The 144,179-nt window shown below is 31.5% G+C and overlaps 1 protein-coding gene across 1 annotated transcript; it reads left to right on the top strand.

Annotated features, from left to right (window-relative positions):
- The first annotated feature begins 27,177 nt into the window (after window positions 1-27,177).
- Window positions 27,178-118,666, top strand: TECRL (trans-2,3-enoyl-CoA reductase like). Its single transcript, XM_081303239.1, has 12 exons — window positions 27,178-27,479; window positions 47,158-47,209; window positions 81,607-81,651; window positions 88,205-88,308; window positions 99,671-99,786; window positions 103,398-103,503; window positions 104,774-104,846; window positions 106,524-106,567; window positions 110,322-110,379; window positions 115,211-115,296; window positions 115,858-115,903; window positions 116,780-118,666. The coding sequence occupies exons 1-12, from the start codon at window positions 27,246-27,248 to the stop codon at window positions 116,905-116,907; spliced, it is 1,092 nt and encodes a 363-aa protein (XP_081159365.1). The 5' UTR covers window positions 27,178-27,245; the 3' UTR covers window positions 116,908-118,666.
- The last annotated feature ends 25,513 nt before the right edge of the window (window positions 118,667-144,179 follow it).

The following is a 144,179-nucleotide window of genomic DNA, read 5'->3' as shown; positions in this document are numbered from 1 at the left end:
CAGCCAAGAAGTAGAGAACACTCTGGGGATACGTAATATTCAAACATTAATACAAGATATACTTTTTATATGGGAAGAAATATTTTGTGGAAATCATGATTATCTGATTATTATATATTACATTATCTGACCCACAGTAATCATTTCATCGAATTTGATTTTCTACTCAAACTACTATCTATCTATCTATCTATCTATATATATTATTTTGAGATATGTGACATATATCTCAAAATAAGAATATAAGAATGAATGACTAACTATTGAAAAAATACAGTATGGATCAAATAATCTAAATAAAATAGCTTACAAAAAATCAAAATCACTTTTCAAAGATATTTATTCTAGCATGCCTCAGTTATTTTTGTTGTAGGTAACTTTATAGTTACATCTGCATTTATAATAATATGCTGATACTCCTACCTCTAAATAATCATTTTGAGTCATTATATATTCATTTTTTTCTATAATGCATACTAACTTTTACTTGGCTCATATTTCAAATTTTGATAGTAATGCCAAGGTTTTAATTCTTTTTTGTTTTGTTTTTCTTGTAATAAAGAAAGATCAAATTATAGAAACCATAACCTGATGTCATCTCATTGGCTGCATTCCATCCTTGTTTAACATTTTTTTTCTTTCAGGAATGTTAGTTTGCTGTAATTGTGGCAAAATACCTGACATAATAAACTTTAAAAGTGAAAATATTTATTTTGACTCTCAGTTTCAAAGGTTCAGTACACAATCACTTGGCTCCATTGTTTTTGAGCCTATGGTGAGGTACAAGATCATGGCAGAGAATATAAAATGGTTTACCTCATATGTCAGGAAACAAAAAAAAAGAGAGAGACAGAGAGAGAGAGAGAGAGAGAGAGAGAGAGAGAGAGAGAGAGAGAGAGAGAGAGAGAGAGAAGTGTGCAAGAATGCAAATATTCTCTTTGAAGGAAGCTTCCAATGTCCTAATTTCCTTACTCTAAGTCCCATCTCCTAACAAGTTCCACCAGTTCCCCAAGATGGCCCAAGCTTAAGATTAAATCTTGTGGATATGGGCCTTCCTTTGATGGATATTTATATCCAAATCATAACAAGAGCAACACAATTTTGTGATATGATTAATTATGCACTAGTGAACTTATCAGTTTAAGTGGCTGAAGAAAATATTTCTTCAGAGTATATGCAATGCTTTCACCAAGCACAATTCTAAAAATGCAAATATTATGACCCCATTAAAATTCTAGGCAACAACAATGTATAAGAACAATTTTGAGACTAACCAAATATCCTAGTCTATCTAAATCTTACTTACTAGTAAAGAACACAACTCTAGCTGAAGTAAGCAAAATGGAGGATACTTCTAAAATATGGAGTATAGAAAAGTGTCTTTAAAACCTGGAGAAGTTTGGGAGTCCTGGGTTGGCAGTATATAAAGATGAAAGAGTGCTCCAGCAGCTGTGACACTGGCTCCCTGCCAAGAGAAATCAGAGAGAGACTGAGTCCCAGCAAACTCCATCAATATGAATGCCAGCAGTATAAGTTACTTAAAATTTGGCATTTGGGACAGGTTTGTAACCTAGTTTTAGGTTGCAACTTGGAGTCTGCACAGTAGCCTTGATTTGGAAAAGGAATTCACATTTTCTTCCTGCCAACTTCTTACAGCACAGGTGGCTGGAGCTAGGTGGAATCTTGAGAAGGGCCAAAATATGTTGTTCAAATTCCTTCTAGGTTAGGAACCAGAAAGCTCTATACCTCCCCATCTCTGGAATCCCATAAACTTTTTATTACACCAATACAGGGGCTGCAGCCTCATGAACCCAACTTGACCCATCATAGGAACTCCTGCAGGATTCCTTGAGTCTTAGGAGATGGATGTTTCCACACAATAGAGACTCCAAAGTGCAGCATACAGTTTAAGATTATGACTAATGGTCATGAAAGATAGCATATTAAAAAGTTGATTTATTTTTTCAAACTGACTTTTTTTCTTCAACTAAAGTACATGATTACTATGTGAAACATCAAAAATTTATATATTTCAGTATTTTAAAATATAGTCTGAATGAGAAAGAATGTACATCTGAGTATGATGAGTATGATGATTAAACAATATTGTAAAATAATAGCATAACTTTTTCTTAATTAAAGTTTTTGAACTAGAAGAACAAAATTCTTTGACTTTAAATGGTCTTTCTTGAAATTTTTTATGACAGAATTTATGAACTTATCAAATGAAATATAAGCCATTATTAAATTCTCTAGTAATCTAAATAACATATCTTAAAATTACCAGCTTTTATAATGTTGAATTAAAAAAAACAATGTATAAGGAATATGTCATTTTACTTATTTGAAACTATTTTGTGTAGCATAATATCAATATATGTCATAAAACTAGCGGAGTCTAGCACAAAAGGGAATAAAAATTTAAAATGAAACCTCAAATCTGTCTTTTGAAACAGCCATCATTAATGGTGTTTTACTCTAAAACTGTAATACTACTACTCTACAAAATATAGGCAGTCAACTTTTAGTGTAAAAGGAATTAATGTCCTCATATTTCCCGTATGATACCAGGTAATATATTTAGTTTCTTTTTTTTAAAATTTTATTGTTGGTTGTTCAAAACATTACATAGTTCTTGACATATCATATTTCACACTTTGATTCAAGTGGGTTATGGACTCCCATTTTCACCCCGTATACAGATTGCAGCATCACATCGGTTACACATCCACTGTTTTACATATTTCTATACTAGTGTCTTTTGTATTCTGCTGCCTTTTGTTGTATTCTGCTGCCTTTAGTTTCTATTCTATATAAATACTATATTTTTCTGTCAATATTTATTCAGCACTGTTCTCTATCAGAATAACTGAATAAGTAAGTCATGTAGCTTTGTCAACCCAATAAGTATCAAAGTCAATGACATGATGTACTGAAGAATGACAGATATTATTTTAATTAGAGAAGAAAATTAATATTTAGAAATTTGAGAAAAGTACCTCTATATAATTATGATTTATATTAGTGAAGAATAGGAGAAGCCATGAGAGATAGAGCACTAAATAAAGTATGCAAAGTTTATTTAGAAAAACTGTAGTATAATTACTATACCTTTTTAAAATGATAAAGTGTAAGTTTTTGAAAATATAAGCATTTGATGAATGTGTTACTGGTTGCAGGGAGCACATATGTTACTGTGTCTCTTAAATTAACCATTTTTATTTGATTCTGATAGTTGTAAGATAACTAAGCCTGAGACTCTTTTAATTTATGATGACATGTCACACATTTAAACTATCTGCTTTGCTTCATATCCAATTAATTCAGGGTGCATTTAATGAATATATCTCATATACCTATAATAAACCAAGTGCCAAAGATTTAATAGTAAACAAAAGATACTAATTCCTACTCTCTAGGACTTATATTCTAATGAATTTGGGAGGAAAAACTCTAAAAAAATCAAGCTTAATGTGTCAAAGTTGATATGTAGTAAGTGGAAATAAAGGAGAAATAGAACAAGACTTGTGGGGATATGTCCTTTGAGATGGAGTGGGTCAGAACTTTCTCCTTGATATGGTCATAATTTAGCAAACATCTGAAAGAACTGAAACCAATTTAGTCTTTCATAATATAATTAAGTCTTTCATAATATAAATAACTACACTCCAGTAAGGATGAAAATAGTGAAATCCCGAATAGAGACATGTGTAAAGTGTTCTAAATACAGCTAGGCTAGTGAAGGAGCAGAATGTGTGGAAACAGCAGCACAAAAGTAACCAGACAATCAGGATTGCAGAAAAAAAGATCTTGACTATACCACATTAACTTTTGTCTTTTCTTGTGGAGAGATGAAAGAGTAATTTGATTTCTGTGCAAATTGTCTTTTTGGAAGCAAGAGTAAAGCAAAAGACAGCAATTTGGAGTTTATTAACATATTCAAATGAGAGACAATAGTGTCTTAGGTACCAGTGGCTTCCATGGAGATTGTAAAATGGCCCAGATTCTAGATATTTTTAAATTATAAAGCAAATAGCATTTATATATGGTTTGGTGGTGATTATTAGAAAGGGAATAGGTAACATTGTCTATACAAATTTTTGCCAGAACAATTGGCCAAATATGATCAACTATAGTCCTTAGTTCAATGTGAAGAAAATTCAATGGTTGAGAAAGAGGTGGTGAAAGGTGTTGAAAGTACAATGAAAAAGAGAAATCCTCAGACTTTCATATAATTCACCTAATACACATGTGTGTAGTATAAAATTTAGCTTTGCCAAGATTTTTTCTATACATATTAGGTAGAAGGAAAATTATTGTTATAACAAACAGATAACGATTTTCTTTTAATTTTTACATTTTTTCTATCTATAGCTTGATAAATGTGAATATTTTCACATATGTATATACTAATATGTACATATTGATTTTTATCATCATTTAAACTTCAATAGTCTTAAATTTTAATAATATGTATTAGGTTAAGAAAATTAAGATTAATAGGAATAATAATAAGATTAAAAGGTATAATAATAATAACACAATACTTGACATGTTATTTGTTTGGTAAAACCACTTAAATAGAGTTAAAAAATACTAAAAGAAATAGGCATGTTATAGGAAATATACTAAATTGTTTTATATGGATCAGAAGTTAAATGACAAGTACATTAATATTTATCACATAGCAAATGATCTACCATATGTGCAATCAAATTTTATGGTGTTCATAAAATCATCCTGCAGGTAACTAAAAGTTAGAGACAAAAAAAAGTCATAGGAATATGATAATTCTTATCATATTTTCTCAGAGTTTCTAGTATCAGGGAGATGCTACAATGCAAATTACTACAAAATTTGCTTTGATTATTAATTTTCAAACTTCCCTTTTTATATAGATTACTGAGATGACATTATATCATATAATGCCATGAAAGTAAAACTCACAAGTCAAGAAGCTAAGCTATTGCTGTAGTTGGTAACATAATGAGGTATTGTGGATTTCTGAAGAAAAATTCTAGGTCCTTACATTTATTTTGTATATGATTTTATTGCAAACTGCTGACAAATGAGTTACAATAATAATAACAGAAAGCACATTTTTAGTTTATGTTTAGCATTTTTGACATTTATGAATATATTTTATTTTCTAAATTATTTTTTTAGTTCATCATGACTCATTCCCCTAAATGACTTAGCATGTGTTTCATAAGAAAAACATTCTCTTACATAACTATAATTAAATGACCCAACTCATCATATTTAATTTTTCACAATATTATTATTTATTTATATAGATAATTTCTGCTTCAATCTTTTCAAATTGTCTCTATAAGATAACAAAAATTTTGATCTCATCCTAGATCCAACTGTAACCTAAACAATAATTAAGGTTCAGGATTCTTTATTTTTCCATAATGTGGAATAGTTAATTACTTTATTTTGCATTGTAACGTTTGAGAAATTTAGTACATGTGTCATATTTATTTTATTCCATTTATTATTGTTAGTATTAATTATGTAGTATTCTTGCCAAAAAATAACAATAAAATACTATGTCCTTTTCAGTAAATTATGCAAGCTGTATCAATTAATTATAATTTTATTTATATCAATATAAATCTCTTGATTACAGAGGTGGTCCCCAGGTTGCCTTTATGAAATATTACCAACTCCTTCTACCTTAGTAGTTATTCTATGGGGAGGCACTTTGTAATTATATAATATTCTTTTTTGACATTCTCTGATGAATTTTCCCTGAAAAAAGAAATTTATTGCAATGGTAACAAATGGTGTTTTTGTGATGCTATTATTGTTTATCAGTTAACATTCTTCTCTGAAGAGTATCTTTCCCGTTTTCACTGTTGATGAGATCACAAGCAAGGGAATAGTTCATGCTGATCTTAGTAACTTTGTTGAGGACACATGATTAGTTTGGTCTTCCTGATAAATTTGTCAAGTGACAAGAAGTCTATCAGGCTTAATAGCAAGAACTATTGTGAAAAAACTGAAAAGTTTTAATTTCCACATGCACACAAACCAGTGAGACAAGGGGAGAAATATATTAAGGGTAAGGGTGAATTTTATTCATATGAAAAAACCTCATAGTCTTTTTTTTTTTTTTTTTGCATGGGTTTTTTTTTTTTTTTTTCATTGTTTGGTAAGGAAGTTTCCTTGTAACATGTGATACACATTGAACCACTTGTTCTCTGAAACTTAACATTGAAGCTTTTGTTTCAAGTTATGTTTTAGCATTTATTTCAGAACAATCAAGTTTTCCTTTAATTACCTAAATTCTTTATCTTCCTACATATGATACTTCTTCATCCATCTGTTGTCAATCCATTTTTACAGGAGACAGACATGACAGAATCTGGACATAACTACTCTTGACTGAATCTTTATTTCCTTGTAAAATCAAAGGACTATTTTGTTTCCACCTATACTCTAACATAATCCTGAAATTCCCTGTATTTTTAACCTAAAGCTATTTTTCGTTTGTATTTTTTATTATACTGTCTTCAGTATCATTTTTATATTGCCATTTATTCAAAATCTGTTATCAGCTGCCTGCCATACTGTACCCTAAACATTGTTTACGTGGTTATTATGGTTCCTACTTCAATTTTTAGGAAAATTGTTTATCTTTGGTTAGAACCATTAACTACAGCCCATTTAAATGTCAAAATGATTGGGCACTAGAAATGATGGAAAAGTGACTCATTGTCCACATTTAGAGTGAATGAAAGTCCAGAAACTTGAGCTTATGTGACTGTCAAAAACATAGTGTTTTACTATTTCCTTAAGAGCAAACTCTTCAAAAGCAGCATTAATCAGTAGCTCTAAATTCTCTCTCTCACATACACACAATCATCACAAAACACACTCACACTCACACTCACGAAACATGGATAATACAATGTATTAAGGGTTCTTTCGTTTTGAAAGTTTTCTACTAAAAAATGTACGTGTGTCTATTTACCATATTGCGGTACCAATTATATATTAAAAGTTTATGCATATTTCTGTGTTGAATGATTTTAATTATAATGATAAATAGTAGACACCTATGTATATATTTGGTCTTTATGTATATGTGTGTAGCCATGAAAATTGATGCTGTGAAATGATTAATAGCTTAGACTAGTTGATGACCAATTATGCCACTTTTTATATCAATTAGGTCAAATTAAGCTCTTAGTGACCCAGGTTTTGCACCTGTAATAATAACTATCTTACAGAATTGTTAAGTGGATAAGTCCGGGGTAACTTTCCAGGACCATAACCTTCACATGAGCACTGACTATTATTACATGAATGTCGAGTATTTTAGCTTAAATAATTTTTTAAAATTAGAGTAATTCATGAAAATATTGTGTCATAAAATGTATCCCAAAATGAAAACAAAAAGGACTATCCAAGAAAATCATAAGAAGACACTCAAGATGATAGTCAAACTTTCTGCTTATAGACAAAAATGTGCCATAAACATATCGAGTCAGAATTTAAGATATTTGAAATGTGCATAATAGACCTGTGTTAAAATATGACCAATTTCAAAGTTATGGAGAAGAACAGTTAATGTCCTTACTCTGTATTGTTTTACTCTTATTCTTTCTATTTAAAAAAAATATTTCTCAATATCTGTGAAACAAAGAAACATACTGGACTAATTTTCCTTGCCCAGTGAAAAATAGAAACTAAATATAATAAAAATAAATAAACTGAGTTGTTGATTCTCAAATTGAACCTTAAATTTTGTTTGACCCTACAACCTGCCAAAAAATGTAAAGATAAATCTGTATAGGAAGTGGTTGGTTTGGTTTTTAAACATATAGAATTGAATGTGGTTTTTTTTCCCCCAGTTGTTCTTTCAGTATTGATAAAGGAGTTCTTCATCCACACAATTCATGGCAAGAATCTCTGAAAAGATTATTTTTTCTAAAACAAATATCAATGACAAATGGTGAAGACTAAATCATTTTAGATAATGGCTTAGTCTGACTTATTAATTAATAATAAGGCTACACAATTTCAGAGTGCATTTAAAAACATATTAGTTTAATAACTTCTGAGGGAGGGACTGTTTTGTAGGTTTTATTCCTAACAGTTCCAAAATAAAGGGCAACATGTACCACTAAATGGAAGGCAAGTATAAGTGAGACTGGGACTCCAGGGAAAGGCAGGCTCTGGGGAACTGGAAACTCTCTCAGGGAGTTCTGAGAACTCAAGAGTAGGAAGAATCAACTTCCCCTGTAGAAGAACAGTAGGAAATCCAGGAATATAAGACAGGTAGAACTGAGTGAAAGACTGAGGTTGAAGGATCTGTACTGAGCTTGCATAAACTGTTCAAAGAAAACTTTTTGCTAAGTATTCATAAAAAAATTAAAGGACAGTCAAGATCAACAGATATGTGTAACATTGTTCAAACTGACAACGAAGTAAATTCTGTGCCCTCCCTATTATTTTTTTCTCACCAGTACGTATTTTAATTTTACAAGAAACTCTGATCATTTGCATATATGAGATGAGACTATGTTTCCCCAATTTTCTTCAGGAAAGATTAAATCTCTGTGCAATTTATTTGCTTTTCAGGAAGCTATTTAATTTTAACTTAGCCTTGGAGAAGTATAGAGTTTTCCACTGCAGTCTGATTTGCTAATTAATAATAAGGTCATACAATTTCATAGCACATTTTACATATTAGTTTTAAACTAATAACCTTCTGAGGGACAGACTATTCATACCTTTATATTATTAATGATTTTAAATATGAAGTAAAGCATAACTAGAAGAGTAATTAGAGACCATGTTAAGATTAACATCATCTCATATTCAGAGAATTTACTCAGCTTATCTAATATTACACAATAAACACGGGCAGACCTAAAAGTTAGGCAACCATCTCTTTCAAGTCTGGAAGCTTTTGCTCTTTATCACAGCTACAATATCTTTTTTAATAGAATTATAATAAATTTCTGTTATCTGAAATGATTTAATCATCACAATTTCTCATTGATAATTGTTTTAGATCAACAGTCTGAATCTATTACTTGAAAGTGCAAAGGTGAAATTGTATCATAGTAACAACACCCCTTTTCAGTTTTCTGCTTTATTGCTGTTACAAGTGATATACTTTATGTAACCAAAATAATTTTTGAACTACTGTGTATTAATTGAACTGTTAAAAATCAATGGTTTAAATTTTACTGATCACAAATTGGAAAAAAATGTTTTTGTACTTCCAGAAGTTTATGTAATAGATTGATAAATAAAATATTATTTTAAGAAAATTAATATCCTCTTGTGACTCAGAAAATAATTGTATATAATGCCCTTTCTATTTGAGCCTACTGATTCAGAGCCCATTTTATAGTTCATTAGGATCATTAAAAATGAAAAATCTGAGAAGGCCCAGGTCCATCCCTCCACTAGCTGCCACCTGCCAGAGCCCAGCCTCCAACAGAGGACTGCCCCTTCTGACCAGCACACTATGGGAGGCCAGACCCAGCCCAGATCTGTTCACACTGGCCTGCACAGGACCCAGGTTTACAGTAGGTCCAACCTCCACCAGCAGTCACCCACTGGAGCCCAGCCTCAGGATGGCCCCTTCCAACCAACAGACTACAGGAGGCCAGGCCCATCCCTGATCCACCCACATGGGCCTGCATGGGTCCCAGGCTCACAGTAGGCCCAGGTCCATCCCTCCACTGACAGATACCCACTAGAGCATATCCTCTGGCACAAGACAGCCTCTTCTGACCAGCAGATTACTGCAGGAGGTCAGGCCCTGCCCACATCCACCCACACCAACTTTCACAAAACTCAGGTCCAGAGTAGGCCTGAATTTGCCTCCCAACCCCACCAGAATACCTGACCATAACCCACTTCCATCTTGGGACACTGTAGTTATCACCATAGACTTCCCCATGCAGTACCCCTACATTTTTGACAACAGGCAAGACCTAGAAGCAGCTACATCTCAGATCAGGCATCCCAAAGACTGTGAGGTCCACCCTTACAGCCCGATTTCTTTAAGACATGGCTTCCATCTTGGGACACCTCAACCATTATCTCAAGTTACCTAGTTTACTGCCGCCACCACCTTTAGTAGCAATAGCATACATTTAGGGACAGCAGAAAGGTCTGGAAGCCCAACATCAAAGTGAGAAACAGACAGTCTGAATGTGTACTATAAGACTATAGGATAGATAGGAAGGGCAGCAGAATACAACAGACACTAGTATGGCTGTATGTATAAACGTGGCTGTATAACCAATGTGATCCTGCAATCTGTACATGTGAAAAAATAAAAATTCATACTCCATTTGAATAAAATATATGATATGTCAAGATCATTGTATTGTCTTGAGCAACTAATAAAAAAAAGAATATAGGATAGAAACTGTAATTTCTCAGATCCACACTTCAAGAAAGGAAGACACATAGACAACATGAAAAAGCAAGGAAGGAAAGTTCCCCAAACCAACCAGGATACTACAATAACAGAACCCATGGACAGCAAAGTTCATGAAATGTCATAGAAAGAGTTCAGAAGGTTCATAATTAAAAGATCTATGAATTAAAGAATGACCTAAATGAGCAAATATAGGTAAAAATTGATCACTCCAACAATGAGATAAGAGAGCAAATATAGGTAGCAAAAGATTACTTTAAGGGAGAGATAGAGGCCTGGGGTTGTGGCTCAGAGGTAGAGTGCTCGCCTACCATGTGGGAAGCACTGGGTTTGATCCTCAGCACCACATAAAAATAAAATAAAGATATTGCATTCACCTATAACTAAAAAAAAATATTTAAACAACAAAAAGTAATTAAAAAAAAATAGAGATAGACTCTAAAAAAAAAGTCAGAAATCCTTGAAATGAAGGATACAATAAATAAAATAAAAAAACTCAATAGAAAGCATAACAAATAGACTAGTTTACTTGGAAGAAAGAATGTCAGATAATGAAGAAAAAGACTATAATATGAAAATAAAGTTGATCACACAATGAAGATAGTAAGAAACCATGAACAGAACATTAAAAAAAAAAATGGGACAGCATCAAAAGACCAAATATAAGAATTATTGGGTTAGAGGAAGGCACAGAGTTTCAAACCAAAGGGATGTACAATCTCTTCAATGATTTGATAGCAGAAAATTTCCCAAGCATGAATAATGAATTGAAAAACCAAATACAAGAGTCTTATAGAACACCAAATGTATGTTACAACAGATCTACACTAAGTCAAATTGTAATAAAAAATGCCTAACATACAGAATAAGGATATAATTTTAAAAACCATAAGAAAGAGGAATCAGATCACATACAGGGTGAGAAAAATTTGTATCTCAGCAGATTTTTCAACCAAGACCCTCAGAGCCAGGAGATCATAGAACAACGTATACCAAGCTCTAAAAGAAAATGGACGTCAACCAAGAATCTTATATCCAGAAAAATTAAGCTTTATATTTGATGATGAAATAAAAACTGCCCATGATAAAAAAGTTAAAAGAATTTACAACTAGAAAGCCTGCACTAGAGAACATTGTCAGCAAAATATTCCATGCCGAGGAAATGAAAAACAATGATAAAAATCAGCAGAGGGACATATTACACTAAAGGAAAATCTAATCAGAGGAGAAACCATATTCTACCTCCAAGAGACACATCTCTTAGAAAAATATATCCACAGACTGAAGGTGAATGGTTGGGAAAATCATACCACTCACATGGACTGCAGAAGCAAGCAGGGGTTTTCATTCTCATATCAAATAAAGTAGACTTCAAGGTAAAGTCAGTCAAATGGAATAAAAATGGACACTACATACTGCTCAGGGAACCAGACACCAACAAGACTTAACAATTATAAACATATGTGCCCCCAAAAATGGAGTGCCTACATTCATCAAACAAACTCTTCTCAAGTTCAAAGTAAAACATACCACAACAGAATAATTTTGGGTGATTTTAACCCACCTCTTTCATCACTAGATAGATCTTCCAATCAAAAGCTGAACAAAGAAACTATAGAACTCAATAATACAATCAATAACTTAGACTTAACTGACATATACAGAATATTTCATCCTTCAACAAGAAAATACACATTCTTCTGAGCAGCACGTGAATCTTTCTCTAAACTACACCATATAATATGCCACAAAGCATCTCTTAGCAAATACAAAAATGTAGAGATACTACCCTGTATTCTATCAGATCATAATGGAATGAAAATAGAAATCAATAATAAAATAAAAATAAAAGCTACTCCAACACCTGGTGACTAAATAATATGTTACTAAATGAACAATGGGTTTCAGAAGACATCAAGAAGGAGATTAAAAAAATAGGGGTGAATAAGAACACAGATACAACATATTGAAATATCTGGAACATTATAAAAGTAGTTATAAGAGGAAAGTTCATTGTATGGATTTCATTCCTTAAAAGAAGAAAAAGTCAACAAATAAATGACTTATAATTACATCACAAAGCCCTAAAAAAATAAGAAATTTACACCAAAAGCAGTATTAGACAGGAGATAATTAAAATCAGAACTGAAATCAATTAAAATGAAACAACAACAACAACAACAACAAAAAACAATTAAAAGAACAAAAAATTTGATTCTTTGAAAAAATAAATAAAATTAACAGAACTTTTGCCATGATAAGGAAGAGAAGGAGAGAGAAAATTCATATTATTAACATACATAATGAAAAAGGAAATATCACAACAGACACTACAGAAAGATAGATGATAATTAGAAATTATTTTTAAAACTTGTACTACAATAAAATAGAAAATATTAAAGTCATCAACAAATTTCTAGAGTCATATGGTTTGCCCAATTTTGGAATCAGGATGATATACACAATTTAAACACATCAATTTCAAGAGACAAAATAAAAGATGCTCTCAGAATTCTACCAACAAAGAAAAGCCCAGGAAATGATGTATACACAGCTGAGTTCTACAAGACCTTTAAAGAAGAACTAATACCAATATTCTTCAATGTATTTCAGGAAATAGAAAAAGAGGGAGCATTTCGTAACTCATTCTATGAGGCCAATATCATCCTGATTCCAAAATCAGGCAAAGACACATCAAAAAATGAAAACTTCAGACTGATATCTCTAATGAAAATAGATGCGAAAATTCTCAATAAAATTCTGGCAAGTTGAATACAAAAACATATCAAAAAGATTGCACCAAGATCAAGTGGGGTTCATTCCAGTGATGCAAGTTTGGTTCAACATACAGAAACCAATAAATGTAATTCAGCACATCAATAGACTTAAATATAAGAATCATATGATCATCTCAATAGATGCCGAAAAAGCATTTGACAAAATAAGCACCTCTTCATGTTTAAAATACTAGAAAAATTAGAAATAACAAGAACATATCTCAATATCATACAGGCTATCTATGGTAAGCTCCAGGCCATCATAATTCTAAATGGAGAAAAATTGAAGTCATTCCCTCTAAAAACTTGAACAAGTCAGAGATGCCCTCTTTCACCACTTCTATTTAACATAGTTCTTGAAAAACTAGCCAGAGCAATAGACAGACAAAAGAAATGAAAGGGATACACAAAGGAAAAGAAGATCTCAAATGGGCACTATTTGCTGATGATATGATTTTATACCTAGAAGACTCAAAAAGTTCTATCAGAAAACTTCTAGAACTAGTAAATGAATTCATCAAAGTAGCAGAATATAAAATCAATACCCATAAATCAAAAGCATTTTTTTAAATCAGTGACAAATCCTCAGAAAGGGAAACGAAGAACACTACCTCATTTGCAATAACCTCAAAACAAACAAAAATACAAAAACAAAGAAACAAACAAACAAAAATTTGAGAATCAACTTAATGAAAGAGGTGAAAGAGCTATATATTAAAAATTACATAACCCTAAAGAAATAAATCAAAGAATACCTTAGAAGATGGAATGGTGTACCTTGCTCTTGGATAGGCAGAATTAATATTACCAAAATGACCATACTACCAAAAGCATTATACAGATATAATGTAATTCTAATAAAAGTCCCAATGACATTCCTCATAGAAATAGAAAAAGCCATCATAAAATTCATCTGAAAAAATAAGAGACCCAGAATAGCTAAAGCAATCCTTAGTAGGAAGAGTGAAGCAGGTGGCATCACTCTACCAGACCTTAAACTATACTACAGAGCAACAGTAATAAAAACAGCATATTATTGGCACCAAAACAGACTAATTGACCAATGATACAGAACAGAGGATGCAGAGATTAACCCACAAAATTACAATTATCTTAGTTTAGACAAAGGTGCCAAAAACATACATTGGAGAAAATTGGAGAAAAGATAGCCTCTTCAACAAATGGTGCTGGGAAAACTGGAAATCCATATGCAACAAAATGAAATTAAACCCCAATCTCTCACTATGCACAAAACTCAACTCAAAATGGATCAAGAACCTAGGAATAAAACCAAAGACCCTGAATTTAATAGAAGAAAAAGAATTCCTTAATCTCCATCATATGGATTAGGCCTCAACTTCCTTAATAAGACTTCTTTGACACAAGAATTAAAATCAAGAATCAATAAATGGGATGTTTTCAAACTAAAAAGTTTCTTCTCAGCAAAAGAAACAATCTGTGAGGTAAATAGAAAGCCTACATCTAGGGAGCAAATTTTTACCCCTCACACATTAGTTAGATCACTAATCTCCAGGGTCTATAAAGAAGTCAAAAGCTCAGCACCAAAAACCAAATAACTCAGTTAATAAATGGGCCAAGTACCCAAACAGACACTTCTCAGAAGATTATATAAAAATCAATCAACAGATATGTGAAAAAATATTTAGCATCATTAGCACCAAAGAAATGCAAATCAAAACTACTCTAGATTTCATCTCATTTCAGGCACAATGGCAGATATTATGAATATAAACAACAATAAGTGTTGGTGAGGATGTAGGGGAAAAGGTACACTCATACACTTCTGGTGGGACGGAAAATTGGTGCAGCCAATCTGGAAAGCATTATGGAGATTTCTTAGAATATTGGGGGAACCACCATTTGACCCAGCTGCTATCCCTCTCCTCAGTCTATACTCAAAGGACTTAAAAACAGCATACTACAGGGACACAGTCACAATTCACAATGTTTATATCAGCACAATTCACAATAGCTAAACTGTGGAACCAACCTAGATGCCCTTCAGTAGATGAATGGATAAAAAAATGTGGCATATATACACAATGGAATTTTTCTCAGCAATAAAAGAGAGTAAAATCATGGCATTTGCAAGTAAGTGGATGTAGAAGGATGTAAACTGATGTAAAATGATGGAGAAGATAATTCTAAGTGAAGTTAGCCAATCCCAAAAAACCAAATGTCAAAAATGTTTTCTCTGATATAAGGAGGCTGATTCATAGTGGGGTACGGAGGGGAAGCATGAGAGGAATAGAGGAACTGTATGTAAGGCAAAGAGGTTGGAGGGCAAGGGAAGGGGCATGTGGTCAGAAATGATGGTGAAGTTTGATGGACATTATTATCCAAAGTACATATATGAAGAAATGAATTGGTGTGGATATATTATGCATACAACCAGAGATATAAAAAATGTGTTCTATGTGTGTAATATGAATTTTAATGCATTTTGCTGTCATACATAAATTTAAAAAATAATTTAAAATAGTGAAAAAACTTGAAAAAATTAAGACCCTATAAAAGTTATAATGTAAGAGATTAAAACAATTTGCAGATGTTTTAGTAAGTCAATTGAACTGAATTAGTACTCTGCCTACTTGTTTTTTGTTGTTGTTTTTGTTATTATGAGTGATTTTTTTCTATGAACTGGTATTGTATCATTTAAGTTTAGAAGGCTAGAAAACAGGAATAATCTTAATGTTTGAGCAAGGTGACAGAGTAAAACAATGTCAGTTTGGGAACCTATGCTGAAAATTAAATTAAGTTTATATGTTGAATATATTCCATTTTTCTAAACTATGAATTGATCTATTAGACTTAATAAAAATTTTGTGAGTTTCACATGGTGTAAAATGTGATATAAGCATCAGATCACATAAGTGTTTAATTAGAATGCAGATCTATGAATCCATACATTTAAACTAATGGTGCCATTTTCTAGGTAAACTGCTTATTTACATATTTACCCAAGTGTATGAATAGGATAATTTGATATACATTTTGATATTCTGTCTTTCCTTAGCTTCCTAAACTCCAATTATTTTCATTAATATATAAAATTTTCTCATCAACATTCAAATTATGCACAAGTGGTTCATCTTTAGATTCCTATATTTTTCTCTTTCATTCATCCTTCTGCAGGTTCACTGTCTTATAGCGTTTACTTGGGTGACTTTTTTTTTTTTAAAGAGAGAGAGAGAGAGAGAGAGAGAGAGAGAGAGAGAGGAGAGAGATTTTTTTTAGTATTTATTCTTTAGATTTCGGTAGACACAACATCCTTGTTTGTATGTGGTGCTGAGGATTGAACCCAGGCCGCACGCACACCAGGCGAGCATGCTACTGCTTGAGCCACATCCTCAGTCCTTGGGTGACTTTTAACACAGATTAAAATCATAGTTTTTATCATGAATTTCTTTTCATTACCTCAGTGACTACCATATTGTGATATCAGTAATGAATAGTTTAAATTAGAATGGAAAATTTATTCATGTGATGATTTATTCATTCAACCAATAATATTGAGTATTTACTACAAGTAACATTCTATATCTTGAAGATGAAGCATTGGATGAAATTTGGTCTAATCACTGCCTCATGAACTGTATGTTTCAGTGGATGAAACCATCATTGTTTAAATATCACAAATGCAAACAGATAATTACAACTTCCATTGATTCCCTGCAGAGTTGACTGTTAATGAAGAATTCTAAATATAGAAAATTGAAATACAATTTAGAAAGAGAGTCAAGAACCTTTGTCTAATGATGGGAAACTTAGAAAAACATATAGATATTCCAACTTGAGACATTATGATTTAGAAAATTCACAAGTTTGAAATCAGTGCAGTATCTATGATAATAGCTAACATAATAGACAGAAAACTCATAATATTAGGCATAACATTAAAAAGAAGAACAAAGACCTGACGTCAGTGGATGACTGACACTGTTCAACAGAAGAACTTTGTATATCATGAGAGTAATAAAGACAATGTCTTGTTGGCAAAACAACAGCATATAGATGAAGCAAAATAGAGAGTCCAGAAATAAATCTACACAAATATAATTTTGATTTTTGACAAAATAACAGAATATTGCAATATTGATAGTATTTTCATTCAATGTACTGGAATAACTGGGAGACCTTGCATTTTTCATAAAAATAATACAAAATGGATCATGGAAATAAATGTAAAATACGAAATTGCATAGCATCTATAATGTAGCATAGGAAAAACTTTGGCTATCATTATCTTTGGTAATTACTGTCTACATACAGTCCAAAAATCACAATCCATGAATGAAAAATATGAAGAAATTGGATTCTAATAAGATTATAAACCAGCATATGTATCCCTAAATAGACAACTAGATAAAGGAAATTTTTGTACATATATATATAATGGCATTTTACTCAGCCCTTAAGAATGAAATGATGATATTTTCTGGCAAATGAATGGAACTTAACAACATCGTGCTGAGTGAAACAGCCTAGACCCAGAAAGTCAAAAGTCAAATGTTTCTCTGATATGTGGAAGCCACAGAAAAATGAGGACTAAAAAGGAAGTATAAAATAGAAGGGATAACTGTGGAGCAGAGGAAAGACAATGAGGTATGGGAGCAGGGGTGGGATAGGGAAAGAACAGCAGAATGACATTAACCAAACTACTTTATGTGCATACACAAATATATCACAATGAATTCCAATTTTATGAATAACCACAGTGCACCAATTTAAAAATAAATCAGTAAATGCATATTTGTAAAACATCTGAAAAAATTATTCAAAGCATATTATAATATAAAAAGAAATATTAAAACTCAACAATTTATAAAATAACCTAATTACAAAATGGATGAAAGACCTGAATGGACACCTCACCAAAGAAAATATACAAATAGGAAATAAAGATAATTAAAGTTACATAACATTCTTCATACATCATAAGGGAATCACATATAAAACAATGAAATTCCATGACCTGACAAATTATTATTAAAATGGTTAAAATAAAACAAATTGACAACAACAAATTCTGCTGAGGATTTGGAGAGACAGGAGCTCACATTCATTGTTAGTGGGAATGAGTGCATAATGGCCCACTCAATTTGGAAAACTGTCTCCATTTTTTTCAAAGCTACACTTAAGTTTACCATTCAATCCAGGAATCACGTTGCTAGGTATTTACCTAAATAAATTTGAAATTATATTCATTCCAAAAGCAACAGATAAATATTTACATTTATTATGACCAAGATGTCTTTCAATAGATAAATGAATAAAGTATGATTCACCTAAACAATAGTATATTATCAGCAATTAAAAAAATAATAAGCCTTCAGTCTTTGAAAAAACAGAGACTTAAATGAGATTACAAACTGAAAACTGTCCAAAAACACTATGTGCTAAATAATTCCAACTAATGACATTTTGAAAAAGCTAAAGGTATGAAGATAGTAAAAAAAATCAGAAATTTTTAGTGGATCAGGTGATAAAGAATGATGAGTAAGTGGAGTACAGGACATTTTTAGATCATTAAAACTATCTGTATAATATTGTCACTGTAGAACATGAAATTAACCATTTGTCAAAACTCAGAAGTATAAAACCAAAAGTCTAAACAGTAAAGTAATTTGTGTGTAGAGTTCATATAATCTATGAATATTAATTTTTTAATTTTAAAAAATATTCCACAATATACAAGCATTAATAATAAAAAAAATGTGTGGTATAGTGGCCCATAGAAATATATGAAAATTTAGGTTTGTATGTTCAATTTTTTTGTTAACTAAAACTGTTCATAAAATGATGATTAATTTTTTTAAAAATCAACAGAGAAGAAATAGCACTTCAAATAGGGAATAAATGGAAATGGAATATTTTTTGTCAAAACAAATATGAAAGATATCAAGGTAAAAGCAATGATGTGCTACTTTTCCCCCTTATTTATATTTTATAGTATTTAAATGCTTTAGGAAGAAGATTGTCACTGATTTTTTTTTTACAATACTTTTCTGATCTTAATGTTTTAAATTGCAGTATAGCATATAAATTGGCATAAATTTTCTGCTGTCAAACAAATATCAACTTAGGTGTTATTTTCTTAATGATTTGCATATCAATGTTTATAACACCTTCATAAAGACAAATATTTTATTTTTCAAACTACTTTGTATTCACAAAATGAAATAGTAATTATAGTGTCTGAAAGTTTTCATCCTCACTTTTTGATGTAAGTAAATGAGTAAATATATCAGATAAATATATACAGATTTCTGTTTTTTTGTCATTCCCTTTCATTTTTCTATTTTTTTTAAAAAAAATGTCCTTTATTTGTTCTTTTTAGAAATACATGACAGTAGAGGGTATTTTTTTTTTACTAAAGTGCATTTTAACATATTATACATATGTGGATTATTACTTCCAATTCTTGATGTTATACTACATGATATGGAGTTACACTGGACATGTATTCTTTTATGAACATAGGACAGCTAATGTCTAGTTTCATTCTATTGTCTTTCCTACTCCCATTCTTTCCCTTCCCTTCATTACCCTTTGTCTAATCCAGTGAAATTTCTACTCTCTACCTGCTTATCGTGTTAAAATCCGTATATGAGAGAGAACATTTGGCCTTTGGTTTTGGGGGATTGGCTTATTTCACTCAGCATAATAGTCTCCAGTTTCATTCATTTACAGCAAATGGCATAATTTCATTGTATGGCTAATAATCCACTGTGTATACATACTATGATCTCTTTATCCATTCATCTATTGAACAGCATGCAGGTTGCTTGCATAACTTACCTATGGTGAAATGAGCTGCTATAAACATTGATGTGGCTGCATCACTATAGTATTATAATTTTAAGTCCTTTGGGTATATACCAAGGAGTGGGGTAACTGGGTCAAATAGTAATTCCAGTCCAAATTTTCTGAGGGATCTCCAAACTGCTTCCCAGAGTGGTTGCACCAGTTTACAGTCCCACCATCAGTGTATGAGTGTACTTTTCCCGTCACATCCATGCCAACATTTATTGTTGCTTGCATTTTTTTTGAATTTTTTAAAAATTTGTTTTAATTAGTTATACATAACAGTGGAATGTACTTTGATACATCATATATAATAGAGTATAATTTATCATTCTTCTGATTATAAATGATGTAGATTCCCAACAAATAGTATACATGTACATAGGATAATAATGTCTGTTCATTCTACTGTCTTTTCTACTCTGGTACCACTTTCCCCTCCCTTCACTGACCCCTACTTAATCTAACATAACTATATTCTTCCCTACCCCACACCCCATTGTGAATTAGTGGCTGCATATCAGAGAAAACATTCAACTTTTGGCTTGTTGGTTTGAAAAAATAAAAGACCCAGAATAGTTACTTGCATTCTTGATAATTGCCATTATGACTGGAGTGAGATGAAATCTAGATATAGTTTTAATTTGCATTTTTCTAATCGCTAAAGATGTTGAACATTTTTTCATGTATTTGTTGACTGATTGTCTTCTGTAAAGTGTCCAGTTTCTTTGTCCATTTATTAATTAATTGGGTTATTTGTGTTTTGGTGTTAAGGTGTTCTTTTTTTTTTTTTAGTACTGGGGATTGAACTCAGGGGCACTCAACCAGCCCTATTTTGCATTTTAATTAGAGACAGGGTCTCACTGAGTTGCTTGGCTCTTCTCCAGGTGCTGAGGCTGGCTTTGAACTCCAGACCCTCCTGTCTTAGCCTTAAGCTGCTGGGATTACAGTTGTGTGTCACTGAGTCTGGCAGGTTTTTGAGTACTTTATATATTTTGAACATTAGTGCTCCATCTCAGGTGCAGCTGGCAAAATTTTCTCTCAGTCTGTAGTCTCTCTCTTCATGTTTTTGATTGTTTCCTTTGCTGTGAAGTAGTTTTTAGTTTGATACCATCCTATTTATTGACTCCTGATTTTACTACTTGCACTTTTGGAGTGCTGTTGAGGAAGTCTTTTAATAAGCCAACATGATGGAAAGTTGGTTCTAAATTTTCTTCTAGTAGAAACAGGGTCTATGGTCTAGTACCTAGATCCTTAATTCACTTTGAGTTGAGTTTTGTGCATGGTGAAAATTTCCAGTTTTCCCAGTACAATTGAAGAAGCTACTCCAAATATGTTTACTATGACTTTGTCATGTATGAGATACTGTATTTACATGGGTTTGTCTCTTTGCCTTCCATTCTGTTCCATTGGTCTTCATGTCTGCTTTGTTGCCAATATCAAGCAGTTTTTTTTTTTTTTAACTATAGTTTGTACTATAATTTAAGGTCTGATTATTGTTATGCCCCTTCTCACTTTTCTTGCTAAGGATTTCTTTGGCTGTTCTGGGCCTCTTAACTTTCCAAATGAATTTCATGACTGTTTTTCTTATTTTTATGAAGAAAGCCATGGGAATTTTAATAGGAAGTGCATTAAATCTGTATAATGCTTTTAGTAGTATGGCCATTTTGACTATTAATTCTGCCTATCTAAAAATATAAGAGATCTTTTCATCTTCTAATGTCTTCTTTAATTTCTTTCTTTAGAATTCTATAGTTTTCATTGTAGAGACTCTTATTTTTATAGATTGACTCAAAACTAATTTTTTTGAGGCTATTGTGAATGGGATAGTTTTCCTAATTTCTCTTTCAATTGATTCACCATTGATATATAGGAATTCCATTTATTTATGAGTTTCAATTTCTACACACTGCTATATTGCTGAATTCATTTATGAGTTCTGAAAGTTTTTTGGTGAAGTTTTTTGATCTTCTAAATATAAAATTATGTCATTGGCAAATAGGAATACTTTGAGTTGTTCTTTTCTTATTCATACCACATTGTATTTTCTGCTTAATTGCTCTGGCTAGAGTTTCAAGGGCTATGTTGAATAGAAGTAGTGAAAGAGGGCAGCCCTGTCTTATTAAGTTTTTAGAGAGAATGCTTTCAGTTTTTCTCCATTCAGAATGATGTTGGCCTTGGGTTTAGCATATATAGCATTTACAATGTTGAGGGACGTTCCTACAATCCCTAGCTTTTCTCATGTTTTGAACACGAAGAAGTACTGTATTTTGTCAAATGCTTTTTTCATCAATTTATTTCTGTACATTCTAAAGTCTTTCACTGACATTTCTTTCACTGTGGTGTTGATGGATTATTTTACTGAAGTATCTTGATTTGCTTAGGGTGATTGGTTTCCTTACTTTTTCGTGCTATTTTTGTGTCTACCCATCTAACAGTATTTATCTGAGGCAGTACAGTTTCTACCCTGTAAACTTATGGTATCACTGAAGGTTTCCAGTACCTCAAAGTTTAGGGGGAGACAAATAATAACAACAAACAAGGTGAACAATATAAGACAGTAACCCAAATAGTTCCTGCTATGACATGGACAACATTCAACATTAATTGTCACAATAAACAAAAATGATATGATCAGTTATTGCCCACAGTAAAAGCATTAAATTTGAAAAAAAAAGGCTTACAATTTCAAATGGTAGACAGGGAGAGAACAAAAGTGATGTAGGAAGTGATGATTATGAAGGAGGAGGAGAGAAAATAGAAGTAAAAATTTAAAGAAACAGTGAAAGAGAACAATAGAGTTTGACTGTTAGTGGAAGGCAAGAGAGAAAGAGAATCAAGGGAAACAGATAAGTGAAAGAAATACATATATATATGACAGAAATTTTAAAAGTGAATAAAATTAAAAATAAAATAATACAAACCAAAATTGAAATTATTAAACAAACATCCTAGTCCTAAAAAAAAATCCATAAAAAATGTCGGCTTCAAAAATGCTAGAAATGCATAAAAGCACAAATATGAATATGAATAAATGTTCATGAAATATTAGGGTCACAATTAAACAGAATAAAAAAGAAGAAAGATCTCCATTAAAAGTTAAAGAATTTTTGTTCAATAAAGTTCAAAAGATTCTCATCCTCTCTTCTCAGCAGTGCTAGGTGGTGTCGCCTGGACTGTGATGCCTGCTCTTCCCTCAGGGTGGGTTTGCTGGAGTGAGAGAGGAAATCCTGCGGGTCGACCTTCTGGAGGAGGGTTTTAGGCATAGCTGATCTCCAGATTTTTTTGTTGAATTGCAATTTGGAGATTTTAAATCAATACATCTCCAGGGCCCAGCAATTGTCAGGCCGTGATGGAAGACTGCACCCTAGGGATCTCCCCAGGGTTTCACTTATTCAGTGAAGGAGAAAATTCAGTCCCCTCTATCACCTGTGGACCCTACATTTTCTGCTCTGGGTTCAAGTCTCCTAACTCAACATCTCCTGCCCCTGCCCTTTTGAATTTTGAGCCAGGCACATTTCTCTTAGCCCATCTTTTGAGCAACTGGAATTGGAATGTGAGGAGAAGAGCTGGATGGGTTTCTACAATTACTATTCTCCTGTGTAAACTCCTCTCCAAGTTTGATTTTCCCCTAGTGTCACCTAGGTACACTCTATGTCATGCAGTGTGGGTTTTCCAGGCTTGTGTTTCAGGCCAAATTCAGATTTTCCAGGAATCAAATTCCCCAGCTGCTGTACCCTTCACTGCAGCTGCAAATTGGGTCCTTCCTTTGTTCTCTGCACACTGTCAGGAGAGATGTGGCTTCTCTGAGCACAAGAATATTGTGCAGACCACCTTTCAGTTTAGTTGGGCAGTGTCTTTGATCTCTGAACTCTCCATGCCTCAGGCCACCTAAAAATGAAGGTTTCCTTAATTCCTTTATCCCTTCACTTTGCTTGAAGAAGGATAGCTCTGACTGGGACCTCCAGTGGCAGCAGTGCCACTGGGGTTTTCTTCTTATTTTATTATATCCAAGCTACTGAGTCGCCAATCTGCTTTAAATGTCCAGTATTAGTTTTCATCAAAGTCCCTCTTTTTTTTTTCTTTTTTCCACTCACCATGATGTAAAGCTGCTTTTCTGCAGTCTTGCTCTCATACCACAGAGTAGTCAGGGAAGCAACCTTCTCTATTCCATCATCTTGAAACATCCCCCCTCTATTTTCTCTTTATACCTTTATTATTATTAATAGAATAATAATTATTATTTGGGTGGTGGTGGTTTATTTTATACTTTATATTTGGAATTTTTTAATAAAAACCTTGGAAAGAGAGTATCAAGAATTTTTTTGAATCTCTTCAGTGGACTTCCTGAAATTTAGCATCTTTCTCTTCAATTTGTCAGTCTCTTCTTTGTTTCCCTTATTCATTAGAGGTCTTAGTTTTTTGTTTTGTTTGTTTGTTTTTAACTCAGAGGCACTCAGCCACTGAGCCACATCCTCACTCCTATTTTGTACTTTATTTGGAGACAAGGACTCACTGAGTTGCTTAGAGCTTTGTCATTGCTGAGGCTGGCTTTCAACTTGCTATGCTCCTGGCTCAGTCTCAAGAGCCTCTAGTATTACAGAAGTGCACCACTATGCCTGGCCTATTCATTAGACTTTCAAAGAGTATTGTTGAATACTTGCTGGAATGCCCCACTGTTTATATTTTCTGTCTTCACAGTTGTATTCAAGTAATAAGCTGTCGGGCAATAACACATAGATGAGGTATTCTGATCTCATATGATAGTGAGTTCATGATAGAAAAGTGAATATTTGGGGTAATATGAGACTCAGTCACATTGTTAAGATACAGACTGTCTGCCAGATTTCTTATCTATAGAGTTTCCATGTTTCTCTCTGCATTACTTAATTTTTGTAAGTCTGTCACTCAGTAAAATATATACTTAAGGAGAGGGTATCTACATATATTATTTGAAATTGTTATGAAGAATTTTTTTCCTTTTTTATCATGTATTTAATAACAGTATGGATTTATCAGTATTTTATTGTTTTTTGAGTTACAATACATTATTTTGATACTGGTATTGCTGTTGAGTTATTCTGACTTTGGCTATGGGAGCTTTCTTAGGTTTTTTTTTTCTTTTTATCTTTTTTTATTTTAAAGAGAGGGGGAGAGAGAGAGAGAGAGAGAGAGAGAGAGAGAGAGAGAGAGAGAAAGGAGAGAGAGAGAGAAAGGAGAGAGAGAGAGGAGAGAGAGAGAGAATTTTTTAATATTTATTTTTTAGTTTTCAGTGGACCCAACATCTTTGTTTGTATGCGGTGCTGAGGATCGAACCCAGGTCGCACGCATGCAAGGCGAGCACGCTACCGCTTGAGCCACCTCCCCAGCCCTATATTTATCTTTTTGACTATTCTTTTTTAAAATATAAATTATCTCTGATAAAAAGATTATATGGCTCATAGTTATGTCATTTTATACAGTACACATAGTTAGAAATACATCATTCTTCTACTCTTTCAAGATGTAATTCTTGCTCATACATTCTTTTTTTTTTTTTATTTACTCCATGTTTCTTGAGTACTCACCATTTGCCAGTCTCTGTTTTAGGAACTGTAGATAGTCTAGAGAATGAGCTCAGTGATGTAATAGGATGCTCAATGGAGTAGAGCACTGTAGACTTTTGTATAGAATTATGGCTTTTTCTTAAGAAAAAATAAGATGCTCCTATCGTGTACTGAGCAGATTACTAAATTAATTGCCCAGATATAAAACCGGATTACTAAAACTGCTATGTTAAAATGAACTATAGTTTGGCAAATGTTCCCAGGGAGATCAATTGGGAAAAATGATAAAAGTGAGGCAGATGATGTTATGATAGCTATGAGGATAGTGAATAGATTGCATTCTAGATTTCTGACAAATCAGATCTTAAGTATGGGTAAAAAATCACTCCAAATGTGGAGCCCAGAACAACTGAGTTAAGGTTATGCAACACATGTGCACAGAAGTGTATGCAAATGCTTGTGCAAATTTCCACACATCATTATATTGAGTATAATGATGATGTACAACATGAAATTATAACTGAACCATATATAAATGAAACTGATGTCCTTATTGTGTAGTAAACATTTGAAAAAAATTATATTTATTTTAAAAAGTAAAGGGTAGCCTCATTTACATAGCTGAAATTTTTTCCTCCATACTTTTAGCCATTTTCCTTTAAATGTTTTTATTTAAAATAACATTCTAGAATGTTCTCCTTTAATATCCCTTTGAATCACTGACAATATATTTTAGAGTATTTTTTCTTGCTAATTTTTCTTCACCACATATAAAATCTAAGAATAGTTGCAGTCTCTATATGAAAATCTCTCTTTCCAGGTTGTTTATCACATTTCATTGTTTATTCTGAGATTATTTAAATTTGCCCCAATTTGATGTTGTGGGAAGTGTGATGTTTAGTACTAATTTTCTATATCAATTCAATAATTTTCCTAAGACACAGAATGTGTAGAAATGCTAAAATAAGATTAGGTTCTTCTCCCTAAGTTATAAAATTGTTGTCTACATATTCTAATCTCATTGTTTACCATCTTTTCATTCCATGTATTGAGTGAAAACTTCACCATTTTTTGATGTGTTATCTTGAGTTTTTTGAAATGTATAATAGTGCTGATGAAAATAAATCTCTCAGAATGTTGTAAATGTAAATGTGCATATACATTAATGTGTATATATATATGACATTAGTCTTTTCTTAAGATAAATTTTAAAATGTGTTACATAATGCAATTTTTCATAATTGGAACTATGAAATGGTTTAACTATATTTAACTAAAGTTAAATATAGCTTAATGTGAATGTGCATGCAACAGTATGCATGTTTTTGAAGATAAGTGCATCCAGAATTCAGAAATAATAAAAACTATCTATTTTCATGCTTTGGAATCTCAGATAAGACTGGTCATATTAAGAAGCAGAGATAAAAAGAGACAGCAAGAAATAATTCAAATGCTGGTAAAGTAATACCCTATCAACACTGCAGCAATTCTTAATGTGTGTTATATATAGAAATAAGATCAGTCATTGTTTTCAAGCCTGCTAAATAAAACTGAACTCTCGGAATGGCATGCCACTTGACCTCTCAGGAGTTCGCCAGAGATATTTAACTGGTGTAAAGGGGACTCACTTGCAAGTGTCTCCTGTTTGCATGACAGTTTCTCCTGCTAGTTCACACAATGTTCAAAAGACACAAGTCCCTTGCCTCAGATCGCAAGCGAGAATTATTCTTCCAAAGAGTTTCACGGTCCATAATGAAGAATGATATAAGAAATTTCCACTCTTTGTCGCAACTTGTACTCTCAGCAGGTCCTCTAAAAGCAACTCCAGCAGTCAAGCACTCAAAAACTACTCACTTTGAGATAGAAATCATTGATGCTCAAACCAGGAAACAGATATGCATCGTAGATAAGGTGAGTTTTATTTACTTAATTGGTTTAATTATACCTCAAACAAAGATTATTACTCCCTTGATTAAATGCTGACAGGACTGTGTTAAGAAAACATTCCTAACTTTTAAACTTAATTTTAAATTGAACAGGACAGAAACTTTATGAATTGTTTCAGGGGAAGATATTTGCTGTGTTTTCATATTCTATTTAAATTAATTAAATGGTAAATAATAATTAGGATTTGGTTTTCCAGCTTTCTGTTGACCATTATGCCCAAGTGAATTTCTAATGCTCAATTTCTCAGCCTATAATAAAACTATTTCTAGATTTTCTCATCAGGCACTTTATTGCATGTGCAAATTAGTATAGAATTTCAAGTGTTTGTAGAAAACAATAAGCAAAATGTCATGGAAGTTACCAGTAGCAATACAAAGTATTTATCATAAAATCTAGCCATTTTAAAACTTGATGTTAAGGTGTTTTTGGCTTAAAAAATAACTTTTGTTCACTTTTGTTTTTTTAAAAAACCCGAGTTCAAATTCCTGAAAAGAATGTCTTTTCACATTCATCCAATTTATATTCATATTCACAGATGGGTCATTAAGAAATGATAAAATACATACATCTCAAGTGAGAAAATTTAAGTGTGAATATATGTGCACATTTTAGATATACATATACATGTAAAATAATACAAAATAATTTATTTCTCATAAAGTTGAAAAGTAACTAGTTTATGAAGAGAAAGGCTGATGTTTTTAATACAACATTTCCTAATTTATTTTGCTTTAAAAACATGCTGCAAGAGTGTTTGCTGTCGACTTAAAAATAAAATTCAATTATACATTCCATTTAATCATTCTCTAGATGGGCTTTTAGATAAGAGGAAAAGAGAATAAATTATTTACTGCTTTTAATTCCCAAGATCATCTGTAGTTTCATGTTTACTAATCATAATAACATAACCAATCTATTAATTGTGCAATATTATTTATTTGTGATGAAAAAAAGATTAAGGACTTTTACGATGACATACAGATCATAGATTGTATTTAATAGATCAAAAAACTTTCTTTTTCTACAATTTTGAATAATATGCTTTTTAATATTTCTACTGGGGCATATATGTGATTAATATATTACATAAAATAGAATTTTGATATATGGACTTCATACATGATATAATTTCTTTTTACTATCTCAATAAAGGTTTGGATTTTTAAAAAGCATACAAGAATATCATAAACTTAGAAAATAAAATTATCAACCAGAATTTGCTACTGTTGGCAATATCTCATTATCAATAATCAAAATTGTATAACAAGGATACCATTAAATCAGGGGAGATTAGGCAACTAATGGAATAGAAAGAAAGTAAGTCAGATTTCTACCTTGAAGTGATAGGAAGTAATCAGTGTCTAATTAGTTCCTTCATACATGTAAAATATGTATGACTGAGATTTTATTTGAAGGTAAGAGGAATTTTTGTGTTTCTAGATATCACTTAGTTTGAAAAAAAAAAGAAAACATTCAGAAAGTCACCATTCTTAAAGATTTTTTCTTATTAATCTCATATGTGAACTGTTAGAGTCCTGGTATTTTCACCTCAAGTGGAAAAACTTTATAGAAGTCCAGTAGGCTAAATAGGAGATTAACTTTGGATTCCTCACCTTCCTGTACTGCACAATCAATTTATAGGACATACAACATACTGTATTCAAACCTTTGACTTCACAGTAGAATTGAATTGGATTGTTTTCTTATTTTTATTTTGTAATTTGGTAAATTGTTTCATAATGCTTATGGCACACTTGAGACAAAAAAAAGTGGATGACTATTTATTTTTTTGATTCAAGATTCCTAGCAGTTTGCATTTATAAATATCAGAAAGACAAATTTTGTTTCTTATTCATGACACTTTTTTTCTTAGAAAGGTTAGTAAGCTATTTAGTAAGATCACATTAAGCCCTGTTTTTTTGCACTTGGCTTTTACTCAATATACAAAAGAAATGTTGCTTATCACTTGGTCCCTGTCTTTCAATACTTGTCATGTTACAAGTTAGTACAAGTTAAGTATGATGTACTTTGGAACTAAACATGCCTGAATTGAATCCTTGCTACATCATGTCTAGGTATGAAGACTAAAAAAAAGCCAATCAGTTGCTTCTCCCAGGGCTTTTATTTAGAATATAGGTTAATAAAATCTGTTTTGTGAGCTTATATTAAAGAGAAGAATAATGTCTTAAACATGACAGTAACAGTTTCTTTTAATTTTAATAATAATTTTGAAAGACAATGTGGTTTATACCTAAAATCTAAAAAAAAGAAAACTTTTATATCTGGCTTAAAATTTTAAATATGTTTTTTGATATTTGATTATCCAATGACATGACAGTAAACCTTCTCTCCTTCTACTAATTTCTACAGCTTCAGCCTTTTATTGTCCTTGCTTTCAAGTGTTGTAATTGTCTACCTCATTTGGCTTTTCTCATTCTATGTAAGCCTCTTCTATTACTGCTCAGAATCAGAGCTTGCTGACATCACCAGTGAGGCAGTTGCAAAAACTTTTGCTAAATTTAAAAGGCCATTCTCATGCTATGTTGACAACATTTTCCACTGTTAATAAACTCATTTTTTCTTTCTTTTTTTTCTTTGTGGTATAGGGGATTGAATCCAGGAGTGTTTTACTACAGAGTTGCATTCCCAGATCTCTATCTCCTCCTCTTCCTCTTCTTCCTCCTCCTCCTCCTCTTCCTCCTCCTCCTCCTTATACTTTCTCCTCCTCTTCCTTCTCCTCCTCCTCCTCCTCCTCCTCCTCCTCTTCCTCTTCCTCCTCTTCCTCTTCCTCCTCCTCTTCTTCCTTCTTCCCCTTCCTTCCCTCCCTCCCTCCCTCCGTCTCCTCCTCCTCCTCCTCCTCCTCCTCCTCCTCCTCCTTCTTCTTCTTCCTCTCTCTCTCTCTCTCTCTCTCTCTCTCTCTCTCTCTCTCTCTCTCTCTCTCTTTCTTATTTTGGGACAATATTTTGCTAATTTGCCAAGACTAGCCTCAAACTTATGATCCTCCTCCCTCAGCTTTCTGAGTTGGTGACATTATAGGAATGTAATCAGAGCCTCTTCTATAAAATATTTTGTTGAATTTTGTTGAGTATAGGTAGTTTAACCTGTAGTACTTTGTTGGCTAGTCCCTTTCCTTTATGCTGATTCATTATCTGGTGTATTGGGTGTGGATGCTCAGCTCAGGCATAGGAACTTCTTTCCATCTTCAGCAATTGCCATATTTAGTTCTATAGTTACAACTATCATCTCCCTATTGATGACTTTAAAGTTTATAACTGCAATCTATTTCCCTTCCTGAATTTTCTTTTTGTTCATCTGTATATCTAGCTATCTAGTTATCTATCATCTATCTAATCTATTTACTTATGTACAATCCATCTGGATCTGTCTAGGTATTTCAAACTTAGTATATCTAAAACATCACTTTGTCTTTTCCCAATAATATTCAACATTGTTCTCCAAATAAATAAGTGGGAACTACATTCTTCAAATAGCTCAAGGCAAAGACTAGAGGAGTCCTTATTCATCATCTCTTAATCTCACCCCACATGAAATCCATCTTCTTGGCATTACCTCCAAAATATCTCCAGACTTTGACAAACTTCCACCACCTCTAATGCCAGAACTCCTAAATCTTTACACTGCCTTTGTCATTAGCACTCTCAATATATTCCCTACATAGAAACCAGAACCAGCCTGTTGAATTATGTCAGATAATACCATGCTCTTCTCAAAACTAGTCAAAGCCTCCTTTATATCTTAACAGTTAGGTATTCCTGCAAACCTATTGACTATTTAAAACTGCTATTTAAACACTATTACTTTTCCTGTTTTAATTCTTTACTGAATTTATTACCATCTAACATACATTTTTTAAATTAGTTTATTATTTGGCTTACCTTAATATGTCAGCTTCACAAAGCAAAGATTTTGTTGGCTACTTGTTTTTCACTCCAGTATTTTCTGGGTTTATAGCAGTGTTTGGCACAAAGTGTTTAACCAGTATGTAATGAATAAATGGACAGCTGTTTGAGAAGTATGTGGATTTGAAAGTGCACATGTCTAGTAGTGAGAGTTTTAAGGTGGACAAATATAATATTGAAAATACATCTATTTTATGAATCGAATTATTATTGGAATAAATGCAAATACATTAACTTAAAAAGGCATTTTCTAAAATCATTTCACCAAATCCCAAATTCCTCATAGCCTGCCCCAAACACAGATGCAGATAATGTAACTTTGTATTTGTGAATAATTCATTAATAGATAGTCATGCTCTGATGACAAAAGTTAGCACATTTTAGCAATATCAGATGGAGATATTGATTTAATTAATTTAGTTATTTCCCATGAGTGCTTAGCATAATATAACCAATTAAGGATGATTCAAACTGAAATATCAAAAATAAATTTTAAAACTTTTCTTTTAAAATTTTTTTTAGTTGTAGATGGACACAATATCTTTATTTTTATTTGTTTATTTTTTATGTGGTGCTGAGGATTGAACCCAGGGCCTCACACATGCGAGGCAAGTACTCTACCACTGGAGCTAAAACCCCAGCCCCTAAATTTTAAAACTTTAACAATGAATTATTTCCAGTTGTTGCCTATTTTTGCCTTGCTTCTATTTTGGTAAATGTCAGAAGCTTATCTGGTGATAAGTCACTGAATTGAGAGCATGACAAGAACGCTAAAAGCTAGGACTGAAAAATGTTTCCAGTATCTTCCCAGTCATTCTTTGATCTTTTTTCCAAGGAAATTGACCTCAAAAGATCACTTTTTCTGGTGATTTTTTTTCATTATGTCAAAATTCTGAAAAACTTTCTTGATTTCTTATAAATAAAACAAAGTGCTTAATTATTTTCTAATCTTTCTAGTGGCCAAAATAACATAGAATAGTAGGCAGCATTATGGAACTGGAAGACTGCATAAAAATTGGGCATTTAACTCTTAGAAATTTAGAGAATTCTTGATTGACAATTGTCAAGATGGTCACTTTTAATGTTTTACTTTGCACCTGATACTTTTCCTTGTTTTGAAAATGAGATGTACCTTAGAATGTCTTCTGGAAGTTTCAGAACCTCATGTTTCTTCCCTTTTCTTCCTTTTTCTCTTTCTCTACTTCTCTTTTCCCCTTCCTCTCATTTCTATCCCTTTTTCTTTTCCTTCTCAGTCCAGTTGCTCCTACTGCTTCTGATAGAGCATGACATAATTAAAACCTTATAAGCTTTGAATTCAGATGCAAGAGAATTTTGATACAAACTTCAAGGTGCATTTCCTTTTTTCTTGGAATTTTTCCAATATCTCTGTCCGTTATTATCCTTTTCTGCAAATGAATTTGACATTATTTTTCTATCCCTTTATAGAGGAAGACATTGTAACACAGAGATAGTGATAGATAGCTATGAATAAAATTGTTCATAACAAGAGGTCTTAATATTCTATCCTGAGAAGCATTAATGAGTGCCCTTAGGCTAAATTGGGTTTTGTTAATTTCATGGCTGTAAACTATAAAGATATCATTATTGTCCTCTAATGTAGGAAATGTAATGATACTTTATTTATAAATTCTACATATATAAGTTTAGAAAATGCATTTTTTTATTCAGAAGTCCAAGCAAGATAATTTCGATGATAAGGGAGACATTGGTAGTGTCAAAGATTGTTAAGAACCATAGATAAATATTGTAAGCATTCCTGGCATTGAATGTCATAGTGTTTATTGTCGTATTTAATAGGCTACCTTAAGTAAAGGGATTTGAGGGGAAGTGCAATATGGAACAGGTTATGACAATCAGTAGAGGATAAAAAATTTGACTTTGTTGGCAGATATTTCTTTTGTAACCGGTTTATTTTCAGCTCTGCACTCTGTCTTATGATAAGTTCTTGTGATTCCTCTTCTTGGAATTGCTTTAATCTGTTCTCTATTACTACTGCATGTTTCATCATTCTAACCTGCTCACCATTCCTAGACCACATTTTGCAATTTCTTTTTTGACTTTTGAGCAAACTTGATTCCCTTGCTTAGGGTGTTTTCTACCACAATCTGTCCATTTCACAAGGTCCAATGGAGCTGATAAGTCCTTTGTGTGGCACATACGAGATCCTATATGCAGACGTGTTCTTCGTGCCAATAACACTTGCTTCAAACATCCATTATATCTTTTATCTAATAGTTGGTAATGTGATTTTGTAAGCTATCACGGAAAAATGAAATAATAACGGTGCTTTTTCACTCTGATAATAATAATGAAGTGGGACTTCTCATTGCTAAACTAGTATTTAATTATTAGTAATTTATTTCCATTGTATTTTCAATGTATCAGTTCATGAAAAATAGAAATAAAAATGCAACTTTGTGTTACATGGTTTGAGAATCACTGAGTTAGAGGGCATGAAAATGTACTTCTTAAAATTGACATGAAACAAACAAATCATGTCACCTAAATGTTTTTGTACAAGGAATACATATTGGATATAAAATTAGAACATGTCACATCCAGGCTCCTCTTGCACTCTCTTCTAAAGATAGCATTCTGTTGACAGGCAAGGTAAAACTAATAACTCTCAATGGTATGTGTTATAAATATAGAAAATAGGTAATAGCTTAAATGACTTAAACTTTTAGACCTTGGGCTGGGGATGTGGCTCAAGGGGTAGCGCTCTCGCCTGGCATACGTGCGGCCCGGGTTTGATCCTCAGCACCACATACAAAACAAAGATGTTGTGTCTGCCGAAAACTAAAAAAATAAATATTAAAAAATTCTCTCTCTCTCTCTCTCTCTCTCTCTCTCTCTCTCTCTCTCTCTCTCTTTAAAAATAAAAAAAAATAAAAAAAAAACTTTTAGACCTATGAAAAGAGAATAAAACTGTTTTTTTTTAAATTTTTCCTTTAAATAAAATCAAGAAAGATGGGATAGAAAAGAAATGCTAACCATTAGGGAAAGAAAAATAAGTGGACATATTGTAAAATTAAAAGAGAGTCTTTTTCTTATTAAATTGAGATTGAATGTAAAAAGTTAATAGTTAAAAACACCTGTTCAAAAAGTACATAGACTTTGATAACATTTCTGTATGAGGAAATAGAGTAATGACTATGACCAAGACAGATAAATAAAGGTGAGAGGTGTATGCCAATTTTGTTATTCATATTGCAGAAGGAGCTATTTATAAGTGGCTACTACAGATTACATGGGTTGAAAATTAAATATTTTTCCTTCTTTACAATATAGGAGCCTTCCTGGAAAGAAAGATTATACATTTTAAAATAAATTGTAATATAGCACATGGCAAACACAAATTTACCTCAAAACCATACTGAAATGGCTATGGAAATAATTATTTGTCTATGAAGTTTAGGTGTGAAGATCAGAGTAAAAGAAGTATTTCATTAAAGGATGCATTTAAAAATCTTAAAAATCATACAAAACAATATGTTAGCCTGGGTGATGTGGAAAGAGCATTCCAAGAAAGAATAATTAGCATATTACAGGCAAAGAGCAGGTAGGTAGCAAGTAAGACTCCTGGCCTAATGTTATTATGTGTATGAATTTTGTTGTAGAATGAAACAAACAGAATAAAATGGTATGGCATGGCTGATGATAGAGGACCTAGATGCCTTGTTAAGGCATTTAGACATTACATCACAAATTAGGGGAGTGCTTTTTCAGAGCTCTGTTTCAGAAGATTAAATCTGACAACTATGTGGAAGATAGAACAAATATAAGAGTTTGAAGATGGTTCAGTAAAACTGAGAAGCAGATCTTTTGGGAGCCTGCTCAGGAGTTCCATATTTGGGAGGCAACATGATCTCTTGGGATTTGCTTAGGCTTTGCAGATACTCAAACACCTCTTATACTTACACAGCTCATGACATTAGGCAAGGCTCTTATTATTTTCATTCCCCTTATATTGATATGTGATATTCTGTTGGAGGTATCCCAAATTACCACCTTCCATAAAGAATTTCCTCAAATTGTTATAACATACAGCCTTCAAAAACTTAGGCTATAGTTAACAAATTGACATTTATAAATTTAATAATAAAACTAAATTCTCACATCCATTATATATTTAGGGAATTAACATATAAAGAAAATTCAATAAAAATTTCACATGCTACTAAAAACACTAATGTAAATACATTTTCCCCCTGTATATGTGCATAATCTGACTTTTTCAAAGTAAGTACAAATTTTTTGAAAGTAAGTAAAAATCTTTTAGTGCATCTTTAAGATGCACTTGAGCTTTTAAGATGTACACAGATACATATTCTACTTCTGTCTTTACTGCACATCAGTAATTTGTCTTAATCAGTTCGGGCTGCTATAGCAAAATTATCATAGATTAAATGGCTTATAAAAATAGAAATTTATTTCATAAGATATTGCCAGTTAGGAATCCAAGGTCAAGGAGCCAACAGAGTATCTGGTAAGGTATTCCTTGTGTAAAAATGAATGGCCACCTTCTTCCTATGTGTTCATATAGCAAAATGGTCTAGCAAACTTTCAGGTCTCTTCTAAAACTGAACTAATTCCATTCATGAGGGCTTCATGAATCCTTGTTATTTTTCTTATTGTATGCATATCATCAACTTTTGTGCTCTAAGTTACTTACAAACTTTCTTTAACTTATTCCTCATTAAAATTAGCATTTAACAAAATGAGCACTAATCTAAAAAATATTGAGAAAGAACATTGCATTACCATATATATTAAATTATCCAAAGCCATAGAAAGGTCTGAAAGGGCAAGTCTGTATCAGGACAACACTGATAATTATAGCACATTATGACTTGAAGTTCTCACACCCCATATTTCTGGACACAAATTTGTACTCCCTAAAGGTTTAAGCTTATGTTATCAGAAGCCTATGAGTGATTAAATGTATTTTTTTTGTTATAATTTGTTTAAAGAAACGCCTAAGATCTGCATAGTACTAAATTATATATAATTGTGATTAATCTCAAATTTACCTTTATTTATGTAGTATCTTACTTTATGCCTTGAAAATTATGCTATGCACATAACCACATGACAAGAGCGCAAACGTTTGAATGAAAAGCTTCATTTGAATATGATATTACACCTGAAGTTCATTCAATTGATTATTATGAAGTAGCGAAAAAATATGTTGCACAGTCATAAACCTAGAATATTTATTTCCTTCCTTCCCTTCTGTGGATGTGGTGTTCCACATCCACAGATTTTTATGTCTGAATTTAATATGCTGAAAAAAATTGTAACTGAACTGAGTATCTATCAACTGTTTATTTGTATCATTGTTCCCCCAACACTACAGTGTAGCAACTACTTACATAACATTTAAATTGTATCCTGTGTTATAATTAATCTAGGGAAAATATAACACAAACTATAATACAAGTAGGAATAAGGTGCAGATTGAGCCCAAATGATACTTTTCTACTGAAGTAATTTGAGAGTAACTAGAAATCTCTTCCAGTTTTAACAGTTTCAGCACATGGAAAGATTATCATTGGGATGTCTCTAACAGTAAAGGGCAGTCTTTTACAGTAGAAATTACCTCCTCTAAGTGCCTTAGATCCTTGGCCTTTCAGCTTTAACTGAAAGCACAGTACAATAGAGACACTTCTGAAGAGTTCAGAAATGAATGCCAGGGTGAATTTATTTCCCACTTAAGGTTTCATATGTGCAAATCCCTCAGGTTGAACACCATTAGTATATAATATTTTATTAGTGGATTTTTAAACTGACAATCATCAAATAATCTTCAATTCATGTTGATCCTCTGGGATTTCACTGAGTAACCTGAGTGAAACCTGTGTCACCACATTAAGCCTATCGATATGGAACCCGCTTAGTTTTCTACCAGAAGTTGGTTCTGTTTGTAAAAGATTTGTTTTGAATTGTGCACTACATCTAGATAACTTACTATATTTGAGAATTAATCATTCCTTCAAGGAATGTTCTACCTCTTCTTTCTTGTAAATTCATCATTCTAATATGTTTTTGTGAAAACAAAAGGAATTATTACCTGTCCTTTTTTCTTATTTCTTTTTGAGTTTTCCCATTATGCATTTTTAATGCCTCTAAAACAGACCCTTAATATTTTTTCAAGTTTGCAAGTGTATAACTTTTCAGTTATTGGTTATTTGACTTGTTAAAAATTATAATCTAATGTAATTAGTAATTTCTTTTAGCAAAACATTTGATGAATTACTGTCTGTCTAAATGAATCTTGTGTTTGTCAATACTGTCTTATACACCACTGAATATGGCTTTATTATGTGTTCCTCAGAAACTTCATTTAATAAAATCCAGTTACAATCTTAATTTAATCAGGACTTTAACATAAAACCTAAAGAAATGATTCAGATTTTATATTACTGCCTTTCAGAAATCTCCCAGTAAAATTCTTAATAAACTGCCTTTATATTAAAAGCTATTTTTTAAATGTAGAATTCCTTTAACTCTTGAGATAGTAAGAATGTAAACATCCAAAACAGTCACAGATCTGAATTGTTCATTGCTAAAATAAAATGGTTCATTTCAAACTGGAAAGAAAAGTTAAATAGTTTTTTTTTTTTTTTGTAATTATAAAATAGAGTATTTATTTATTTATTTATTTATATTTTAATCAGCATTCCTGGCATTCTATAAACCTGATTTCTTTTTAAGAACTTCATTTAAAAAAAATTTCTACAATTTGAATTAATAGTCCATTTATATCATAATTTTAGTATATAAATATATTTTGGCTAAAATATCTAATTTCCTAGGATTTTTAGATTTTTAGGAAGTTATTTTTCATCTTTTAAAAAAACTTCCTATCACATACTTCATAAGGTTGTTTATGTTGTTTATCTGTATAGATCCTAATATAATGCCTGCCAACAATAAGTGCTCAGTATATTTTTCTATATCTTCCATACTCACTTTATCCTCTCCTGCTAAAGAGTGTAGTGTAGTGGATAAGAAGAAGGTTTGGAACCCAGCTATTTACATTCAAATTCCAACTCTGTAGTTTAATTATGTGATTTTGATAAATTATTTAATCATGTTGAATCACAATTTTTTCATCCATAAAATGGAAATAATATATATTAAGCCATAAATTTGGTGTGTGAATTAAATTATTTAATAAAGGTAAAGGTCTTGAAATAGTACAGGACTTATTAAATATTCAATGATGTTAATCATTACTGTTAGCAATTTTATTAATGATTCCCCAATGTTATGTCACCACATAGTAATTTTAAAAAATGTAACAAGAATGAAATAAGCATTTATATATAACACAAAACTAGCTAGCAAATTTACTTCTGTAATTAAAAATTCTAATTTCTATTGAAGTGACAGAAAATAACATTATATATATATAGCATTGAAGTTGTCTAACTTATAACATTCAAAAACACTCAGTTTCTTTAAAAGTCTATTGTTTTTCTACCTATGATTAGGGGAGCAGAAGTAAAATCCCTTATGAGTATAATTCTTTTTGTCTCTGTTTTCTGATGTATTTATAGATAACACTTTTACTTCTTTTGCATTTAAAATTATCTTGGGGGCTGAGGTTTTGGCTCAGTGGTAGAGTGCTCGCCTAGCATGTGTGAGGTGCTGGGTTCGATCCTCAGCACCATGTTTAAAAAAATAAAAATAAATAAATAAAAACAAAGGTATTGTGTCCAAATACAACTTTTTAAAAAATTTTTTTGAACATTTTGATGCATAATAATAGAATTTGGAATTGCATATGATATTACCTATTCTACACAATGATAAAAAAATTTGCTTCCCACAAGAAAAGGAGCCCAACATTTATTAATGCAACACTACTGTGTTTTTTTTTTTTTACAAAAATCACTGAAACATTATTATTTTATCATATTTTACTGAGCCAGGAATTCCTTATAAGATAAAAATAAAATAAAATTCCAGGACTTTTTAGCAGTTTTTCATGGCTTTATCTACTAATTTTGGGATTAAACTTAGTCAAAGAAAAGCTTAAAGAATTTGTACACAGTTACATTTAAAAAACAATTAAAATGTAAGTCAAACTTAATATAATTAAAATATTTCAGTGAATAATTTTATTAATTCATATTTTAATTTGTGACTTACAGATACAAATGGTGTTTGATACTCTAACAATACATATGCTAACTTTATTATATTTATAGGAAATTTCTGTACGATGTTGGAAGTAAAAAACAGAAAAAATAGAAAACCAATAGCCAATATTTCTCAAAAAAACTGAAATACTCTCACCCCTTTTTCTATTTTTAATATCCTCATGAAGTTGGCATAAATAGATAACAATCTCTCTTACTAGAGGAATTTAAAAATTATATATAATTATATTTAAAATTTTTATCACTGAAAATTTCTGTAATAAGATTTATTATTTTTTTTTGCCACAAATTTGAGTTAAACCAAAATTGGAATGATTTTTCTTCTATTTTTAATGTAAGTGGTCTCATAGGTCATGGTCATATTTGTAATTAAAGTCCTAAATTTAGATACTGGGAAAAGGATAATCTTGTATTGAATATCTATCATGATTAACAAATCAAATTTTATTATTTTGAGATTCTAATATATCTTTGTTTGTCTGTCAGTCAAGTATAACCTATATGATGCTGACACGTGCACCACTTCATACAAAGAATGGTGTGATGGGGTAATATTTAAATAATGCAACAATAGCTTAATAATTTTTTAACAGAGTGAGGGAATAATCAGAAACTGTAAATATAAAAACCCTGGTGATATAATTATAAAATAATTGCTAAAAGTATTGCCTAAATTAACTTATGGATTATAGTACAAAACTAGTAAATTTGCTGATATAGAAAAATTGGTAGGGATAAATTAACACTGCCAGTGGTTTGCTATTGTATGCCTTTAGCAATGGGTTCTAGAAGAAATGAGTTCACATAGTAGCACAAGTGCTGTCAAACAAACAAACAAAAAGAGTTTGAGCCTACTTTAAAAAAAAAATATATATATGTGTGTGTGTGTGTGTGTGTGTGTGTGTGTGTGTGTATATCAGTCTGGACTAAAAAGAGCTGTGACTTTTTAAATACTCAAATCATTGTTGACTCCTAAACATGAAAGAGTAGGAAGAGAACTCCAGATCAGATAATTCAAAGACTCTGAAATTTGAGCTTGATTCCATGATCAGAAGGAAGTTTACAATACTTCCACAAGAATATGGATAATGTATTTTAAAAATATAGAGAATATTGTACCAAATATTTGATGATCAGAAGAGAGAACTCTGTAAATATTAATAGTCGTATTAAGGTGTTTTTTGATTGGTTGTCATGTAGGACCTGTTAGGAGTAAACTTGCCTACCTCATGAAGTAATTTTTTTTTGTGCTGTGAAATACAGTTGAAGACATACATTTATTAACACAGGGAAGCTTTAACAATTAAACTTATTCAACACCTTTCTAAAAGTGTCTGCCCTCGAAACAATGTTGTAGATGATAACTGCTTTGTCAGATGCCAGGGTGAAATAAATGCAGAAGGATATACTACTAACTAATCCTGGGAGTACATGTCTTATGTGTATGGAAAATAACCACTGGCTATTTTAAACCACTGAGTTTTGCAGCACAATCTTGACTATTCTAACAGGTACACAAAATTAAACTGAAATTAAAATTGCTTTCAAGATTTTGTCAGTTCATCATTAAAGATTGTTTAAGCATCAGAACCATCCATAACAAAAAAAAAGGATTAAGAAAAGTTTCTCTGTCATTGTCAAATACTTCTGCTTAATTCTTGTATACATGTCAATGTCAAACATCATATAAAACTCTATGTTAGAATGTAGAGTATGTAGGGCATTGATTATATTAGATAATCTAAATTATATTAGATAATCTAACCATGGGATTTTTAACTCTTTAATGAATATTTAGTGAGTGCCTAATATATACTAAGATTTTTAGCAAGTAATGTGTATGTGTGTGTGTGTATTAGAGATTTAATCCACTTTAACACTGAGCTACATCCTTAGCCCTTTTTATTTTGAGATAAGAAGCTGTGGAGGGCTTCACTAAGTTGCTGATGCTAGCCTCAAACTTATGATCAGTTTACTTCAGCCTACAGAGTTGCTGGAATAAGAGGCGTGTGCAACCATTTCTGGATCTAGCAGGTAACATTCAGTGTAAAAAAAAAACAACATAAGAGATCTGATTTTAGATATATGAAGTTGAATCAATAGAATTATGAAATTTCTCAGAAAATGAAGTTCAGCTATGATGATGATTCTGGATTGAAAAATTTTGTGACTATTGATGTCATTAATAGAGTGGAAGAAGATCTTGGACAAACACATATTGCATTTAGTTCTGTTTAATTTGAGCTTAGTTGAGACATCCATGCAGACATGTTAAATATCCAACTGTAGAAATAAGTTTACAGGTATAAAAACAACTTGGCATTAAGAGTATACATTTTGGAATATGATATTAAGGATATGGCACTAATAATATTCTCCTTCTACATAAATAACTTATTTTTACACAGGATAACAAAGGTGATATAATGAATGTGATAGAACTTCATATATCAGTTAATCTTCAAGCATTTTTCAAAATTTCAAACACACTTAAAGCTAAATGTTCATTGTTCTTTAAGATGAAAAATACTCTGAATTTAAGTGTTCAGAATGAATTATTTTGTGAACATGCAATAAGCACAGTTAAATTTGGAAAGTTACATGATCACTTTCAGTGGCTGACAATGTATAATAGTATTTATGAGAACACTGAGTCAAAGAGGCAGAAATAATTGTAGCCTCTGTCTTTGTGGTTTGATGTCAAGCAGTCCATTAATAATATGAACTCTCCAAAGTTTATTTTCCTCTCTAATTATTTTTTCCAGGAGCTCCTTTCACATTGTCTGTACTTTAAAAATTGTAACATAAATCTTGAGGTAGGTAAAAAACACAAGACTATAACTTCAAAGTTTGAAGTGACCTTTTAAAATTTGGTTTCAAAATTTATTTTAAATCTGTATTTCTCAGGGTTGTAGGATCTGAGTTTGCATATATCTAAAAAATCTTAGCAATTTATGATACATAAATATATAATAAACAAGAATATCTTTCAGCTTACTCTCAGTAATGATTTCAAATAATCAATAATGTTTTACAACCAATGTTTAATGCTCTCTCAAGTGATATGCCCAATCTGGATGAACTATGGCCTTGTGCTGAGCTCTCTTTGTTTTAGAATCAAATTCATTAAGCAGTTCTTGTAACTTTCCAAACAAATGAGCGGAGTGGTAGCAAACTTCCATGCTGCCTCTAGAAGTTTCCACCTAGATGATAATGTGTAACTTCCTGTCACATTTCACAGGACAATCAAGTCACATGACTATGCTTGAGTTCAACACAGTAAAGATAAAAAGTATTCCATCTAGGAGGCATGTCTAGATAGGGATAACAAATATTTCAATAATTATAAATCTGTAAAAGTAAGCTAGGGCTCTCTGGAAAAACATATTTATTCAAAAAATAATGTGCTAAAATTAATTCACTATAACCATATAAGACATCCTGATTCTTCATTCAAAATCTATTAACTTATTTGCTTAGTTTTTAATAATCTGGTTTCTAAGAAAGATGTGAGATCCATAGTAGATAAGTGCAGGAACAAGTTCAAGAAATAAGAACCAGCAGCTTTGAGAGTAAGTACTCATCTTGGTAGAAGTGAATTGCTTCCAGATATGTATGTAAAAACATACAATGCCCTTCAAGTACTAAGGCTTAAAATGGAAATACTGTCTCTACTGTCCACATTCCACTAGTCAAAGTAAGTCAAAATGACAAGTCCAGCAACAGCAAGCATCTCTTCCTGAAGAAATGGGATGAGGATTAGAACAAATATTTACTAAAATTCATCAATTTGCAACAGTTCTTCAATTTCCCCCAAACCACTTAAATTACCTTTATCCACAAAGTAAAATAAGAAATATATTAGAGTGAGAAGAGTTTTCAGATTGGGTGAATTGAAAATATTTGATGTTTAAAGAAGTAGGTATGTTCTACTTTTTAGAAAACTGATGTCTTTTCCCAAATGATGCTGTGTATGTTAAAATCGGGGTTCCTGAATCATTAGGGAAATTGATGACACATTTTATGATTTCACATATTTTTTTGTGTGTGTATAAAATTTGTACAGTGTCTTTTCTACCCTGCACTAAGTATTTTTAGTTATATTTTCATAGCTCTGTATGTAATAATTTATATGTAATTTATCTTTCCATCTGTTCTTTCTGTGATTTTGTAGACATTTTTCTTCACTGTGTTTACTGTCAGTTTCTGGTTTACATATTATAATTACTCTTCCAAATGAATTTCTAATAGTTATTGTTTTTATATTACTTAATTGTCATTCCTCTAAGCAGAATCAATAGCATTTTGGAGTTATCACTTAATTTTAGAAGTTTAAGAAAGTGGTCCAAACTTTTACAAAGAAGTGGTTAGCACCATTGCCAGCCCTGAGCATTGTGGAATCTTAGCTCTTAACAGTACCACTCTTACTGTTACCAGCAAAGTCTTTGATTAATTTGATCAATTTTGAGATAAAAATCAAGGAGAGACAAGCAAATAGCAACCAAATGAAATTTTATTGGAGTTTATGCTTGAGCATAAGGGAAATAATGCCCAGGTCAAGTGTTCCTGACTGGCTTTCCCAATGCACAAGGAATAAAGATTATAAAGCCAAAGAAGTGGGCTCATGCAGACTGACAGTCACTTGCTGTGTATAATCTCAGGATTTTTGCACACATTTTGTCAGCTATTTGATCTGGCACCAGGGTTTTCATTTGAAGTGGTGATTTGCACACATGCCTCAATTCAGTCTGAACTAGACTCTTGACTCACAAAAGATGGTCAAGACACTCACTGCTGCCAATCCAGGAAATTATATCTTAGTCGTATCCTGGCAGAAGTTGCAGGACAGCATTGAAGAAGAATCAGGAGCTCCTGGATCTGGTCATTGGTGGAAAACATTTTTTCTTTTCTTTTTTTCTTTTTCTTTTTTTTGAAAGCAGCTTTTATTCAGTGTTATTAGGTGGGAAACCTTGGGAAGAGGGTCCTGCTCTAAATACAAGACAATTTTTCTCTAAAACAGAACTTTATTTTGAATGTGAAAAAGCTTTTTCGTGTCCATGAAATGAAATATGAGATAAAGTAATAATGCACCAAATGTCAACTATAATCAGTTAAAATTTAAAAGTGAATTTTGGGGTCAACTAACAAGTACCATTTACCTTTCTATTTACTATTTTATGTTTCAATTTCCTCTGATGAAAAATTAACATTAATAAAGAGAGTTTTGGGGTGGCCAATGCAGAAACACTTATTTTTCCCATTTGTGCAATTAGTTGTGATTTATGAAAATGAATAAATTACTGTGATGATAATTTGTCCTTTTTACGATGCTAAAAACTGGCTACAAAATAGAAGTTATTATGAATAAACTCCCTGATGAAGCCTCTGGGACATCAATTTAACAATCAAAAGGTCTTATGTGCTCTGTTAATTATCATCATCTTTTTGTGTTCTGAGTACAACTAAAGGACTGAAAGGGCAGATAAGCACAGTCTTGTGGCTAATTGAGTAGATGTATGAATCAATTAGTGGTTAATTTTTTTCTTAAGTTTTTGTCTAAAAGCGCTGTAGAAAGGGCAGATCTCAAAAACTCATTCAGATCAGAACTTTTCTGAGATGAAATTTAAGAAAAATTTTGTTAGAAGTTTTAATACAATCCCATTCAACAAGTAGGTTTCTTTCAGGAAAACATAATCTTAGCTTAAAGGAGTGCAGCTTTGAGGGGAAAAAAAAAAAGTCCTATGTAGAATTAGAAGATTGTCATTCAAATTATTATGATGTAAAAAATAGCATAGTATTCCATTTAAGAAAGATATTGCTAATCTGATTAATGAATGTGAATTTTTATACTGTTTTCACATGAATTTACATAAATTCATTGTTTACTTTTACAAAAGCTAAAATTTCATTATGTGCTTTGCAGAATACTAACTGTTGCCACAAAATTTATAGTCACAGCAGGTCATTATCCTCAAGATCCTTATAGGTTGAACAAATATAAAATAAGTTACCCTCATAAGGTGCCAAAGGAACACACACTAAATCCTTATTGAGAGGTTGTTGCTCATCAAAAGTTTTCAAAATCTGGGAGCCCTTGAAAAAACTGATGGACAAATATTTGTTACTCTAGGAATAGCACAGGCTTTAGGCTACCCTCTTAGAGGAAGTAACATAAAAGTGATGAGGGAATAAATAACTGAGATAAAACAATGGAGTCTATTAAAATAAGTCATGTTTTTAAAAAATAAGTATTAGATGTCAATCATAAAAATTGCAATTAAATGCAAAGTGCAAAAAATATAAATGTATATTACATTCTCTATAAACCAGTTTTCTAATATTTCCTAAAATGTTTTAGAGAGGAGTAATGATATAAAATATTAAAAACTTTTATATTTACAGAATTCCTCACATAAGTGAGAATTAATATCATTGCCTAAGACTTAAATCTTACAATTTTCTTATAAATTAACCACATAGTTAAATAAATAAAAATAATTCTCACAATTTACTGAATCTTTATAGTCTTATTAAGCCAAAGAATATAATTTTTATTTATTTATTCATTATTAGAATAAAATTAATAATATTAATAAAAATTGCCTGGTCAATTATTATGTGCTTGACTATGCATTTTTCACTTAACTCTTCCATAATAGAGTTAAGGTGATCTTAATGTAGCACAAATAAATAAAATGCATGCTTGTATAATTATCGTATATTTCATCAAGCTTCTATTCATATTCAGAGAAAAGATATATTTTTTATTAAATGATCAAATGAAAATAATCAGAACTGGAGGATGTGAATTCCAATTTGAGAGTTTGATAAGAATAAAGCCAAAAAGTCAAAAACCACTATGATGGCTTCATCCATCTTCATCCGTTTGATGGTAATATCATCTTCAAGAACGTTATAATTTAGATGAGTAAAATTTTCTTTTATTCATTTTTATACTTTAAAGAGGTAGTTTTAGTAAATTAAGACAAAAAAATTGGTCAAACCATTATTCAGTTAAAGGATCCAAATACCATACCTTGAATGTATTTTAATGGACCTTTCAAATATTTAGCTGGAGATTTTAGTAACATAAACATGGGGCTTCTAAAGGTGATTTTTCACATGCTAAATCTGACATAAACATTTCCTTCTATGCTACATAAATCAATTTCATGTTCTTATACTTCCTTTTGCATTATGTCATATTTTTAATTGCTAATTTCATGAGTTTTGAAGACAGAAACTGGATGTTTAGGACAGAGAAAATTGCAAAATATGTTTTAGAGATAAATCTTTGACTAAACTCATAAAATAACATAATTATTGACATCCATAAATATAATTTTTAAAAGCTATGTTATTATTTGTAATGTATCAAGATGGCAAATTAGCAGTAATTAAAAGCTAAACAAACTAAATATGCTTACTTTATAAAAATATTATTCCCTATTCATATTAAAATATATTTCCTTCTTAAATGTATAGAAAAAAATTACACTTTTTCTTACGTTTTCTCTTTTCCTTTTTCAGGTGACACAAACAGCTACTATTCATGATGTTAAACAAAAGTTTCATAAAATATGTAAGTTCTACATATAATTTAGAATATGTATTAATTTTTTTCAAAATAGCTCTAATTTATGTATAAGAATAAGTTAAATATTGTGATAGCAAGAGTTATAGAAATCATATTTTCGCAGGGAACTAAGAGTTAATTCTTCACTGTAAATATTTTCACGTTTAACACAAATTTGTGCTTTATTCTTTAGCAATATATTTTTGTTTATTAGTATTATTTTATTTATTTCACCCATTTTACTTTATCATAAATTATTTCTTTCCGTCATTTAAATTTATTTTATCCTAAAAGAATAAAACTCATTAATTGACGTAAAGTATTTATATAAGCAAATATATTATCCCATTATTTATACTGGTCAAATTTTTTCCACATAGAAATTCTTAATAGAAACATGCATATTTTATTACTTAATTTTATTTTTGTATTTGTTATTCTTTAATTTGTGTATTAGAGGTATTTTTTAAATTAATTTTTTAAAAAAATAAATGACAATACAATTCTTTTTTAAAAAATATTTTATTAGTTGCTCTTGACAATACAATGATCATACATTTGATTCAAATGGGGTATGAATTCTCATTTTTCCACATGTACAGGTTGCAGGATCACATTGGTTATATGGAGGTATATATATAGCAATACTAGTGTCTATTGTCTTATTACACATATACAGCACAATTTTCCATATCTCTGGTTGTATATAAAATATGTTTACACCAATTCATGTCTTCATGCATGTACTTTGGATAATGATGTCCATCACATTCCACCATCATTGCTAACCCCATGCCCACTCCTTTTCCTCCTGCCCGCCCTATCTAGAGTTGTCTATTCCTCCCTTGCTTCCCCTGCCTACTCCGTTATGAACGTTATGAATCAGCCTTCTTTTTTTTTTTTAAAGAGAGAGTGAGAGAGGAGAGAGAGAGAGAGAGAGAGAGAGAGAGAGAGAGAGAGAGAGAGAGAGAATTTTTTAATATTTATTTTTAGTTCTCGGCGGACACAACATCTTTGTTGGTATGTGGTGCTGAGGGTCGAACCAGGGCCGCACGCATGCCAGGCGAGCGCGCTACCGCTTGAGCCACATCCCCAGCCCAAATCAGCCTTCTTATATCAGAGAAAATATTCAGCATTTGTTTTTTGGGGATTGGCTAACTCCACTTAGCATTATCTTCTCCAATGCCATCCATTCACCTGTGAGTAATAACTATGATTACTTTCTGAACAGGGTTCATTACAATTTACTTAAAATATTTATATTTGGTATACTTTTTGTAGATTTTTGTTTTTATATCTTTTTAATGAAATTTATTGTAATCATTAAACATTGTAAAAATGTCTGTAATTACTGGGAACCATGTTTTTTACTCACTTTATTTTTTGAGCACTTTTATTTTGTACAGAAAAAAATTAAATGGAAAATACAGACATTTTACAACTACTGATGACCCAACACATGCCTACTTTCTCCTGTTTTAAGTATCCCCCCCAAAAAAATGGTGTATTTACTATCATTGATTATAATTTCAATCATAATGACAAAAATCACTGGGGTTAACTTATGGTGTTTATTTCATATTAGTTTTGCTAGAGAGCATTTAAAAAAATTGGGACTTTTTTGAACAATGCTTCTTTTGTAAAAATAATCTTGAAGTTGACGATTAAATGTATTAAGCCATTTAATAATATTGAAGAGAAAAAATGACATTTCATTATTTTCTTTTAAGAAAAATATAGAATACATACAGAATACTTTCTGTAAATATAGCATTATCTCAGGAATAATGACTACTTCAGAGAAGGTAGAAGATTGTCATTAGCCTTCAAAAAAAGGCTCATATAACCAATGTAACAAAAAAATTGTAAACATTTTGGGGAACAACTGTTTAGAATTTAGAATTGAAATAATATATGGGAAACATATATGGGGAGAAATATAATTCTTTAAAAAATTCTTACATAATTTTAAATTCTTGAGGAGGCAAGTACTGATAATTTAAAAAAGAGACAAAAATTTAAAAAAAAGAAAATAGCACAGCATTGTAATGAGATTAAAACTAAATACCAATAGAATAGAATAGAAGAAAAATGGACAGAACCACATAAATACAGTCATCTGATACTTGACAAAGGTGCCCAAATCATATATTGGAGAAAAGATACCCTTGTTATCAAATGATGATAGGAAAAGAAGATATCTATATGTTCTAGGAAAATGAAACTATATCCCTATCTTTCACCCTCCACAGAAGTCTGTTCAAAGTGGTTCAATGACCTACGAATTATGCCAGAAATCTTTGTCAGCTACTCCTCCAATGGGGGATTATTTTCCAGAATATATAGATAACTCAAAAATCTTAATGGCAAATGTGGGAACTGCCCTCCTACAGGGGTTGGGGAGAATTGCTAGACCAGCTAATGTCTCCAGGCGGAGCCAGAGGGTAAGTGTCCAGGACCTGGCCCGCCACCCAGCCTGGCAAAAATCACACCGAGTTGGGAGTTGAGTCAGCCGAGATGACGCAGCAACTGCACTTTAATTGCAGAGGGGGAGGACTTATATAGTGGAAGAAAGAAGACAAGGGGTGGGCAAAGGCAGGAGCCAATCAGAGATATGTGCGGCCCTGTTGCTGGGGATTTATTCTTTGTGTTTGCGGAAGCCATATCTTGGGACCATTCAGGCACTTATGTGTAAATCATTTCCTCATTTCAATTTGCCAGGTACACGGAAATTCCACAAGATCAGAATCACAAGACTGTTTTTTCATGCATTTGTAGCTCTGTGGTAAACACAGGCTCCAACAGGCAAAAACAAGTAACTCGATCAATAAATGGGCAAAAGAACTAAACATTTTTTTTTAAAGAAGAATTACCTATGGCCAACAAATATATGAAAAAAAAATGTTCACTACCTGTAGCAATCATGGAAATGCAAATCAAAACTATACTGAGGTTTCATCTCACTCAATTACAATGGCAATCATAAGGAACGCAAATAATAAGAAATAGTGGAGTAAAGGTACGCTGTGACATTGTTGATAGATAGGACTACAAATTAGTACCACTTTGAAAAGCAGTATTAGAATTCCTTGACAAATGAGGAATGGAACTCTTCTTCTTTTGACCCAGTCATCCCACTCCTTGGTTTTTACCCAAAATAAATAAAATCAGAGTATAGAGTGTTAGAGACACATGAATGTTCATGGGAGCACAATTCACAATAGTAAACTTATGAATTCAGCCCAGGTGCCTATCAACAGAAGAATGGGTAAAAGAAAATGTGGCATATATACAGAATGGAATTTTACTTAGCAATAAAAAAGAATGGAATTATGGCATTTGCTGGTAAATGGATGTAACTGGAGAACATCATGTTAAGTGAAGCAAACCCAAGTCAGAAACTCAAGAGTTAAATGTTTTCTTCCATGTTTGGAAACCATAATAAAATATGGAAACAAAATAAGACAATAGAAGGGAGATCCATGGAGTAGAAGAAGGGGGTAGGGGTGAAGATTGCAAAAAAAAAAAAAAGGAGAAACTGAGGAATAACATTAACCAAATTACGCTATGTACATATATGAATTTACCACAGTGAATTTCACTATTATGTATATTCTAAAGCACCAACTTAAAATCAATCAATAAATATAAGGAAAACTAATAGATTAGATGAAGGGGGATAGAGAAAGAAAGAAGAGAAGGAAAAGAGAAAGTCCTGGAGACTGAAATGGAATAAATTGTATTCTGTGCATGAAGGAGCATGTCAAAATAAAACCTACTATTATGCACAACTATAATTAACTAACAAAATATTTTTAAAATAAAATAAAAAGACATTAAAAAATAAATTGATCTTGGATTGTAGAAATGAGAAGACATTTGAAAATGACTTCTTTTTAAACTGAAAGATCAAAATATATTGTAAAATGATTGCACTGTAAAAATTATGTCAAGGTAATAAGTATATTTATTGTCTAAAAATGACATCTAAGTTTAATCTACTTTTTATGGTTTAAGTACTAGGTGTCCCCCAAAAGCTCTTGTGAAACAATTTATGAAAGTTTACAGGAGAAATTTATGAAAGTTTATTAGGTTATGAGAGTTTTAAGCTAATCAGTGCATTTATCCCCTAATAGGAATTAGCTGGGTGGTTTCTATAGGCAGGAAGGGTCTGGCTGGAGGAAGAGTAATGGAGCTCTTACTTGGCTTTCTCATGGCCATGTCCTGAAATGCTTTTCTTGAACCAAGAGCAATGGAAACAGCTGTCTGCAGACTAAAACCTCTGAAACTGTGAACCTGGAATAAACTTTTCCTCCTATAAAATTGTTCTTCTTAGTTATTTTGGTCACATGGTCAAAAAGGGGGACTAAAAACATTATGTGTATAAACAATCACCTTAAAAGAAAACTATGGCTTATTTTATGATGGTATACACACATTACAGTTATGTAAAACCTTAAATACTAGATTGAGAATTTTGGTGTTTATGTGATTGGGGCCCATTTCTATTAATTAGAAAAAAAATGAAGCCAAGCAACATTTAGAAAATCTTAGAAATATCTTAATGCATAAACTTGCTAATTAAAAATTAGCAATAACATGGTTAGTTGCAGTAGCTATAGTTAGACTTAAGGATTGGTTGACCATGATCATTTTCTTTTGCAGGCATACTTTGAGGCGTTAAGACGCTTATTTAAACTCTGACCTTTATACTTTTTAAAAAACTCTCTTAACTTTGACAGTTATACAAATTTATTTAAAGGCTATAAATACTCAGGCATGGTGGTACAGATCTGTAATTCCAGCTACTGGGAGGCTGAGGCAGGAGGGCCCCAAGTCCCAAAATTAGCATATGCAAATTAAGGAGATCCTATCTTAAAAATTAAAAAATGTTGAATATTTGGCTTAGTGGTAGAACACTACTGGGTTCAATCCCCCTATACCACAAAAAATAAATCATAAAATAAACTAGAAAAAGAAATAATTTTCAGCATTTTTTGCATTTATTATCCTATCTTTCAAAATCTTACTGTTCTTTAGTTGTCATAAATGAAAGAAACACAAAAGCATATTTTGCTGCACTACATTACAAAAAATATTTAAAAATCAATTCAGTTTTATATATTATACTTAATATGCTTGCCAAAGCATAAAATACATTTAAAAATACTGCTAACATTAGAATCTGGGATGATTTGGACAATGGTAACTTTTTAAAAATTGTGTGTTCATTGTTTTCAGATCTTATATACTTAGCATATTTTAAAACAAGATAACATTGAATTCTAAAGCATATATAAAAAGAATAATCATACATATACAAAACTGCAATATCAAATATTTACAAACTTACTCCTAGAGTTTTCAACACCTAAGAGATTTTTTTTCTTTTGTTTTTTCTGACACTCTTCATTTTCAGGACTAATCTTATAAGTAAATGAATAAATAAACAACTCTTATCATAACCCTGTGCTTTCAAACACTGTTTCCTATCTTTTATCTCTAACCTTGTTCCCTTAGTTTTTCCTAAGTGATAGTGATCTTGATATTTTGTCTCTCTACAACTTCTCCAACATAAGCTTTACATTTTATTTTAGAGTTTATTTGGCTGTTATTTTTTCTAACCCTTTACAATGATTATCTCAATGCTCTTCCAAGGTTAATAATTTTTAGTTCTTTGTTTTTGTAAGAATCACCATTTAGATGACTCTAAAGAAACAGAAATGAGGAAACCACACTCAATGTGTGTGTTGATAAGAAGGAAAGAGCAATGGCTTCCATGAAAGAGAAACAGCTGTGAAATTCATCTTATGTTGTGCTTACACATGCAAACATGTAACTTCACCTATTTCTTTTTTTGTCCTCACTCAGTGCTTCAAAAAATGAATGAAGTTACCTCTACTGGGACTACTCTGTTAGTCTTTCTTTATCTCTACACAGGTGCCCCTTAACACTTGTAATTATCACTACTCTCCTTGTATCTTCAAATGTCTCTTGGAGAACTTTGGCAATCTTCACACAATGTCCCTGTATGTCCCTATTAATTCCCATCTTCTCATAAAAGTTGCACAGAATAAACATTATTATAAGAACTGAGTGATCCTCCTGCCTCAGCCTCCTGAGTATCTGGCATTATAGGCATGGGACACTGCACCATGCTATTTATATATTTTGTATGATTAAAATAGTGTCAGAGCAGAGAAGATTTTGAAAAAGTAGAAAAGGTCACAGTATAAATAAGTCTCTTAAAGATTAAAACTGTGCTCATAAAAGACATTAATATGAGTGCTCAATAAATTCTTGAATCTTAAAGCTATTGAAACTAACCATGCTATGTTGTATTTTTCATTACCAATTATTCCCCTGGATATTTCTAAAAAGGATTATGTGAGTCCAGGTGACACTGTGACACAAAATATGTGACTATATTCTAAAATTTCAATAAAGATTTAAAAACTTCATATTTATTTTTAATTACATATTAAAGAGCTGTCATATTATTGTTTCAGGTTATTCAAGTCAACTATTGTCTCATTTATTTTCTATTTTAACTGTAATTTATCTTAAAGTACAATATGTATTTATTTGAATATGTTTAAAATAAAAAATTAACAAATTTATAGATCCATTTGGCTTTTATTAGTAATGTATGATCACTTCAATGATTGTTTAGTGGGGATAAAAACATAGTGTAATTTAAACCATGTTTTTGAAGTTAGGTGAAATATAAAAAGCAATGAGTATTTGAAGAATATTACAATTCAAACTTTCTGAATTGGCAAATCATATACCTTTTAATATGATTCTTTCAATTATGTGAATAATTATATTTTGAAAACATTAAAATTTACACAGAACTAGCAGGATGAACCATGTGAGATTTTGATTCAAGTGAGTATATGTACCAAACAAATACTAGTTTTCTTTGTAGATAGTGGTAAATACTATGGAAAGTTTCTTGAGATTAAAATTGCAATTTTTTATCAATTATTAAGTAATCTATGTTTTATAGTGTTTTCAGATCATGTTTCTTTTAAAATTATCAAAATCATTTCGGATAAATAAAGAGTAAAGAAAGAAAGTCATTATAAATAAAACCACTATGTAGAAGAGTACTTTACATATATTCTGCTCCCAAATTTTGTGTGAACTTGACATATATTTGTCAAAGTTAATTTAGAAAAAAAATGTGTGTTTAAGATAACAAAAGGAAACTGTGAAGTGTTAGGAATAAAGTGAGCTTTTGTCTTTTGATGTTAGTCTTGTTACTATTTATTTTTATGTCCTCAGACCTATAAATTATTAGCATCCTTATGCTCCTCAAACATTATCACTCAGATATTTACACAACTCTCAATTTTTGTCATCTTCTGGGATTGATAAAATGTGTTTTCATAGGACAATTTAGTTCCAAAATTGACAGGTTTAATCTTTACAAGACTGTCCCTCAATACTTCAAAATCAACATTTCTTATTCAAGCAAGTTTCTCTTTGTTAATTTTCTTATTTTCCACAAATGATTAAAACATTATTGTTTCTTGGTTTTTTATTTATTTTTTTATTGGTTGTTCACAACATTACAAAGCTCTTGACAAATCATATTTCATACATTAGAATCAAGTGGGTTATGAACTCCCGTTTTTACCCCAAATACAGATTGCAGAATCACATCGGTTACACATCACATTTTTACATACTGCCATATTAGTGACTGTTGTATTCTGCTACCTTTCCTATCCCCTACTATCCCCCCTCCCCTCCCCTCCCATCTTCTCTCTCTACCCCATCTACTGTAATTCATTTCCCTCCATGTTTGTTATCCCATTCCCCTCATAACCTCTTATAAAGGGAAATCACATGGAAATGGAGGGAGACCCTCATTGTTTCTTGGTTTTTTAGACAGTTGAATTGCCTTTAGAAAATTGTTTATTAAATTTAAATTTTCTCTTAGGCAGAGTACTCTTATTAATTTTTTCATGCTTGCTCATGTCTTTTTATACCAGTTAATAAGATTTCTTTATTTAAAAAAAAACAGTTATCAAGACTTACATACTTTCTTCCTATATGAGAATTGCCCTGAGTATCCTAATTTATACTCTCGTGTGTTTTTACATTTTAGAATGATTGCTAACATCAAATCTGAGCGTTGCCATCAAGTACTGTGTTTACAATACTGCATGTTCTAGTTTAGCTATTTTGCATTAACATTTTAAATAAGAGCAAATTTTATTAAATTTTATAAAATGCTTACTCATTGCCATGAACCTCCTAATACATTTCCATGTAGCAAATTTCTAAAATATCATGACAACCCTATAATCACTTAAGTACAATAATAATTTTCATTTAATGAATGAAATTCTTTAAACAAATTTATAAAGCTTGCTCAAGATCACATAGCTAATAAAAGTCAGAGCTGTGATTTACACAGAGGCAATATGTCTCTGTACCTGTCCTAAAACCAACTCTATTACCTCTTTTACTATTTTCTATTTGTCATCAATTTTAGATGACCAAACAATACTGGTTATTTTTTTGGGGGAAAGGCTATCATTAGTTCTCATATTTAAATAGGGAACTAGAAAGTTCATTTTAGAAATTGTGTAATGCGTAAGAGTAATGTAAATCTAATCACAGTTCACAATGAGTTATTCGTTACTACTACATAAAGAGCACAGTGATGCTAGTAATTCATAAAAACAGCTGTCAGTAGAAATAAGGAACAATGCAAATATGCCTCGAACTTGCTAATGTAATCTTTTCCTGTGAGACTAGTGGCAAATGAGCCAATGTAAAAAGTCAATGGATGATGAGCAATTGCAATGTAATTTGTACACTGACTCTGTGTCAAAAAAAAAGAAGTTTCTGAAAGAAAAAGCAAAATCATTTCCCCCATGAATTCTTTGTTATGTATTGGTTGACAACACCATAAAAGTTTCAACATTTATTATCTATTGGATTACTTGTCTCTGCAGTTCCTGTAAAGAACCATGGGAAGAAAAGCAAGGGAAAAAACAATGAAATTAATTTTAACCACACAAAGGGATATATAATTTATTATGGCAGTTGAGAAGCGTATAAATCTTTGCCAAGGGCTAGGGGATATAAAAAAATACCAAACTTTGAAAGTTTAAAGACTAGTAATTCAGGACAAAGATAACAGAACAGAAAGATTTATCACAAATAGTATGGAATAATGGGTGTTCTCGAGTGTTCTTCCACACTGGAGGAGACTTTTACACAAGAATCTCTTGATTTCTCACCAAAAAGAACTTAGAAAACTGGTTTATGCAACCAAAGAAAGAAGTGACAAAACAATTTGAATACTATTAAATCAAATTGTAGCTAATATTTTATCTCATGGTTTATTCAGTAAGAGAAATGATTACCCTCGTCAAAAATTTAGATGGAAAAAGGGGATAAGTTAGCAAGTTATTTATATTTATTCTTTGTAACTGTTATGATTACATTTTGGGAAAACTATGGGGAAAATGATTATTCTAGGAACTTTCTAGAAACATAAAAGGTTCATTAATACCTTTTAGCTAGTTGGTAGTAATAACAATTCTTTTGATACTGTATATAAATTTGAAGATTGCAATAAATTAACAAAAATTTTAGCATTGATGCTCTGGTCAGTAAAGAAATCTAAACAAGTGTGCCTACTGAACACACACACACACAAAAAAAAAATTCCATTCTTCTTTTTTCTCTTCCCCAGCTGGTCACAGCAAAAGAAATCCTAATTAGGTAGTTGCATCCTCAGTGAACATGAAACTTTTTCAGAAAAAATGTTTTCAGGAATTGCATTTTATCAATTTAAAATTAAACAGATATTCTATTCTTTATTTGGCATACTTTATAAGTTCTTTATATAACTTATATAACATACTGTTAATTTTTCTTCAATTTCCTAAAAGAGGAGTATCATAATTTTGTCACTCAGTAACTGTAATTTACCAAATTTTATTTTATATTATTTTTATTGCAAATGGACCTTGCCTTATTGGATCTAATTTAAAATACTGATCATATTTATATTACTATAAAATTTTGTTGTATATTCATATTCATGTACATATTTTTTATATTATATTGCAATATAAATTGGTACTCAAATGTGAAGAATCCTAGTATCTGATTATTGTGTATTTGCTTATATTTTTCCTTTTTTGCACAAACAATAATGTTCTAGAATATATTACTAAAGACTTTGCCAAAATTGTGAAATTTTCATTTTATATTAGTATTATTAATGTTACTCTGTGTAGTCATATAGTCACAGGTTTTCTCTTGAAGCTTGTAGGCATTTGTCAGAATATTTCAAATTTATCATTGCTTAAGCATATTTCAAAGTAACAATTCTTTTACGTTAATTAAAAAATGTGTAAATTTAAAACAAGAAATTTTGAGGAAAGTAGTTTCCTAACTTACAAATTTCAGGGAAATCAATGATTTATTTACTTCTATAGTTCCAAGTTACACTAAAAAATATCTAAAATGTGTATCATCCACCAGTATAATATCAAGGTCTGTAAATTTGGTGAAAAATATCCTTGAGACAAGACTACATTTCAAATCTATTCCACTTTACTAGTTATTATATAATGCTAATAATGATACGTAACAATACATTATTCAGAACGTATTTTCTTGTGATACATCACTAATGTTTTGTATTTTGAAATTTGCATAACGACATAGAAGCATAATAAAATAATCTTATCTATAAGCCTACTTGATTATTTCCACTAAAAGGTCCTTGCTGTTAGTACATCCCTTAAATTTCTTAAACCTATATTTTCTTTGTGGCTTCAATATAAACTATAATATAAACCCTTGGAACATGTTTGATTTCCAAGCTACATTTGGCATTTAAAATGGACTCTTCTCTCTGTGCCTACTTTAAAATACTGGCCAAATTTATATTGCTTACTGTCATTGAATGTTCATGTAAGTGTTGAAAATTCTATTTACCTATCTGATATATGATTGTTTGCTAAATCATAAGAGAATAAACTATTAGGAAGGGATGGCCATTTGCCTGTCAAGGTTCATGTAATAAAACTGTCATAACTAATAATAATTCTTAAACTGCATGAAGGGCGAGCCTGTCTATATATGGTTTGTTTCTCATTATGCTACAACATTAAAGCTGCATGCTGCTGTACAATGTCAGGTTTATTTTGATTCATCCTTTATAATATGCTGATGTTTCCCAAGCCTGCTATTACAGAATAATGTTTTATAATTCCCATACTCTAGATTGTTGAGTTAGCAATCTTTGAATTGGAGCAAGCATTTAACATTATAAGTGCCCCCAAATATAAAAAGAAATATTATATTTATAGCAAAGTCATTTCTTTCTTATGTATTTTTGAATATTCAACAATATGATGACATTTTAAACTCAATGGGAAGTAGATATCTGGATAGTAATAAAAATGGTTTATCCTATTTCCAAAAGGAATGCTCTCAATAATAAGAATCTTGAAGCAGATACAGTACAAAAAGCATTGTTAAAAAAGTTAAAGGCAGTGCCTCAAGCTTTAATAAATATATTTGTTTTTATTTTTATTTTATTTTTTGCTTTTGGCAGCTACAGTTTCTAAATTTAATTGCATTTTTAGTAGGGTTATAAGAATATTTTATGTATTATGAACAGTATAAAAAAGAAGGGGAGACTAGAGGCATGGCTTGAAGCTTGAAAAAGGCCCCTCTTTTCATTCTCTCCTGAGATTTTTCTGCTTAAGAAAATTTTCAGAAAGAAATGGAATGCATTGGTATGGATTTCATTATAATAAAATAAACACAAGCACTTAGACTCTTGAGAAATTTTATTGATTATACATTTTTATTTCAAGGAAAGGTAAATTATGCTATTTCTTCTTATATATATTTTACTAACATGGTTGGTTAAAAAATTTTGTAATTATTTACAGTTCCTAAAATAGGTCATATTTAAAGTTGTATAGATGCTAACATTTTAAATGTTATGAAAATACAGTTGATCTCACTGTTAAATTCAGATGTGGTAAACTGTAACAGTATTTGCAGTTATCCCAAAAGTTAACAGTATATCAATATATGATTTTCATGAGTGATTTTTAAAGACTATTTGCATATACTGTCTTAGCAAAGCATCCTATTTAATACAATGCTGATTATTTTTGTGAGATATTAATAGTTTACATTCTTACTATAATAAAATAATGTGTATACTAGATATAACAATGAATTGCACCATTATAATGAACCAACAAAAATATGGGGAAAAAGAAAAACAAATTCTTAAAAAGAATAAAATATTACCCACCTACTATTAATATAGTGTTTATCATTCTCCAAGAATTTCTCACATTATTCTATGGTGACACCTTCATTAGTCAGCTTTCATCACTGTTACTCTTAATTTTCCTGAGGAATATATTATTCATCTTTATTGCTACATAATAAGGGATATTTGTTTAAAAAACACAACTTCTCTGCCCATTTGTTGATTGGGTTATTTGTTTTTTTGGTTTTAAGTTTTTGAGTTCTTTGCATATTCTAGACATCAAAGCTCTATCTGAGATACTGATGGCAAAGATTTTCTCCCATTCTCTAATCTCTCCTTTCACGTTCTTGATTTCTTCCTTTGGTGTGAAGAAGCTTTTTTATTTTTATTTTTTTAAGGCCATCCCATTATTTATCCTTGGTTTTACTTGTACTTTAGGAGTCTTGAGGAAGTCAGTCCCCAAGCTGACATGATGGAAAGTTTGAACTAAATTTTCTTCTAGTAGGTACAGGGTACCTGGTCTAATGCCTAAGTCCTTGATACACTTTGAGTTGAGTTTTGTGCAGGGTGAGACATAGGGGTTCAATTTCATTTTCATTTTGGATACATACTTTTTTGTTTTTCTTATAATTGTTTTGTTTGTTTGTTTTGGTGTACTGAATATTAACTCGGGGACACTTTACTATTAAACTACATTCCCATCCCTTTTATATTTTGTTTTAATTTTGTGACAGGGTCTTGCTAAGTTACATGAAATGGCCTCAAACTCACAATCCTACAGTTTCAGCCTCTTGAGGCACTGGGATTACAGGAATACACCACCACACCTATATTTTCAAACACACACACACACATATGTATTTGTAAGCAAGAAATGTTAACCTGCTAGAATAAAAATTAACTTTTCTAGAATAAAAATTAAAATATTTTTTACTAAGTTTTAAATTCTTCTTTCACAGAGCTTAATACAAACACATTGAAGATAGATTTCTTTTTTTAATAGCCTTCTTTCTTTTTACTGAAAATAGTGATTCATGAGTCATCTATATCTTTCCACACATTTCACTGGTTTCTAAGAAACTAAAGGAAAAAAATCTCGTCAGCTAACCGGGAATAGTCACCCGTTTAAGGTACTGATCTCTACAGAGCTATGACAATGGGAAAGAAAATAAAAAGTTAAGTGACTGTAATGATGTTATATTCTCAGAATTCTTTAAGTTCCATTCTTTTTAGATTTTCTTATAAAATTCCCTACAATTATAATTCCATTTTTGTTTTTATAATTCAACACACAGCTTTAGAAGACTTTCAGACTTACATTACTGTAAAAGCATGAGGAAGAGTGTCCAATTATGTCCTTAGAGATTTAATTCCACAGAAAAGCATCAACATTCTCCATAACTGAACAGCTCATAAAAACAATGTCAAAAAATAAAATAAAAACACATCAATAATTCCTTTTTTCTTTCTTTCATTTTTTAAAGATTTTACTACATAATATTCTTCTTCCTAGAATTTTTGTCTCAAGGTGTAGTTAGTAAGAATAAAAAAAATTGGCCAATTTATACAGAGGAAATTTCTCTAATCATTTAGGCCAATCATTTGGAAGTATGTCAAACTGAAGGGGATTTGTTGTTGTTGATGATATTGGTTTTGTTTCTTTTTTAAGGTAATATTTGACCAGATTTCATTTACTTTCTTAAAGACAAATGCAATTTCCATTAAAAAAATTTCAATATTTAAAATTAAAGACATAATGTTGACAGAAAATTTTTGGCATTAAGAATGTTTTTTAAAATTATATTTTTGTTAAATATATTTTATCTTTAAAATTGGTTAATATGGCAGACAGTTTAAATTAACTATAATAGAGTTTATTGAAATATGTGCTATCTTTGTACTTTGTTGAAATAGTTTTCTTTGGCTGTGTAATGTTTAGCTTCTTAAAACAACAGAAATTTCTTATTTGTCAGTTGTATTAGACTTGGGTCTGAATGGGTGTCTCAGATTCTTTGCCCCAGTCTCAAAAGGCTAAAAGTAAGTTTCTGGCATTTTTCTAAAGGTTCTAGAACAATCTGCTTTCAATGTCTCATTGAGTAATTTGTCAGAAGCCATTCTGAACTATGACAGGCTTCCTATATTTCTTTTAGTGTTGCCTCACCATCTTCAAATCAATAGCCTTGCATCCAGTCTGTCACGCTTTCAATCTAACTTCTGTCACATCTCTTCTGACTCCAATCGGTGTCTCATGTAGACTGGACCCACAAAACAAATCCAGAGTAATCTATGTTTTTATTACATTTTCAATATCATTTTTAGCATGACATGTATCAAATTTTAAGTCTGATAATTATATAGAGTGAACATCTTTTAAGGGCCATTATTCTGCTTACTACATATCTTAAGTATTTTTATGTCTTTTAAATATCCTAACATTCAGTTCATTACACTGTAATATTTCTACATGTCTATATCAACTTTTGGATAGGAACATAGTAAAATGACTATCCTTAGAATCATCTAGATTCCAATTGTGCATTTAATTTCAATTATAAAATGGAAACATACTTAGCATTGCTTTTGTCATTGCTATCTCAGAGTCAAATGTCACAATTTTGAAATGAGTCAAGTTAACTACATACACTGTTTTCCAAGAAACATTAATTTTACTATAGGAGAATGTTTATTTCAAATAAAGATATTTTGGAAGACAGGGTGATTTATTTGGCTGAAGTTTATGTGAAAAGTTAATATCTGCCCAAGCTATATATCAACATAAATAATATTTCCTTGATTGAAAAATCACTAAAAAAAATCACTGAAAACTTCTAAGTTCAAGCATCTTTATCTGAGATGGGCAACATTATGATCAAAGCTGCATGGCTCCCCCAAGATTTATATACTACTTATATTTGCCTACCTTAATTTATATATCCATCTGTCCCTCCTGCAATAGACTTTGCATTCCATGATGCCTTTTTGCTGATGAATCAGGATTCTGCTTAAAAACAGCTTATTTCACTAATTTCTTCAGTAGAGATAGTACCATCTACCTTGTTGTCTATATAACCTTTTCAATAATGCACTCATACCATATTTGAATTGCTTGTAATTGCTTGTGTCTCTGTTGTTACACTGTGAGTTCCTTGAAGTGATGGAACATGTATTTCCTTTCATCATTCTTCAACTAGAAAAATACCAGTTTTAAACACCAGTAATAATCATTCTATCAATATTTGGTTAATCATTAGTCTGAGACCAAGAACAGAATAGTTATGACATAGATTTTGGATAGGACATAGCAGTATGACAATTTACTCTTTATCCTTAAAATCATCTAGAATCCACCATGCATTTCATTTCAAATATAAAGTGAATGCTGCCTAGCACTGCTTTTGTCATTGGTAGTCCAAAGTCAAATCTCACAATTTTGGAATGGATTAAGTAAGTGTATGTACATAGTTTTCTAAGCATCTTTAATTTTATTATAGTTTAAGAACTATATGGTAATTTTACTTTAGCTTAAGAGTTTTAAAATCTGTGTTGGTTATCTAATCTTATATGAATTACCAGTTAAAATTTCTGTTAAAACTTACTTTTAAAATGACCAATTCACAGGAGATTTTACAAATATCCCAACTATCTATACTTACTACAATAGTTAGGGTTCCCAAGAGAAACAAAATGACAGTGTGAGTGAGTGTGTGTGTGTGTGTGTGTGTTTGTGTGAGAGAGAGAGAGAGAGAGAGAGAGAGAGAGAGAGAGAGAGAGAAAGAGAGAGAGAGATTAAAAGGATTAAAAAGAATTGGTTCACCGGATTGTAGAGTTTTGGAGAATCCAAATTGATGGAATAGGCCACCAGACTGGAAACTCAGGAAAGAATTGCAATTTGAATTCAAAGGCTGTCTGCTGGCAGAATTATCAGTTATAATCTTTGAATGACCAGATGAGTCCTACCCACTTTATAAAGTGCAATCTGATTTATTCAAAATTTACCTATTTGTGAGTTATTCTCATCCAAAAAAGTATCTTCACAGAAATATCTGTGAAATTGTTTGGACACATTAGCTATATAATTTGATCTCTTATTAAAAGGAATATGATTGCTTATTCTATGTACCTTATCCATAGTTGGCATCTACAGGAAGCTTTTTTGAAAATATTATAAGGCAAAATTAGACAGTAAGCGAATTCAAATGGAAAAACTCTGCTCTTCTGTCATCATTCTTCATGGCGAGAAAACAAAACTATTTCAATATATTTTCTGCAATAACTTAAAATTAAAGTTGTATTCTGATCCAGTTTGTCTTTCCTTAAGTTATAATTTTCTGCAACATAGGTAATATACAATAACTTAAAGCAAATCCTGTTTCTATGCAGAAAGTAGAACCTTTATCTCTTTTTGTATTAAAATTTTTAAAAAGATACTATGTATTCTTTAAACACTAATAATTAAATAATGCTACATATTTCAAAATTTCTTATAAGTAGTGCCTTAGTTATTTTAGAACTCATATCAGAAAAATAATTTTTAAGAATTAGCTTCTACTTAGTTTTCTAAATAGTCTTTTTGCTTTCAACTGTGCTATAATTGTTTACATATAAATGTTATTATTTATCTCCATCTATCTTCAGTAAAGGGGTTTGTTTGTGGAATAAAATTGGCCTTCCAGAAATGTTAGAATTCTGTCTTATTAGACCCACTATTATTATACCTCTTCAAATTCACCATCACAATATGATATAACTTTTAGGATCTATTGTATCTGTGGTTTCACTTTCTACAGTTTTAGTTAGTTCTGTGTGAAAATATTAAGTGGAAAATTCTAGAAATTAATAATTCATAAGTTTTAATTTGCAAACGATTTACAGTAGTGTGATAAAATTTCAATCCTTCTCTTTCTCTGGCACATGAGTCACCCTTTTGGCCAATGTCTCCACACTGTGTATACTACCCTCTTGTTAGTTACATCATTTATCAGGTCATTTCTTACAGTATCATAGGTCTTGTGTTATCACAGTTCTTGTATTTGGATAACCCTTATTTGACTTATTAATAACTAAAACATATAAGAGTAGAAATGCAAAGGAGACAATGGGATATAAAACGTGCCTTTAGATGATGTGGCCATGTACTATTTTCAGAAGAAATGGGAGATCTTTAATGTGTCTCAAAGATCTGGACAATGTTGCATTGTAGCTTTCTTGCATTGCTGACACAAAGTGGAGGATGAGGAGGCTTCTTTCTGATCTGGAATTTTTTGTGTGTCTCCAGACAGTATTATCTAGGAAGGTACATGGTTCCAAAGGCTCATTCTTGTGAGACACACGTTCTGCTTTAGAAGATTTTTTTTATCCCCCTACACAGAAACTGCAGGAGTTGGTACATTGTAGAGTTTAAAGATCAACAAAATTTTCACCAGCATGGTAAACAACAAAGTGGAGAGAAGAGAAATACTTCAGAAAGAATAGGGGCAAGGTCTCCAGTTTGGAAAGAATTCAGAGACTATATGTGAGATAAGCCTTTCATGAGCAGGAGACTGGGAGGAACTTGCAGACAGTACTTCAGCACTATGCACCTCATTATGTGAAAGCCACATAGAAACATCTAGTGCAGAGAGGTGTGCAGGGATAACTTTTATATTGGTGGAAAAGAACTAAAAATGCAGTGAAAATAAAAACAATCAGCTGCAGCTGCACATTTTTCTTCAATGACAAGTCTATATATGAGAAAGTCAGCGGGTGTAAAGCCCATGTTGGAAATGTCTGTGGTACATTGCTAAGCTCAAAAAATCAGAAAATTCACACAGGATATATAGGCTTTAGAAGGGCAGGAATGTACTGTCTTATTATTCAAGAAAAGGGCTCAAACTAGAGATCTCTTGAGAGTGACTTTGAGAGGCACTCAGCTGGAATTTGAACTTGATCTGCACTGGCAGTTTTCCCAATCAGTGTCAGCTGTGTGAGAAAATTTCAGGAGCTGTGTTATACTTTATCATAGTCCCAGGGCCTTGTCAGAATTATGTCAATGCCAGGGCCTATGGAAAAACTTATTTCACACCTACTAGCCTACAGGGTCCCTATATAGCATCTACATCATTTGTGATTTTTCCATAGAAATAGCACTACTAGGATATAGATATAGAGAAATGAATGTAGAGGGACATTATCATGAAAGATTGGCTCATGTGATTTTAGAAGAAGTCCTGTGATCTGCTGTCTTCCATCAATGATCTGGAGATCTAGGAAAGCAAGAAGACTAGTTCTAGTACAAACCCTGTCTTAAGAACTGGTAGGGCCAAAAAAAAAAAAATGGTGTAATTCAGCTACAAATATAAATGTTCAAGAACTAGAAGTGTCAGGGTTTGAGTGCAGGAGAGATGTATGCCCTCCTCAAGTTGAGAACAAATTTGCCTTTTCAAAGCTTTTTTGTTCTGTGTGGGCACTTAGAAGATTGGATGATGCCTAAGCATGCTGGTGATGATCTGTTCTTTACTAAGTCTACTGATTCAAATGATAGTCTCTTCTGTATGTCATTTCCTTTCTTTTTTTTTATTGGTTGTTCAAAACATTACAAAGCTCATGACATATCATCTTTCATACATTTGATTCAAGTGGGTTATGAACTCCCATTTTTACCCCAAATACAAGTTGCAGAATCACATTGGTTACACATCCACATTTTTACATAATACCATTTTAGTGACTTGTATTCTGCTACCTTTCCTATCCCCTACTATCCCCCCTCCCCTTCCCTCTCATCTTCCCTCTCTACCCCATCTGCTGTTATTCAATTCTCTCCCTTGTTTTTTTTTTTCCCCTTTCCCCTCACAAACTCTTATATGTAATTTTGTGTAACAATGAGGGTCTCCTTCCATTTCCATACAGTTTCCCTTCTCTCTCCCTTTCTCTCCCCCCACTGGTCTAGATGAATGGATAAAAAAATGTGGCATTTATACACAATGGAGTATTACGAAGCACTAAAAAATGACAAAATCATGGATTTTGCAGGGAAATGGATGGCATTAGAGCAGATTATGCTAAGTGAAGCTAGCCAATCCTTAAAAAACAAATGCCAAATGTCTTCTTTGATATACAGAGAGCAACTAAGAACAGAACAGGTAAGAAGAGCATGAGGAAAAGATTAACATTAAACAGAGACGAGTGTATGTCATTTTCAAAGACATACCCTGTAGTGATATTTAGGAGTGAACTGGGCAGTTCTTAACACATACACATCAAATTAACCATTACTGTAAACCTCAGCCCCTGCTCCCCCAAGAAGCTGGGGATACAGTTTTCGATGTTTGTTCTAGTGCCTGTTGGCATCATGAGGATTCTGAATTCATCGGTGGGCCTCACTCCTTCTCACTGGCTGTTAGGACACTGACTGAGGCCCCCTCAAGAGGACTTTAACTGGAATCTGTTTGTGACTTAGAAAATCTTTGTCTTCTTTAAGAACTATCTCAGTCTTGGTGTGTAAAATAATAAATGTCATTATTTTAGGACAATAAAAACAAATGATGTGGAAAATAGAACTTCTTGGGTATTTTGAGATTGTAATCCCTATTTTCTTTTACCAGTTATTCTTTTATTTTTTTTTATGGTGCTGGGAATCAAACCCAGGGCCTTTTGCATGCAAGGCAAGCACTTTACCAGCTGAGGTATATCCCCAGCCCACCAGTTACTTGTTATTGAACACCATGATTGTTCTTGTGCGTTTGCTTTGTAGTTTTATTCAAAACCTCAAATCCATAACTTTTTAACTAAGAGTTATGTTTTAAATTACACTTGAAACTGCATGCACCATTTCCAAAATTCACCACAAATGTTTGCAAATTAAATAGTAGACAATTATCAAGTCTTTCACCTCAGTCTAATTTCCAATCTGAATCAATTGAACTAAAGATACTTCCTTTTTCACATTATTTATATAAAATGCTCTACATTTGATTCTCTTCTATTAGGACACGATGTCTCATACCACACTTACAATCTCAAATTTCAAATTATTATATCAAAAATTGTTTAAAAAGTATATATATATATCTCCCAAACTGTACTGTTATAGGTATATAGAGATAGAGAAACTTAAATAAAAATGTAGTACAGATTATATATAAATATATGTGTATATATACACATATATGGGTTATATATACACATACACATATATTGGTGATATTGTTGTTATAATGTTATACACCTGGATGTTTCCCTATGATTTTGCTACATTTTTTCCATACCAGTTGTTAATGGTAATTGGTTTACAATGCATTCACTCATACATTCCAGAAATACTTATGCATGGAGCATTGTATTTAGGGATAGAGTATGTCTTTTTATCTACTAGAATTAAGGGAGATGTATTTTCTTCCAAGATTTATATTCCCAGGCTTTGGGAAAGATATTTTTCTGCAGCTGGGAAGGATAATTTTCTCTCCACAAACCATGACATTTTGTTTACTCCTTACTTTTTAAAATCTATGGCTGTTAAGGATAATTGATAATTCATATTTGATAGTAATATCCTGAAAGATTTATTTATCAAAAATCTTCCGGAACATTCTGTAAACAAAACATACTTTTGTGACCTGAAACAGCTATTAAATAATTTGTGACATGGAATTATTTTAATTATTTTCCATTTAACAACATTTAGCTAATTACCTGAATAAAATTTCTAAGCTTTTTTGTTCTGTGTGGGCCCTCAGTAAAATGCTGACTTTGCTTGGAAAGAATATGTTAAGTAAACTTTGTGTGTGTGTGTGTGTGTGTGTGTGTGTGTGTGTCCCTGAGCACATGTCCACACATACATATATTGGTGGCAGTCCAAAAAAAAAAAAAAAAAAAAAAACACTTAACAGATAATTTAGAGTTGGGTAAGAGATGGTTCTTTGATTTATTTCCTGATGTACACCTGATTGGGACTGTTTATAGTGTTTATTTTTATTTCCTATAACAGTAAGTAGCTTGCATTTAATTGATAAATAGGATTAGAGAATCAATATAATGTGGAATTTATAATGTTGATACCCATATTTGTTAGCATGGTATCATTTATCATTTTTTTACATGAACTAACAGTAACTGAACACCAACTAAGCAACACAAACAGATGAAGATATAAACTAATAACAAACGCTGTATTATGCAATATGTTTCTTACCAGATTTCATTCCAACATTTCCTCTGGCTTTAAAATGTTTTTTATCTATTTTACACTTGTTTGTTAATTTTAGCAGTGGAAAATACTTTTACATATATTTCCTTTTCCTATTCACTCTTTTTTTAAAGATAAATATTTATGTTTTTGAAGTATTATTTTATTTTGAATCTTTTAAATGGTGCTGGTATTTTTATTATGACTATTACTATTATTTTTAGTGATCATAATTCAGAGTTGTGAAGATTTTAAGTTATTTTCTCTTAATTCTATTTATTACCCCTGTTATTTTCACAGTATGATTTTTCAAAAAGAAATTTCAAATTATATGTATAATGTTTTAGTAGAAATGCAAACAAAAATATAAAAAGTACAAATAATAAATTTTTACTGTTGTTGATATACTTTAATGAGCTCCTACTATGTATTGATAATTTGCACTTTATTTCATTTAATCTCACAATATCCCAAATAGTGAGATAACTCTGCTATCCATCATATTTACTTTTACTTTGGTAAATAGGTGACTAAAGTAAGAATCACAAAAGTTATTTCCCTATTATATATATATATATATATATATATATATATATATATATATATATATATAACAACTGGCAAATCATTTTCTGAAGAGATAGGGAAATTATTTACTACAAATAACTAATCTCAAATTAAAGTAAAATTATGGTATGTATATAACTTTTTCCAGTTCTTTAAAAGAAGCCTGGATGTTTATTGAAATCTCATAAAATCACCCATTTCTATGTCAATCTTCTAACCACCATATGCTGGTGATCAAAATGTTCAACAGTGCCTGTTCTCACAGAGCTTGCACAATAATGAGAAATGGACTTTAAATATCTTAATGGAATATAAAATAATTTCAGAGAGAAAGATCAAAAATTACAGGAGAGGAAATATAACTTCATGATAACCTGGGATTTGCTGTCTTGTAGTGTCAGGGAAATGACTTCCATGTGGAAGTTGTTCATTAATTCAGAGATGGAACAGTTGAGCTTAACCAGAGTCAGGGTTGCCAGTTAGTAAGACAGAAGGAAAGTAAGGCAAAATAGAAAACCCTTTTTTTCAGGGTGTGATTTTAGGTAACAATTCTAGAATTTAACCTTGAATAGTGTGAAACTTTAAAGAACTGAAGAGTTTGTCATAGTGAAAATAATTTCTGCACATTCCTTGAATAATTGAAGAATATTTGAGACAAAAATATCAGCATAAGTAAATAGGAAGGAAGGATTAATAATGAGGAGAAAGATGTTCAAAATGTGTATTTGGAGTGGTTGGACTTGTTAGTGTAAGACTCTGGGAAAGAATGGCAGACCAAAGACTGGATTTGAGTATCTAGATCTAAAGGACAGAAATTGAAAAAGATGCTGAAATTACAAACAATGATATATAAGTAGTGGCAAAAAGGATGTTCTGAATTTAAGTCATCAACCATTTGATGTAAAAGAACATAAGAGATAGCAACAAGAATGATATTAGACATCAAGTTCTAATGATGTGCATTCCACAGGGAGAATGGAAAGCAGATATTTGGGGCTAGATTTGATAGCAAGAAGAGTCCTAAAACACGTTCTAATACACAATTGAGTGGGTTTTTCATGAGTAACAAAAACTGGTTGAAGAATATTAAAAGAGAAAAAATCAAAACCATAGAGTGCCGGGGATCCCAAAAGCCAACGGTGTGACCCCGGAGATCCAGGCTGTCTGATACACGCGGCCTGCCCCGAGGCTACAGAAGGCGTGGCGCCGCAGAGAAGGGGTTAACCAGTCAGCAGGGAATTAAGTGGCTGCGACACGGTGGTATCCCACCAGCCAAGCCCAAGCCCGCACTGACCCCCGGGCTGAGTTCGGGATTGCAGTCGGGGAAGGAAGCCGGTAAGGCCCCGCCCCCCACAAGGGACACTCCGCTAAGGCAAACAGCGGCCACCATCTTAGAGGGCTGAAGTACCCACCGCCACTCTCCGACAGATTGCAGCAACAAAACAGGTGTGTGTGACCCAGCCCAGCCCCCAAACTTAGGGGGATTTCGCATAAAATCTCTCCTAGACTTTCAGGGGGAGGCAGTATCAGAGTGAGCCTGCATAAAGACTAAAGGGGAGCTAGAGGCACCTGACGCTCAACCCCCCCTCCCATCAGTGGACAAAACAAAAGCTGCCTAGCCAGCGCTGGGGGAGGGGCAAGCAGAAAAAATCAAAACCATAGAGTGCCGGGGATCCCAAAAGCCAACGGTGTGACCCCGGAGATCCTGGCTGTCTGATACGCGCGGCCTGCCCCGAGGCTACAGAAGGCGTGGCGCCGCAGAGAAGGGGTTAACCAGTCAGCAGGGAATTAAGTGGCTGCGACACGGTGGTATCCCACCAGCCAAGCCCAAGCCCGCACTGACCCCCGGGCTGAGTTCGGGATTGCAGTCGGGGAAGGAAGCCGGTAAGGCCCCGCCCCCCACAAGGGACACTCCGCTAAGGCAAACAGCGGCCACCATCTTAGAGGGCTGAAGTACCCACCGCCACTCTCCGACAGATTGCAGCAACAAAACAGGTGTGTGTGACCCAGCCCAGCCCCCAAACTTAGGGGGATTTCGCATAAAATCTCTCCTAGGCTTTCAGGGGGAGGCAGTATCAGAGTGAGCCTGCATAAAGACTAAAGGGGAGCTAGAGGCACCTGACCCTCAACCCCCCCTCTCATCAGCGGACAAAACAAAGGCAAACAGCGGCCACCATCTTAGAGAGCTGAAGTATCCACTGCCACTCTCCCACAGATTGCAACAAAACAGGCCCAGAGTATAGCTTGAACTGCCGAGAACCATCACTGAGGGGAAATCTGGTCTAGCAGGAGAACCCAAGCCTAGCAGGAGAGAACAGGAGACTAGAGGCAAGGCTCTCGTGACTGGGCAGCTGTAAACTGCAGGCCCGCCGGCGACAGTTCATCCACTGCCAGGGTAACTGGGCGGTAGGAGAACGCCCTCCCGCTGGCGATGGATCACCTGCCCACGGCCTGAGATACTGGGCGGCGGGAGTCTGCCTGCCTGCCACGACCGGGTTCTGAAACCAAACAGAGACAGTCCACTCACACCCCCCCATTAGGGCACCCCGGCAAGGAGACTGGGGCACGGCATAGCAGAGTAGTGTCGTCACTGGAGCTCGGACGTCGGAATTCCTTCCCAGCAGAATCCACGTTAGCAGGCATAGTTCAACAACACAAAGGAGAGACATCAGAGTAATACAGAAACAAAACAAATCTATAGAAGAGAGCAGAAACACGACAATCAAAAAGAACTGGAAAGTAACGTGGACAACATGAGAAAACAAGGGAAAAAAGGATTTCAAACAATGCAAGACAACTCAATTCTACAAGAGGACATAGAAACTTCAGAAACAGGGATATGGAAAGAACTCAGGGGATACCTAACTCGAATGGAAAGGAATATTAGAGAAGACATGAGACAGCAAGTCCAAGAAATAAAAGTATATTTTGAAAATGAATTAAACAAACAAATTCAAATGGCAAAGAACGAGATCTACCAGGAGACAGAGATCTTAAAAAAAAATCAAACAATAATCCTAGAATTGCAGGAAACTATAAGCCAAATTAAAAACTCAAACGAGAATATTACAAATAGACTTGATCAAGTAGAAGTCAGAACATCAGATAATGAAGACAAGGTTTATCAACTTGAAAAGAATATAGTCAACACAGAAAAGATGCTTAAATCCCACGAACAATCTATTCAAGAGTTATGGGATGTCATAAAAAAACCAAATCTGAGAGTCATAGGGATAGAAGAAGGCACAGAGTTTCAAACAAAAGGAATGGACAACATATTAAATGAAATAATTCTAGAAAACTTCCCAGAGATGAAAGATGGAATGGATTGCCAAATCCTGGAAGCCTACAGGACCCCAAACATTCAAAACCATAATAGACCAACCCCAAGACATATAATTATGAAGATAGCCAACGTACAGAACAAGGAGAGAATATTAAAAGCTACGAGAGAAAAGAGGCAGATTACTTTCAGGGGTAAACCAATTAGGTTAACGACCGATTTCTCATCACAAACTTTGAAAGCGAGAAGATCCTGGAATAATGTATTTCAAACGCTGAAAAATAATGGATTCCAACCAAGAATACTATATCCAGCAAAATTGAGCTTCAAATTTGACAATGAAATTAAAATCTTTCATGATAAACAAAAGCTAAAAGAATTTGCAGCAAGAAAACCAGCTCTGCAAAGCATTTTGAACAAAACACTACAAGAAGAGGATTTGATAAATAGTGCCCAAAACTAACAGCAGGAGGTATCTCAGTAAAGGGGGAGGAAAACAACCAAAAAGCAAAACTAGCCAAACTAAAATAAATAAATAAAGAAGCATGACTGGAAATACAAATCATATCTCAATTGTAACCTTAAATGTTAATGGCCTAAATTCACCAATCAAGAGACATAGGCTAGTAACCTGGATCAAAAAAACAAATCCAACAATATGCTGCCTTCAGGAGACTCATATGATAGGAAAAGATATACACAGGCTGAAGGTAAAAGGTTGGGAAAAATCATACCACTCATATGGCCCTCGGAAGCAAGCAGGAGTGGCCATACTCATATCGAATAAAATCAACTTCAAACCTAAGTTAATCAAGAAGGATAAAGAAGGTCACTATATACTGTTAAAAGGAACCATCCACCAACAAGACATAACAATCATCAATTTGTATGCACCAAACAATGGAGCTGCAACGTTCATAAAACAAACTCTCCTCAAGTTCAAGAGTCAAATAGACCACAACACAATAATTATGGGTGACTTCAACACACCGCTCTCGCCATTAGACAGATCCTCTAGACAAAAGCTGAATAAAGAAACTATAGAACTCAACAGCACAATCAATAACCTAGACTTAACCGACATATATAGAATATATCAACCATCATCAAGTGGATACACGTTCTTCTCAGCAGCACATGGATCCTACTCAAAGATAGACCATATATTATGCCATAAGGCAACTCTTAGTAATTATAAGGGTGTGGAGATAATACCATGCACCATATCTGACCATAATGGAATGAAATTGGAAATCAATGATAAAAGAAGGAAGGAAAAATCCTACATCACATGGAAAATGAACAATATATTATTGAATGATCAATGGGTTGTAGAAGACATAAAGGAGGAGATGAAAAAATTCTTAGAGTCAAATGACAACACAGACACAACATACCAGAATCTATGGGACACAATGAAAGCAGTTTTAAGAGGGAAATTCATTTCTTGGAGTTCTTACCTCAAAAAAAGAAAAAACCAACAGATAAATGAACTCACACAACACCTCAAAAACCTAGAAAAGGAAGAGCAAAACAACAGCAAATATAGTAGAAGACAAGAAATAATTAAAATTAGAGCAGAAATCAACGAAATTGAAACAAAAGAAACCATTGAAAAGATAGATAAAACTAAAAGTTGGTTCTTTGAAAAAATAAATAAGATAGACAAGCCCTTAGCCATGCTAACGAAAAGAAGAAGAGAGAGAACTCAAATTACTAACATACGGGATGAAAAAGGCAATATCACAACAGACACTACAGAAATACAGAAGATAATTAAAAAGTATTTTGAAACCCTATATTCCAATAAAATAGAAGATAATGAAGATATCGATAAATTTCTTAAGGCATATGATTTGCCCAGATTGAGACAGGAAGACACACACAATTTAAACAGACCAATAACAAAAGAAGAAATAGAAGAAGCCATCAAAAGACTACCAACTAAGAAAAGCCCTGGACCAGATGGCTATACAGCGGAGTTCTACAAAACCTTCAAAGAAGAATTAATACCAATACTTTTCAAGCTATTTCAAGAAATAGAAAAAGAAGGAGCTCTTCCAAATTCATTCTATGAGGCCAACATCACTTTGATCCCAAAACCAGACAAAGATACTTCAAAGAAAGAAAACTACAGACCAATATCTCTAATGAACTTGGATGCAAAAATTCTCAATAAAATTCTGGCGAATCGAATACAAAAACATATCAGAAAACTTGTGCACCATGATCAAGTAGGATTCATTCCTGGGATGCAAGGATGGTTCAATATACGGAAATCAATAAATGCTATTCACCACATCAATAGACTTAAAGACAAGAACCACATGATCATCTCGATGGATGCAGAAAAAGCATTTGACAAAGTACAGCATCCCTTTATGTTCAAAACACTAGAAAAACTAGGGATAACAGGAACTTACCTCAACATTGTAAAAGCTGTATATGCTAAACCTCAGGCTAGCATCATCCTAAACGGAGAAAAACTGAAGGCATTTCCTCTAAAATCTGGAACAAGACAGGGATGCCCTCTATCACCACTTCTATTCAATTTAGTTCTAGAAGTACTAGCCAGAGCAATTAGACAGACAAAAGAAATTAAAGGCATAAAAATAGGAAAAGAAGAAATTAAACTATCGCTATTTGCGGATGACATGATAATATACTTAACAGACCCAAAAGAGTCTACAAAGAAGCTGCTAGAGTTAATAAATGAATTCAGCAAAGTGGCAGGGTATAAAATCAACACGCATAAATCAAAGGCATTCCTGTATATCAGCAACAAAACCTCGGAAATGGAAATAAGGAAAACCACTCCATTCACAATATCCTCAAAGAAAATAAGATACTTGGGAATCAACCTAACAAAAGAGGTGAAAGATTTATACAATGAAAACTACAGAACCATAAAGAGAGAGATAGAAGAAGATCTCAGAAGATGGAAAAATGTACCCTGTTCATGGATAGGCAGAACTAACATCGTCAAAATGGCGATATTACCCAAACTTCTCTACAGGTTTAATGCGATGCCAATCAAAATCCCAATGGCATTTCTTGTAGAAATAGACAAAGCAATCATGAAATTCATATGGAAAAACAAAAGACCCAGAATAGCAAAAGCAATTCTAAGCAGGAAGTGTGAATCTGGAGGCATAGCGATACCAGAGGTCAAACTGTACTACAAAGCAATAGTAACAAAAACAGCATGGTACTGGTACCAAAACAGGTGGGTAGACCAATGGTACAGAATAGAAGACACAGAGACTAATCCACAAAGTTACAACTATCTTATATTTGATAAAGGGGCTAAAAGCATGCAATGGAGGAAGGATAGCATTTTCAACAAATGGTGCTGGGAAAATTGGAAATCCATATGCAACAAAATGAAATTGAATCCCTTTCTCTCGCCATCCACAAAAATTAACTCAAAATGGATCAGGGAGCTAGGTATCAAATCAGAGACACTGCGTCTGATAGAAGAAAAAGTTGGCTACGATCTACAAATTGTGGGGTCAGGCTCCAAATTCCTCAATAGGACACCCATAGCCCAAGAGTTAACAACAAGAATAAACAAATGGGACTTAATTAAACTAAAAAGTTTTTTCTCAGCAAGAGAAACAATAAAAGAGGTAAATAGAGAGCCTACATCCTGGGAACAAATCTTTACCCCCCACACCTCCGATAGAGCCCTAATATCCAGAATGTACAAAGAACTCAAAAAATTAAACAATAAGATAACAAATAACCCAATTAACAAATGGGCCAAGGACCTCAACAGACACTTCTCAGAGGAGGACATACAATCAATCAACAAGTACATGAAAAAATGCTCACCATCTCTAGCAATCAGAGAAATGCAAATCAAAACCACCCTAAGATACCATCTCACTCCAGTAAGATTGGCAGCCATTATGAAGTCAAACAACAACAAGTGTTGGCGGGGATGTGGGGAAAAGGGTACACTTGTACACTGCTGGTGGGACTGCAAAATGGTGAGGCCAATTTGGAAAGCAGTATGGAGATTCCTGGGAAAGCTGGGAATGGAACCACCATTTGACCCAGCTATCGCACTTCTCGGACTATTCCCTGAGGACCTTAAAAGAGCGCACTATAGGGATACGGCTGCATCAATGATTATAGCGGCACAATTCACAATAGCTAGACTGTGGAACCAACCTAGATGCCCTTCAATTGATGAATGGATAAAAAAAATGTGGCATCTATACACAATGGAGTATTATGCAGCACTAAGAAATGACAAAATCATAGAATTTGCAGGGAAATGGATGGCATTAGAGCAGATTATGCTAAGCGAAGCTAGCCAAGCCCTAAAAAACAAATGCCAAATGTCTGCTTTGATATAAAGAGAAAAACTAAGAACAGAACAGGAAGAAAGAGCATGAGGAAAAGACTACAGTAAACAAAGACGAATGGGGGGAGAGAAACGGAGAGAGAAGGGAAAGCATATGGAAATGGTAGGAGACCTTCAAGGATACATAAAATTATAAGAGGTTATGAGGGGCAAGGGGGAGGGAAAAAAAAAAAAAGGGAGAGAATTGAACAACAGCAGGGGAGGTAGAGAGGGAAGATGGGAGGGGAGGGGAGGGGAGGGGGGATAGTAGGGGATAGGAAAGGTAGCAGAATACAACAGTCACTAATATGGCATTATGTAAAAATGCGAATATGTAACAGATGTGATTCTGCAATCTGTATTTGGGGTGAAAATGGGAGTTCAAAGCACAATTTGAGTCTAATGTATGAAAGATGATATATCATGAACTATGTAATGCGATAAATAATCAATAAAAAAAAAAGAATATTAAAAGAACTTTTATGTTACAGAAAAAAATATTGAGTGTAATTTGATATTTAGAAGTTTATAACAGATGTTGGACCAGGAGTGGTTTAAAGTGCATTGAAAAAGTCTGAAAAGGCCTGGAGAAGTGGACAATCAGGTCTGATCAGTGCAGTTGTGCAAAAAAAAAAAAAAATAGGAAAAGTGCCATTGTGCTAATGCATTCTCTGGGAGACTTGAATAGCTGATGATGTCCAAAGGAAACGACATGTAGGCATAGCAATCAGTCTTGATATTTCTTTAGATGATAGTGAGTAATTAGATGAATAAATTGGCTATAAACTTTAGTGAAGATAAATGGTTCAGTTTCACTCTATGTTCTTCTTTTCCTCCCACACAATTCTTATTTAGTGCCTTGAATTGTTCTGAGATATGAATTTGTTTTATACCTCTTTTCATCACCTTGTAATTTCATAATTATGAGTATTTGTTTATGTCGCTTTAAAATTTTGCATTTTTTAAAGCCAATTTCTTTATACTTCCACAGAAATACTGTTCTGCAATTGCTGATTATACAGTGTTATAGCACCTTGTCTTTCTTAGTTGAGCAGTTTGTAATAGCAAACTTTCTAGCAGATGCTTTTTCTTTCTAAGGTCAGCAAAATAATACATGTTTTATTGGTGCTGGTTTGCATTTAACTTTTTTAGATTTTTTTTTGAAGATGAGAGAGAAAACAGATCCTTTTTTCAGAAACACAGACTCTATCACTAACATATTAATGTCCTACTGACTAAAAAATGAAAAAAAAATTTCACAGTATTATTTTTAAATACCATGGAATAAGAGTTTTTTTAAAGTGATATCCATTTTAAAAGTTCTTCATTTCATTTCCCACCAAATGTAGGAATATATGCTATGCTATCCTTTAAATACATATATTACACATATCTGTGAGAGAAAACCAATGTTAACTATTTGTATCTTTTAGGAAATTCTTACCTTACACAAAAACTTTCTTTCTTCCAGATAACCCTAATGCTATTCTTTTGAATAAGACTATCTTCATTTCATTTAACAATTTTTTGCTTTTAAAAAATTATCTTGATTTTCTTGCAAATCTCTTCTTCTTTAGATACACCATATGGAATACTTCAGAATCATCACATGAAAAGGCACATTTCAAGCCCAGTCATCATGTTTGACATTTTCTATTGATGTTTTCTTGCCTGCTATCTTTCCTTTAAAATATTGAGTCAAAAACTAGGTGTAAAATTGGAGCTCCATTCATTATATTTAAGTACAAGAAGGCTGTTACCATTTATTTTCTGGAAAATCAATTTATTTGTTTCACCTCATGGTCATAGTTCCTTTAATTTGCTCATCCTTTGCTCTAATTTCTTTACCTTGCGAGATAATTATGAATCAGGGTATCATTTGAAATGCCCTTGACAGCTATCAGGCTCATATCTGGTTTTCAGTTACACATCCACTTACTTTGGGTCAATTTTTGAAGTTAGGTTAAATAAAGTTCATTTAATAACTAAAGAGATTTTAAAAAAATATCTCTTGTATAATTTTAAAAGTCTCATATCCATGTTTATTTAAAATGTTATTAATGACATTTCTTTTCGTGAGATAAAGGATTCATTAAAATTGAGATGCACTATGGTGGCTCCAGTATTTATCATCAGCACTTGCTCATCAGCTATTATCCTTTGTTCATTTTTATACAGTGAATGTCATTAAGACACTGACACAGATTCTAAGTCTTTCTGTACATACTTGTTTTTACTTTCTATTTTATTCCTGATATGATCCTAAAATATAAATATTTCTTTTGTGCAAATTTCTAATTATATATCCATCTACATGTATTTTTTTCACATTCTTTATCTTTTAAAAAACATACAATGCTATAGGTACTATATTTCCTTTTACAAATATTAATTGCCTATGAATGGCTTATTGGATACAACAACCTTATTAAAATAAATATATGTGAATTATAGCAAGACATTACTTATTTCATTACTTAGTTAATTTAATAACTAAAGATCAATTATCTTCCAATTATCATTAAAAGAACTCTAAAGTTACAATATGGTAGAAATTATACAAATCAAGTTTAATACCTACAATGATATAAGAACCTGCCATATCATTGGAAGTACTTGGTATAGTTATCATTTATCTGTGAGCCAGTTGTCCAACTTCAATGTAAACAGCACTACAATAACCTTTTAAACTATTCAGTCATACTAGAACCCTTATGTAATATATGTCTTTTATGTTTTACAAATTTATCTTTTCTCCTTCACTTTCTTCAGTCTAATACATCTCATCCCAACAAGAAACCCAAGTAGCCATTCATCTAGTTCATAGACAGTTTTATTTGTCTACAATGATAGTTTTGTTTGGTATTTTCACCATAAAATGTGTCTTATAATGCTATGGAAAATGATGTCTTAAATGGATATTATTAAAATAAATAAAACTTGACAACTTGTATATACCCATTATAAGTATTCAATTAGTGTTCGTCAAATATAAATGAAATCTCAAAAGTTTACTTTTTGTTCAATACCCATAGTTTGCTAACAAACTCAATTAAAACTGTTATTTGTTGCATTAATAGGTATCATATTTTCTTTAACAGCAGATTTTCACTATAACAAATTTATTTTTAAATATTTTTGATCCAATGATACTAATATATATTACAAAACAACAAATATTAGCATTATATTAGTAAACACACACAGAAAGCAAAAACAAAGTGTCTTTTTCTAAATATTTTCTAAACAATAAAATGACAAAGTTAAATATGTCTTACTATTTGTCATGTTATTCCAAATTTTTTTTAGAAATAATTCTAAGTAGCATAAAACTTGTGGTTTAATTTTTGCCATATGGGTTACTTTTTCATGACAACTTCCATGTATAAGTTGTAAATTCAGGGAGAATTGATTCTTATAATCTATTATCATCACTCTTGCTGACACTTAAAAGGTAATGTTTTGAAAATAAATATTATAATTGTGGAACATTCCTTCGAAGAAATACTTCTTTTTAATTTATTATACAATGGAAAAATTTGTTTAACATTGGGTCTCAAAGTCAAGTGAATTTTCAATAGAGATTTTAAAATAATGTTATAGAATTTATGTTAAGAAAATCAAATACTAATTGTGAATCAACTTTTCAATATGGCTGTGTATAAGAAAGTTGTTTTGATGATTCTGTACAGATAGCATTATTGTATTTATTCTTTATGTTGGAATAAAGATAGCATATTAAAATGATATTTCTTTTGTGATCAATACAATCATGATATTATAAGTTGTTAATACATATTCTGATAGAGAGTCCTAGTCCTATAGAGAAAATAACCCATTTTCAAGTACTAAATTAGGCAAATTTTAAATGAGACTAAAGGTCTCCAAGTTTAAATAAACATGTTTAAGTTCTTTATTGAATAACAATTTACATCGTCAAGAGCCATCCTTGGGCTGTGTGTGGATTACATTGGCATCACAGCCTAGTGAATAGGAGAATCTCGTGTCTGGGAACTTCCACTGGAAATTTCCTCTGGCTAAGACCACCCAAACACATGTGACCCTATTCAAGTTCTTCCTGGTCCCACAGCATAGGAGACGGGGTGACCTGCTATAGCCACACAGCCTCTCAGAGATGGGTGTGACCTGCCAAGATGCCAATAAAACTGCTGACTGCAAGACTCCATCCCTGAAACCTTACGGCTGCCTTTGATGTACCCCTTAGATAAAACATGGGAGCTATTTTCTAGTTGTTCAGCTCCTGCATCTATATGGACTGGACCTGTCAGAAGCTCAAGTTCCCTTTAAAACTATCTTTGCTGACTTTTTGTCTTTTGTTCCTCACTAATCATTCTAGACTTTAATTTTTGTACAGTGGGTTACATGTTCTGTGGCAGGAAGAAGGACCCACTTAGCGTGGCTCTGGATGGCTTCTGTTATTACATAAAGTGCATCAATCTTAGGCCACACATATTGGCACATGTCTGTAGCCTAAGCACACCTATGTAACCAGTACCAAGATTAAAAAGTAGAAAACTGCCAACTGAAAGCTCTCCTCATAATTTTTTCTACTCACTCACCACCACTGCTGGTCAGCGCTCTGTCAAAGGTAGCTACTATTTTCATTTTTCACATAGTGTAACCATTTTATTCAATTTCCAAGATGCAATCTGTGCTTCAATGGAAGCTGTTAGATTTTTAATCTATGTTTTCTTATCTTTATTTATTTTTTGATAATTACTTGTTAATTTTCATTTTATAGGTCCCAAGTGGTGCCCTTCTCAAGTTGGACTACAGCTAGAATGTGGTAAGAATTTTCACTGATCCATTTATTTAATTTAGAATCAGTTTTCTACCATCAGTGTTTCATATTTATTACTTAGTGTGTATATGGAAATATTACATATTTTCACCAAGTGCTTCACTTTTATAGATGAGGAATATTAGTCTCGAAAAGATGTTTCTCACATATTCACCGTTTCTGAGTATTAGAAACAGGATCTAAGTTAAATTTTTTTCTGTCTCCAAAGTGTTAACAGCTCTACGCTCTCATTTTATTGTTCTTTGAAATATTCTTGGAGATAATGCTTTACTCCTTGAATATTTTTGTTTGTTTGTTTTTCTTTTTGGAATCATAAAGTAGGAAAAGCAAAGTAATGAGAGGCAAAATTAGTGAACTAGGAGGAGAAATATTATATTCAGTATTAAAATTTCTCAGAATTTTAAACTGTTTCTCTCAGGAGATTTTTCAATAAATACATTTAAAAATGAGTCTTACTTAAGGATCATCATTATTGACTTTGAATTAACTTATTTTTAAATTAAGAATTTTGAATTTTAATGAAAGCTGGGGTAAGATTTAATTAATTAATTTGTTTATTTATTTATTTATTTATTTATTTATTTTGTGGGAGACATTGTAAGGAAGACAAAGTCCAAAATATTAAATCTACAAGAGACATTTGAGTAATTACATTTTTAATATTTCCATTAAATAATATATTGAATTTTTTCTAAGGCTTTCGCTGACACTCAGGTTCTCTACTCTCAGCTATTACTGTCATATAAAGACAAATGCAGATTTCCTTGTATGTCTCAAAGATGTTTTTTCTCATTGATATTTTTTTAAATATGACCTCTTTATATGAGACCTGTATATTAAACACACAGGAATCCATGACATTCTTAAAAGTGACACTCTTGATAATCTCTGAATTATTCTTGTTTAGATATTCAAGTAAAATTCTCACTTCCTAGAGTTTATGAAAACAACATCATCATCTGCTTTATATCTTCCTCCACAGATCCTAGTACAATACATGAAATGTAACAGTTATACTGTTTTCTGACGTTGACTCTAATATACAGAATGTTCTTCAAGACAGCTGAAGATGTCAATGTGAAATGTAACTTGAATGTGAAGGATAGTATAAGGGAATTAGAATTGTTAATCCAACTTTTTGCTTTTTTCTTACATTTATTTACCTGATTGAGTGTACTGGGATTTGATCTGAGCATGGTATAAGTGTTTGATAAGTCCTTGGATAGGAACATGTTAATGTATTTGATAAAAGAGTCACTTAATTAACTGAAAGATTAGAGTATTGTTGCAAAATAAAAAGTTTATTTAGGTAACTTTAGAATTTTACCTTGACTTTTATAGTTACCTATCTATAGATCTTCTTTTGTAATGTGGAATAAAATATTTAAATCATTTTAAGTATTCTAAAAATTGTCTTTATAAAGCATGTAATGACTCTTGCATACTATGAATTTTTCACTAATCATATTAATAAATAATTATATTATAAAGGAAATACACAGTACTATAAAACAAAACAGACTCAGAAAAATTAATTATGTTTGCTCACAGAATATATTTACCAGAATTAATTGCTTTATGGGCAATAACCTCATATGAAATGAGAGACTTATACAAAAATCTTTATAAAGAGACATCTCTGAAGCATCAACAAGATTTAGCAGACTTTGATTGTTTTTCAGTTATTTTGTTTGTTCTTTTTTGGTTATACATGACAGGAGAATGTATTTTGATATATATATATATATATATATATATATATATATATATATATATATATATGGAGTATAACTTCCCATTCTTGTAGTTGTACATGATGTGGAGTTGCACTGGTCATGTATTCATATATGAACATAGGGAAGTTATGTTAGATATATTCTATTGTCTTTACTATTCTCATCCTTCTTCCCTTTCCACATTCCCCTTGACCAATTGGGTGAAACTTTGTTCCTCCCTCTCCCCACCCCAAAAGCCTATTGTGAGTCTATTCTTCTTTATGGCTCAGTAATATTCCATTGTGTATATGTACCACATTTTGTTTATCCATTCATCTATTGAAGGACACCTAGGTTGGTTCCACAGCTTAGCTATTATAAATTGGCAAGCTTTGATTTTTATGGTTAAAATGGTAAACATTTATTTAGCTCACTGGTTCCGCTGAAACAGACTCTACTTGGCTGAAGTTAACTATATTAATTTTTGCAGCTGTGTTTAGCTGTTAATGACAGTTGTAGCATGGCTCCAATTATGTGGTCATGTGCTATATGATTGTCATCCTGTGGCAGGAAATTCTGCGTTTTTTCACATGGTGGAAACAGAAATGTAAACAATAAGCAGATGCACTCAAAAATTCTTGAGACCCAGATTTGGAAGTGGTAAATGATCTCTTGCCTCACATTCTGTTAGTCAAAGCAAGTCATTAGCTTATATTTGAGGGTGGAGAAGTACATATCAACTGTCTATGAAGAAACTACAAAGTTATACTGGGAATAATATGAATATGGGGATGGTTAAAAATTATAGTTATTATTACAGTAAATCTGTCATGCAAACTGATAAGTAAAATATGTTGTTTTGCCACCTTAATGACATGCTTCATAATGAACTGGAAAGACTGGTTTAAATTTCTAATTATTATTATTATTGGATCGCTACATTAGTTGAAACATGGATAGAATTGGCTTTTATTCTCTTCTCATGACTATCTGCAACCAATACATAAAACATATCCACAAGCATAAACTACAACAGACTTGAGAAACCCCCAGGTTTAGGGGTATGCAATCCAGAGCCTGGCCCATTCCTAAGAAAATATCCAAAGACAAACGTATACTTGAGTTAATGTGTGCAGGAAATGTGAAGTCCTTACCTGACTGAATTATCATCTAGAAGGAGCAGCAGTATCTCCTACTAGACATGTTCTCTTGATTCCACATGCTTCTCCCTCTTGGAATAGGAGCATAGTCATGGAAGGCCAAGGACCAGAGTCCAGATTCCTAAATCTAAGAGTGATGTGATTTATGATATATCTGGATTTTGTCAGGTTGTTTTTCAAAATGTCAAATTGATGGAACATTTTAAAAATAAAAGGTCAGTGCTCCCTTAAAATTAACAAGGATGAAAGAGGAATAAAAACTAATCCTTCTTTTAGGAGTGCCAATAAATGTGTGTTGGAAAGGTATTTTCAGTACACTTTCAAGTGATACAAAGCATCAGAATTTTTTCCCTATTAACATTTTCTCATTCCTATAATACAATTTCAAAGTATTATTGACCATATAGTAATCAAATTATTTATCTTGATTCATATTTTGTTAGCTTTTTATGTTACAAATTACCACAAATTTAACATTCCAGAGCTATTCCCTTTTATTACATTATATCCGGAGTCTCTGCTCAGCATAGGTTAAACCTGTAATCAAAGTGTTGGTGGAGATGAATTCTCATCTGAAGACCCTTCAGTAAAACACCCTTCCATCTTCATTCATGTTGTTGGAAGAGTTTGTATGTTCTTTAAATTGTGCTTGTATTTGTTTGTTTGTTGCAATAATGTGACTGAGGCTTCTGTTTAATTACTGGATGTCAGGTGGTAAGGCTTTTATCTGTTCTGTGAGACCACCCGTAGTCTTGACATGTGCCCATCTCTGCCTTCCAGCTAAGAGTGGCACAAATCTTTCTAACATATTCAATCTCTGAATTCTTGTTTCTGATCTCTAAATATAGATTTTAAAATTCACACAATTAGATCAGGTCCACCTGGATAATTGCCTTTGCTAAAAGCCAAGTAACACAATTTAGTAAAAAAGCAATCATTATTACAGTCACAATCCCAGGGATAAGAAAGAGGACAAGAATCTTATAGCTATGTATTAAAAACCTGCCTAACACATATATCTTCTTAGTATAAATCTGAGCTACATTCACATTTTCAAGGTAATACCAATTTTATGTGTATATGCATGTGTGTATGTGTGTATACATTTAAAGCAGATTTTTGAAATGTAACTGTAAAATGGTTCTCATTAAAGTACCCAGAGTATTATTACTATTTCCATTTAAATTCTCGGGTTATTCAAGTTATGAATCAAGCCCGGGTGCCTGTCAATTGATGAATGGATAAAGAAAATGTGGTCCATAACATGGTGGAGTTTTACTCAACCATGAAGAAGAGTAAAATTGCCAGTAAATGGATGGAACTGGAGAACGTCATGCTATGTGAAATAAGTAAGGGTGGAAAGTGTAATTTCATATGTAGAAGCTAGAGCAAAACAAGGGGGGAAATAAGAGGAGGGAGAATCACATAAAAATAGAGGAGAACACAGTGGAGTAGAAGAAGGGGATTGAGGGGGAGGGAGGAAGCATGGGAAAGGGAAGAACAGTGGAATGAAACTGCCCAAACTATCTTATGTACATATATGAATATATCACAGTGAATTCCATTTCTATGTATGTTTATAATGCATTATTTAAAAAAACAAACTATAAATAAATAGGAAAAAAAGACCTGTAGAGTAGAATGAAGGGAACAGCGGGAGGGAGGAGGAAACAGAAAGGAGAAGTACTAGGTACTGAATTAATATAACATGCTTGTGTCATTATATCAAAAGGAACCCCAATATATTTAGAACTATATTAATAAAAAATTTAATAAAATTGGAATACTATATTTTCAAGTAAAAACTCTATCATTTCAAAATAGATTGTCATTTTTGAGACTAATATTATTTTTCTCCATATGTCAAGTTGTCAGAGTTCAAAATTATCAATACAAATTTTATAACTCACAAATATAAAAATAGAAAAGAACAAATAAAAATAAATAATTTTTCTGGCTAATAAAATTGGATGTATCATATTACCATCTTTAAGTGTAATACACAAGAACTATATATTTTAACTTATTTTAAATAACCCTGATTATGAATGTAAATAAGCATTTGAAATTCTGAAAATCACCTCATGGTAAACTCAAATTAACATTTTTCTGCTTCTTTCAAAAAAGGAAAATGGAATGACAACTTTTCATAAGAGGGATATTACAAATCAAGTTGCACTATAAAGCATGATATATATAATAGCAATTATAATAACAAAAATATCAGCATTATACCCACAAGATTTATCCATTTAGTACATTTGACTCCACTATTTTTTCTTCCCCCATAATATACATTGTTATGAATTAAAAACACATTAATCTCATCTCTTTAAGGAATATTTAAGCTTTTTTTTCAATTTTTGTTATTATAAACAATGCTAAAAAAATTACATACATATCTTTATTACACGTATTTCAGACTTGTCTGGTGTTAATTTTTATGAATAGAATGTTTACTTCTTCTAAGACATGGTTTCTATCCTATTTTGTGAGTGTCCTCAGTAACTTTTAGGGTATCTTCCTCTCTCTGTGTCTGAAACCTGCAGAGCTGGAGAGCTCAGTCTGTTTTTACTGTATTATTTTCAAACTAAATTTTTTATGTCTTTTTTTAAAGAGAGAGAAGAGACAGGGAGAGATAATTTTTTAATATTTATTTTTCAGTTTTCAGTGGACACAACATATTTATTTATTTATTTATTTATTCATTATTTATTTATTTATTTATTTATTTTTAATGTGGTGCTGAGGATCGAACCCAGCGCCTCCTCGAGCTTGCCAGTTGAGTGGGTTATTACAGCTTGAGCCACAGCCCCAGCCCTCAAACTAAATTTTTAAACCAACCAGTCAAGCTCTGTGGCTTTAAATGTTAATGACTTTCAAGTATCTTCTGAGATATCCATTGAGCTGCTTACATGACAACTATTTCTTGAATAACAAATATCACAAATGTAACATATGCTTATAGAACTCTCAATTTGCACTCCCAAATCCTGCTCTGTTCTCAGTCTTCTTCATGTAAGTTAATGAGATAATAATACACTTAAGTACTCAACCAAAAATATAAGAACTGTTTTATCTCACTGAATCCTCTCCTCTCAACCATTTCATCAGCAAGTTTAACATGATCTTTGATCAAAATATATCAGGAATTAATAATTCATCAATATTTCCATCAGTTACCACCTTAATCCAAATGAACATCATCTGTTGCTTGATCAGTTTTCAGTGACTCTCGAATAATCTTCTTTGTTCCCCTTCTCATTTTCCACACAGATCCTGAGTGATCCTTAAAAAGATAAATCACGCCACTCTTTTCATGCTTTTTAGTGATTATTGGAATTCATCTACCTGCATCTAATTTTCCTTATTAAAAAAAAATCATTTAGAGAGTAGTTGAGATTTAGGTTTATTAATGTCTAAAATTAAACTGTATAAAAAAATCTTGTATCTTATTTGACTAGGTTCTAATTCTAGATTTTTAAAAGTAGCTATACATTTATTTTATAAAATGTATTGTTCATTATTTTCAGTTTGAAAGATTATTATGCATTTTACTTTCTATACAAATTTCTTTGCAGTCATTGGTTTCAAATTAAGAAAATATTTATCTTTATTTTCAATTTGTATTTAAATAGTATTTTCTTATTCTTTTTATCTTAGGTGGACCTTTTTTGAGGGACCACATCACTATTCAAAGTGTTGCAGCTTCCTCTATTATAACACTGTATTTTACAGACCTAGGTCAGCAAGTCAGCTGGACCACAGTAAGTGTCAACTTGAAATGCAATATACATGTCCCATATTTTGTTCTAATTCACATATTGACAGATTATTTCTATCAAATAAATTGACAGTGAAACAAGTATTGGGCTGGATGGATGGTATTTTTATTTCTACATTCTTAATATAATTGGTAGTCAAAGTTCTATTGAAAAATTCGAGCAACAGAAATTAATGGCCAGGTGCTACAGCATACACCCATAATCCCAGTGGCTTAGCTGGGAGGATTCCAAGTTGGAGGCCTGTCATTGGAATTTATGGAGACCTGGTGTCAAAAGAGTGCCCTTCGGCTCAATCCATTGGAAAAAGAAAGAAAGAAGGAAGGAAGAGAGGGAGAAAGGAATCCCTGGTTTAATAAAGGAAATATGGATTTATACACACACACACACACACACAATCCACCTTCTGACCTGGGGCATCAACTGTGCTACTTCTCTGCTTTGTCAGGTGAAAGGTATCTCTTTACTTTTCCCTTCTAGGAGCCTAAGGACATCAAAGAATCTTTTGTCTTTTGACTATGGAAAGGGGAGGGATAGAATATTCAGTAAAAAGAGAGCAGAGGGAAGACTTTTAGGAAACTCTGAGAATGAAGAAGCAAGATTTCTTTCAGCTTTTGAAAGGTTATTTTGGCTCTCTTTGGGGACAATAGGAGCTCTCAAAATGGCCACCGTTGATTTCAATAGCATTAGAAGAATGAGGACTACAATAAAGAATATGAAGTGCTAAAAAAGTAAAAATACTCAATGGTCATTCACAGTCATTGAGCTACTCTTAAGTGATGGAATGAGTTGAGGAAAAAGTTTCAGCAGCAAGAGAAAATACCATAAGATTTTTAGTAACAGAGGCAGGTAATGTTAATCTGACAATCGTGAACAAAGAATAGTGCATTCTATTTTTTTCAATTAATTTTTTTCACAAAGGGCATTCTTTTACGTGTACTTTTTAAATTTGGACCTTTTTGTTTCGAATTACATTTCATGTTTGCCATAAAATCACTATTATTTATATTTTTCTTTCAAAGTGGCTTTCCTTTTGATAACATTAAAAATCAACATTGTCATTCATAGTGCTTTGAGCTTTTCCTTTAAAGAACCAATTTTAAAAATTATTACAAATGCAGCTTAATTCACACATTATTATTTAATTCTCTAAAACAGAAATTCAAGTTTACATTTATTAATTAAAATATCATCATATCTTTCAGTTTTCTAAAAATCTTTGCTTTTGAGGTGTATTTTCTTTCTGTATGTTTTTTTTTTCAGTTCTATTTTAAAGGTCTGATGTTATTGTTGTAAATAGTTGTTACGGTTTACAAAATCTGTGGAGCTTTTGAATGATAATTTGTTGCACTAAAAACTGAATTTAGATTGTTCCAAATTCTTGAAAGTTATATTATAATATTTGGAAAAAATAAAAAACTATTCATGCATGCATTGTGTACACAAAGTTTTTAAAACTTAAACAGGACACCTCCATAGCCGGTTTAAAGGGATTCTGGACAGGATGATTTGATCTACTGAAGTTAAAATATTCGAGGATTCTTTTCCCACATTTATAATGAAAAGGGAATTCTGTTTACAGAAATTGTGTTAGGGTGAGCAGCATTAACCATGAGTTCATTAAAAATTTCCAGCTGCAACGTTTGGATAAGCTCTGCATAGTAAAAGCACTAATTTGGAATTCTATGACAACTATACTAGAAAATTATATCTTATTTGAGGAGAAAGTTATCTAAATGACAAAGAGAACTCTGGAGATAGGCTGGATATTTTTAAATCAGTCCTCTGGTTCACACATCATTTTTCACCAACTGAGCCAGTCCTATTAAATGCTAAAAATATACACATTACATTGCAATCACACTCACTTTATATCAAATAAATTATACAACAAAAGCAATGGCTTACAACATACAACATTCATATGCATTTATAAAACATTAAAATGTGCTCCTAAGCATTTTATGGGTTTTTTTTTTTTTGGAAATAATCTATTTAATTTAGCAAAGTAAAAATTTAGATTTTAATGTTTTGCACAAAGTAAGTGTGCTACACATTATTGAAAAACCTCCTACCTCAATAAAAGATTGAGGATAAAATCTTAATATGAAAATATCATAATCATCATTACTAAATACTATTAAATTAAGATCTTAGTTTTCAACATTTTTTACATTAATGTGTATGTCTATAGACAATTTATTCCCTGCCTAAATTCATGCCTCTACAACCAAGATCAACTTCAGAATTATTTTATCTCCTCTAAAGAACTCTTTCATGTTACTCCTATATGTTCACATACCATTTTCTCTATCGTGGGGCAATCATCTCAATATATTTGTCTTGTGAAGAATGATGTAATAAACAGTTTTTTGGGCGAATGACATTGATTTTTCCCTAAGTAGGATGCCTTCATGATAGTTATTATATGTGTCAATACTTGGTTCTTTTTTATTGATGAATAGTATTTGGCTATACAATGGAAATGTAGTTTATTTGAATATTCACCTTCTGAAATCCAGTTGCATGATTTTCAATAATCTGCTACTATAAATTATACTGCAAGAACATCTGTGTACATTTCTCTATGCACATATTTTTTTTAATTATCTGTGATAACAGTGAGTTTTGAGAGTTCTTTATATATTCTAAAAAAAGTCCTTTGTTTAATGTGTGATTTGCAAATAATTTCTCTTCATCTTTAACTTTTCTTTTTATCTTCTAACAAGAATTTTCACTGTGCAAAAAGTTTTCAGTTTGAAAATGATTTAAGAATACTGTCTTTATAGGTTTTCAGGTATCTGGAATTCTCAACCATGTCTTTGAACACATAGACAATAGGCTTTTTAATTCTCTCTCTCTCTGTGTTATTCTTGTCATGTGAATCTTCAATGCATTTATTTCAAATGTCTGCTGTTCCCCTTAATTTGGGTCACAATATCCCCTGTCATGGTATACCCACATACTTTTGACAAGTACAAAAATATTATGTGAAAAACTTTGAAAGCTAACTCAGTCTGAGGGTGATGTTATCTTCTTTCAAAGATAATTTATCATACTCTGGATGGACTGATTGCACTGTTGGGTCCAGGTCATCTTATCTAATCAATGATTGAAATTATTTCAGGCTGAGCTATAGTACCTGTGAATACAGTACTTATTAGGTATCTTCATCCCTGAGAGATAATGGGCCACTGGTTTTTAAAATTAATATTATTATTTACATTCCTGGGAATGGTCAAAGATCTGCTTATTCATTTTTCATGCTCTTATCAGGCTTCATATCCCAGGTTCAATTGGTTTTCTCCAGAGCACTTTTTCAAAGGTTTGAAATCCCAATTCTTCAAAGACTCAAGAGCTCTCTGGAACCTAAAAATACTATTAAAAATATTTTGATAAATTTTTCTCTCTGGGCTCATAAGAATGATTTGTTTAAATTACCTATTATCTAAACTAAACTTCTCCATATAACAATCAAATATAACAAACTAAAAATATGTTAAAACCAATTTTCATGTAATATTATGTTATCTTCAATAACATTCATTAATACAAAGTGATATTATTTTTGGAAAGTGTTCTCATAATTTTATTTGTACTTCTCTTTTCTTGAGAATATGAAGATTGGAAACACTTTATTTTTGTTGTTAATTTCCTACAACTCTGAAACAGGCAATTTATTTTGTTTCCAATTTCCATTTGGTAATTTTATGACAATAAAGTAATTCCAACACCTTAACATTGTTAGTGCTAAAAAGATTTCCGTTTCAAGATAGGATCAAATGCAATAAACACTGTTTGAGTATGCAAGTTCCAAACAATCAACAATGCAGCCTCATGTTGTTGCTTTTATTTATTAAAAAATAAAGTTGCCATTTCCCCTTTGCATTTTAGAAATATACATATGCAGTTGATTTTCCATTTCTGTGGGTCACTCTATCCATGGACTGAAACAACAATGGATCATACACTATGCTGTTATATGTAAAATATTTGTATCTGTACTGGACATAAACACATTTATTTTTCCTCAATATTTTTTAAACAATACAGCATACAACTGTTTGGATACTATTTACATCTTATTAGATATTTTAAATAATCTAGATATAATTTGGAGTATACTAGAAAATGCAAATGGTAATTTTTAAATATTATGTCATTTTACAGACATGGGCAACCATGGTTTGTGGTATCTGCACTGGTCCCAGAATCCATCACCATAGATAGCAAGGGATGATTGCATAACAAGTTGAAGATTTTACAGAATTCCAACAGCTCTCAATTACATCATTTGCCTAGCAGAAGTAATGAATTTTGCATTAAAAGCAATATGTTACTTTAATCCAGAAACTTTGTAAAAAGTATAAATGAGTACAGGTTGATAATGGAAATAAGTCAAAATTTAAATGTAGATTATATCTTCAAAATAAGTAGAAAATTTAATTACTTCTTTTGATATAGAATCTCAGATTATGGTTTATATTGGAGATTTTTTGTAAGTTCTTATAATTCACTTGACCTGTGTACATATGCATTTCTGTTTGGTTATGCCTGATTTTTATATATTTTTAATTTTTTAATTCTTTGTGGAAGAGCAATTCTATTTTGATAAGCTATTATATTAACATTTTAATATCTGGTCCTTATATTGAAACATTTTTTGATTACTTTCTCAGCTTAGTAAAACATCTTTCATCTTTTCTTATATTTAGACTCAAATGATTTTTTTTCGAAAAATGCATTGTCCAAAAGTTAGTTATTATCATCCTCTAGTGATTTAAATATGTACACTTCATATGTATGTACCATTTTAACTTCCATGTTTCAGCCTTAACAATATATGTGATAAAGTATTGAGCCTTCTAAAATATATTCATGTACACTAGCATGCTTTTCAGATTTCTTTTTATGAGACATAGTGATAAGAATATAATTTAATTTCCTCTGGTCCAAAGAAACTTCATATCTATGGTAGGCTTTTATTAACTTAATAAATAGTGACTTTTATTCAGATTAATTATTGTTCACATCATTGTTCTTTTTTGATCTATGTCTAGAGAATTTTCTCAAATGTTATTTTATTATTTGATGCTGAGATACATTTTTAAACTTTTTTTGTCGTTGTACAAAAATGTTCACCTTCCTCATTATTACAATGTGTTGACAAACATTCAATAGTGAACATTCTCCTTATATTTGAAAAATCTGGCATGTCATAAGTCATAAATTAAGATAGTCTCTCAAACAAAGTTGCTTTTACAATGGATCAACCAGATATTGTATTATGTTTACCTTCAGAAGTCTTTCTTGGCTTATGAGATATATATTGCTAAAAGTAGAATTATAACCAGAGACCTGCATGTAAAAAAGGCCATATTTATTATGTATTATTATTATAAAAACCATGTAATATACTTACATTTAAGTATACATTTATATAAGATCACACACACATACATATACATAATAAATTCAAATTTCAGTAAAGTGGTGAACATAATTTTAACAAATGTCTTAGTTGCATATTTGAACAAAGCATGCAGATTCAGTTTTTTTTTTTTCCTTTAGAAAATGGTGAAAACAAAGCAGTTAATGGCAGTCAAACTTAGCATTATCTGTATGGTTTCTATTATCCTTGAATACTCAGAAGTAAGTTAATTACATTTCCTTTTCTTTCTGAATATTTCAGAGTGACTTTAAACTCGTTTTAGCATTAAAACAAAATCAAATAATGAGCAGTTATCAGATTTGTAAAATTATCAGAAAACCAGTCAACCAGCTATTCTTTTCTCAGTCACACTGTCTTGTTTCTGATGATTTTTTTTTTCAAATTTTGTTAGTGTCTTGTTAGTTAAAAATTCTGCAGAATATAATTTCTCCCTGCCCTAGCACTTTGAAGTCAATTCTTTTTGCCACACAACTACACTCATTAGAATTAAGGTATGATTAAAAGAAAAAAAGAACTGAATTATTTCAGTCTGAATCAGAGTCAAATCAACTGAGTTAAGATAATACATGGAATATGACAGGGACAGTTCTTATGGAACAAAGAGTATACATTGGGTTGAGGAAGTGAAAAAATACATTAAAGTTGTTTAGTGAAATAAAATCTCCTTTCTTCCAATTTTTAAAAATCAGTTTGTTAGTTTCAGTATTTTCTATTTTCGTATTAATGCAGTTTCACTATTGTATACTGTAACAGTTGTCCATTTTATTTTTATTATTTATTGCATTGTAGTTATACATAATAGTGGGGTTCATTTTGACCTCATTATATATGGTATATAATTTTCTCCCTTTCAGTCCCCAGTATTTCCTCTTTCCTTCCCCCTGTTCTCTTTCCTCTATGCTTCTGGTCTTTCTTTTATTTATTTATTTGAACTGGGGGCTTTATAGATATACATTAAGGCAAATCTACTATGGTAAATTCATACACACACACACACACACACACACACACACACACACCATAATTTGGTCAATTGCATCCCTCAGTTCCTCCTTTCTGCATCCATTCTGCCTCCCTCTCTACTACCTTCCTCTACTCCATGATCTCCTTTTATCTTCTTTATTTTGCTTTCTTATTATTTTCCTTAGCTTCCACATATGAGAAAAAACATTAAACCCTCAGCTTTGGGGTCTGTTTTTTTTTTTCCATTTAGCATAATATTCTCTAGTTCCACCGATTTACCATCAAATGTCATAATTCTATAATTCTTTAAGGCTTAGTAAAATTCCATTTTGTAGAGATACTGCATTCTCTTTATCCATTCATCTGTTGATGAGCAATTTGGCTGGTTCTACAATGTGACTATTGTGAATTGCACTGTTATAAACACTGATTTGCTTGAATTGCTTTACACTCTGAATTTAGTTCTCTTGGATAAATACCAAGGAGTGCTATAACTGGGTCATATGGTGATTCCATTCCTGCCTTTTGAGAAATTGCCATACTGTTTTCCATTGGATAGATTTATTTGCAGTCCCTCCAAAACATGTATAAATATATCTTTTTCCTCATATAGTTTCTGATATGCCATCAAGTTTGTTGATTCTTACTTTTGTGTCTTGACCTTTAGGGGCCTTGTTAAGGAAGTTGGAACCTGTACCAATAGTGAGCCTATGCTTTCATCTGATAGTCTCAGTGTTTCTGATCTAATTTCTGTCTCTAGTTCTATATTTTTCTATGTAGTTCTATGTGTTTCTGATCTAATTTCTATGTCTAAGTTCTATGTATGTAGTCTACTTTGAGTTAACTTTTGTGCATGAAGGAAGATAGAGATCTAATTTCATTATCCTACATATGGATATTAAGTTTTCCAGCATCATTTGTTAGAAAGGCCATCTTTTCTCCAACAAGTTTTCGGCACCTTTATTTAGAATCAGAGTAAAGTATCTAAGTGAGTCTGTCTTAGTGTCTTTTATTTTATTTCACTGTTTTTCATGCCTGTTTTGATGCCAGTACCATTCTGTATTTGTTACTGTAGTTCTGTAGTATATTTTGAGATCAGGTATTGTAATGCCTCAAGCATTACCCTTTTTGCTCAGTATTGCTTTGTCTTTTCTGTATTTTTATTGTTCCAAATAAATTTTGGCACTGTTTTTTCCAGTTCTGTAAATAATATCAGTTGTATTTCAGTGGATATTGAATTTATTTTTTATGAGACTTTTGTTAATATGAACATTTTGATGATGTTGATTTTGTCTATGCTATAACATATGAAGTCTTTCCATCTTCTAATGTCTTCTTCTATTTCTTTCTTCAGTATTTTATAGTTTTCATTGTAAGAGGGCTTTTACCTCTTTAGTTAGATGATTCCTCCTCCTCCTCCTCCTCCTCCTCCTCCTCATCCTCCTCCTCCTCCTCCTCATCCTCCTCCTCCTCCTCCTCCTCTTCCTCCTCCTCCTTCTTTTTCATTTTTTGAGGTTATTATGAATGAGATAATATTCCTAATTTTTTCTCAGAAGATTAATTATTATACTCCAGGATAGTGATAGTTTCTCTCCTCCTCCTCTTTCTCCTCTTCTTCCTCCTCCCCCTTCTTTTATATTGATTTTGTGTCCTGCTACTTTGCTGAACCTGCTTATCATCCCTAGAAATCTTTTAGTGTAGCTTTTTGGGTCTTCAAATACAGAATCAAGTCATCAGCAAAAATAATTTAACAGTTCTTTTTCTATTTGTATACCTTTAATTTACTTCTCTTGCCAGATTGCACTGGTTAGACTTTCAAGAACTATATTAATAAGATTGGTAAGAGTGTACATTTTTTTCCTGTTCCTGATTTTAGAGGAAATGCTTTGAGTTTTTTCTACTAGCATTATGTTGGTTTTACATTTGTCAGACATAGACTTTATAATGTTGATGTAAGTTCCTTCTATTCCTTAATTTTCCAGCATTTTTAACATGAAACTATGCTTGATTTTGTCGAAGGCCTTTTCTGCAACTATTGAGATAATCATGTGATTCTCTTCCTTAATTTTTTTAAATGAATTACATTTATTGATTTGCATACTTAGAACCATATTTACATCGGTAGGATGAAACCCACTTGATCATGGTGCACTATCTTCTTAATGTTTTACTGAATGTGGTTTGCTAATATTTTAATAAAGATTTTTACATCTATGTTCATCAGGAATATTGTTCTGTAGCTTTCTCTCCTTGACTGTGTGTTTGGTTTTTGTATTCAGATGATACTAGCGTCTTAGGATGAATTTGTGAGTTTTTTATTCCGTCTTTCCCTCTCTTTGTATTTCATGGAATAATTTAAGAAAGATTGATATTAGTTATTCTTTAAAGATCTGTTAGAACTTTGCAAAGAATCCATCTGGTCCTGAGATTTTCTTTGTTGGAAAGCTTTTAATTTCCGTTTCACTCTCATTGCTTGATATTGGTCTGTTTAGGCTACCTATATCCTTTTGGTTTAATTTGGATAGGTCATTTGTATCTAGAAAGTTAATAACTTCTAGATTTTCTAATTTATTGGAACATCAATTTTCAAAACAGATTCTAATGATTATCTGGATTTCAGAAGTATCTGTGGTAATATCTCTTCTTTCATCTCTAATTTTGCTGATTTGAGTCTTCTCTCTCTTTTGACTCATTTGGCTAAGTGTTTATGAATCTTTATCATTTCAAAGAGTCAAATATTTGTCACATTAATAATTTTTATTACCTTTAATTTTTAATTTTACTAATTTTGGCTTTGATTTTATTTCGTATCTTCTACTTATTTAATTTTTTTTACTTTTCTATAACATTTGATTATTTATTTGGGATATTAATTGTTTTGTTTTTTAATGTACAATGCTATAAATTTTCCTGTTAAAATTGCTTTCATAATATCCAAGAGAGTTTTAATTGTTTCAATTCCATTCTCAATTGTTTTTAAAATTGTTTGATTTCTCCCCTGATTTCTTCCATAACCCATTCCTTACTCAAAATTCTATTAATTAATCTCCAAAATTTACAAATAGTTTCTGTTCTTTATTTTGTTGATTTGTAATTTTATTCCAATATGATCTGATAGAATTTAATCTCTCTCCCTCCCTCCCCACCTCCTCTCTTTCTTTGCTAAGATTTGCTTTGTGTCCTAAACTACAGCCTATTATAAAAAAAGGTTCCAGGTTCCATGTCCAACTGAGAAGAAAATAAATAAATTTTATTGTTCATACATGAAATATAACATGTTATAGATATGTTAGGTTCTTTATCTTAACAGTATATATATATATATATATATATATATATATATATTTTTTTTTTTTTTTTAATTCTGAAGAACTTTTAGTTTATGTCTGGAAATTCAGAAACTCACAGCTGTGGATTCTGGGGCACAGAAACTATTTCCATGGTTGTTATGGTTTTCTTGCCAGATGGTGCTTGTTAGTTAGACTAGAGATCCAAATCTGCATGTTTGGTAGGGTGGTACATCTTCTGACTGTTTTTGTTGGGTGTGGAAGCACAGGGTGCAGAGCTGAGCACTGTTGCTGATTGGAATGCTGGCAACCTGCTCCACACAGCTGGAATTTCTTTATGGCAGCATAAAGCTTGGTGATTGCAAATGTGTGGCACCTGAATGTAGGCTCCCTGTGAGCAGTCTGTGGCAAAAACCTCTCTTGTTCTGACTGATGTGGGTGACTGGAGTACTTTTCCTCAACTGGAGTGTAGGCTGTTATTGGGCCAGGTTTTGTGTGAGCTCCAGTAGCTGTCTGGTTATTGTGAATTCTTGAGCACCTGCTCCCCTCTCCTGGGGCTTCTTTGTAGCAATGTTATCTAAGCACATGGTGGCTGTCTGCAACCTAGGGCCTGTGAGAGCAGGCTTCCTGCTGACAGACTGTTGCACAGAAGTCTCACCCTGATTACTGCGCATCATTGTTTTTTACCTGTTACTCTGAATAGGGTAGGATGTCAGTTTGCCTGTCTTCATCTGAAGCAGAGGCTGTGGTGAGCTCAGATTGGAGTTAGCACTCCCTGGCAGTGATTTATTTGTTATTATGTCAGCTCTAACCCACTCCCCTTGTGGAGGGCAGGGGGGAGAAGGTTTATGAACCTCTACAAGTTTCTTCTAGATGGATCACTGAGACAATCCACCTTACAGGCGCTCCCTATGGTTTTATTTGTTGCTATCTGTAAATGGGAAGAAGATGTGTTTATTCAATCTCTTCTAAAGAGGCTGGCTAGTTGTGGACTCTACAAACTGCTTGCCTTGCCTGAAACAGATTTCTGACCACAATTTGGGATAAACTGTGTGATTTCCTTCACTGTTCTTGCTGCTTCTGTCCCATTTTAATTTGATTCACATTTCTTTTCAACTATTGTTAAGTGAGGATTATGGGCTTTTCCTCTTCTTCTTTCTCTCTGTTACCCCTCCACCAACTATACACTGGTCAGACTTTAGGGTTAGGAAATGTCCTGATTTTCTACTCCAGTAACCAAATTCCAAGTCCCCCCATCTCCCAAGTAGTCCAATACTGAGTTTTGGCGGGGGGTTATTCTGTCACCCACCTTTCTGGTCAATTGTTCTTTTACTGCTTTTTTTTTTTCTGGAATTTGTAGAAGAGTCAGGGTTTGCTGCCTAGATCCACACTGCCATCATCCGAGTCTCAATATTTGTTTTTATTTTAAATTAACTTTTTGCATATAATGAGTTCTCCTTAACTCTTGCATGGTTCTTCTAAGGAAGATTTATTTATGTTAGCATCTTATATAATTATTTTAAAATAGAATGTCTTCACCTAGCCATTTTACCAGTTCAAGCAGTAGATGAATACTAATGAAGATAAGTAAACCTTGAAAAACTTATAAAATTATTTTAAATATAAATTACCTTCTTCTTTCCAGGTATTTTTGGCTGAATACACAGGACCTCTGCTAATATACCTCCTGTTTTATTTGAGGATCTCATATGTATATGACAGGAAAGAGAACACTAGAAGTATACGCCACCCAGTGGTACAGTAAGTGATTCATATAGCTCTTACAGTTTTGGGAGGAGATACTTCTCAAATTACAGAGGGTTTAGGGCTGGATAATCCAATTATAAATTGAAAATTTCATTTCTAAATTCATGTAGTATGCCTAATTTATGGAACATTATAGCTTCGCAACATAGTAAATCGTAGACTTATCAGCTGTTCACTTTTATGATTGTGTGGCAATCAGTGATGTATAATATTCTGTTGCTGCCCAGAACACCAGAGTCTTGTACCACATCTCCCTTGCTAGGAACATATTCAGTACAAATTTTAGTTTGAACTAAAATTTGTACTGAATATGTATGGATTTCATAAAAAATTAAAACATCACTGGGTGAGATGGCACATGCCTGTAATCCCATGGGCTCAGGTGGCTGAAGCAGGAGGATCAAGGTTTCAAAGCCTCAATAAAAGCAAGTTGCTAAGCAACTCAGTGAGACATTGTCTCTAAATAAAATACAAAATAGATCTGGGGATGTGGCTCAGTGATCCAATGCCCCTGAGTTCAATCCCCGGTATCCTCTCACTCCCCCCAAAAAAGAAAGTTAAAACATATTTACACAAAATTTATTATTATATTTTGAGAAAAATGGAAATTTTAAATAATACAGTTATACTAATAAAAGTAATAGATTTTTAGGGATGACAAATTTTTTTAGTGCATGGTAGCAACATAAAGAAGTCTAGGATAGCAGAGATAGAGCCAAGTAAGGAGACATTGGATCTCACTGATGATGGTCTTGCCTAGGAATATTAACTTCTTTTTTTTTTTCCTTTAATGAAGAGAATGTCTAATTCATTTAGAAAACGACTGAGGCTGAGAGATTAGAAAGAAAATGTAATGGCTACCACTAATTTTTTAGAGCAAATATGTAACATGTACTAGATACATAGCACAACATAAATAAAGAACATTTTTAAGCAGCATTCTCAAAAGAATTAACTAACAATGGTTACTACTCTTAAATGAAAACACAAAAACTTTAATAATATTTCTTTGATAAATGTTTGTTTGTCATATTGTTTCTGAAGAACAAATACAACAACTGCATACGAAGCATGTCAGAGTAGATGTCAAACTCCTTTTGAAATTTAGGCATTTAACAGAAATGTACAAAATGATCTCAAGACTTCTAAGATACTCTAACTTCAGGATAATATTGTTTCTCAATATTTAGAAGATCAATTTTCAAATGCCACACCCAATTGTCACAAACTCAAATGTTAAGTCATGCAAATTGCTTTCAGTCATGTTATAAAGTCAAAATCTTTTCTGCTTTGTTTAGTTTTGCTAAATTTATACAGAATGTTTAAGTACCATGAAGTTCATTGGATCTCTTAGAAACCTTTGAGCACTGGGATAATGACATATCTCCTGCAAAATCTCTATCTTCATCAAGTATTTCCTGAATATCAACCTATTAGCTAAACATTTCCTTCATCATCTTCTTCAAGAGAAACCAGATGTTCTGCCTCCCTTGTAGCTCTGTAGAGTTAAAGTTGTGCTTTACTTCATGACCCTCACATCTTGAATCTTTCTTGATAAAGGATAAGATATTCTCAAATATTATGATTGGAAAAAATAACTAGACCCAAACTTATTTGTGGATTTACAATAAGTTTGGGAATGGACAAAGAAAAAACTGGTGCTAGATAGGAAGCCCAACATAATCAAATAGAATAAAAATATTTCAAAATGAAATTAGACTTGTTTAGTTATCAACTATGTACTGTGGGGCAAATATCTCAACAGGAAGGCTCTAGCTGTGTATGCTATGTATGGTCTCCTCTTTCCTATGCCCTTGTGTTATAATAATATAAAACAAACTGGGGACCTATATCATGCAAGAAAATATATTTAAAGGAAGGGCTTACGGTGTGGAAGAGACCTGATGTGTATGATCCTAACAAAGGGAGAAAGCCCTCAAATGCCACCAAAGGTAATTATTGGGAAGAAGCACTCTTTGAGATAAACAAGAGGTGATAAGCTGTGGAAAATTGGCCCTGTTAGGGCCCTTATCACTTGCACAGTAATTCTTCCTCCAGGCAGCTGCTGCCTGAAGGCACACTGGTATCTCTTTTACCTAAGGCTAGCAGGCATCTAAATTTATAGCTATGATCTAAATTCCTTGCCACATATGGGAATTGACTCCATTAACAGCAGCTACCTGTAAATGGGCCTGTCTTTCTATACCTTGGAATGGAAAGATTCCCAGATGCAGCAGTCAAGATGTCCAAGGCTATGAAGTTCAAAGTAATAATTTATTTGCCACTCCTGACACTATTGTCTATTTTTGTTTGTTTGTTTGTTTTCCTTAAAGGAACTACCAGATAAAGCAGAAATCATTTTTGCTGTTGTTGTTTGTAGTGCTGGGAATTAAACCCAGGACTTCCCACAAGCTATATAAGTGCTCTATCACTGAGTTACACCTCAATTAATGAATTACCCTCATTAATTCATCTTTGTTCAAATAAATTTTTAACTAGATAAATCATCTCAATATCTTACTTTGCAAAGAGTAAATGGCATGCTAATTTTTTTTTTTTAGAGAGATTGTGAGAGAGGAGAGAGAGAGAGACAGAGAGAGAGAGAGAGAGAGAGAGAGAGAGAGAGAGAGAGAGAGAGAGAGAGAGAGAATTTTTTTTTAATATTTATTTTTAGTTCTCGGTGGACACAACATCTTTGTTGGTATGTGGTGCTGAGGATCGAACCCGGGCCGCACGCATGCCAGGCAAGCGCGCTACCGCTTGAGCCACATCCCCAGCCCCGGCATGCTAGTTTTTATGTTCAAACTTTATTGGTAAAGTTACATAATCTTTGATCCATACTGATTTTCTTAATAGCAAAACTTTGAGATTTGACCTTTTTTTCTTCAAACAAAATATGTACTAATTTTAATGAAATTCTTCTTGATATTTATAAAAACGATATACTTCTGTAAGTCACATTTAATATTTACTTTTAAAATAATAGCTACGTTAAAATGACAAGAGGCAGCAACTTAGAATACAACAAAAACAAATATATGAAAAGACCAAATATTACAACATCCTACATGGGTAAGAAGCAAAGAAAAACAAATGATGCATTAATGACTCTATAGAAAATGAAATTGTAACTTTCTCAATTTTACTACCTTCTAAAGGAAAACCAGACCATTAAAATTATTCTGTATATTATTAAATGTCAAATGCATCTATTTGAAGCACATAATTTATAAATCTTAAAAATCTACTTTTTAAAAATTTGTAGATTGTCTGCTTCAATCTTGAGGCATTTTGGTATGAAGGCATTTGCAATTATGATATTTAGATTATTTGTGGGGCAAGTGTGAGCATAACAGTTTAGGATTTATATCATAAACCATTTTTATTATCAGAAGTACAGATTCTTACAACTGTTATTTCATTATTAACTTTAGAAGAATTCTAGAATAAAATATAAAAGTAAACATTTGTGTTTGGTTACCAGAATCAATATTTTCTAATGTGGATAGTGTAGTAAAGTAACAAACATGTAAAATAATTAACACAAAGCAAGAAAGAATTTTGGGAGAGAATTTAATGTTTATGTTTATGTATTTTTTTTCCAGTTTGGCTTGCCTCTTCCATTGTATACATTATATCCGATATCTTTTGGAAACTTTATTTGTTCACAAAGTTTCTGCAGGACGCACACCTTTGAAAAATTTGATACAGGTGGGAATTAATGTTATTTGTATTTTAATTATTATTGAGAAAATTAGTATATTGATCATTAGCAAAGCTTTAAGCTTTGAATCATCTTTTCCTCAAGACTAAATTTTTCTGATTGTGTCAACATTTATTAAAACTTATGTTCCTGAAATGTCCTTCCTTGAGCAATTCTATTTGAGCTACCCTCAGCCAATAAAGTTTAGAGAGATTTGCCAGGACCTTATCTTACAAGATCAACTAGATACTCCAAGGAACATTTTTCATTTTGGGAAGAGTGAGCACTGAATTTGGATTCTTTAAGTGCCTCTTGAAAAGGATAGATATCACATATGAATACTCCTAAAATACACACTTGTGTATGATTAATATGACAATAACTATATCTTATTTATGAAAGTGATAGTATAATGCTAAAGTTTTTGCTTTTCCCAGAAAAGGTGAATGCAACAATAATCAACTACCAAAAAGCTATCAAACATGGGAAATTTTTTGAAAGATTGAGTTAAAAACTTATAATGGACACCATTGGTCACTTTGATTTGTCATTTCAAATTCAAATTTAATTTGATTTTCTGTTTGAAATTTATTTAAAAGATATGTTCTCACATACACACACACACACACACACACACACAAATGCCCCGATTTTTGGCAAATATCAGCTTTCTAAAATGTCCCCATCTAATTTTGTTGTTGTTGCTCTTGTTGTAACACAGCAGTAAGCCCAGAATGCTAAGAAAAGATACATCATGCAAAGAAGCAATTATTTATTTATTTATTTTTGACAGAAGGCAATCAAATTTATTCTATTGGTAGATGATCTATATGTTATAATTCAGTACTCATAAATCTGGTCTATATTAGAGAGGTTCTAATCAATCAAGATGTATATTTGCTAATGATTAAATAATTCATTATTTTTCCATTTATGGTTAGAACTTTTTATGCAGTAATTAGTTTTTACTTCATTCATATTTTTAATATGCAAAACCATTCTTGATAAATCTTTCTAAAACATAAAAATTACTTTTTACCTATATTGTAAATATTCATTAATGTTAATAATAGTGGTACTAGGGAATATACATCCTTAGTGATACAGAGTTTTAAAATGCTCCCTTAACAATTGAAGAAATTTATTTTTCTAGCTTAGACAATTTATATAATTTTTATGCAAAAAATTCTCAGTATATGAAATGAATATATGAGCTGGCTTTAGAGTATTTGACAAGTATAGTTTCCATAACTTCTGTTTTACTTTGTCTATTTGTAGGGTTGTGCCTTTTACTGGGGATTCACTTCTTGGATTGCCTACTACATTAATCATCCACAGTATACACCACCATGTATGTAGAAGTTCTTCTCATCTAACCATATACCAAATTGCTAATCTCAAAATTCTAGCTTAGACAATTTATACAATTTTTTATATAAAATATTTATTGAAAATATTTGTTAAAATATAAATTTTCTATTTCTTTTGTAATTGAACATTATTATGTAAATGTAAATTTAAGTAGGATTCAAATTAAGTGAAACATCTGTTACATTACAATACAGATTTCAAGTGGAAAGTAAGTTTCTTGTATAGACAGTCCACACCTTACAGGTTTGTAATATATATCTATTCCAGTGCCATATATCATGGTTTAAATTTCAGTTACCACAGCATGTTATTGCAATTATACAAAGTGCAAATTTTGCAACTAATGCTTAAATCTATATAACTTTACTCTATTTATAGATATACATAAGTGACAAGTCATGTCTGGCATTAGTTGGTAACTGCACACCTGTTATAATCACTTACTTAGAAGCTCTTTTTGGTACATTTATCAAGTTTACAAGTTGTCATTCATCAGCATGTGAGCATGTGATTAGTATTTCTTTCCTGATCAGACTGTAAGTTCTATTAAGGCAAGATTTGATTTTGGCTTTTCCTATAATTTATCACAAGCATACAGTAAGTGCAGTGTCTGTTATATGAATTCCTAATGGAAATTGCTGATTGAAGTTATGTCAAGTTGTATCAACAAGTAAAAGAATAATGCTAAATAGAAATTAGTATAACACAATTATTACAATTTAGATAAAGAAGAATGTTTCATTGTAAGAAGAAACATATATAATATTAAGGGAAACAACAGGTATAAGTTTTATAATAAAAACATAGTGCTGCTGGACATGATGGTGCAGGTCTGTAATCCCAGTGATTTGGAAGGCTGTGGCAGGGGGGTCTCAGCATCCAGACTATCCTCAGATCCTCAGCAACTTAGTAAGGTCTTATTTCAAAATAAAATATTAAAATGGCTGGGAGTTGGCTCAGTAGTTAAGCATTCTTGGGTTCAATCCCTTGTACCAAAAAACAACAACAACAAATATATATATTTATATGTAGATATATAGATAGATATAGATATATAATATATTTAATATTATATATTTATAATATTATATATATTTATAATATATATTTATAATATATTTAATATATTATATAATATATATATTTATAATATATTTATCTATACATATTTATATAAACTAGCTAACTTAGTGCCTGTTATAAAACACTCCCATACATTTGACCAATTAAAATAATGAGTATTTAAAAACAATTATGCAAAATACTGATTATTATTAATATTTTGTGTTTATTGTTAGAAATTAAATAAAAGGCATTTTGTCATATTATTGTATGTTGTTAGGCCATTATAGTTTTGTTTTTAAATTGAGAAATGATAAATGAGAGAGATAAAATATTTTTTAAAGAGCTTAATGACATCAATTAATTTTAGAGATTTTCTTTAAATGTCCTTATAGCGCTAGAAAAGAGGTATTTTATTTTCAACAAAAACAATTACACTTTAGTATCACACTAAGATGTAAATAATATATCTCACCATACTGCTGGTTAGGGAATAGTCATGACCATGAAGCCATTTAACATTTTGTGAATTACATCTGTAGTGTGACAATACAAAGTGAGTGTTTGCATAACAATTTCTTTTCCTACTTTCTAGCATTTGGAAATAGGCAAGTCACAGTATCTGCTATCAATTTTCTGGTATGTATCAAATATTTACTTGCTACTCATGCTCTAAATTTGGTGTTATTCAGAACATAAAATACTTTGCTTTTTAAGATTTGTCATACAGAAAATAAGATCTATTTTTGTATCAACATATTATATATAATGCTATAAAATGAAGTAAATTAAATAAATTCCTATAATCAATTCATTAGCTCTCTAAATCTTTTAATCAAAATGTTGTAGTCACTTATAAAGAAGAAGAATAATAATTTGAATTATTGTAACCATTGAAAAATATAGTCAGTGATTCTTCCCATTATAAAGTCACCAAATTATAAAATTTTAAGAGCAAATACTTTTACAAGTATACTAAATAAACATCCCCAAAACAACTTTGGCCAAATTGTCAATGTAGTTAGTTCAGTATGAAGAAAAAGTCTGTCCTCAATTTTTTATCTTTCTTTTTTTTTTTAAATTATTTTATGTGGTTTTGGGGTTTGAACCCAGGGCCTGAGTCTTCCCAAATTCGTTCAGTCCTGTTCTTCAGACCTTTCTATGGAACCAAACAAGTATATTGATTGAATTATGTAAAAATTGATATCAATTTGCATATTAGTAAGTCAAACATAATATTACTTCAATTGTTAAACTACTATAAAGCAGGAAATGGTGCTGTTACTTGCATATTTATTTAAATATTATTTTTTTAGTAAATTTGAACAATATTGTTTTATGTTTATGTTCCTTATCTATGTTTGTTATCTGTTACATGGGACTATATGTTTTGTTTTATTATCTAAGAAAATTTTATTATCTAACACCATTTAAGCTTTAAATAATGTAAATCAAGAGCAATGATAGTAAATGCCTAAAATTTTAGTTATTAAGTCATTTTGTTAACATATAATATGGTAAATGAAGACTTCCAGTTTAAGAATGAATACACCTTAAATGTGTAAATCATGCTGAGTAGTATACCAATGTTTCATATTAAAGTTCTTCTGAAATTAACCAGTAAATAATGGAATCATATACTGAGTTTTAGAGCACAACAGAATTTTCTAATTCTACTCAGCCATAACCTAAGAAGAAATTATACCAACAACATTTATGCAGGCTGCTTATTATTCTGACTTCTATTACAGTTCCCAGAGTTTTAAAGCTGGATCTTAAGATGAAAATTACTGCTAGTCCTAATTACTTAAAATCTATTAGGAAGTCATTCATTTTTGTAGCTAACACACAACAAGGGAAGTGTGGAGGGGAAGAGTAGAAATTCAATAAATTTGACAAAGGGGAATGAAGGGAAGGGGGGATGGGAATATGAAAGACTGTAAAATGAGTTGGACATAACTTTACTATATTCATATATGAATATGACCAGTGAAACTTCATGACATGTACAACCACAAGAATGGGGTCCTAATTAGAATAAGTTATACTTCATGTATGTATAATATGTCAAAATATACCCTACTGTCATGTATATCTAAAAAGAACTAATAAAAATATATTGAAAAAGAAAAAAATCCATTATGAAATTTCTAAGTTGATAATAAATTAATCATTTCTAGGGTTTAGATATAGTTGTTTTATTTTTCCAACCTTAGAGAATATATAGATAAGTGTTTCATCAGGACATTGCAAGATGAAAAATATAGCTTATTGATTTACCACATTTCATTCACTTTATATTGTGTTTCTAATTTTGGTATGTAACCGGTATGTTTGGGGAAGGGCACCCAATGATAAATTATGTATCAATATATGAATACTCCGGCTTTGTATATGAAATATTATGGCCTGGACTTTGAGTAGAATATTGATGATTTCAATGTTTACTTTTGTTGTGACGAACAGGAAGAAGAAAATGGGTTGAGGATTAAAATGGCCAAAATATTGATAATCTCAAACTAAACATATTCATCAGATAAAAAAATAATAATTTTCAAAGATGTTTTGTTTCTTAATAAATATTTTTATCATAATCTCATTTTTCATTGTAAGTGATAAAAAAAGTATGACATGATATCTATATTGAAATGTGCACATATAAAAAAGGTATACATGTAACATTCATGTAACAAATCATTAATTTACAATTAATTGTTTTGTGAAGTTGAAAATGAGACAAAGTTAGAGAAGATCAATGTAGGATCTTCTAGTGATTACATAGGTAACTAAAATTATCACAAGCTTTATTGAACAAATAATATATGTCAGGTACTTGAATTAATCATCATAAAGTCCCTAGATTTAAGAATTGATATTTGCAGCTGGCTGGGGATAGAGATCAGTGTTGAGTAATTGGCTAGCATGTGTGAGGTGCAGGATTCAAATCCCAGCACTGTGAAAAAAGAAAGAAAAAAGAATTAATATTTGCATTTAAGAGACAAGAAAAAAATCAGAATTTCTAATTCACTTACTGAGTCTCTCGCAACTACTAAATGAAAGATGTGGTGTGAAAATATAGACTCATGTAGCTAAAATCTTATATTTACCCACAGTCACAGGTAAAAACAAAACAAAATAAATAAAACACAAGCAAACAAACAAACCAAAATGAAGCAAAATTTATTAAGTGAAAACTCAAAATTCAGCTTTATATTCCTAATGATGACTTAAAAATCAGGGGCTCTCTTATTTTGTGGAATTATCTTTGTGTGAAATTAATAATTATATTGTTTTGGGTATCTTCAAATATTGTTTTAGTGTATTCAATATGTTTTTAATGTTATCTCCTGAAAGAACAGTTCTATCTAAGTTGATTATTTCAAATAACAGTTTTACAAAGGAGAAATGGATTTGGGTTTTCTCTTTCAATCTACTTTTCTAAAATTTAAAATATGTTGAAATCTATGCCATCTGTTTTGTGTGAATTACCTAGACATTGCAGTCTGTTAAAATATTATTATATGTGAAGAAATGCATACAAAAATGTTTGAAAAGAAAATAAGAAATCAGATATGTTTTAAGAGACTAATAAGTATTAAAGGAACTAACTTTAAAGGATGCTTGGATTTGGGGATTTGTTACTTCTAAAACGATAGTGGCTTTAAATAATAATGCTTTTGAATAATAATCTATTATCAATAAGAAAGTATTTCTTTGTTGAACTCATACCTTATCATATCAGATAAGATAAATATGGCAAACAAAGGAAGTATCTCACCTTCAAAAGATAGATATTGCAAATTTTCAGTATTATTAGTCCCAGGAGACTGTGGTAAGTCTTTGATCTTCTCAGAGGATTATAGTGACCTATAACAGAACATTAGTGGAAGAGCCAAGATCAAGAGGACCAATGACATACGAGCAGTAAGGGTCCTTGTGGGGCAGTACTGCTTACAATAGTCATTTTAAGAGCTGAAACCACTGGGATTCACACTTCCTCACTGACTCTGAGAAGATTGTTACTGCATTAATGAACTGAGAATACTGTAAGAAGTCTGTCTTCAGCAATGTGCGCTATGTGTTCATGGTAAGAAAATCTATGTAGAGTAACAAGCTTTAAGCAAATAATAAACACTAATTGATTAATAAGGTGATTTGAACCTGGTTATCAAAAAAGATAAAGTATATTTTCAGAATTTCTCATTGTGTCTAGTTGTTTTATATTCAATATAGTCAAATAGTTGCTTACATTGTTTTAAAATTTTCTTATTACAAGTAAAAATGTTTGTCTTGCATCTTTGGAATTAATATATTACATGGATTTTATTTTGTCTAGAATAAAAATAGGCATTGGTTTATCTCTTTATCACACTTAATAATTTATATGTTGCAGGTTTGTGAAGCTGGGAATCACTTCATCAATGTAATGTTGGCTCATCCCAATCATACAGGTTTGTTTCTTTTGTGTTTTATCTTCCCTAGAGTGAATTTTGTTGATAATTATTTTTAAAAAGCTTTATTTCAAGTTTTTTTTAAGGAGAATATTAACAGTTGGAAATAACTTAAGAATAATGTACCACATATTTTATTTGTTTGTTTTATATATGTTTTCCAAACTAAATGACATTCATCCTAATGATAATTCCCTTAAAATGCAGCTTGCAGGTCTTCAGCTACATCCTTCATTGACACAAACCAAACAATCACACTAAAATATGTGATAAAAATTCTCTTGATTAAGAAGTAAATTAGTACAAAATCAGTTGATGAATATTCAAATTCCTGAACACACAATCTTGATCTGATTTGCCAATATTTATATAATCCTTGATAATTCAAATGACTTTTTAATTTTTTTTCCTAATGAGATTGAACTTAAAAAAAAAAAGCCAAAACTCAATCACAGTAAAATAGGCAGTACCTGGAAGAATATTTTAAATTTAATAGCTATACATATTTAAAAAGTTTATAGTGTGTGCTTATTTAAAGATGGCTTTGTTAAATCAGTCCTCTTGTTTAGATTTAATAATATACAACAATTTCTATATAGTACATACATTTATTGTAAATTTCACGTAGAAATTGTCAACATTTGGACTTCAGTTTATTGATCCAGCTAAAAATATAAAGGCAGAATTATGTTTTCAAGCATGTTTTAAGATCTACCTGAATTTTTTCACACTTTCTTGATAGGCTGATGAAGTATGTTAAATGCTTTCTCAAATAATTGCTGAATACAATAAAATATACAACATTACAAAGTAAATTTATTATCATAGAATATTTGAAAAAGCAGTGCTGTAAGAATATATTTTATTATATTACATATAATTATGATTACTCCTCAACTTTCTGAATTTGTTGATCATCAATAATGTGTGTGGATATCTAAAAATGCTATGCCATGATTTATCATGGTGAGAAAATTTCACATAGTGCAAATTCTCTTATGGTTTATTGTCTTCATTTGTATTGAAGTATAGCTTACCTTTCATAAAGAGGTTAAATGTTATTTTTATCTGTTTTAAAATGATAGTATATACTGACTCTCTTTAAAGGCATGTGAATCTCCAATAAAAATTTTCTGAGAGTCTAATATTTTTTGATGTAGAGAAAAACACAATACAATTTAATAAAAATGCTAAACTTGTTAATGTTATTTATATCACAAATTTTAGTCATAATTTTGGCTTACTAACAATTTGTCAAGCTTCTTAATTTATTTGGAGTATGATGTGATTACTTCAAAATGAAAATTTTAAGACAGCCTGCAATGTTAAAATTATGCATGCAAGAAAGCCATCGTATTATAATATTTACTCCACAATTTATCTAGCTTTGCATATTTCTTTTGAGAAATCATATCCTATCCTAATTTTCTTTTCTTGATTGAGTTGGTCTTTTTTTGACTTAAGGCTTAGGTGACTCTTTTTTATCAGAACAGTCTATTAATTTTTAAAGTTATGTGACAGAGTTGGTAATTCAAGATCAGTTTTCCCAGGACTTTAGGTAATCTTCTACTTGGCTGATTCATATTTTATTTTAGTTATAGAAAATTGTGTTGAAGTATGGTTTTAAAGTTAGTTTTGTTATAGTGTGAAATGTAAAGGAAGTTATACATCATATGCCTCCAGCATCTTCATCACTTTCTATTTTTATCTTTTGTTGTTGTGGGATTAACTTTTTTATCTACATTTAGTACATAATCACCTATAGGCAAATTGAAAAATGTTCCATATTATTGAGGTTGATTTTCTTTTTTTACAATTTTTTTCTTGAGTTCAATTAATTTATTTTTTACCTTCCTGTTTTTTCAATATCTACTTAAGTTTTTGAGGGTATTTTTGTGATTATGTTCCCTGATGTTCACAAATGCTTGTGGTGTGTGTATGTGTGTTTGTGCTGAATGTGTTTTCTTCTTCACTAAGGTGGGTGGTTACTTTGTTCATTCTTCTATGTGCATTTTAATACTGTGTTTGTTTAATCTTAGCACTACTGTTTACTATCCTAAATACTAATCATAACACTACTATATACTATCCTAAATACTAAGTAGAGTGCTTAGAAATTATAAACCTACCTTTATTCAATTTTATATTTTTTTCCTTTATCAAGTACCCTCGAAATCCAATCACACATGTATTCTTCTATGGTGTGTTGGTTCACACTGGCTAGGTCCTGCAGTTCCTTTGGAAAATAATCTCTTTTTCCCTTAGCCAACCCAGAAAAACCTTAGGTAGGTAATACAATAATATAATGATAGTTACTGCAAAGATTAGGAGGAGATATGGGGAGGAACCTAAAGAAGATTTTTTATAGCATATTTTCTTCTTTATTGACTTTCAGTAAAGGGATTTTAATTGGGGTGTAATTGGGCAAGGGAGTCATTTCTGTAGACTCATGAAGTTCATGAAAATCTAGATCTCCTAAGGTTTTTGGATAACCTTCAAATGTAATTGTCTAATCCTTGGATCTTGACCATTTTTATAATTAAGTACTGGGTCTGGGTCTGGTATTCAGTTTTCTGTGGCCTCTCATTGCAAAAGATAAGATGTCTTTACATGTTACCAAGAAAGAATTCTAATATTCAAATTTCACTCTTAATTGCCAATTATAAGTTTCAGTTTTAGCAATTGTTTTGTCAAGTATGTTGACAGAAACTACCACTTCATTTCACTCTTTGAATTATACTGGATGAAACATTCCTCTCCATCAATATAGCATATCAATATTCCATTAATAAAAGGTTTCACACCTGCACTGCTATCTTATTTCAGAAACTATCTGTTTTGCATTTTTGAGCAGTGAAGTACTCATTGCAGGCTCTTCATTAGGTTATTCTACTCTAAATGTCCATTCTAGCATCCGCTTTTAGAGCTACTCTTGGTGACAACCAAGAGATGCCAATGCAAAGGTGAAGGTTAGTGTTCAGAAGTTTTGTAGGGAGGTGATTTCATAAACAACAACATAGAAATCATGTTTATGTAAAAAGAATGATAACAATGCATTCTCAGGAAGTATCTACAATGAGCATTTGGGGCATTCCAATGCAAGAATGAATAAATTACATTGTTATGGATTGAGTCATCTTTTATTGTATTGATCAAATCTTTGATGAAAACTAAACCAAGAAGAGAGGATGACCTTGCCTTAGATTGCTTTCTTCAGCCAAAAAATCCAAGAAATGCTAAGACATGAAGGTGTTCTTCCTGGAGCACTTCCTGAATCAACAGAATAAATTCTTTCCTCTGGAAGAAAAATCTGGGTTGTGGAGAAATTTAATGTGAAGACCCTTCTGACTTTCACCAGGCATGGTAGTGCACCTAGTAATCCTACTCCGGAGGTTGAGGCAGCAGGATCACAAGTTAAAGGTTATCAGGGCAACTTAGAAAAAAGAAAAGGAATCTTATGATTTTCATTTTATAGAAACTCTATTATAACAAGTGTAGGTTAGAAAAATCATGGAGAATGTGTGTATAAAACTAGTAATCTTTAAACTTACATACTATTACAATTAATACCAACTATCTACACTAGAAACAACATTTTCTGTATATATATGTTTTTCTGTGTCATAAAACATATCCATTAATCTACAAATTACATTTAGAAGAAATGTGAACTTGTGTTCTCTTGATCATGCCCCCACTTCCAGGGGCTGAAAACCCATAAGTTAGAGGCCTTTATCCAAATTATCTTTTGTGCATATGGTACCACTGAAATTCAATGACTATTACTGGGGTAAGTTCCTCAATTATCTCTCTTTTGATTACTACAGGCACATTACACAAAGGTGTTTATATAAATCTTATGAGATAATCTCTGGTATTAAATGGCATTTGTGTTTGCCCTTATCTTGAAATGAGCAGTGCATGAAATCTGCACAGTGCTTAATATATTTTTTACTTTGATATTTCAACCATAGTTACAATTTTGAAAATAACATACTGACATTTCATTATGACTTTGGAGTTAACAACCAAAAGAGATTAGTTGATTTGTTATCTGATTAAATCTTGTTATGGAGAATAAAACAGTAAATTTATAATTCATATTTAATTTTACAAATGTCACAGCTCAAAGTTCAACTTCATATCATTATAAATTTCATTTTCTAAAATGTTTCTTGAAAAAATTTGAAGAAAAAAATAACAAAAATCAAGTGACAATATGCGTAAATAACATTCTTAATTGCTGAGAAGAAATAATTTATATGGTATTTCTGAATATTAACTATACTGATTTTCAACTTAATCTTCTTATGAGAGATTTTCACACTCCTTTGATATAAATGGCATTCTTATATCTTTTCCTTTGGGTTTTTGCTAATTTAATACAAAGGGAGTTTTGAGGTATTTGATAATCTTAACCAAACACATATACTTTGACACTAAAGGAGAACGTGAAGAAGCATGCAATTGTCAAAGCATACTTTATAATTTTAGCATATAACACTGCTGCAGCTATTATAATATGCAAAATAAATTCAAATATTTTTTATTTAAAATATTGAGGACTTTATTATCCTTAAGTATTGTGCAACGTTACAGCAATATAGTTATAGATATGGTAAAAAAAATGATAGCTATTTTATCTGAGTCAAAAAAGGTCATAACATTTGAAATTGGGTCTCTTCTGAGCAATTTATAAAATAGGTTGTTGTAAATATACAATGTAATTTCATGTGGTATGTAGTTATTCTCAGGAATTTAGTATTATACAAGCATATAATCAAATTTACAATATGTGACATCATTGACATTTTACTCTACTTTCTAAAAGGAAATAATGCCTGTTTTCCACGTCCAAATTATAACCCCTTCACATGGCTGTTTTTGCTGGTTTCTTGTCCTAACTACACCTATGAGGTATGTTGTTCATAAATGTAAATTATAGAACTTTATATGATGATGTGCAAATTATGTGTTCATATATATATATATATATATATATATATATATATATGTGTATATATATATAATACATTATCATATATAATGATCTATTATGAAATATATATTCGTTTTATCTCTAGATATGGGTTCAGAGATATAGATTTCAATTCAAGTTATAGATTTAAAAAGTATATTTCAACCACTATTTTCACTATAAGAAAAAGAATATTTGTGCATAAATGTATCTGCATTTAAGTAGTTTGAACACTTTATATAAAATGTCTTTAGAGATTTTGAGAATTTTAATATTTATCCAAGTTTTTAAGACAATATTCTCTATTTTATTATGGCTAGGGTACTATTTTTGGAATTTTGGACTTTCATATGTAAAAATTGAAGTATTAGTTTTGGAAATTTTGTCTATGTCTATATTTTCTAATAATTTAATCTTTTAAATTACCTGTTTAAGTGCTCAAGTGAACAAATTATTATATTAACTGTATGCATGTGTTAATTTATGTTTTAATTTAACAGATTGGGTCATGGATTAGTTTCACAGTCATGACACAAACACTGCCAGGTAAGACTTTTATTGACAATTACTCAAAGTGAATTGACAGGTTTATTGACAATTACTCAAAGTGCATGAATATTTAAAAAAGAGTGGTTTCTGAGATTAAGATGCTGTTGTACTAATTTGGTGTGTTTGCAAATGGATTTTAATACTTCTTTATTTTTATTTTTTAGTAGTATTAAAAGTACTGAAATATCATTTATCTCTATATGATTACTGCTGTAACCAAGCTAAGAAATGTAATTCAAGTATATAAAGCAATGAGATTTTGTTAAAAATAGTGGTAATATGCACTTCATTTAAAACTTTCTCTTGTACACTTATACAATCCATTTTATGTCTTATTTATGGAAGTTTTCATGAGAATCTAAGAAGGGACAACTGGGGAGCATGAATGTGAAATTTCAAATATGGTGCATCTTAGTGCATGGTAGGAATTTGATTACAGTGCTTTCTTTATATATTAGAAGAAATATAGGTAATATCCATTTCATCTATTTGTTCCATTGTACAATTTGGAACCATAATTAATGTGGTTTATCACATTATGTGTTTGTTTATATATGTAAAGTCATATTACATGTATATGGAAAAGTATTATTGAAAAAAATTTCAGATCAAAAATTTATATTTGTAAGTATAGCAGTAAGATATTTAAAATGTGGATTAATTTTGAACCTTGCTATGTATTTTTATCTTTATTCATAAATGCAATAAATATTGATTGAATATACATTATGCTAGTCAATGAATGTAAGGATATTGATAAGAAACTGCAATATTTCAGAAATGTTTTTAGAGTTGTGTCTGATACTGGTTCTTTGTTCAAAATAAGTTATTGTATTCATCATAGAAATAAGAAAGGATTTTTTTTTCTTCTAGTTGGGATATTTACACTTCTGATGAGTATCCAGATGTCTTTGTGGGCACAAAAGAAACATAAGATTTATGTGAAGAAATTCAACACATATATGCACAGGAAATCAGCAATAATTCCATTCATATTATAAGAAAAAAGATTCTTATCTTGTATAAAGAAAGGCAATATATAAATTCACTAAATAAGACTTTGTGAAAGATAGTTGACTGTTAAGCTCTAGCAATTCTTTCATAAGACAATTAAAATATTTGAATTCTAAAATAAATGTTTTTGAAAGTCATAGCCTTTACATCCCTGGAATTTCATACATTATTTTGAGAGCAATTTAATTTTTTCCTTTATTGTTTACTTTGTGACTCTGTGAAATGTCTTATGTTATTAATTTCTTGTGAAAATTTTACTCATATCGAAAGTGAATTTTACATAAATAATCACATTTTATTTATTCCTAATCTATACTTTGTATATTATCATTCTCAAAACATGACAATGAAAATATTTTCAAAACATTATTTGTTAAATCATTTTAAATATGCATTTTGATAAGTTTATGTATAAATTATTTTATATCTATATGTAATTTATTTTATAAGATAAATTATAGGATATTTTCAGATATATACACATATGTTATTCAAATGGATTGTATGGCTAAATTTACATAAGTAATTCATGGGCATTTAGAATAGAAACATGTTTTATTTTTACATATGTTAAATGCCTATAACCTCTCAGGTCTGTGTGCAGGTGTGTGTGTGTGTATGTGTGTGTGTATGATTGTGCATATAATTATGCACATATGTTTCTCAGAGAAGACTGATGTTATAAAAACCAAAGTGTATACTTGTTAAAATGTTTGAAAGAAATTCTCAGTTTCTTCATTTTAAAATTGGGATTCTTTAGATTGGTAAGTTTTGAAAGCCTTTCTAATTTTCAGATTTTATATTTGTGTAACAAAATATCCTAATCAAAGCTCTTAGATCATATATACGTATGAAAAAACATCTTGGGAAAGGTAGACTTATATGCGCCAAGTAATTGTTTATTGTATGTGGTCAATTATTTAAGAAATAAAAGTTTCATCCCTTTAAGAGCTTTAGCTTCATTCCTAAATGTTTACTGTTAAAATATCTCAGGTTACAACCACCACTAACTCTCTAATACCTATACAGCAAAATAGCATGACATCCATATAATGGTCTTAAAAGTAATGGTTAGTGTATTAAACCACATTTGTCTCATATAGGTATGTAATTAACTATCTATCATAAATATCCTTCCTGGAAACATTAAAGGAAGTTGGTGTTTTTATACCTGAATCCTGAGTGAAACTAGGCAAAATATGCACATTTGTTTGCAAGTAGGAAATCTTTATTGTTGCAAAGAGGAAGGAATTCATATCCAACTGACCTTTCTCTTTGTATTGTGTATATATGCCCTTATCTCGGTTGTTCATTCATATTTGTTTCTTCTCAATTATTGTTGTAGACATGCCTTAGTTAACAGATACCTCGATTATGAAGTTTTTCAAAATTTATTAATTATTTTTACTTCTTGGGTTTCTGTATGTTTTTCTCTACATTATTCTCTGTATTTTTCTCTATTGTCAAACACATCACTAAGAGAGCTTGATAAAATTATACCATCTTTTTTTACGATGGTGGACAAGCATATAAAGTCCTGCACCAGCCACATATACACCTTCAGTTTAAAACTTTTCTTTTTCATAGAATTTCATAGAGTTGCTGTACCTCAGGGCATATATACTGCCCACACACATAAATGAATGTACATAGGCAGACTATAATTTCTTTGAGTTGTGTAATTTCTTACATATTTCCTCTTTCTCTAGCTTTCTCTAGCCAAGACTTTCATCCCCACTGTATTTACCTCAATTGTTTCCTAATTCTGGACTTCAATACATGTTCATAATCATGCTTTGAAAAGTAGGATGGGGAGCAGAAACAGATCTCTTATGATTTCCTCTGTATTTAAACTCTTTAAATGAATGTGTATGGCTTTTTCTCTTAAATGTAAAATAAAAACTAGAATGAAATTCTAATAATATGTATTTATTACATAATATTTTGTATTGTTATTTAAGAACTTTGCCATTCCTTTTGATACAAAGCAAATCTCTGATAACATCATACATTAACCCAGATGTTCTTTTGACACAGATAACTTAATTTCAGCTTATGGGATCTTTTGTAGAAAAAAAAAATTCATTACTGCATAGATTTTAGGTGTCCTTACTGGTTTTAGATCTCTGTGGGTTTGGTGCTAAGGGGGAGTGTAATTGCTGGAGATAGTTCAGAAAATTGGGCATTTAAGTATAAAGTTAAAGTGAAAATTAATATATGCCATATTTCATTTAAAGTGTATGTAATAATTTGACCATATCCATTAAAAAAAAAACAAGGATAGGGCCTGGGAATGTGGCTCAAGTGGTAGCACACTTGCCTGGCATGCGCAGGGTGCTGGGTTCAATTCTCAGCACCGCATAAAAATAAAAAATAAAGATGTTGTGTCCACCGAAAACTAAAAAGTAAATATTAAAAAAAAACACTCTCTCTCTCTCTCTCTCTCTCTCTCTCTCTCTCTCTCTCTCTCTCTCTCTCTTTTAAAAAAACAAGGATAATTTAAGGGTGAAAACTATATACACATACATTAGATAAATTAACTATAACATTACTAACATAGTTATTGAAGTAATATCCTGCCTTACATGTATTTCATTGCACCTTCTTTTCACAAAATGCCTACCCTCTACTCTTATAAAACAGTACTTACATTCTCAGACCCTAAAGTTTCTGTAGGTGTGTTTTCAATACTTGTAATTTTTATGTCAAAGTAAGATTCTATTGATATTAATAACTAATACATTCCATGATTTTAATAGATAAATACATGAAGGTGTATTTCTAATTTAATGAAAGATGTATATACTTGGTATCTCCATAAAAGTGGTAAGTGGTGGGCCAAAAAATTTTCACATTTGGGAAAGGGACAAATCTATTGCTATCATCAACCATATCAATTGGAGAACAGTAAAGGGATTCTGACAATCCCTATCCAATTTTTCATATTTCAGTTTTGGATAGATCTGTTTATGGAATTCAGTGTTAGATGTGAACAATCAATAAGAATAGAGAAGGGACTGAAACAGCCTCAAATTTTTCGATAACTCGCTCATTGAAGTGACAAAAAAATAAACCAAAATTGAAATTCTGCATATTTCCTTGCTTGATTATTGAATATTTAAACCTTAAATATTCTTTAAAATATGCATATGCACAAAAACAAGATAAAGTTGATAACTGCAGCCATGCAAGTCTCCCACACTCCTGGGATCCATTTGACTCAGATTCCTCACAAGTACATGTTTGCTCTTCTCAAAGCATCCTACATTTCTTTTGACACTTAGAAGTATGTCTGTCCCTTTCATTAATGTCTTAGAGTTTCATGGATTTTTTGTTGTTTTGTTCCAATTTTACTATCGGATGATTAAACGTTCTTAAAATCTGTCAATAATTGTGACTAAAGGAATATTATTGTTTTGAAACCAATTTGTTATCTATGTGTCACTCAGAAACACCTGCACTTGGGGGCTGGGATTCTGGCTCAGCAGTATTGCACTTGCCTAGCACGAGCGAGGCCCGGGTTCCTTCCTCAGAACCACATAAAAATAAAGGTTTTGTGTTGTGTCTATCTACACCTAAAAAAATAAATATTAAAAAAAATTACCTGCACACTGTCCCTTCCATGCAGGAGACTATAAGACTTGAATTACAATCAAACCAACAATTTGCAGTTTGAAAATTGTTATGCAGAGGTTGTTTCATTATTTAAAAACAGGAAATAAAGTCATACAAGCACACCACAGTTTTAATATAAAAATAGAATTATTAATAAAAATAAAATAATCTTCAGGAGAATTAAAGGAAGATAATTAAAATGCATGTAATTAAAGCAATATTATATTTTATCCATATTTCATCATTTTGTCACTTGAGTTACAGGGGATGATGTAGAGTGATAGATGGATATTGCCCCAACCTGCCAGTGCTTATTTAAAAATCACTAAGATTGACAAATGTCTGAGTTATGTGAGATGGATGTGGTGGTATATAGGGACTCTATATACAATCTTCCCCAGTCCTCTAAGTTATGTGTACAGACTCATGATCTTGATATTAGTCATTATAAGAAACTCTAAATTGATATATATGATACATATGCCCTATTAAGATACATATGCCTTATTAATTTTCTTCTATGTAATATGCCACTGGTAGTATGTGATGACCCAGAGTGCTATTTTATAGAGTAATTTTGTCAATTGCTAATTCTTATTTTGACTATGCATTATTTGAATAGATTTCCAAAGACTCTTGGTAGTATTTTATCATATATTAGCTATATGTGGAGTGCAGCTTTGAATTATTCTTATATAGCTGGATATTTCCTGTATGTACTACCAAAATCATTTATTTTAACTAGAAAATGTTGTTTTGAAATTTCTTAGGGAACAATAATACCATTATCTTAAAAGAATTGTTGTGAACCTGATTCATATTATCAGTCTTTTGACCATTTCTCTATCTAGGATTATAGTTTTTAGAGTGAATTTGTTCTCCTTTTTTATTAATTTTGCAGGACATAACCCTTTGAAAAATAAAAAAAAAACTCTAAAAAATAAAAAGATCACGAATACCTCTAAATTTTTCTTCGAAAGAAATGCATAGATATGTACATTCATATTCAATACCTTCACAAATTGTGTTCCATTCATTTACTTGGTGTTCAGTAACTTTTTTCCCCAGGTTCAAAGATGATTCAAGATGAACCTCCTCAAAGAAAGACTGGATCAGTTTGGTACCCCATCAATGTAGGACTCTCTAGATCCACTTAGATAAAGTACCTACTCCAAGCAAAAACTGAAAATTATATCAATTAGAAGGGGAAAATAAAATCCAGACTTCAGTTTCCACACTAAAATTGTTTAAAACAATGATTATTATGACTTTTCCAGGTGATAGTTTTTTCACATTGCTTTTGAAGTTTTCCCAGGTGACAGTTTTGCACATTGCTTTTGGAGTTTGTTAAGAAGTGTAGCCAATAAATTAATAACGTAATGCTTAAAAATAATTTAACCTATGAAATTTAATATATTTTAGTACATTTTCTGGTTAATACAATTTTGATTTCATATATTATTAAAACTAACAGGAAAGTTCATTTGATCTAATCATTACTCTGATAACTACTTTTTTAATATTTATTTTTTAGTTGTAGTTGGTCACAATACCTTTACTTACTTATTTTTATGTGGTGCTGAAAATTGAACACAGGGCCTCACATGTGTTTTTTTTTTTTTGTGTGTGTGTGTGTGTGTTCTACTGCTGAGCCACAACCCCAACCCCTCTGATAACTACTTTTGGAATAATACTTTATTCCAAAACAAGTTGCAAAAAAAAAGTGTTTTACAAGTACCACAGCTTCATCTCTTACATGTTTTTACAAATATTACCTGGAGAGAGAAATATCAAAACATAAACAAAGGAATCAGCTGCCAATCCAATCCATATTGTTACAGTATGCTGAATCTCTATTTTTCCCCTGAACTGTTTTCTACCATGAACTGCTACATTTAAAGTGTATTTTGTATTTTTTAATTTCTTTGTTTAAATTTGATTAAAAATAGACGTGTAAGGGATTTTGGTTTTTATCAAACTTTTCTGAAAAAATTATTTTCTGAATCATACAAGCACACACAACACACACGAATCAACTCTAAGTGGCATCACTTCTTATACAAAATATACAAAATAAAAATATTCTCAGTTTTAAATGTGTATGTTCACTCTTATCTCTCTAGAAAATGCTATGCATAACACCTAAGCCAAATGAAATCATAAAATTCATAATCATGTTTGTATGTTGACTTTTAGCCTTCTTCCAGTAATTGAACCCATTTCAAGATATTTAGGTTCAAATTTAAGTAGTCAGCTTTCAGCACATAGTAACTTTTAGCAATTATTGGTCAACTATAACATTTATGCTCACAAATTTAAGAAAAAATGATCTGTGAATCAACTATCAGGATTTCTTCTATTTTTACTTGTATTCAACAAAAAGGAGAAGAAAACCCTGTAGTTGCTCCTGGATTTTAGAGGTGATTATAGCAAATGTTGCGCTATAAGCACAATTAAAGGTATTTACCCAGTTTTTGCATAATGATAATAATTAAGAAACATTTGTTTTAAAGGCTGCTTAAAAGTTAATTTTCACCCGGGTGCAAACTGAAGCCTATAATTTGCCTTCCTTCAGAGGAGTTTTGGTTGTGGCAATGTACAAAATCATCTCCACAGACAGACTCTCTGCTAAAACAGAATTTTGGGTTTTTAACTCTAGTTGGTAATGGTACTTAAATGTGTGATAGAAAAAAAAATGAATGGACATTCACACAAACTTATTTTCTTAAGAATAGGGAAGACATATTTTCATATTATTTGTTTGAGTAATTAAATTTTATAATCCTGCTGTCAGAAACGTTATTTGCATCACATTCACAACAGCCTCAAAGCATAATTCCCTTGTATCCCCTCTTTCTACCAGCTTAAAAATCATTGCAATTTCTTTGATCAACTCTAACCTATAATTCATTCTTCCTGTTTCAATGATCTTAATGCTACCCCTTATCCAGATGAAGCTCTTCATACTTCCTCATAGAATATCCAAGTAGAAGGTTTTATTATGCTTTCATCATCTATAACTAAATCAAATGAGAACAAAGTACTATACGTAAATCCAATAGCAATTTTCTAATTCAAGTAATCTTACTTTAAACTGAAGTTAATAACATTAAAAAATAATTCATCTTGGAAATATATGTAATTTATTTAAAACTGACACTGGCTAAGTTCGCATATGTTTTCACACATGATTTTTTTTACCTATAAAATGAAATATTCATAACCCATAATAATATTTGTTTCCTATATACTATTTCAGGAAGCTAATATAGATTCAAATAATTTTCAATTCTCTTTGCAATGTATAAAATTACATTTATAATCCATTTTTGAATTATATTAACAGCATTTATTTTATGCAACATAATTTCTATAAATTTACTGGAAATATTTATTAATGTTTTGTATGTAAAACCAAGTCCAAGCTCTATGAAAATAAATAGGATTACTTCTTTAATGGAGTTTCTTTTCAAAGTAGAGAATCAGAATATAAGAATAAGTGAGTGATAATTAACTTTATACTGGAAATGCTAAAAATAAAGTAGGTATGAAATATGACAAAATAGAGAGCAACGTATGAGGTATGATGAATCACGTGGTGTGATCTTAATTTCCTCTAAAGGGCTTGAACTTTCAGCTAACACTTACGAATATTCAGGGAGGAGTATTGTTACAGGTAGAATATTTTAGATTATAGAACAAAATAGAGAGAAAGAGAGAGAGGCGAGGGGAGGAGGGGAAGGAAAGAGGTAGAAAGGGAGTCAGGGTATGGGAGGCCAGAGGAAGGGAAAGGATATCAAGGCAAGGGAAATGAAAAGGCCAGAAGGCAGAAAGAAGGAAAAGATAAAAGCAAACTCTAGTTTGAGGCACTGACACAAGTAACTTTGGATTCCTTGAGAAACTGCAAGCCACTTAGTGTGATTGGAATGTACTGAATAAAAAGAGAAGAGTCTGCACATTCTGAAGCTGGAAAGAGTGTGAAGCAAGATGTCATGCATGGCCCTTAGAGGAGTCTTACTTTGACATGCAAGTTTAGAATAATCCATTCTGTTGCAGGAAAGAAGAAAATATGAATTTGAAACAACATAAGAAATGACATCTAGCAAATTTACAAAAGATTAAAAAATAATTTCTATTTATTCTAAATGAAAGAAAAAAATGTATGATAGATAATCAAAAACATTATGTGATCATATATACTTTTTAACATCCCTTATTCTGTTTCTTATGTGGAAAAATTAAGATAATGGGAAAAGAGACAACATAGATAACATTTAGAAGAATGCAGTAATATCCAGAGAAAGAATTATTTATTTGTTATGCAATTCTCTGGGTTTGGCTTTCACTTTACAAAGAAAACGAAACTTATAACATAGGCTTCCCAACACTGGGTCATTTAAGTTGAGGGGAGTATGAGAGTGAAATCAATGTACCCCTGATTTCCAATCTTACAGAAGCATTTTCATTAGCTCAGTACACAAGAAAGCATTTCAGTGTCAATAATTCCATGCACCTGGAAGAGTCAGCAGCTGTTATTGTTCCTGCCCATTGTCACATGTGTATTTGCCAAAAGTACCCCAGAACTACACTCCCCATTAGCAATGTAGGATTTTTTTCAAAATCTGTGTCTTCCCAAATACATCTTTTTGGAAAGACTGAACGGGTGTCAAAGTGAAATATTCCAACCACAAACTGTCTCATCAGCAATGGTGGTGTGTCCCAAATACTACCAATGTCATATGTAGACCAGTCCAAATAATGCAATCATCAAAGACACATGTGACAGTCAGATTATCTTTTTGAGATTTCTGGGCCTTCTGAGGCAAGAAAGTGTCATTAGGGGTTCAGAATAAAAAATACAGTCAGCAACCTTGATCAATTGTAATTACTAATTGTAAGAACAAATAATTTCCAATAATTGCCCCACCAAAATAAAAGATTTGCTATATTTTAAAAGGATATGTATGTTCAAATTTATATGTACATACATGGTAATGATGCTTAGGCACACATTAAATGTGGACGAGAAGGAGAATATGTCTAACAAATCAACTCACACTATTACTAAGTCATGAGATACTATGTAGCTTTTAGAATATATATCCTGTGAATTTTTATTAGCAGAATAAGATTTTTATCAAAGTTAAAGTAAGTATAAAAATAGACAAACACTTTATCTGAGTTTGCAGGTATTTTATAACTTTTAATAATAATAATCTTGAATAACTACTAAAGAAGACAAAATCAAATTTATATATTAAAGTCATAATGTAAGGCAGGATTAACACAGAAGATATAATCATAATATTTGCAATAACTTGTGACTTGAAATATTAAGAATATTTTTTTCTTCCTATTATTCTGTTTTCTAGATTTTCTATAAAAAAATGGTAATATATTCCACTTTGAGATTTGAAAAAAATATGTTGTATTGAACCCAACAAAGTCTTTATTCACAGTTTCCTGTGTTTAGTGTCTAGTGTCATTCTAAATATAACTTTTCATATTCCCTATGTTCCATAGTAACACATAATATGTGTTGGAATTTTCATATGATTTTATGTGGCTAAATTTCTGTGTGTATTTTTCACACACAGTGTGATCTCTCTTTAAGGTGATCTTCTTTTTGAAAATTATGTTGAAATTCACATTCATATATAAAATATGTACGGATAAGTCTTCATTATTCTACGTATAAATGAATTTTTTAAACCAAGCACTGCAGATTATTTCATAAACAGAATATCACCAGTATACCAAGAAACTACCCCCCATCTTATTCTTTTTTTTTTAATTAGTGGCATCCCCATACACAAATAAAATGTGAAAATGCCAAAACCTAATTTTAGTGTTTCACTAAATTTAACCAAATCCAATCATTTAAATTTGATTTGATATACTGCCAGAGTGACTGTCTTCCAGCCATGATACACAGAGTTATCCCCACTAGTAACAAGTGAGAAGAGATATAACAGGTGTTTCTCTTAATCTCTCTGAATTCAAGGTCCATAATAAGTTGCATTCTAGCTGAGAACCAAAAAGACAATGCAGAGTCTCACATATATCAAATACAGAATTAAGCACCCCCTGTTTGCTTGGCATCCCTTTTCCTACTCCAACAGTTACATTCTTACTTCCCTTACCTATTCAGACTTGATTATATGAAGTGACTTCTACTTAATTGCATTCATCTAATTACCATCTCTTCATTTAATAGGATCATCCAGAGGCTTCAAATTTCATAAGAAACATGAAATCTTTGCTTGAAGGTTTGGTTTAGCCATCATCTCAAAACATACATGTGTACCAAACTCATTCAATTTAATCATATTTTCTCATTTCTTTCACTTCCAAGAAAAATCTAAAATAACTATAGTTCTCAGTATTTATAATGTTTCAAAACGTTTTTATTTACTTTTACTTATTATTTTTAGTTATATGCAATACCAGGATACACCCTGACACAGTTACAAAAGTGTGGAACATAACCCGTTCCTTCAGTCCCCAGCACTTCCCTCCACCTCCCTCCCCATATCTCTTCTCTTCACTCTACTGATCCCTATTCAATCCATTTACAGTTTACTTCTTACATTTTTGTAGTAAGTATTCTGTGGATTCATCTGATGCCGGAACTCACCATGACACATCAATTCATCATGTGCATACAAAATTTTGCTGTCTCTTCTTCTCCTTAATTCCCTTTGTCTACTCTACTGATCTTTCCTCTATTTTGATTAAATTCTCTCTCCATTTTTCTTTCTTTCTCTTTTTTATCTGCCCTCCTCCATTTTGAATTAACTTCCACATATCAGAGAAAACATTCAACATTTGTTTTTTTGGGACCAGCCTATTTTACTTAGCAGGCTACTCTCCAGTTCCATCCATTTACTGGCAAATACTATAAAGCCATTCTTCTTTATGGCCATTTTTCTATTTTTCTGTTGAAGAGCCCTAGGTTGGTTCCATAGCTTTGCTAGTGTGCATTGTGCTGCTATAAACATTGATGTGGCTGTAGTATCATCACTGTAGTATGCTGATTTTAACTACTTTGGATATATCTTGAGGAGTGGGTCAAATGGTGGTTTCATTCCTAGTTTTTTGAGGCATCTCCATACTGCTTTACAGAGTAGTTGCACTAATATGCAGTTCCACCAACAATATGAGTATATATTTCCCTCTACATCCTTACATTTCCCTAATTGTTAGAGATGCTGAACATTTTTTCATGTATGGGTTGGCCATTTGTATTTTATCTTTTGATGTTTTAAAACTTTTCCCTGTTTAGTGTCTGTTTACTCCTTTGGCCAATGTATTGATTAGGTTATTTGTATTTTTGGTGTTAAGTTTTTTTGAGTTCTTCGTACATTTTGGATTGTAATATCCTCTTTGAGGAGTAGTTTTCAAATTGAACTCTCATATTTACTAAATTCTATTTGATAAGACTTTAAAATTTTTAGGACTTAATAAAATGAAGACAAAAATGATTAAATCACAATAATATGTCTGGCCTGGTGCTGAATCCGTAAAATATAAATCACAGCTTTTATAGTTTTATTATTATTTCAGGCATATATTATTAACCTCACAAAAGTATTTGTCTTAGGCACTAATTTGTCCACCTTTTAGAAAAAGAACTACATAATTTTTATCTATGTATGATTAAACCCTGCTACAACATATAAGACTATTAATAAATAAATGCTTGGAAACTAATGGGATTTTCTCTTTATATACTCTCACATGAGGGTTTTAATACTGTTGAGAGCCACAGACAAATCAAGATGGCTCCTGGCACTTTGCCAAGAGGAGTGATTTGAGAAGTAAAGCCAGGGAGCCATTAAGATGATAAAGATTCCTTAATGACTGACTGCTGTGTCTACATTATGTCAATTAAATTAAGCTGTGTGTAATCATTAAGATGATGATTCCTTATTGGTTGACTGCTGTATCTAGTTTATGTTAATTAAGATAAGCTGTGTGTAATTAGTTAAGTATATATACCTCTGCAGTCCTGCAATAAAGTGGCTCCTGCTGTATCAACCTTCACAAGTTCCTTGTCACTCGCCCCCCTGGTTATTTTGCCCAGCCAGACTGTGGCATAATACCCTCCTTTTTCTGCAAATACCAGAGGCAAGTAATTTTTGCAAAAATGATCAATACCAAATAACTCTACTTATTTATACATATGAAATCTTTGATTCTATGAGAAAAGAAAACAGAGGGGGAGGCTTGAAAAGAAGGTGACAAAAGAACTAAATAAGGACAAAGCTAAGTATAAGTATAATCCTGATACATAGGAAAGGAATAATAAAACCAATTCTACTGGGATAATATAACGAATAATAGTGTAAATAGTAGTTTGCAATATGCTTACTTTGCACAACTATATTATATAATATTTCAAGTCATTAAAGATTATCATATGACTGAATTATAGCCTTCAAAAGATAACCAGTTGCATCTTTGTTGATATTTTTAATTAGCAACATTATAAACTTGAGGCATTTTTAAACTGTTTTATTCTTTATTACATCTTAAACATTTTGTGGAAATAGTAAGGCAATTAAATAAAGGCATAAATAAATATGCAAATAAACAATGGTAAATATAAAAGCTTTGTTGTTGTTTTTCTGGGAATTGAATTTAGGATCTTGTGCAAGCTAAGCAAGTGTTCTATCCCTGAACTACATCTCCGGCACACTATGCAAGAATATTTTTGAACATCATTCTCTTGCTACTTTAGGGATTTAAGGGCAGAATTTGATAGTTAGGCTTTGTTTTCTTCCATACACATGTCAGATAAAATGAACACAAAGGGAGAAACAAAATATCAACAGACTAACTTTGGCAAAGGCTATTTAAATCTAGTTCAAATCAAAACGAAATAGAAAATGGGAGTCAATGATTAAAAACAAATAGGAAATGAAAATAATAGCTGATTTATTCTCTTTCACTATCTCCAAATGTAGCTTGGTCTGCTTGTATATGGCTGACTTTTCAACAAACAGTTGTGGGCCAGACATAATGATCCATGACTCTTATCCCAGAAACTCAGGAGACTGAGAAGAAGAATTGTGAGTTCAAGGCCAACCTGGGCAACTTAGTGAGACCTGTCTCAAACTGGAGACAGGATTGGGAGGCAGATTAGTGGTAGAGCACGCCTGTATTCAATTACCGGCACTGAAAAGAAAGAAAGAAAGAAAAAAATAAAATAAAGATATTATGTCCACCTAAAACTAATATATATATATATATATATATATATATATATAGAAAGACCTATGGTAATATACTTCAATAAGTTTACATTATGTGTGACTACCTTTTATACCTCCTCAGGGTGTGTTGATGTTACAATGCTCCTGTAAATACTATATGAATAATTATTTGAAAATGCAGATATAAATTAAATGTAAAATTTAATATATACTAAATTAGTATTTTACATAATATTATTTACTAGATTTAGATTTTAACATAAATCTCATCAAATTTAGATTTTAAGCACTATAGGGATACTTATTTGGAAATTATAAAGCAGTAAACTCCTTCCAAATACTCTGAAGTTAATTACACTGAATATTAAAAAAAATGAAAAATAAAGATTATATTTTAAATATTTTTTATCTATATTTGTTAGTCATGCAAAATAATATCAAAATCTCTTTTTTAAAACTTCATGAGGATAAAATATGTGTATATAAAATTTGCATTTGGAAAAATTTTTACAACTACATGATGTATAAGTAGCATCGATATGTATATTATGTGTACTCAGAGAAAATGACTTTCAACATTGGAACACTGTACTGTTATAATTTCGCTTTTAATTCCATGAATGAAAAGTTGTTTACGTATGTAAAAGCCATTTTCACAGTACTTTTCAGAATGTTACATATTATCTTGCCAAAATCATGATAAATGATTTTGCTAGAAAATTATTTTGCTAGAAATTGAAAACTCAGTGTATAAAGTCATCCCATGACAGCAGCAAATCTTAATTACAGCCTAATTTCTAATTCCTGGACACTTTAGGTTCTTACATCTACTGGAACATTTCCACATTTTTCCCTAATTTATTTTTTGTTGGTCCAGAAAATCTTCAGTTTACTAATTCCCTTGTGTACGTTTAGCATTTGAATAAACACAATCTCCATTAATGTTGCAGTTTCACTACTATCCAAAAAAAAATGTTTCATGAAAAAAAAAAACAATAACCAGAAAACAATATAAACCAAAATGAAAATAAGTGAAAGCAAATTATCTTTTAATTTATTTACAGTTTTACATATTTTGTTTTAAATAACAGTTTCCTCCTGATTCCCCACATCTCTGTTCATAATAAAGGCATTCCATTACAGGTAATAGGCACATAAATGTCTTTAAATGTTAAGACTCATTGTAATTACCTGTCACTATTTGTTAAGCATATGCAACTCAATTAACATGTGGATTTAAGATGCATTAAATATAAGTGAAAACAATGCTTTGCCTTCTGGTAAGACAGCCTCAGGAGTAAAGAAAAGGTAAAAAACAGGGCCAAATTTTAATATTTAAAAAGTCCTGTGAAGGTTTTTCTCTAATTCAGCTTTTACTGGCCTTCATTGAAATTAACTAGTGTGTGTTTGTATGTGTGTACGCATTTCTTCCAAAGTACAAAAACATACAGCTACAAAATCAACTTTAAAGTTGATTTCTCTATAAAGTTTTCCCTGATTGATGTCTTATTTTTTTATTCTCATATGACAGGTTATGGTTGTCATTTCTTCTAGGCTCCCAAATATACATACTATATTATATTCAAGTATATTTTGTTATACTAGTTCATATACCATCTCTCATGCTATATGTACTTCTTGCCTGTTTTACTACAAAGAAGTATTCTAGATATTTATTGAAGGCAGGGATAGAGCCTTAATCACTTTATATCTGGAGTGATGCTAAATGATTATGGAACATTACAAAGTTTCAGTCTATAGAGACACCACCACTGTAAGAATGTACTTAAGAATGTACTTGTAGGGCTTATTATTATTATTATTATTATTTCAATTGGGAATGTTAAAGCTAGAGTTGCTAATATGAAATCATGTCTATCCACCATTGTATAATTCAGGTAAATTATTTTTCTTGCAACTAAAACATAAGAAAAAGTCCAATTTTAAAAGACTGAACTGGACTGTCATTTAGTAGGTGTTAACAGAAGTGATCACTTCTATCCGCTTTAACTCAGTTCACGTAAGGGTACTAAATTTATACAGCTGAAACAGACTACTGGGAAATGCTGAGCAAAGCAAGCCATTTTATGGCTTGAAGGCTATAAAAATACATCATCTGAGAAAATATCTTAAAATTTTGACAATGTTGGAGTACATATAATGGATGATCACACTGCTTCTATACTATTATTTGTGATTAATGCATTATAAAACATGATGACAAGAAGTCTGACCCTGTGAAGCACTGAGAACATTATTTCTTAAAATACTTGGAAAATAGAGATACAATTCTATTTCTCCAAATGTTTCATCACAGACAAGTAATTAAATAATTGGAAATAAAAAAGCAGACAATGGAGACTGTCATTTGTGGGATTATTTAATGAATTGAACAAACAGGCTGGAAGTTTTCTCAAAATACTAATAAATGTTTTCAGTATTAAGCTGAAAACAATAGACAACATATAATCAAAATTAAACATCAATAGAATTGCCAGTACCACATTTATATTCAGAATTTAGTAATGTGTCAATTGAGATGATAATTAAATCTATAGATGTTTTAGTCTATCAGTGATTAAAATAACATCCTAATCTAGAAGTTTATTTGCACTGTTTATTTTCCAAATTTTTTTGCTGCTTGCATTTCCTGATAGCATTAGTTGATTTCATTGCTCAAAAAATGATGACGGTTTCATTGGCAAAATAAATATACATTATAAAACATGCATTGTATACTCCCTTTAATTCACTGAACCAAAACAATTTTCCAAATCACAGAAAATCAATTTTAAAATCCAAAATAAAGATAAATTAAAACATATCAATTTTATTAATTATCAAAAATATGTAATTTATAAACAGCACTATTTAATAAAATTTAATTAAAAACATGATGAAAGACATGAACATAAATATCCAAGGAATCAAAGAACTCCAGGTTTGAAGACCTCAAAAAAACTGCACATAAAGACATATTATAATCAAACCTTGAAAGACAAAGACAAAATAATGATTTTGAAAACAATAAGAAAGAAATAAATTATCAGATACAGGGGACCACAGCAAATCTATCATTGGAAATACTGAGCAAACTGTCCAGTATATCCAAAATGATAGTAGTAAATATATAAACCTTCCAATCAAGAGTTTTACATACAACAAAAGTGTCCATCGAAAGTGAGGAAGATATTGAAATTTTTCCAAACAAAAACAAAGAGAAATGTGGTATCATAAGAACTCCTTTGCAAGATTATACTAGCCATGAAGGTGAAAATGAAGAAACTAGACACTACCCTGAAGTGTGAGAAGAGATAAAGATCTCAATAATTCTATCTATAGGAACAATTACAAAATGCCCAATTATTGTAACCATGGTTTACAACACTATTTTTGTTTATTAAGTGATTTAAGAAATGCATAAATATTTTAAATTAAATTATTTATCTGAAAGTTATAATCATTGAAATTGCACTTAGAACTCTACATTTTGTTTTCTGTATAATTTAAGAGAATGATTCACAAAAATATTTATAATTTTGGACATAATATATAGGCCTATAACTTTGTGAAATAAATAATTGAAAGGAATATCGATGATGTTATGAATGAGCAGAATTTTTTAAGAAGAAAATAATTACAGAATATAGAAAAGTGAACATGATAATATAAAGAAGACAGGATATAATCAAAAAATAAGTTTCACTTCAATATATCCACCAAATACAAAGTAATGTGTTGGTCAACTTTATATGTCTATGACCAAAACACCTGAGAAGAACAATATCTAGCAGGCACCCCTAGGTTTAGTGGCCAGTACTAATAAATAAATGGCAAAGTTCAAGAATAACATTTATACAAACATAATATACATGAAAATGATCAATAATCATGTTAAAAGATGTTTAACATTACTAATCATTAGATAAATGTGAATCAATATTTCAATGACATTCTATCACACATAAATTTAGATGAATACCATAAAAAATGTTTGTGAAGATATGCAGAAATTGGATTACTTGGGCATTGTTGGTGGGAATGTAAAACTGTATAGCAGGTATAAAACATAAAAAGAAAATTACAAATAGAATTTTTATATAATCCGGAAGCTTCACTTGTAAGTACATACCCAAAGAAATAGAAGGGAGGAGCTCAATGAGATGTTTGTATGAACATATTCATGGATAGCAAGTTTGACATCAGATAAAAAGTGGAAGGAGTGCAGTCATCTATAACAGGTGAATGGACAGGGAAAAGTGGAATATATACACACAGCAAAATATTACTAAACCTTGAAAGGAAGTTCAGATACATGCTATAACATTAATGAACCATGAGGATGGTATCCAAGGTGAACTATGCCAATCACATAAATGCATATACAATAACATAAATACATACGATTTCATTTATATAAGGTATTTAAAGTTACCCAAATCCTAGAAGCAGTAGAATGGTGCTTGACAAGGGATAAGGGTAGGGGAATGTACAGTCAGTGTTTAATGGAGTTTCAGTTTCATGAGATGAAAAGAGCAAGGGTAATAAATGGTGATGATGGTTACATAACGATATGAATGTACTAATAACAATGAACTGTATAATTCAAAATGGTTTACATTTTGAATTTTTGTTATTTGTATTTTACCACAATGAAAAAGTTGAAAAGTTGACAATACCAAATCTGGGTAAAGATGAGAAGGAAATGACACAATTATTAGTCCTGTGGGTGTATAGGTCTATTTTCTTCTATTATAACAATATACCTGTAATTCAAGTTTTACAGTCTCCTGCATGGAAGAACAGCGTCTGGATGTTTTGAGTTTTGGAGAACAAATTAGTTTTAAAACAATAATATTCTTTTACAAAGGAAAAAGTTTCATTTAACTCACAGTTTTGAAAGCTGTAATTCCAAGATTACACTTCATCATTATGGCCGACTAGTTAGAGCCTCATTGTGGCATGATAGCATCAAAATTGCATAAATAAGAAATCACATGATGATACAGGAAACCAGAGAGTAGAAAGAGACCAATCTTGTCTTTTTATAATAACAAATTCTCACAGGAACTAATAATCCAGGATATCAACATTAACCTCTTCTGAGAGAAGAGCCCTCAATCACATAATTACATCCACAAGGACCCATCCCATAAAGTTTCTAACACCTCTTAATTCTGCCAAAATGTGGACTAAGTTTCAACACATGAGTCCTCAGAAGACATGCTCAAATCATACCCAAACCATAGCTTTTAAATACTATAATTAAATTCAAATTTATCAGAAGATAAGTAGACAATGTTTTAAGGAATATGTAAGTATTAAATATTTTGTTTAGGAAATTACTAAAATATGAAGAAAGGAAGAAAAACATTATGAACATTTTCATTTTAAACCTACTTATAACACTAAACGTCAGAAACAATGTAAGTATTAGACAAGTTGAAGTTTCAAAAGTTAAAGTGGTTGTATCAACCAAATTAAGCATTTGATACATATGTACACTTTTTATGAAAATTGTATAACAATAGGCAATTTATTGTTTTAAATTTTCAGGTCAAAAACTAATTTTCTTTAATAGGTAAATCTATGAATTTTGACAAATGCACAAACTCAAGGAACATAGTCTACCACAACCAAGATACAGGACAATTCCATAATGGTATTTTGATATTCAACCACTCCACAGATCCTTTAATCTTAGAAACCAGTCGTTTTTCACTGTCATTATGTTAATCATGAGGATGGCAGGATGTCACATGAATGGTATCATATAATAGGTACACTTTTGAATCCTTTTATTCATCACAATAAACTTGAAATTCATTCACATCAGTGTGTGTATCAAGAAATATTCCTCATTTTTAAGTAGTATTCCAATGTACTAGAACTCAGTATTCATTCAGTAAAGAATATTTCATGTTTCCAGTTTTGATATACAGATAAAGTCTTTGTATGTATGCATGTATGTATGTGTCTGTGTGTGTGTGTGTGTGTGTGTGTGTGTATATATATATACACACTCATATATATATAAAACACACATACATATACATGTGTGTGTATATATATATATATATACATATTTGCATAGAGGAGTGTGTGTGTGTCTGAACATAAATTTATAAATGATCATATTTTTGTATAAATACCTGAAAATGTGATAGATGTTTCATGTGGTTAACTATATGATTAAATCACATAAAAATTCCAAGATGATTTCTAAATTGGTAGTATTATTTTACATAGTCTGTAGGATGGATTTTTTATTTTTAAAAATAATTAGAAACATGATTTTAAAAAAATATAAATCAATTTAGATATTCAATACTTATAGCTTGCATTTATTTATTTATTGCAAAGTTAATCCACAATATTCATAGGTCTTATAAAAGGCTAGTAAAAGACAAAAATACTTTGAAACCATTTCAGTAAGGTGGTCTAAACTATCTAAAGGCATTGGTAACTAATCATAAACAATGACAAAGAGGGGAAACCATGTGCTATTTCTCTATTATACTAGTAATTATTTTCCCCAGATGTATTATGTTATATTCATATTTGCTAGCATTAATTGTGCTCATGTATTTTAAGCATATTTTAATGGAGGTAGGCATCTCTTATCAGTTTACTTGAACTTACTTTAATAATGCTGAATATTGTAGCTACTTGTTTTCCAATATAAATAATTAACTTTGCCATTTCACTAAAAAATGAGTGAGTCAGTTCTTGTGATAATAATAATATAAGCAAAAGAAACATAAACCTCCATTATAAGACACTCTATATATTTCAATATTGAACAAACAATCAAGTATTTCATTATAATTATTTTTCACCAAATATCTTGGCATGGAAGTGCTTGCATATTTATTTCACTTCAGAAGATTCATTTCTCTGATGTTACACTACTAAAGTTTATTTTCTGTCTTGGTTTATGGCATGAAAGAATGGAACATCCTTCCAATTATAATATTTGATAAGTATTATAGTCAGGTCAATCCAATAAGCCTAGAGGAAAAGACTGGCCGTCTGCTTCAGTAAAATTAAATACTGTACCTAAATGTGTTCATTGTACAACATCACTGATTCAAGTACACAGGCCAAGATTCTGCTCAAATATTTACCTTGTGGCTGATGAATAAAATTGACTTTAGATGTTCAATTTTCTGAGAGGGAATCACCAATTCTTATTACATCTTATTCTATTCATTATCTTGATCATTTCAATATTATTTTTATGATTCATTTTCTATTCTTATCTTGAAATAGAAATTATATAATTTTGAAGCAGAAAGTGATTTTAAAATGATAAAACTAAAGGTACAAAAAATGTCTTCTTTTACTCACTTTTCTGAAACTGCATTGTTTTATTTTTGAATTGAATCTTATGTAAGGATGACTAGAAATATACACTGTTAGATCTCTTCTAAATCAGCTCACATCTATTTTGTAGTTGAATGTGTTCCAATGGTTTGATTTTTGTTTTAAATTTACTTTGAGTGAGAGAGCTAGTCAAACAACAAAATCAATCAAGCAACCAGAAAAAATTTACTTGAGCATTTACAGTGCTGGACCACAAATCTTATAGTTTGGATCTGTAATGTTCCATAAGGCCCATTTGTTGAAGGTTGGATGCTTTGGGAAAGTGGTGGAAACTTTAGAAGGAAGAACTTATTTATAAGAAGTAGGTCACAGATGTGCCTTTTGAGAGTTATTTTGTGCCCACTCCTTTATTTTCTCTCTCTCTCTGTATTCCCAAGCCTACCATGAGCAGCTTGGGTCCACCACTACTTTCTGCTTCACCAAAAGCCTAGAAAAAATGAATCCAGCCAACCATGAGCTGCAACTTCTGAAACCATGAGCCCAAATAACTCTTTCCTTCCTCAAAGTTAATTTCTGTCAGGTATTTTTGTCATAGCAATGGGAATCTAAATAAAATAGCGAGTAACATTTGTTTCACTGACACACACTTTTAGGAAACTTAATTAAATCACAATCTTGTCCTATACAATGGAGTCACATCATTAGTAGAAGCATAATAAAGACCTCTTGTTGACAATACTTAAATATATCACACAATGTTATTTAATAACTAATTTTGAAAAATATATGCTTTCATTATTTAATTTTTTTCAAAATATATCTGAATGTGAAATAAATATTGACTAACACTAAAGGAATTTTAACATAGAAATATTTTTAGAACCGTTTCAAAACAGAATTTAAAACATTTACATTGTGATTTTCTTAATATTTTAGGTAATTGTTATAGTTTAGATATAGGTGTACCATAAAAACTCCCATGTGAAAAAATGCAAGAAATTTAAGAGGTGAAATTATTAAGAATACAAGCAGTGTATTCATCAATTGAATGGATTAGTTGGGTGTTAACTCAAGGGAGCTGGAGGAAGTGGGTCTTTGGGGGCATGACTTTGGGCATATATTTTGTCCCTGTGGAGCAGGGTGTCTCTTTATGCTCCCTGGTGCAATGTCCAAAACTGCTTTCCTTCTCCACACCTTTCCTCCAAGATGTTGTGCCTTCCTTCAGGCTTATACCAGCAAAACCAGCCATCTATAAACTGACACCATCATTTTTTGGTACTAGGGATTTAACCCAGGGGCACTTAACCACTAAGACACATCCTAGCCTTTCTAAAAATCTTATTTAGAGACAGGATCTCACTGAGTTGCTTAGGGCCTCACCTAGTTTCTGAGGCTGGCTTTGAACTCCCCATCCTCCTCCCTTAGCCTTCGAGTCCGCTGGGATTACAGGCATGCACCATCACATCCAGATGGACTGAAACCTTTGAAAATGTAAGCCCCCAATAAAATTTTCTGCATTTAAAATGTTTTTTGTCAGGTCTTTTTATCAGAGTGGAGAAAAATATGACTAAAACAAGAAAAATTAAAAGTTCTATTTTAATTCTAATACCATAGGAATAATTCTTTTGCTTATGATCATTTTGGCTCATGATTTCATTTTTAATCTATTAATATCTATATACACTTTCCACAAGAAAATAAAATCATACCCTCAACTGTTCCCACAATTTTAAGGGATTTGAGAGTGCTAAAATCTATTCATATATCTCAGTAGGCTTAGCTACAAAATTCCTGCCTTAATTAAATTTAAAGTAGAAAATATCATGCCTTAGGAAGTCTGACATTCATTTTAAATATCTAAAAATTATGTCACTATATTCAGACAATCAGCAGCTATAGCTGATAGTCTTTAAAGTTGTTAATGTTGCTACTTCTTGAGGAAGAAAGAAAAAATTCCTCTTAACCAGTCATTGTTCAAAGGCAAAACATAGCAAAATGAATATTCAATAATATCTTAACTCTTGCATTGTAAGAATGTATTTTTAACTGAAAATGTAATTCTCTTTTGGGGGAAGTATATTATATTATACAAAACTCACATTAGAAGTATTTTCACATATTTTTTTTTTTTGATTTGAGTGACATGTGTAATGTGTGTGGATTTCAGCCAATTAAGGATACACTTTAAGCAGTTTTGATATGGCATAAGAAAGGAACAGCTGGTTGTCAGCAGTGTTTACTGTGACTTTAACATAGAACAACAGCTACAGAATTCAAAGTCTTAATGAAAGAGAGGCTTTAAATCTGCCTGTGGATAGAATTACAAATGTTTTGGGAATATCTCAGTAATTTGCTCTCTTCTAAGGAAAACAAAATTCATCTGAGATTCCATTGCCTGAAAGAAGTCCATATAATGCAAATATTAACAAACTCTTCAGGCTCTTTGATCACTGGCTTTCTTTGTTCTATTTTTCAATTCTTAAGTGCTATATTATTAGATTGGAGCAAAGGGAATAAATTCTTACATTTGTGTGACAGAAAGACTACTAGCTCCATCAATCTGCATTTCTTGTGTCCTGCTTCCCTTGAAATTTTAAATAGTAGTATCCCATGCATTTACTCGGTTTTCATAATCAATATAGCAGGATATAGAACACAATGAGCTGATACACATGAGATTGTGTGAGCATAACTCAAAGTATTTGTCAATAGACATGTGATATTAGAACTAAATTGGAAATAGGCTGGGAACTTCAAAGCTGAAGAGTAGAGTAATCTAAGTTATCCAGTATCAGAAGGAAAATGCCTGTGTGATAGCAATTTAGAAATAATGAATGACTAGAGAAGAAAAGAGTAATATTTCTTATTCATGGCAGTTTCATATGTTGAAATTGAGTAGATTCTAAATCAGAAGAATTTTGATTCTTTTCTTTTTCATTATTTCAGTATGACTCTCAGACCATCATTCAGAAAACTACCAATTTTGGAGTAATATTTTAATAAAATTTTAATGAAATGCAGTCAGAATTTTTCTTTAATATATTATTTAGTTTCACAGTGCCTCTGGAGATTTGAGCAGCTATGTCAGAAATTATAATGTCTGTTACTTAAATGTTTTAGAAATATGTACTGTTTGACACTTTACAAAAACATTGTCAACCTCCTACTCTATGTATATGAGAAACATTGAAGGTTAAATTTATGCCATTTATTTTGTAGATATTTTATGCTTAAGATTTCTTATCCAATGATGTATAAGTTAGTGAGTTAAAAAAAGTTTTTATTTACTATAAATAGTTTAATATAATGTAATAAATTCATGTTTGTTTTAACCACTGTTCAGTTATGGCAGTAAAAGTATTAAAAATTTGGGAATATAAGGCTTACTATTGAAATTAGCTCTTATACAAATGTGGGAAGAATTGTTCAAGTGAAAGAAAAATGAGAACAGGAAGATAAGGTACAATCACTGTCAACAATCCCTTGGATAGTTGAAATGGTTGAGCACATCTGAGCTTTAAATAAAATCCTAGATGCTATGCATATCTAAAAGTGAAACAGGAGAATTGGTAGACAGATCTGTGAATGTTGTTGTTTTCAGGAAACTACAGTGAAGGGTTTAGCTGTTGACTTGGATCCACTGTTCATTGCCAGAGCCAGAACTTTGAAGATCATTAGAATTCTGGAGTATATTTTGACAATTTTATATCTTGTCCTCAATTGTGTGGTTTCTGACATCTCTGAAAGTAAAGACCTGTGTTTGTCAGCTTTTTGTCACTGTGACCAAAATAGATAATAAGAATAGAGGAAAGAAATATTTTAGCTCATGTTTTCAGAGTATTTAGTCCATAGGTAATTGACTCCAAGGCAGAAACATCATGTAATTGCAGCAATTTGAGAGGCTGAGGCAGGAGTATCATGAGTTCAAAGCCAGCCTCAACAGCTTAATGAGGTCCTAAGCAACTCAGTGAAATCTGTCTCTATATAAAATATAAAAGAAGAGCTGGGGATGTGGCTCAGTGGTTATGCATTCCTAGGCTCAATCAATCCCCAGTACGAAACAAAATGAAACATCACAGTGAAAGTGCATAAGGGAAGAGAATTATTCAGTTTATGGCAGACAGAAAGCAGAGAGGGAGAGGAAGGAACTAGAGAGAAAATAGATCCTTCCAGGCTATGCCCCAGTGATCTGCTTCCTCCATCCAGGTCCCACCTCCCAAGTGTCCCTTCAACTATCATTAAGCTACTGACAAGATTACAGCCATCATGAAGCAAATAAAAAATATACCTCTTATTCAGAAAAGACTCAACCACATTGTTCGAAGAGCATATATTATTGGTTGAATTTAGAAAATGAAATCTGCCAAGATTGTTTTTTCATTCTTTGGTTATTTACTTGTAATTTATTGTTATGTTTTAGATATATAGTATCCCCTAAAAGCTTATGTCTGACACAATGTAAGAAGGTTTAAAGGCGAAAGATTGGATTATGGGAGCTTTACCCAATCAGTCAATTAATCCCCTGCTAGGGATTAGCTGAGTGGTAACTGCAGGCAGGAAGGGTGTGGCTGGAGAGGTGGGTCATTGGGAGCCTGTTTTACAGGTGTGTATTTTATATGTGGATATTGAAGTCTTTCTTTCTGCTTCTTGGTTATCATATTCTGACCTGCTTTTTTCCACCATACCCTTCTGCTATGATGTTCTGCTTTATATAGAGTCCCAAAGAATACAGCCAGCTGTCTATGAACTAAGACTTCTGAAACTGTAAGCCAAGTAATTTCCTCCTAAAATTGTTCTTATCAGGTCTATTAGTCACATCAGCAAGGAAAACAAACAAACAAACAACAACAACAACCAAAAAAAGGTGACTAAAACACTTCTTAACAAATGGAAATGTACACTTTAGGTAAAATTTTATTTATTTATTTATTTTTGCATCAGGATTGAACTCACAGGTGCTTAATTACTGAACAACATCCCCAATCCTTTTTATTACTTATTTTTATCTTGAGACAGGTCTCACTAGGTTGCTGAGATTGGCTTTGAACCTGCAATCCTGCCCCAGCCTCTCAAGCTGCTGGGATTATAGACATGCACCATCACACCCAGCCAGTCTAATTTCCTGATACCATCACTCAGGACTATAAATTTTCTCAAAATTTTTGTAAAATTGGATTTTCTTTGAAATGTGAGACATTTTCAGATAAAGGGAATCAAAGATAAAAAAAAATTTCTCATGTCACAGCTTATACTATTTTAAAATTTGCATTTTTCTTTGACTCATGCATTATTTTCAACTATGTTTATAAACTTCAAATGCAGTTTCAATTTTTCACTAAAATATCTACATTTGTTTCAATCAGAATATGAGGTTTAATTCTATCAATTATTTGAATTTGTACAATATCCTTTAAGATTGATGTTTTGTTTTATTTTATTTTGTGATGCTAAGGATTGAACCCAGGGCCTTGCACATGCTAGGCAAGCATTCTGCCAATTAAGCTATAACCCCAGGCTCTGATATTTCTATTTTTTTATATCCAAAACTTTTGTCTATGTTCCTGGGAAATATGAATGAATAGAATAAACAAAATCCTGTTTCTAATGAATTTCCTATTTTAAAATAAGGAATACTCTAATAAATACTATCACATTAATGGGCATCTTTGAGAGGTGCTTTGGGAAATGTCTTTCTGTGTTATAAATTCTCACTTGATATTAACTGTTCATTATAACATTTTTCAGTATGATAATAATATTTATCATTTATCTGATTGCCATTTAGATTAAGCAGTATTTCATATTGTTTTTAGCTTATTTATTTATTTTTTTCAGTGAACTTTCAAATCCTTTATGTATTTCATTGTTCTCTCCTGCTTTTATGTCACTTGACTACTTCTGAAAGTATTTCAATTATTGATCCCTTGTTATTTTTACACATTGTAATTATTTTCCTGATCAGGCATATGTTCATTAACTCTATTCATTGTGTCCTTCATAAACAGAAATCATTAACTTTAAGTAAAAACTTTATTAATTAAATCCACTAAATTAAATTTATTATTTTAAAAATCCAAATGGTTATACAAGTTATTTAGGAAGATATTTTGTACATTTGTTTCGAAAATATTCAACAACATTTTATTTTATTGATCTTCACATTTAAGATACTACCCTTAATCATATAGATATCCTCTTATTTATACCATTTTTAGTAGGGACTTAGTGTTTTTATTGTTACCGTTTTTTGTTTTGAGCTGTTCCTTCCAGTGTCATATAATAATAAATATATTATCCCATGATTAGTAGTAAAATTTTCATAGTATATTTATCTCTCATGCTTATTTATGTATTAGGCTAGGGCAAGGATTTGTTCATATCATTAGTCATTTCAAAAACTCTAAATTTGATTTTATTAAATGTGTTTGCTTTTTTCTCTTTAATTTTTTTCTGCCTTATTTGTTAAAATTGCCTTCCTATTTTGGATTTCCTGAAATACTCTTTTTCCAATTTTCAGAATTGATTATTGAGCTCATTAATTTACAGACTAATTTGATTTATGTTAAATGTGCATGAAATCAGTTTACGTAAGTATTGATTATGCCCCATGAAGTAATTTTCAAGTAAACTATTAAAGTATAAGTTATCTACAGAAAACTAAATCAATCACAAGTGTAAATTTAATGGAGTTTTAGAGTGAAAATATTTTTCTAACCATTCTACAGAGTAAAATATAAAATATTACCTACTTCTGAGAAGCCTGGATCATGTCATTAGCCCCTGGTCAGTTTCTCATCAAAATGTTTTCCTTATCTATTAGGTTCAACTACTTTTGGATTTTATTTATAAAGAACAAATCATATTGCATAAGATTTTGTGTCTGGTTTTCTTTTTGCTCAGTCATTTCTCTGAGTACATAATTATATTATTCAAAATGTTAAAGTCCATTTTGTTGCTTTACAATATTGAAAGTTTTATTGTATTATATGAAGTTCCATTTTAAATATTCTATCCATGGTGGTCTAGAAGGGGAGGTGCACTCAGTTGTAATGTCTTTAATTTGCGAGAATTAAATTAAATAATATGGTTTGGATATCTTT

Source organism: Spermophilus citellus (assembly GCF_964194105.1).
Source record: "Spermophilus citellus genome assembly, chromosome: 8".
NCBI classification, from domain to species: Eukaryota; Metazoa; Chordata; class Mammalia; order Rodentia; family Sciuridae; genus Spermophilus; species Spermophilus citellus.
Note: the sequence above shows the minus strand (reverse complement) of the source record. Positions and strands in the feature narration are given on the sequence as shown.

Coding starts and splice junctions, on each gene's coding strand:
- TECRL (XM_081303239.1), top strand. CDS start 27,246: ATGTTCAAAAGACACAAGTCCCTTGCCTCAGATCGCAAGCGAGAATTA. Junction 88,309..99,670: donor AGCAAGTCAGCTGGACCACA/GTAAGTGTCAAC, acceptor TCTTCTTTCCAG/GTATTTTTGGCTGAATACAC. Junction 115,904..116,779: donor CATGACACAAACACTGCCAG/GTAAGACTTTTA, acceptor TTTTTCTTCTAG/TTGGGATATTTACACTTCTG.